The 109,879-nt window shown below is 43.7% G+C and overlaps 4 protein-coding genes across 12 annotated transcripts; 2 read left to right on the top strand and 2 right to left on the bottom strand.

Annotated features, from left to right (window-relative positions):
* Positions 1 to 2,369: 2,369 nt before the first annotated feature.
* AGMAT (agmatinase (putative)) lies at positions 2,370 to 11,222 on the top strand. The gene is made up of 6 exons (XM_023552041.2): positions 2,370 to 2,816; positions 5,457 to 5,505; positions 6,956 to 7,151; positions 7,979 to 8,158; positions 9,695 to 9,779; positions 10,479 to 11,222. Exons 1-6 carry the CDS (start codon positions 2,381 to 2,383, stop codon positions 10,550 to 10,552), a joined length of 1,020 nt encoding a protein of 339 aa, XP_023407809.1. The 5' UTR covers positions 2,370 to 2,380; the 3' UTR covers positions 10,553 to 11,222.
* DNAJC16 (DnaJ heat shock protein family (Hsp40) member C16) lies at positions 11,202 to 50,701 on the bottom strand. Of its 5 annotated transcripts, none has more exons than XM_064281328.1 (15): positions 49,128 to 50,697; positions 47,209 to 47,393; positions 42,725 to 42,791; positions 41,403 to 41,742; positions 34,176 to 34,360; positions 31,614 to 31,718; positions 30,689 to 30,847; positions 20,698 to 20,828; positions 18,738 to 18,921; positions 17,811 to 17,993; positions 17,528 to 17,604; positions 16,413 to 16,493; positions 16,216 to 16,314; positions 15,366 to 15,536; positions 11,202 to 14,830 (listed from the first exon to the last, which is right to left on the bottom strand). In XM_064281328.1, the coding sequence occupies exons 2-15, from the start codon at positions 47,373 to 47,375 to the stop codon at positions 14,428 to 14,430; spliced, it is 2,352 nt and encodes a 783-aa protein (XP_064137398.1). In that variant the 5' UTR covers positions 47,376 to 47,393; positions 49,128 to 50,697; the 3' UTR covers positions 11,202 to 14,427. The 5 variants fall into 5 exon arrangements, with proteins under 5 accessions (XP_064137398.1, XP_003413502.1, XP_064137399.1 ...); XM_003413454.4 differs by having other exon boundaries at positions 49,198 to 50,696; XM_064281329.1 differs by lacking the exon at positions 31,614 to 31,718 and having other exon boundaries at positions 49,198 to 50,701.
* Positions 50,702 to 53,025: 2,324 nt separating this feature from the next.
* Positions 53,026 to 89,304, top strand: LOC100656597 (caspase-9). 5 transcript variants are annotated; one of them, XM_023552044.2, is made up of 10 exons: positions 53,026 to 53,208; positions 55,751 to 55,967; positions 63,516 to 63,547; positions 65,475 to 65,651; positions 66,117 to 66,206; positions 67,499 to 67,646; positions 74,743 to 74,922; positions 75,522 to 75,631; positions 77,065 to 77,110; positions 89,084 to 89,304. In XM_023552044.2, exons 1-10 carry the CDS (start codon positions 53,077 to 53,079, stop codon positions 89,284 to 89,286), a joined length of 1,335 nt encoding a protein of 444 aa, XP_023407812.1. In that variant the 5' UTR covers positions 53,026 to 53,076; the 3' UTR covers positions 89,287 to 89,304. The 5 variants fall into 5 exon arrangements, with proteins under 5 accessions (XP_023407812.1, XP_023407810.1, XP_023407811.1 ...); XM_023552042.2 differs by having other exon boundaries at positions 55,751 to 56,135; positions 89,084 to 89,301; XM_023552043.2 differs by lacking the exon at positions 89,084 to 89,304 and adding an exon at positions 78,127 to 78,809 and having other exon boundaries at positions 55,751 to 56,135.
* LOC100656878 (chymotrypsin-like elastase family member 2A) lies at positions 89,274 to 103,427 on the bottom strand. The gene is made up of 7 exons (XM_064281326.1): positions 103,388 to 103,427; positions 103,012 to 103,100; positions 98,821 to 98,918; positions 96,446 to 96,574; positions 92,616 to 92,752; positions 91,683 to 91,828; positions 89,274 to 90,475 (listed from the first exon to the last, which is right to left on the bottom strand). Exons 1-7 carry the CDS (start codon positions 103,425 to 103,427, stop codon positions 90,215 to 90,217), a joined length of 900 nt encoding a protein of 299 aa, XP_064137396.1. The 3' UTR covers positions 89,274 to 90,214.
* Between the last annotated feature and the right edge of the window lie 6,452 nt (positions 103,428 to 109,879).

Raw genomic sequence — 109,879 nt, 5'->3', positions numbered from 1 at the left:
ACTTGTTCCAGAAAGTGGCCCAGACCCGCTTCACAGCCTCTTCCAACACCAAGCACTTATTAGTATTGACCATCAGGAAACTTAGCCCCTTGAGTTGGGGTGCTGAGCGGTTTAATGCTGACCTGCGTGGAGAAGTCACGGTTAAATGCAAACTCTGGCCTTTTCCATTCAATCTCAACTTAAGCAGATTAAAAAAAAAAAATCTTACCACCAAATGGCTCACATAATTTCATTACAAATCACTTCTTTCTTTCTCTAGTGTGTCTTTTCCCATTTTTCTTTTTTAAAACGTTTTATTTTATTGTTGTCGAGAATATACACAGCAAAACATAAACCAATTCAACAATTTCTCCAGGTATAATTCAGTGACGTTGACGACATTCTTCAAGTTGCACAACCATTCTCCCCCTCCTTTTCCAGATTGTTTCTGCCTCAATGTGAACTCACTGCCTCCTAAATTTCCCATCTATTCTTGCCAGTTGCTGTTGTCAATTTGATCCCATATACATGTAGAAAGAGCACAATGCTCAAGGCAGACATTCTTTACTAGTTAAGCTAAACTATTGTTTGGTTTTAAGAAGACTTCAAGGGATACTTTTGGCTTAAGGTTTAAAGATGATCTCAGTGTAATGTGTGTCCTTTTTTTCCCCTTAGAAATAAAGAGGGCACCATTCCTACCGCTCACACCTAAAAAATAAAGCTTATTTAAATAAAGATTATTCCCTGCTTACTGAAAATCCCACTCCAAATGCTTTATTATTGAAAAAGCCATAGCCAATTTCTCTCCCTTGGAGAAAAATCTCTTCAAATCTTTTAAGTTTTTTAAAATATTACCCTGAAGGGGAGAAGAGGCTGCCAAGGGCCTGGTTTTGGGGGTGCAGGGCAGCCTGGAGAGCGGTGCAGACACCCCTGAGCAGTGCTGAGTGTGGGAAGCCCTCCTGTGCTCCCCTCCCCAGCCCGCCTGGTTCTATTTGCCAAAGGTGCCAGAGGCCGAAGTCCAGAGCGGGGTGTGGGGGCGGGGGGAGGGGAGCGCCCGGCCCTGGAGCCCCTCCGCGCCTCTGATCGCGGCGCTCGGGCCCTTTGATCTTGGGCGGCCCGGCGCTCACACGCTCCTTTGCCGGCTGCTGGGACCTTCTGTGGTATGTGGCTGCTGCTGGCGTCGGGCTGCCGCCGGCGCCTGGGGCGCGCTCTGGGCGCATGGGGGCCGCGCTCCGGTCGCTCGGGGCCCGGGGCTCCACCTGCCGCGGGGCTCTGCGACCCCCAGCGCAGCCCGAGCCGCCAGACCTCCGACGCCCCCCGCAACCAGCCCGCAAGCGCAGAGTTCGTGGCCCGCTCCGTGGGCGTCTGCTCTATGATGCGGCTGCCCATTCAGGCCTCCCCCGAGGGGCTGGACGCCGCTTTTGTCGGGGTGCCGCTGGACATTGGGACCTCCAATCGGCCTGGGGCGAGGTAAGGCCTGGAGGACCAGGGCTGGGACACGTGGCGGCCAGCCAGACAGCCATGGGGCGCGGAAGGCGCACAATAGGCACCTCTCCCCAGCCGGGTCGGGTTGAAAGCTGGTGTCTGGATCCAAAATGGCCCTTTTCTTTTGTGAAACAGTGATTTCCCTCGGCCTGCCTCAATAAGCAGCCCCGAGCGTTCAGCACGCCATTGAAGGGCTCATCTTCCGGTCCCCTTGGTGTCATCCATTGATAAAGAAGGGGTTCTGGGACTCAGCCTTCTCCACTGCCCCTTCCTTGCTGGGATGGCCGCTGTGGTTCCCCTGTCCCTGCCCAGTGTACAATGGCAGGCCACATTACCTTTGAGAACTGAAGATGCTGGCTGACTCTTCTCAAAATCTCCAGGCAATTTTCCCAAGATCAAGTTAGGGGAAGTAAAGTCCATTTTCCTAAATATTTAGCATCAGATGTATTTGTATTTGAGTCAGCTCAGCCACATTGCATCTGACTACATGGTGAATCATAAAAGTCACCATTTATGAAATGGCTCCTAAGTGCAAAGCAATTTGCCTGGATCACCTCATTTAATTCTTACAACAGCAGGGTAGATATTATTATTATTATTTTACAGATTAGGAAACAAACTCAGAGAGCTTAAGAAATCGTCTAATGCCATTTAGTAAAGTGGTCAGCTCCAAAGCCTGTGCCTCTGAGCTCTTCAATGGATAGGCTAGATCAGTGGTTCTCAAGACGGAGTGATTTTGTCCCCCAGGGGACATTTGGCAATGTCTCTAATGAAAACAGTTTTTCACAACTGCTGACCCAAAGGTTGGAGGTTCAAATCTACCCAGTAGCACTGCGAAAGAAAGGCCTGGCTTGAGTTAGAATTGACTCCATGACAATGGGTTGGGTATTTTTTTGTGGAAGCGTTTTTGGTTGTCATGAATGAGGGTGTGTGTGTGCGTGTCTGTGTTGTGTGTGGGGGTGTGTGTGCTACTGGCATTAAGTGGGTAGAGGCCAGGCATGCTGCTAAACATCCTACAATGACCAGGGCAGCACCTATTGGAAAGAGTCATCCAGCCCCAAATGCCAACAGTATGAGGCCGAGAAGCCCCGGCCTAGGCAGAGCCTCCGTCTTTGGGGATGACAGGCAGGATGGTCCTTCCTCTTCCAGATTCGGCCCCCGTCGGATCAGGGAGGAATCAGTGATGCTGCGGTCAGCCAATCCTAGCACGGGGGCCCTCCCCTTCCAGTTCCTCATGGTCGCGGACCTGGGCGATGTGAACGTCAATCTTTACAACCTCCAGGACAGCTGCCGGCTCATTCAGGAGGCCTATCAGAAAATCGTAGCAGCTGGCTGTGTTCCTCTGACCTTGGGTAATGGCGGTCTGCAATGGCTCAGTGTAATTTTCTGGGTTTATTTATCATGCACTTGAGTACGGCTTGTTCTTCAGGGAAGCCCCTGTGGATATGAAGACATTAGGAAAGGGAGAAGTCTCTTTTATTTTACTCCCTGAGGAGAGGATATTTAACATTTTTGGACTAGCAAGACTGAACTAGGGTGAGGTGTGTGAGACACTCACCTGAGGTGCAAAATTTAGGAGGTGCCTAAAAACTCAATAATCAAGGTCAAGTAAGTATTGCTCATTTTTTCCTTTTTGTCTCAGGCTCCAATATGGCTCAGAATGGTAGTGTTACTGATCCTGTCTTTAACATATTGATATTTTGTTCATCATGGATTTTATTTTGCACTGACCTTGATTTTTTAAAAAATTTACATTAAAAGTCTTTATCTTGATTACAGAGACTTTTGGTGCCCTTTATATTTTGTACCCACTCACCTTACCTGCTTTACCTTAGTCCCAGTGCTGATGACTAATAGGCCTGGAGAAGGCTGCCATCAGGGGCTCAGTTGGCACTTTCCAACTATCTCAAGGGTATTGACGCCTTTGAATTATGGTGTTGGCAAAGAATATTGAATATACCGTGGACTGCTAGAAGAACGAACAAATCTGTCTTGGAAGAAGTACAGCCAGAGTGCTCTTTAGTGGGGAGGATGGCAAGATTCATCTCACATACTCTGGACATGTTATCAGGAAGGACCAGTCCCTGGAGAAGGACATCATGCTTGGTAAAGTAGAGGGTCAGTGAAAAAGAGGAAGACCCTCAACGAGATGGTTTGACACAGTGGCTGCAACAATGGGCTCAAGCATAACAAGGATCATGAGGATGATGAAGGACCAGCCAGCAGTGTTTTGTTCTGTTGTACATAGAGTCGCTATGAGTTGGAACCAACTCAAGGGCACCTAACAACAACAACAACAGTAACAACAACAAGGATACTGTTTCTAATGACTATCTGAGAGGAAAACCAACTGCAAAGGGGTGTTTTCGCCCTGGTCAGGGTCTACATCCATCTATAGTGCAGTTTTCCCCTCTTCCTCTCCCAGCTGTCGCCACTCTCTCTATAGCATTTCTTTCTGGCTCACAAATAGTTCAAATGACAGGGGCTTTTCCTGAGCATTCAAATTAATTTCTGCCAAATTAGCCTACTTAGCCCTCGTAGGCCTACCTAGGACATCATGCTCAGTATAGAGGGTCAGCGAAAAAGAGGAAGACCCTCAACGAAACGGATTGACATGGTGGCCGCAACAATGGGCTCAGGCATAGCGACGGTTGTGAGGATGGCACAGGACCAGGCAGTGTTTCCTTCTGTTGTGCATAGGGCTGCTATGAGTCGGAACTGACTCGACGGCACCTAGCAACACCATCACCACCTGGCCTTCATTGCATAGTGGTAAGGAGTGTGGTTTCTGGAATCAGCATGGTTTGAAATCTCAGCTCCACTTCTATATTACTTATTGTACTGCTTTATTTTCCTCATCTGTAAAATGGGAATAATAATAATAATACTTCTACCTCATTGTATTGCATGAGGGACATATAATGAAAGTGCCTATAAAGTGCCTAGCAGTGGCACATTTTAAGCTTCCACAAATGTAAGCTATTGTTATTATTCATAATTAATAATAGTAACAGTTTTCTTGGCCTGTGCTGTCTAGTAAGGTAGCCACTAGCCACATGTGGCCATTCAAATTAAAATTAATTACAATGAAATGAAATAAAAAATTCAGTTCCTTAGTTATGCTAGCCACATTTCAATAGCCACATGGGGCTGTCCTTGTGGTTAGGTGCCATCGAGTGGGTTCCGACTGATAGCGGCTCTATGCACAACAGAATGAAATACTGTCTGGTCCTGTGCCATCCTCACAATTGTTACTATGTTTGAGCCCATTGTTGCAGCCACAGTGTCAACCCACCTCGTTGAGGGTCTTCCTTTTTTTCATTGACCCTCAACTTTACCAAGCGTGATGTCCTCCTCCAGTGATTGATCCCTCCTGATAACATGTCCAAAGTACGTGAGATGAAGTCCCCCCCATCCTCCCTTCTAAGGAGCATTCTGACTGTACTTCTTCCAAGACAGATTTGTCCATTCTTCTGGCCACTGTATTGGCCAGTGCAAATATAGAACATTTCCATCATCACAGAAAGTTCTATGGGACAGAGTTATTTTAGGCATTTACCGGTAAGCCTGGATTTGTCTAATTTCCTCTTTTAAATGACAGTGAAATCTTAAAACACCCTACTATTGAAATAGATCTTGTGTTAGCTATGGTTATAATTCTTCTGAGTCCCTGGCTGGTGCAAATGGTTAAGTACTGGACTACTAACTGAAAGTTTGGCAGTTTACACCCACCCAGAGGTGCCTTGGGAGTGAGATTTGGTGATCTGCTTTTGAAAGGTCAGAGCCTTGAAACCCTGTGGTGCACAGTTCTACTCTGCAACATATGGGGGTCACCACGAGTTGGAATAGACTCCACGGCAACTAACGATAACGGTAGTTCTTCAGTCTAACTGAAAGGGTGGCAGAACTGGCTGCGTTTAAGATTGGTCTAGGGAGTACGTGGTTCTCTAATCTTACCCACATGCCAGATTTTGGTTTTTTTCTCTTTGCAGGTGGAGATCACACAATCACATATCCCATACTACAAGCAATGGCTAAAAAGTAAGTCCCAAATGGCATGGCCCAAGTGCAGTTTCAACATTCAGGAGCTAGGGAGTGTGTTGTTTGCTGTAGGTGGCATCAGGTGACCTCCCCTGGCTCAGGTTATTGGAGGTGATAGGAAATTCCCGACTGAGCTGCTTCTGCGTTCCAAGTTAAGGTCAAGCTCCTGGTGTCTCTGTCAGTCACCAGCTGGAAGCCAAGACAATTTATTATTAACACTTCTGGCCTCCTCCCTTGCCCAGGATCTGTTCTGGAATGCATGCTCAGTGTTTTCAACTTGCCTCTGTTTTTGGAAGATGACCTCTTAGTGAAATACATAACCCCGGTTAACTTTAATTTCTGTTTTGCTTCAATGGCCAAGTACAAATACTGAGAGGCACAAAGGTAGAGCTTGCTACAGAGAGTCCTGTTTTCTCCTGAAATGGTCCCCTTCCTCAGACAATGGAAAAATTGATTTTTGAGTAGTGGAAGTCCACCAGAGATTGACTTGTTTTGTTGTCATTAATTGCCATTGAGTTGCCTCTGACTCATGGCAAATGAAACATTGCCCAGTACTGTGCCATCTTCATGATCATTGGTGTGTTTGAGTCCATTATTGTGTATTTTGAGTGCCTTCTAACCTAGGGAGGCTCATCTTCCAGCAGTGTATTGGACAATATTGTGTTGTGGCCGATAAGGTTTTCGTTGGCTAATTTTCAGAAGTAGATCACCAGGCCTTTCTTTCTAGTCCATCTTAATCTGGAAGCTCTGCTGAAAGCTGTCTACCATGGTTTTTGAAATACTGGTGGCAGAACTTCCAGCATCATAGCACCACACAAGCCATCACAGTATGACAAACTGACAGACGGGTGGTGGAGGGACTGACTATCTTTAGCTAATTTAGTTTCAGAAAGGGGTAGAAGGGTAGAGGCAGTAGCAGCTTCAGAATTCGAGGATGAGAAAGAGCATATGGGTAGCATTCTAGTTGCCGGTGGTGCGTATAGGTCTTCAAGTTCTGTCTGCATGGTTTTGATTTGGATGGTATATTTGGGGTGGCTGGCAGAGATGGGTGGAAATAATGGGGAGACAGCTGGGTTAAACTTCTTCTTGGTGCCACAGTTGGAGAAAGGGTGGTTCTGATCAGCTCTGCCTTCAGCTGAGCTCACTTCTGAGCCACCACCTCTGCTCATCCTCCCTGCCCTCTCCAGCTTCAAGCGAAGCAAATGCTGGGTGATGGGGAGTGGATGGCAGCCAACGTGCATGTCTGTTTTCTGCCTGACTTCTTGGAGTTTATTGTTCCTTGGAGATGTTAAGTGATTCTGTTTTGAAGACAGAAACCAGTTGTGAGGCAGGTATTAATGCCAGGTCTCCCCTCTGTGGCTATGAATTATCATCAAGTGTTGGTCGCCTGAATTTGCTGTGCTAGGGGCCACCAGGGAGGCTTGGCCTCTGAGCTGCCCTGTGTCATCAGGCATGGCCCTGTGGGATTGCTGCACGTGGATGCGCACACGGACACAGCCGACAAGGCCCTGGGAGAGAAGCTGTATCACGGGACGCCCTTCCGCCGATGTGTGGACGAGGGGCTCCTGGACTGTAAGCGGGTGGTGCAGATTGGCATCCGGGGCTCTTCCATGACCTTGGATCCCTACAGATACAACCGGAACCAGGTGACAGGCTGAACTCCCCTTCCCCTCACTCCTGTTCCCAAAATGCCTACCGCACGGCAGCTACGGATTCAGCAGGGACTTTACTAGTCAAGCTCAGAAAGCAGGGCCGAAAGGTTGAGATTGCATCAAGAGGGTTATGTGGAGCAGAGGGAAGTGAGGATGTTAGTTTATTAGGCACCAAAACCAAACCGAACCCATTGCTATTGAGTTATTTCCAACTCAGTGACCCTATAGGACAAGAATTGAACTGCCCCATAGGGCTTCCAAGGAGTGGCTGGTGGATTTGAACTGCCAACCTTTCGGTTAGCAGCCGAACTCTTAACCACTGCACCACCAGGGTATACGAGGCTTCTTCTCACTGGGGCGGGGAGACAAGCAGAAACAAACCAGCCTCTCAGAGGTTGCTGGCTTCTCTTGGAAAAAATGAGGAAGTCCAACCCAAGGTGAGTTACCATCTCTTAGTTCTCATCCTCAGACGCACCAGGCAGAATGGCTCCATGTAAACACATGGGACAAGACCCTTTTTCTGGGACCTGCAGTGAGCTGAGTTTCTTACTACTGCTTTAGCAAAGCTTCTTCCTGATCCCAACTCCATAGGTCAGCTTTAACTTACTCCTTGCTTCTTTACCAGTCACTGTCCCTCCCTTCCTCACCCAGCCTCCTTATCTGTAAAATCGGGGGACAACAGTTCCTGCCTCATGGGGTCTGAAGGTCGAGTGTGATATGCACATAAAGAGCTTAGCGTGGGGGCTGGCGCCTCGAAAATGCCCAGAAATGCTTCCAGGCAGAAGCCTCAACCTTCAGATCCTTACTTCCTACTTCCTCAGGGCTTCCGGGTCGTCCTTGCAGAAGACTGCTGGATGAAGTCGCTGGTTCCCTTGATGGGGGAGGTGAGGCAGCAGATGGGAGGCAAACCCATCTATATCAGCTTTGATATTGATGCCTTGGATCCCGCCTATGCCCCAGGGACAGGGACACCTGAAATCGCTGGTCTCACCCCTAGTCAGGTAAGGAGGCACCCACCACAGGTGAAAATTCCTGGAGGTGGGTGGGGATTTCTGGGACTGGTAGTGAGACTTCAGGAATCAGGATCCAAAAAACCAAAACCCAGTGCCATCGAGTCGATTCCGACTCATAGTGAACCTATAGGACAGAGTAGAACTGCCCCATGGAGTTTCCAAGGAGCGCCTGGCAGATTCGAACTGCTGACCCTTTGGTTAGCAGCCATAGCACTTAACCACTACGCCACCAGGGTTTCCAGGAATCAGGATACGGTTTAAAAAATAAGCATTTAGGCCTTTATTGTTCTCAGGTCTGACTGTAGATTTCAATACTCACCCACTGAGGAGTGACTGAGGGCATTTATCTCTTAGCTGGGAGATAACAGTCTTCTTGCCTCTGGTCCATCTGGAGTCAGTTCCTGTGGACAATGTTGTAGCACCCCCTTACGCACACTAAACTTACCTTTTTAGGGTTAAATTTAAAAAGTGCACATAATGAGATTAACCACCTACTAAAGTAATTCTAGAGTTTTAGGAACACCTAAATAAAACTCCCATAAGGTTGTGTGAGTGTAAACCCAGGAAGGCAGGATTGGAATGTGGCTATAACTAGAAGGTAAGCTCCAGGAGGGCAGGGCCTTTGTTTTGTTCACAACCCTATCCATGACACCTAGAATAGCGCCTGATGTAAGTAGTAGGTACTCAGAGATATTTGTTGAGTGAGTGAATGAAGACTTAATCAATTATCTGATGTTAAGAAAAAACCAAAAAAATCCCTGCTGCGGTCGAGTTGATTCCAACTCATAGTGACCCTATCAGACAGAGTAGAACTACCCATTAGGGTTTCCAGGGAGCGTCTGGTGGATTCAAACTGCCCACCTCTGGGTTGGCAGCCGTGGCTCTTAACCACAAAGTTTCTGATGTTAAAAAAGGATGGTAACAAAGAACTCTCCCAAAGCCATTCTCAATTCCCACCCTCGTTCCTCTGCTTATCATCCTTTTGTAGTCAGTTTTTTCTGCAGTTCTTGGCTTTGCCTGCAGAATGGAAACCCTTTCAGACAAGGATCCCTCTTCTACCACTCCCCCTATTATCCTGTTCTCCAGCCACATCTGCTTGCACTTCTCCTGTTTTGGTGCCTTCGTGTGTGTGTCTTCCCCTCTGCCTGGAATGCCCTTCCCCCACTCATCTGCTTGGCCAATTCCTTGAGCTAAGTGTTTTCACCTTAAGGAAGCCGACCCCCACCTCTCCGGGCTGAGAACTCAGACTGTTCTGTGCTGGCTTCTACTGAAGCCCTAAACACAAGATGTTGCAGTGACTGGTTGGGTTGTCTCCGTCCTCAGACTGTGAAGCCCTCTCAGAGGCAAGACCTGTACACTGGTCACCAGTGCCCCTGCCAGGTCCACCAGAGCCTTACAGTCAATATATGTTTACTGAGGGAAAGTAACAGTTCCATGTCACGTATTGGGAGTCATCCACTGCAGCCTGTGTTAGTTCCTTTTCATTGTGTTACCACCGTTTAATTTGCACTTGCTGTTGAATAGGCTCTGGAGATCATCCGGGGCTGTCAAGGCCTGAATGTGGTGGGTTGTGACCTTGTGGAAGTCTCACCGTTATATGATCCTTCTGGTGAGTAAGCAAAAAACCGTGATCTGTAAGCAGCTGCTAGTTTAAATTCTATAACCTGGTTAGTAACTAGAAAATGGATGGGTCCCCTTGTACCTGCTGAGTATGTCCCATAGTGAAGAAAATAAACCTATTACTGCACACTTACGAACATGAGCTAATTAGCCCTGGGAGGTAGCTAAGTATTATTAGCGTTCCCACCAGTCGCAAAAGAGAAGTAAACCAGCCTGCAATTGAGCGGCACAGTTCCATCCGCCTCTGATATGTCATTGAAAATCGAATTCTTAGAGCATAAATAATAAAATGGGGAGTTAGCAGGTTTACAAGAGATCTTCAAAGCAGGTGCCATCCCAATGACTTTAATTTAGAAAAGCTTACTGAGTTTGGCTTATTAGCCTCAGAACAGATTTTTCATAATAAATACGATACATACCATTGTTATAGATTTCCCTTTGGGAAAGATCTGTTCTCAGAGTAAACAAAGAAGCTCCTGAATTTAAAAATACTAATTTCCAATGAATGCTGGATGGAGGTGGAGTCCCAGGGAAGGTGTGTCTGTGGGGTCCCCGGGCAGCCCAGGAAAGAGTACAGAGGGCAGGACTCTGGAAAGCAGCAGAAAGGAAAGAAAGCTAATGGAATGCTGGGAGGCTGCTCCAGGAGGCCTTGTGTGCCATATTCACAGCAAGTTTTACCTCTTCGTAGGAAACACGGCGCTGCTGGCGGCTAACCTGCTGTTTGAAATGCTGTGCATTCTCCCCAAAGTGAAAGTTGTCTGAGCTTGTGTTCCTTAAGATAAAATAACAGATGGCGTCACTGGCAAATTCTCAAGAAGAATTTATGTGCAAGCAGTCTGGGTACTGAAGAGTTTATGCCAGTAAAGCTTCCCACTAAAAGTGCCGTTGGCGTTTCTAAGATCAGGGCACTCGGTATAACTCTCATCCAAAGAGCTAAAGTTTCAAAGGAGTTTGAATTAACTTTTACAAATAGGAAGCACTCGTCAATTGTACCGGTTTGATTTTTGCCTTTGATTAAAGATGGCGAAGAAATGGAAAACTTAGATCAGTGTTATCTAAAAAATGGAGATATGAAATAAAGCTGATGAAATACTACTGGATAAACCTTCCATATTTCTCTAGTACCTTCCTACTGCTGAGGAGCTTAGGGTTGCACTTTGCTTCTAGGACCACTCAATAAAAAGACTGAAAGAAACATGAAGATCCTAATAAAGCAGCTTCTTACTTAACATCAGGTGGACTCATGAAATGTCTTCTAAGCCAAACAACATCTGCTGACTCCAAAGAGCCCTTAATGACGCTCCCTCTACCCGACTCCTTGCAAGCCTCAGTGGTGCCCTATCTACTCTTCAAGCTGATGCACCCTCTGGGACAGCAGTTCTTGACATCGCCAGTTAAGGTGTGTTGGCCTTCAGCATGTGTCGAGTTACATGCAAAGTCAATTTTGTTGACATGGTGTCTGTGATTATGTAAATCGTCTTGCAGTGCAAGAGCTTGCCCATAATCATCACACATTAAAATAGTTTATTTCTGTTTCCAGTCTGTAATATTCTTAAAACAAAATAACATCAGCTTCAGTGCCTGTTCACAATAAAAAAAATAAAACCAAACAAACAAACATAAAAAAAGACACAATTTGCCAAATAAATTATTTGTTCCTAAGAGTATCAAAAGTGCAAAATATTCACCTTCTTTTAGATCTGTCTCCCAAGTACAGTCATCCTCCTTGAAAAAATGAACAGAGATTCAGCAGCTGTCACACTGCATTTGTTTTCAAGGGACAGTGTCAGGTATTTGGACTCGGGCAACATTTCCATCTGTAAAGATGTTTTGCATCAGCTTTTTAAAAATTTTACTTAAAAAAAAAAAACAACTTTCCATGTTTGCTTCCAAGCCCTCTTCCCAAAGCAAATCACTTCAAACACATTCGGATCCCATTTCTTTTTATATTGAGGAAACATTTGTGAACTGATGGCAGCTGCAAATTAATTAGGATGATGGTATATAAAAGGGGACAAGTATGAATAGGATGGGAATGGGGAGAAAACCAACCTATTCACTTGAAAACTACTGCAAAGTCTTCATGGTCAATACATAATGGCAGCGAGACCATGGTACCTGATGGGAGCCAGGGCACTCTTGCTCCTTAAAAGGTTGCTTGGTTGGAGCTGATGACCTCTATGTTAGGCAAATTGTGCAGCCAACATCTGAGCAATTAAAAAATATTTTTAAAATGAGAGTATATTCTACAAAGAGTTGTTTGAGGCCAGTTGCCATTTTCATCCCTACCTGCTAAACATGATGCATTATGTATAACCTGTTATCAACCAGAAAACCCACCTAAAAAAAAAATCTATGTTGACAGCTTCGAGATATTCGAAGACTAGGAAGTTAACTAAAACCAAAATCGGGTCTTGTATGATTACATTAGTTAGAGAAATGGCAGCATTGGCTGAGCATGACAATGGCTCATACATTTGACACAGAGGTAAACAAATTTATGAAAACAACATTCAGGAGGAAAGGCCTGGATGGTCAACGGTAAAGTTCAATGAAAAATAAAATCTCTCTAGAATCCCAAAAGATTGAGAAGGATCTCCTCCTGCGGGGGGGAGGGAGGGGGAAGGAGGGGCAAATTTACCAGTCCTCAAACAGATCTGTAGAAGAATTTTTGGATTGAAACATTTTCTAGGAATGTTTCTAATCCTGTCACCACTTTCTTTTGCTGGTACAAATGGAAGGTACAACTGTCTGAAGGTCCTTTTTAATAATAATAATAGAACAAATCTGGGCAGTTTTTGGTTTTCAGAAATTAAAAATAAAAACCTACCACTGAATGAAGACACTACTCATAGGAGCAATCTACCACAAAAGACCCAGAGAATGATTTTGAGGATCGGCACATGAATAAACCAAATGAATCCCTTGACCATTTCTAACTGGGCTGGAAGCCATGGCATTCAGAGTCATCATCCATTTCTAGAGGATTGTATGAAGAAAGAAGCCTGGCATGGAGTATTTCTTTTAATAAAGCTGTAGACTCCAAGAAAATTATAGGAATTCCTGGGCTCAAATAACTTATTATTACTGTAGCCCAAATTTAAATTATTCAGGGTCCAAATGGTTTGAAGCAATTATGATTAAATAAATAAATACTAACGTAGGTAACGTAGGAAATGTCCCATCACTGATTCTTACCCTTCACTTTACAAAAGGCAATTTGCTTTGATATCTGAACAGACCACTCTTTGAAGTTGTCCAAACTCCACTGGCGGTTTTGCCCTGATAAAAAAAATCCAAAAAACAAACTACACTCTCTGACTGGCTGGTCGGCTCCAGTGTGGAGTCCATTATACACTGAGCTCAGCAAGGTGGGTGCCACTGATCAGCCTGACCCTGATACTAGTCAAGCAGTTGTCAGTTAAGAGTGAAAACAATTACGATGAGAGAGCAAAACAGAGGCCAGAAGCTGAAAAATAAGCCTTTTGCAAAACAGGAGTCCAGAACAAGTCTTGGCTCTCTCATTACAAAAGAGGGCTTGAAGATACGTCACTTTTGGGGTAACAGTTTCCAAAATACATTTGCTTATAAATTTTAAGTTCCTTGATACAAAGATATGTCTGCATTTTACTAAAGAGACACCACTGGTGTGAAGAGGCTCCTTGAACCTGACTCAGTGGCAGGTGGGAATCATTTGTTTAACATCTACTGGCTCATAGCAGCTTATCTCTACGCTCAGAGAACAAGATTACAAGTTATGGCTCCTAATATCCACACCCTAAAATTGACAGAGGCAGAAAGGCATCGGAAAACATACGTGTAAATGGCTCCAACATTACAGTACTTCTTGCTGCGCAGACCCCTACCCTGGCTCTGCTTAGCGCTGGGGAGGCGATGGAAGGAAGCTCACAAAGGGATCCCAGAGCTGTAGCCCGTCAGTCACTGCCCAGCCCTTTTCTTGGGAGGAAAACCCAACTCATGTGCATAAGCCCTGTACACCCACTGTCTTTTTAAAATGGTGGCTGACAAGCTGTTGTAGGGAGATGCCCCCAAAATATACTTTTAGCCATTTACTACTGGAAAAACCGTTAAGTATAAGATGTTGCTTGGAACTGGGGCCTCTTTCAAGATGCAGGGCCTAAAGAGCTGCTGTGGGTGGTTCCAGTGCCAGAGCGTGCACCACGGCACAGCACAGTGGGACGGTGGATGGCCCAGAGGATGGAGGACGGGGTGGGGTGGGATAAGTGACCCGACCTGCACAACAGGCTCTGGAGGTTCCATCCCGGTACTGCTGCAGGCTTGAGCCCTGTGTTCTCCAAAATAAGAGACAGGAGAGGGGAGTATGGTGTGAGCATGTGACAGGGACAACAAAGGAAGAGGGATGGACAGTCTATTTTGAATAGTGCGGCATTGAAATGAGGGGTAAAAAAGGAAATATTTTGATCTAGGAACGCAAACTTGTGGTGTTTTTCACTCCTAGGTCAGAATAGGATGAAGGAAAGATTCTTCTAGCCATTGTTCTAGAAGAGTAATCTAAAATCTAAACTCTGTTCGTTGGGATAGTTTGAGTCCTGAAAATACCTGTTCACAGGGGCATGTTAAAAAGTCTGAAGAGTTCAATTCTCTTTGAAATCCTCTCAGTCTAATTCAGGCCATGATGGGATATAAAACCTCTGTAAGGAGCCTTCCAACAGGCGTTCCATCCATAAGGACAACTTGCTCAGTTTTCCTTTGATGGGCCTGGACCCAAGGCCGCAGGAAGATTTTCCTCGAGATTCTCCCAGGTGGAGGGAAGAGTCAAGGTCACTGCACAATGCCATGGCTGCTTCCTCCTCTTCAACTGTTTTATGGGGCTTGAAGAGGCAGAAGTATTTCTTGTGGCCGTTCAGGGCCAGTACATAGCCCGTGTAGTCACGTTCCATGAAATGCTTATCATACTGGTTTGGGATCGGGGCTGCATCTTGAGCAAATTCTAGTAAGTATTCTAGCCACTCTCTGTGTTTATCTAGACTCAGGAAGGAGAAGTGTAGGCAGCTGCTCCTGCAGGGAGAACAAAATGCAGATTTAGGGTTCTTTCCTGACACATTTATTTGTAGGTAATATAAGTATCTGAGTTAGACGTTAAATAATAGGAAAAGGCTTTGCCTCAGATGGGGCCTGAATGCAGAACAAATGAGATTTTTGTGGAAGCCGGAGGGCCTCTACAGCAGCTGCGACCCTCTACTCATCCATTCTCCCACCCCTCGCTGTGTATAACCTACGTCACTCTCAGTGTCTGGCTCCTGGAAAACACACAGAGGCTAAACGACCGTCTGTTTTCTGAATGGGCTCACGGATTAAGACTGAGCTCAATCTCTTCTTCTGTTCACAGCAAACAGAACATCAAGTCAAGGGGAAAAAAGGTCACCCCGTGAAGGCACAGATTTTTGGGTTGGGAAGGTCACAGCCAGCATCTCACTGACTGGTCAAGCTTCTCAGAGTCAAAGTGGACAGAACTTTCCTCCAGCTGCCTCCTTATGTTCATGCCCTCCCTCTCCTTCGCTCTCACACACAGACACACACACGCAGTGCTTACCCAGTGAATGTGTAGACCTCCAAAGCAAATTTCTGTAGTAGGCTGGTCTTGGTGGAATTTGATAGGATGAGGACCACATTCATGTGGCCTGGCCTCAGGCGTACCAAGTTACTGGTGTATGTGACATCTGTGAGTTCAGTTACCTCCACAAAGCCTTTTTTAGGAATCTTGCTGTGAAGAAATACCGAGGAGTTAGATGTTATCAGAACAGAAGAACACCATTACTTGTAAAAGGCGCAAGAGGAAACAACTGCTATGTTCTAACCAGACTGGGTATGTTCTTTAACATTCTAGAGCCTGACATACTGGTAGGATGGGGATGACCCTGATTTTGTGATCCTTGGTCAACAAACAGCCTTTTTGATGCTGCTTTTCAGCTGGCGTAGGAGTAGCTTTAAGACAGACTGAAGAAGGCTGCTATTACGCAGTCTGCTTTCTTTGTCTCAGAGACCCTCACTTCCTGCCACTGGGGTGTGTACTGACTACCGATCATATTCATCACCACGGTTATGGTGACGCACCATTTTCTGCTTCTGGGCTCATCTACCATCTCTCTGACGTGCTTCTTTGCTTCCTGCCTTCATCACTAAATCTGAGACTGAAAAGCAGAAGTTAGAGTAAAAGATAAGTAGGTCCTGTATCTAAATGCCTAAAGGGTCTTAATAAAAACTACTCAGCAGTAGTTCCCTCTCCCCACAAGGAGGTGAGCCAGAGTTTATACCTGTATCTTCATCTACCTGTATCTATATATGTGAACTGCTTTATTAGACTACACAGTCTGTGGGCCTGGTGCTGAGGGGGAGGTGAGTTTGGTGTTTTGTCAGAGAAACAGCCCCTCTGTCCACACCACCTGCTGCTTTCCTTGCTGAAGGTCGGCTCTGTCTTCCCAGACTTCTCATGGGCTTCCTCTTTACCTGGAGGGTTTGACTCTCGTTCATCATTTGAGTCACTAAAGTAAGAAAAAAGGAGTTTCTTAAAGACGGGAGGCAAACAATCATGGAGGTGGGGGACTCCCCTTTCACAAAGTGTACCGAGAAGCCCTTATACCTGAAAGCCTGCATGATGACGGTGCCGAAGAGGATGAAGAGGGCCGAGAAGATCAGGGACAGGAGGGGCATCATTTCCCGCCTAAAATAAAGTTAACAAACTTTGCTCAGCTCTACATGGGTTGCTGTGATGTGACAATGAATAATTTTAAGTTTCTTTTCTCTGGCTAAAAAAAAGAAAGAAAAAAAAATTCCCAAACCAAAAAAGTCTTCATACGAATAAAATTTTCTAATTTCCTATAACTAGAGTTTTTTAGGGGGATGGTGATGATAGAGGAGAAAGTAGAGATATTTTTTCCCTTACTGTTCTAATTCATAGCTTATTCTAAAAGGCTGACTTTGTATTTCAGCGATAATAGGCTCTGCTTAATAAATTGTGCATAAAGAAACAGTAAAAGGGATGATAAAAGATTTAAGTAATAAACATAGAAGGACCTTGTGTTGAGGTAGTATTGTGACTAAAAAGGCTATAAAATTATTTCCTCTCAATTTTATTGATTTTTTTTTGCCTAACAAGAATAATTTAGATGTGCCCCAGAGGGGTGGGAGTAGAGAGAAAAGATGGCCTTTCAAGATTTCCTTTAGGACTGATGTTTTAATGTTTCTTTCACTCACAAACATCCACCACAGGCCTGCCATTTTCCAGGCGTGGGAGTAGGTGCCAGGAATCCCAGACATGGACAAGATGTGGTCGTGTCTTCCGGGAGTTGAGTCTCATTGTGGGGTGGGAGTGGGCTATCCCTGCTCTGACTAAGTCATGGATTCACTTGTCCATCTATGCCTTGGACTCCAAGTGTGCAGGCTCTGAGCTAGGCCCTGGAGGTGCCCTGATGAATAGGACAGCCCTAGGCTCTGCTGTCTAGAAGGGTCAAGGTGGGGTGGGGAGGGGGAGCCTTTCCTAGGCAGCAGAAAAGGGTTAGTCAGCAAACACCAAAAAAACTGAAGTTATTGAAAGGGGATAAAAAGGAGAAGAGTTGTTAAAAATGTCCAAACATTCTCCCACTTGTCTGTATCTAGTATGCACTGAAGTCAAAGAAGAGTAGACTCTTTTCAAAAGAAAAACACTGATACTGGTATTAACCGAGAAACAGAAACTCATCTTAGCAACATTCCTACCAGTTGTTGTGAAATATGCTATCCCAGCAGTCTGAGATGTATTCAGAAGCAGAGTAGAGCCACCGAAGTAGAAACACCTACAGAAAAAGAAAATGGATGAAGGTCAAGACTGAACCCCACTGTGGTGACGGTGCTCCTTCTCCCAGCTCTTCTGGAGACACAACTGCCACCCCCAAGTTAGCACTGCTGCTGAACCTCTGCCTTCAGCAAAAATCCTGCTGCCAGCTCTGTGAGCCCCTGAGTCCTGCCCGGCTGCCCAGCCTCGCGGGGCCACAATGCTCACAGGGGCAAGTTCATCAGTCAGGTCGGGAAGAACAGCTTCAGAGGACAGAAAAGCTGGATCTTTCCGCAACTGGTCGAGGTAACCCAGAAGGATGAATTTATCGCTCTCACTCCCAGTCCACGGATCTTCCAGGGTTTTATACACCACCCTTCCTGCTGTGTTGCGCCTTTCTAAGATAGACACCTGGGACAAAAAGAAAAAAAAAAACAAACCATTAGAAGTCTCAAAAGAATGGCAACTTATTGGTTTCCCCCCTGCCCCGGGAGGATGGAAGAAAGGATTTAGTGAAGTCTATGAGTTCAAACACAAATATTGATGGATATAAAGTATCTGCAAAAAATTAAAAATTTTCTGTCAAAAGAAATTATTTTTCTGGTGACTTCCCAAAGCTTTTGGTAAAAGTTAAAGCTCCTTCTTCTCAATAGACTTTGTTCTATGACCTCTGACTTAATATCATAATAAAGGAAACTTTGTCTTTGGAGATTATAAAAACTGAGGATCCCACGGTTATCCAAGTGATGAAGAAGACAGAGGAGGCTTTCATCCTTCTCTAGAGAGTGATGACAAAGGGAAAGGGAGGAGGAAGCAAACAGGAGAAAGTGAAGGAGGCAGAAGTAAACTACCAGCGGTCTAAGGGAGAATTTACAAAGTAGAATACTGCACGGCCAGACCTGAAATAGGGGAAAACGGTGAAAAGGACTGATGTGCTCTAACATTTACTCAGGGGGAGATGGTTTCCGTGGAGGACTACAGCAGAAAATCTAGGATGTGGACTGCCTAGGCTGAAAGACTGGTTTAAGAGTAAGCTTTCCAACAGAACGTTATGGATTTCCTGGAATCTGCGTTTAAGACTCCAGAGGAAGGAGACAGAATCCAGTGCCAGGTGCTTGTGAGGAGTTTGGGGTCAGGAGGGGCCCCATGACTCACCACTGATTTTCCTTGAAACCTGTCACCGTCTGGTAGTAAGGTGTTGGCAAACTCCTGCTGCCGATTGCTGTAGACATGCACGAATCTCACTGTGTCCTGTGTGTTTGCCAGGGCAAAGGACAGGAAAGCCTCAAAGGGCTTACTCAACTTGGTGGCCTCGGCAGTCAGTAAAACCACACAGTACCTGCGTGGCAACAAAAGAGAAAAGTTTATTATAAACGAATCCTCAGGCTGTGGCTAGGACCTGTACCAGCAAGCATTTATTGTGAAGAAGAGGAGGCTCTTATAGAAGTAAATATGTTTTGCATACTGAAAGCCGTACGCTGGAAGGTCCCCGGTGATAAAAGATTTCCAAGTAATTGGAGACATGCTCCTTTTCCAGATTGGTGCTATGTTCCCCAAATCAAACTTCCTCATGCCATTTAGGAATTTCCTTTAAGATACTGGTTATTGAATCCTTGATTCAGAAGGGCCTTCCAGAAGCCATCTGTTTTAGTTCTTCCAGCACAGTTAAGGCTCCGAGCCTCATTCTGAAGGACTTCTGGTGCAGCAGTTCCAATGGAAAGTTTAGCTATTCATTCATTCCTTCTCCCAAATATTTACTGAGCACCTACTACATGCCAAGCACAATGCCCACATGGAGATTCCACTGGGAAGACAGACAACAAATAAAATCTACCATAACAGGTAGTGACAAGTGTGCCCTCCCCCACCCACCACATATATAAAAGAAAATGGCTAAGGGGCTAGAAAGAGACCAGGGTTGGTTGGGGTGGGAGTCATGCTCCATTAGACAGGCTGGTCAGGGAAACCTCACCCGAGAAGGTGACATTTGAGCAGGGACCTGAATAAAGTGAGCCACAAGAGGAAATGGGGTCAGAAAGTTCCAGGCAGAGAACACTGCAAGTGCAGAGATGCTGAGATAGAGGATGACTTGGTCTGGTTTACGCTTTTAGAAGGATCATTGTCTGATGTGTGGAGAAGTGAGTGGAGGGTATAACAGTGGAAGCAGGGAGACCAGTTAGAAGGCTACCATGGTGGTCTCAATGGGAGATGACAGTGGCCTGTTCTTGGGTGGGAGTGGTAAAAAACGTGAGAAGTGCTTGGATTTGGGATATTTTTTGAGGGCTAAGTAAACAACAATTCTTACAGCCCAGGATATTTTTCTTTATATCTAATTAAAGTCTTTCTTGCTTCTCTTTTAAGAGTATAAAGGAATGTAAAAAATCTGAAAACACAGAGAAAATTTTTATTTTAAACAATATTTTAACTACATTTTCAAATAATAGGATCAATCTGTTTTCCTTCCATCTCCAGACACTTTTACAGATGAAATAGCTCTAAATTTAAAGCCATTGATTATAAATCTGAGTAAGGTATAATAAGTATTTTCCCTATATTTCCAGACTTGTCAGATACCCTATATATAACTCTTCACATGCTTTATTGAATAAGTATACCTTAGCCTTCTCATTTCCCAGCTAAGGGAATCTAATTAACATTTCCTCAGTACCCTGCTTCCCCACTGCTTTATCATTAGCCTGACTCATCTCTGGACTCTCTCCAAATCTTTAAGAGTGCCAAAAACCCACCCTGGGTGGAATGTTCTAGTGGGGATATTAACTCTCTCTACTCCATGCTTCATTGAAGTGAGCTAATCTTTCCCTCACACCTTATCCACTTCATCTGGCTAGTGCCTACTCTCCTTTAGGTCTCAGCTGAAGTATAACATCTCAGGAAGATCTTCTCTGACTCCTAGACTAGAACAGCACAGCCAACTATTTGATCCTAAGGCCCCTGGACCAATATACCCAACTACTACCATCACAGTCGATAAGTCAATATTTGCTAAATGAAGAATAAGGTCTGTCACAGGGTGGTTGTTTAATCATCCTGTAATGAAATGCAACATGGTCCCTCTATCGAAATGACAAACAGAGACAAAGCCTTGAACCCTTACTTCCTCTGTCGGTGAGAGCGTTTCACAGGGCAGAGTTCATGGAACAACTTCTGACTGGTGAGCCTGGCTGCCAGGAGGTACTTGTTTTGGATGATGAAGTCATCAATGACCTGCTTCTTCATACCTCGGGCCTGGAGAAACCAAGAAGCAGTTGACTTTGATTAGGTTTTCTTACTGCAAGTGGGTTTTACTTTCAAGCTTAATAAAAGTCTGGCTGACCCTGGCTAAAGTAATATAGCCAAATAAGATAGATCTGTTTGACCAAATAAACATGGGCTTTTTCAACCATGTGGGGCTAAAAGGACTAAAATTACCTCAGGTCAAAGGAAAAATCAAGTGCTCTTTTCACTTGAAAACTTCTGTACACTGTTTTTATGCTGATCGATTAATACAATCACTTTGAATTTTAGGCAGGTTTATTTCCATTCAGGATTTGTAGCAAACTGAACAAATAAAAATAAACCTCGTACATTTCAAGGGATTGTAATCATATACAGCAGGTTTTCTGATCTGACAATGTAATTAGAAATCAATATAAAATGTAAACTAGAAAATCCATTTATGTTTAGAAATTAACACACTGAGTAGCCTACTGATCTAAGAGAAAGCATATCAGGTATCAGAAAATATTATAAATTTGAATGACTGATGAAAATACTATCGAAACTCTGGTATCAAGAAAGTGAAAAGTCAATCCATAGACCAGGAAAAAATATTTGTAAATCACATATCTGGTAAGGGTTTAATATCCAGAATATATAAAGAACTCCTACAATTCAACAACAAAAAGACAACCTAATAAAAAAATTGGCAAACAACTTGAATAGACATTTCTCTAAAGAAAATAATGAATAAGCACATGAAATGATGCTCAACATCATCTGTCATTAGGGAAATGCAAATCAAAACCACCATGAGATCACCCTTCACATCCACTAGGAAGGCTACTGACTTAGGCTGAGCTCTATAGAGAAGCAAAACCAGTGAAGTGTGCGTGTGTGTGTATATATACATATATATACACACGTATATATGTATGTGTACATATACATATATATATATATATAAAAGGAGAGAGAGACAGGCAGAGAGAGATTTATCTCAAGGAACGGTTCATGCAGTTGTAGCGGCCGGCAAGTCCCAAGTTTGTGGGTTAGCGTCAGGCTGGAGGCTTCTCCTGACTCATGTAGCTGCAGGGGTGACGAGCCCAAAATTGGCAGATAAACTGCAGGCTGCTGGTTCACCAGATGCAAAGGCTGATGAATCCCAAGACTGGCAGGCAATACAGCAGTCTGCTGCCTCAAGTCCCAAGAATTGGAGGTCAGATAAATGATAAGCCGGATGCAGGATCCAGAGTGCACAAGAGAGCTTTGCCAGAACATCCACATATATATTGGATGCACGCTGCATCCCCAAAGAAACTCCCCTTACAACTAAATTGGCTGATTACATCAGATTCCGTCATGGAGGATGGCCACATCATTACATAACTCCCAAATTACATCACTACATAACTGACGAACTACATCATTATATAACTGCCAAACCACTGAGAATCATGGCCCAAACAAGTTGACACACAACCTTAACCATCACAGCTATTATAAAAAAAAGCTACAAAATAACAAGTGTTGTGAAGGATGAGAAGAAACTGGAAACTTGGTACATTGCTGATGGGAATGCAAAATGGTACAGACTACTGTGCAAAAGTTTGATGGTTCCTCAAAAAGTTGAACACAAAATTACCATATGACCCCACAAATCCACTCCTAGGTCTACTCAAAAGAATTAAATACTGGGACACAAAAAAAGATACTTGTACACCGATGTTCACTGACTCATTATTCACAATAGCCAAAAGGTGGAAACAACCCAGTATCCACGAACAGATGAATGGATTAACAAAATGGGGTATACCTCATACAATGGAGTATTATTCATCCATAGAGAGAAGTGAAGTTCATCAATGTCTGATACATGCTATGACATCGATGAACCTTGAAAACAGTATGCTGAGTAAAATAAGTCAGACACAAAAGGACAAATATTGTATGATTCCACATATATGAAATACCTAGAACAGTTATATTCATAGAGACAAAAAGTAGATTAGAGGTCACCAGGGGCTGGAGAGGAGGAAGTGGGGAGGTATTGCTTACTGAGTACAGAATTTCTATTTGGGGTGCTGAAAACATTCTGGAAATAGTAGTAATGGTTGCACAACATTGTGAAGGTACTTAATGCCATTGAATCGTACATTTAAAAATAGCTAAGATGGTAAATTTTATGTTATATATATTTTACCACAATTAAAACAAAACAAACTTTGGAATACAGATAAAGCAGTACTTGGAAGACAGTCTTAAAATGAATATATCAGAAAAACAATTAAGGAACTAAACATCCATATGAAGAAGTTAAACACAAACAGCAAAATGTAAAAGTAGAATAATAAAAACAAAAGTAAAATTAACGAAACAAAACAAAAAGGATTAACAAGCTAAAATCAGTTCTTTGAAAGAGCTAATAAAACTGACAAACCTCTTATAAAATTGATCATGAAAACAAAAGACACAAATAGTCATTATCAAGAATGAAAAGGGGGAATCACTACCTACGTTGCAGAAGTTAAAAAAAAGTTTAAATTTGAAAATTTAGATGAAATGGAAAAATCTCTAGAAAAATATAACAAAGTCCAAAAAAACCAGAAAAGTTAAATAGTTCTATAACCATTAAAGAAGCTTGCAATAGTGAAAAATCTTTCCTTAAAACAAAACCTCTTATAAAATTGATCATGAAAACAAAAGACACAAATAGTCATTATCAAGAATGAAAAGGGGGAATCACTACCTACGTTGCAGAAGTTAAAAAAAAGTTTAAATTTGAAAATTTAGATGAAATGGAAAAATCTCTAGAAAAATATAACAAAGTCCAAAAAAACCAGAAAAGTTAAATAGTTCTATAACCATTAAAGAAGCTTGCAATAGTGAAAAATCTTTCCTTAAAACAAAACCCAAAACCCCAAAACTCAAGATGCAGACAGTTTTATAGATGGTTTCTACCAAACTTTCAAGGACGACAATCCAATCTAACATAAAGTCTTCCGGAGAAAAGAAAAAGGGAGAACGTTCCCCAAATCATTTCATGATGCCAAAGCCAAACATGGACATCATGAGAAAGAAAAGTTAGAGGTCAATCTTATTTCTGAGCATAGATGCAAAAATCCTAAACAAAATGTTAGCAAACTGAATCCAGCAATATATTGAAGGGAAAAATATATAATCCACAAGGACCCCTGGTGGCACAGTGGTTAAGCCCTCGGATGCTAACCGAAGGGTCAGTGGTTCAAACCCTCTAGCTGCTCTGCAGGTAAAAGATGTGACAGTTGCTTTCATAAAGATTTACAGCCTTGGAACCCCTATGGGACAGTTCTACCCTGTCCTATAGGGTCGCTGAGTCGGAATCAACTCGATGGCAGTGGGAATGAGAAATAAACTGGGGAAAAAAAGATATATATATATGATTTCTACAGATAAAATAATAAAACCTTATTGAGAGATATTACAGAAGACCTAAACGAATGAAAAAGAGTTATCATGTTCATAGGTTGAAGTTTCAATTTGGTAAATATGTCTATTCTCCACAAATTGATTTTAAGACTCAGTACAAACCCAACAAAACCCCAACAGGTTTTTTTGTTTGCTTTGGTGGAACTGATAGAATTTAGAATGTACACAAAAAGTTCAAAAGATCAAGAACATCTAAGATGCTTTTGAAGATTAAAAAAAAAAAAAGCCAAATCCAAAAAACAAAGTGAGAGGATTTGCTCTAGCAGATACCAAGACTACCTCTGGGTGATTTAAAATACCTAAATAGACAAGGCAAAACTATAAAGCTTTTAGGCGCTCTGTGAGAAGAATATCTTCATGACTCTGGTGTAGGGAAGGACGTCTTAAATAATAAACAAGAACCAATCAGAAAGGAAAATACTAATACATGATTATATTAAAATTAAGAAGTTACAGTAACAAAAAAGACACTAAATACAAGGATATATTCATAGCATCATTATTCAAATTAACCCCAAACTGGAAAAACTCAAATATTTATCAACAGAATGGACAAACATATTGTGATTTATTCATACCATGCAATTTTCAATAACAAGAATGAACAAACGAAAACTCGGTAACATGGATGACTGTCTCAAACACAACGTTGAGAGACGCCAGACACAAGAGCTATACACTGTATGATTCCATTTGTATAAAATTCAAAAATAGGCAAAACTAATCTATGGTGTTAGGAAACAGGATAGTGCTTATTTTGGGGAAGGAGGGGAAATGGCTGGGAGAAAGAGGGGGCCTTCCGGAGTGCTGATATTTTCTTTCTTAACCCAACAGATACTTGTGTATGTATTCCTTTTTCTGATGGCTCACTGAGCCCCACACTTCTGATTTGTGTACTTTTCTACATGTGTTTTATACTTCAATAAATAATTTAAAAAAAAGGGGAAGAGGTAAGGTGTATATAAGCTTATATGTGACAGACTGACTTGATTTGTAACCGTTCACTTAAAGCTCAATAAAAATTATTAAAAAAAAGGGGGGGGAGAGGGATATTGGCATAAAAAAAAGTGAAAAAACAAGCTGCAGAGTGAGGTAAAATACTTGACACACATATGAACAATAAAGGACTAGAAGGGAGGGGGAAAAAAAGAAAGACCAGAGTCTAGAACACATAAATAACTCTTACAAATCAATATCAAAAAGGCAGACAATCTAACAACAACAACAAAAAGGTAAAAAGACAGGCACTTCACAAAAGAGGAAACTGAAAAAGCCCATATACAAATAAAAATAAATGCTCAGCCTCCTAGTGGAACGAAGGGCAATGCAAAGCAGAATCACAGTGAGATATCATTACATGCTCAAACCAGAGCCTGGTGAAATATAAATTCATACCACCACTTTGGAAACACATTATCTAGTAAAGTTGGAAAGTTGCATATTCTAGAATTCATTATTCTTACATCTAGTTATACCCTAGAACATCAGTTCTCAAACTTTTTGGTCTCAGGACAACTTATACTCTCAAAAATTATTGAGGACCCAAAGAACTTCTGTCTATGTGAGTTATATCTATTGATATTTACGGTATTAGAAATTAAAATTGAGAAACTTAAAAAATATATAATAATTCATTAAAAAAATTAGAAACCCTGATGGTGTAGTGGTTAAGTGCTGCGGCTGCTAGCCAAAAGGCTGGAGTTCGAATCCACCAGATGCTCCTTGGAAACTCTATGGGGCAGTTCTACTCTGTCCTATAGGGTTGCTATGAGTTGGAATCGACTCAGTGGCAACGGGTTTTGTTTTTTTAACAGGTATTAAAAAATAATAAATCCATACAAACCCATAACAAACACGTTAGGACATTTTTAAAAATGAAAAACAACTAACATTTCCAAAACTAAAACTCTGTAGCGAGTGGCACTGTTTTACATGGTTGCAAATCTCATTTTAACATCTAGCTTCACAGGAAAGATAGGTGGATTCTCTCAGCTGCTTCTACATGCAACCTATGGTGATACATTGTTTTGATTGAAAATCCAGCCTCACACAGATAGATATATAGCTGGAAAAAGGAGGAACATTTTCATAGCTTTTCAGATTAACTGTAGATACTCATCTCTGATACTATACCCAAACTTGGCAAGTGGTAGTTCCTTAAAGGTTGGTTGCTATGTGGAATCTGAAACCTATCAATGAACTTTTTGTATTTTATTAAATTAAAATCCACTGACCACTCTACACTTTGAATGGATCTTTTACTCATGCATGATTCTGTAACATCACACACAAGTCATGTGGAAAATACTGGTTCGCTGATCTTTCAAAGGTTGACAATCTTATTTTACTACATCAACAAAATCCCATCACACTGATGAGCTGAACTCATTAGAAAATTTTGTGAAGCTGTCAAGCTCATGATGGCTGATATTCTAATTCTAATATTGGGATTCTAATTCTCTTGAAATTTCTTGTTGTGTTGTATCACTGACAACAAGTACCATCAGTTGTTTTCTTTAAAGTGCCAGGCTTGGTCCGTTCATTTTTGAGAAAATGTCTGCCAAATAACTAAGTCTGAATAACCATAGTTTGTCAGGTATTCTTTCAAGTAAAAATTATGTTCCATTAAAAAAAAAAGTGGCTAGCTCAACTCACAAGTTAAACAATCGCACATATGCTTGTCCTTAAGACAACCTTTGTTGGCTGCCACTCAGAAGTGCTTTATGCGTACTTCCCATTTCTTCACACGCTACTGAAACCATCAAAGACATGCACACGACGGTCAAGATTTAAACTTATAATTTTTAATGCTTCAGCAAGGATATTTTCAAGTGAAATTAGTGGTGTTTCTGTTTATTTTTACTGTGAGTGCTCAGGGATGAAGAACACAAGGAAGGGCCTTGGGGAGCCCCTCAGGGGTCTGTGAACAAGATTTTGAAAAATTCTGTTGCCCTTAGAGATACTCATGCTTGGGTACACTAGAATATATATGATGTTCATGGCACTACAACTCCTCAAAGGCCCAAAATGTCCATCAACAGAAGAATGAACAGATAAATTATCATGTGGTCACAAATACTATACAGCAATGAAAACTAACTAGAGCTACGGGAAACAACAGCTGGTGTTGCTAGGGTTACACTAAGCCACTTGCCATCGAGAAAACTCGGTTTCTGTTAAGTGTACATTTTTCTATCTGTAAAGGACAGGATGGTAAAGCACCCGTTTGTACCAGTAATTTCATAAATTTATTTGATTTGCAATTTTCCCTAGGGGATAAATAAATACAATTTTCAGAGCATAAGCTATTACTAAAGAGCAATTTAGGAAGTCTTTGCAGGTTGAGCATAGATTGACATGATCTTCTCCTGTCTCTATTCCACCACTGTTACTTGTTTTCTTCCTGACTCTCTTTTTAGTTCTTTCTTGGTCTCCATCATGTACCTCCTTTTTTACTTACTGGTGGTTGTTCAGAGTTTTGCCCTTGGCCCCCTTCTCTCCTTACTTTACATATTATGCATGGGAGATCTCACCCACACTCAAGGCTTTAACCACTAATCATTCACAAATGAGCCACGAATCTCTACTCCCTGCTCATATATATGCCTTTCCTAAGACCTAGAGTACTATACCCAATTGCCTGACGGTCATCTCCACTTAGATTTTCTATACTCGTTGCCCTTGAGTCAATTCTGACTCATAGCAGCCCTACAGAACACAGTAGCACTACCCCATAAGGTTTCCAGGGCTGTAAACCTTTTACAGAAGCAGCCTGCCACATCCTTCTCCCGTAGAGCAGCTGGTGGGTTCCAACTGCTGTCCTTTTCCTTAGCAGCCAAGCGCTTAACCACTGTGCCACCAGGACTCTTAAGAGTTCCTATAACCAAACCAAAAAAACAAACATGTTGCTATTGATTGACTCACAGAGACCCTACAGGACAGACCAGAACTGCCTCATAGGTTTCCATGGAGTGCCTGATGGAGTCGAACTGCTGACCTTTTGGTTAGCAGCCGAACTCTAAACCACTACGCCAACAGGGTTTCCTATAGACATCTCTAATTTAATATATCTAACTTAACTACCCTCTTCCTAAGCTAGCTCCTCTTCTTTACTACCCACTTTCTACATCTGGATCTGACACACACAACATCCTTCCCTATTTCCATAGTCTCAGGTACCCTTCATTTACACTCATATGGCACTCTGGGCTCACTCTGCCTCTAAGTGGGACACCTATCACAATGGATGGAAACTGCTAGTTGGTTTCTCTCCTCACCTCGACTGCTTCAGTTCATGGAAACCCAAAGAGTTACATCTGTGCTAACGTGCAAGTATCTAATAAACGTAATGGGAAATGCTGGCAGCACAGTGGTTAAATGCTATGGCTGCTAACCAAAAGGTCAGCAGTTAGAATCTACCAGGCGTTCCTTGAAAACTCTATGGGGCAGTTCTACTCCGTCCTATAGGGTTGCTATGAGTCAGAACTGACTCGATGGCAATGGGTTTGGCTGTTTTTTAGTTACTAAATATAATGATCAAATGTAAACATAATGTTCTTCATCATAAAAGCATGGAAAAATACCAGATCACTTAGTTCATCGTTATATATCAGCTCCCTTTCATTTGAGAGGAGCCCTGGTGGCACAGTGGTTAAGCGCTTGGCTACTAACCAAAAAGACTGGCAGTTTGAATACACCAGTCACTCCTTGAAAACCCTATGGAGCAGTCCTACCCTGTTCTATAAGGTCACTATGAGTCGGAATCAACTTGATGGCAACAGGTTTGGTTTTTGGTTTTTGTTTGAGGGCCAAGACTATGGGCCTTGTACCTCTGGATGTGAGAGCTCTATCTGTATCTGTACATAGCAGGGAGGCAACGAAATGTTTATTAAATGAATGAAATAAAGTATATAACTTCTCACTTTAATCTCCCGTAAGAGATGGAAAATTAAAGGATCTTTGCTGATTTTTAAAAGATTAACATTAAAAAATATAAAATATGCTCATTGTAGGGATTTTGGGAAACACAAAAATTACACTGACATATAATTTTGCCATCAAGAGATACCACTATTAAAGTTTTGATAGTAAACTAAATGAATCATTTATTTCCAGTTTTTTCCTATACACACTCGTTCATATGTTGAAAAATTGGGATTGTATTTAAAATGTATATACACTTTTGCATCCTGCTTGCTCTTTAACGTTATCTTATGAAATTATTCTCATCATTAAATATTCTTCAAATAGCCATTTTAAATGGCTATATAATATTTTGTTTGGGGTGTACCGATATTTATCCTACTGCTGGATATTTCTATTCCCCCTCACCAAATTTTCATATTATGAATGATACACTTAACATCTTTGTAGGTAAATCTTTGTCTGAGTTCCTATTCCCTTAGGATAGATTACTAAAAGGTAATTGCACTCCTTCAGGTCTTTCCTCACGCGTCATCTCAATGAGGATCTTCGTGGCCACTGTATCTTAAATTGCCACCCTCCACCAATACTCCACATTTCTCTTTTCTGCTTTATCTTCTCCTTAGCATGTATCACTATATAATCTCTCCGCAGTAGAACATATTATGCTGATTGTCTGGCTTCTGCACTAGGCTACAGGGCAGAGAATTCTGTTGTTTTTGTTCACTACTTGGCACATAAGGGGTACTCAGGAGGACTCTCTTGCCGAATCAAACTAGACAATGAAAACGTTATCAACAAATTGCTTTTCTGTAAGCTTACTTCCACCCGCAGGGTAAAAGAGTGCCTATTTCTTTACACCCTCAATACTACTATTTTTACTTTGAAAATATTTGTCAATTTGATGGGTGAGAAAAAATGCTAAATTCACATTTCTTTGATCATCAGTGAGATTTCATTTTTAAAAATGTTCTTCATCAGTCATTTGAACTGTTCTCAGAATTTTGTTCATATTAGCTTATTTTTCTCAAGAAGTTTTTATGTTGATCTTCTTGATTACAAGGAGCCCTTTAGAAATTAAAAATATCAATTTCTTTTATATTTGTTGTAAGCATTTCCTGCTTGTTAACTTTAAATTTTTAAACAAAAATTTTAAAGTTATAGTCAAATTATTAAGATTTTCTAGAAAGATTTTTCCCAATGCTCTTAACTCTTCCCCACCTGAAGATTAGATAAATATTCACCTATACCTTCATTCTCTGAATTAGTTTATGATTTTTAATTTTTTTATTATTGTTTTACATTTAATTCTTAAGCAAAACAGTACCAAGTCAGATAAAAAACAAGCTCATTTTAAAATTTTGTATACCTAAAGGAAGACATTAATAACGAATTTCTCCTTCCCCTCATTTGTTTTGTTCAGTTTTGCTGTTTATTTACAAGAAGGCTCGAGAAGGAAATGTGAAGGTAAATCCTGAAAGACACTGACTCTCACATACCTGGATAACGTCAGCAGGCTTGTTGATGTGTTCTTTAAAGATCAGGATGGTGGGGGCATAGACATTGATGTTGTACTGCCTGGTTATCTCTTCCGCCCCTCTTAAACCGACATATACATATCCAAATGACAAATAATCTTTGTATGCAAAAGCAGTCAACTGTTAGGGCACAAGAGAGAGGAAGAGAATTAAATTGATAGCACAGTGCTTAAATCACACATCAAGTGTGACTTTTTCACATCAATGGGTGAAGATGAATGCTACCTTATTTAGCCCCACTAGGTCTTCTATTCCTTGAACCTAGGAATTCTGTGGTGTTTCATGCACAAAAATTATACTAACAAAGGTAAACATAACTAATTCTTCTTTTCACAGATAAACCAAAATATTCATCTTACGGACATCTGTACTTAGTGGGAAGCATGGAGCGTGTGTGGCATTATCATACCCTGATTATATGACAGTGGCCATGCTAATGGTTACACAGGTCACTTTTCTCTCCCAACTCATGTCACAGTGCTAACAAGAGGTGTCCTGGAAGTGTAGGACAGGGTACCAGTGAGAGGGCAGATTTAGGAGTCAGACAGGCTTCGATGGGATCACACCTTTACCACAGTGCCATGAGACCTTGGGTAAATTACAAAACCACTCTAAACTTCAGTGCCGTGGTCTATAAAATAGGGATAATACATGTATTGTTGGATTCTTCTGGGCACTAAATGGTGTTATGTATGTGGATGGCACTAGTATAGTTACTAGCATCAACAGGTGCTCAACATATGGTGGTTTAGGCAAATTTCTGGTCTTCAAACATTCCTGTGGGACATGCTATTACTTACAAAAAGGATAATCAGGCTACAAGTTTCAGCCACACATTACTGTTTTCACCAAAGAAATAAAAACATTACCCCAGCACATGAAGTACCTTGTACAGCAGCGGCACGGCTGGCATTTGGTCAAACAGAAGGACATGAGGTTTATTCTCTTGCTGCCAGCCAGAGAGGAATCTCACGTAATTTTTATTTGTAACCTTAAGTTGAAAACAGAATGTTGGTTTTAATATTTAATTCTTAATAATTGTATTCTAATCTAGTCTGGAAATAATAAAATCAAATATATGTAAAAGATTGTTCTGAAGAAAATAAGAGGCAGACAACTAATTTTTTGTCTGCATTTGTCTAAACCTATTTAAAAGAACACAGACATTGATTTCATATTTTCATTTGTTCCAACTCTTAAGGACTGTAATCACAATCCTTTCCGAAACACTTACTGGCCATATTTTAAAACAAACAAAACTGAACCTTCAAAGTTGGCTCTTATTATAGACTATGTGTCTTAATCTATTAATCTTCCCCTTTTTAAATGGTTTATATAAAGATAAGGCAGTCTATGGTATTTTCAATCACCTCATTTGCATGTGAAAGTTGGACAATGAATAAGGAAGACTGAAGAAGAATTGATGCCTTTGAATAGCCGTGCTGGTGACGAATACTGAATATACCATGCACTCCCAAAAGAATGAACAAATCTGTCTTGGAAGAAGTACAGCCAGAAATGCTCCACAGAAGCGACGATGGTGAGACTACATTTCACATACTTTAGACATATGGTCAGGAGGTACCAGTCCCTGGAGAAGGACATCATGCTTGGTGAAGCAGAGGGTCAGCAAAAAAGAGGAAGACCCTCACTGAGATGGACTGACACGGTAGCTACAACAATAGGCTCAAAAACAGCAAAGATTGTGAGGGTGGAGCAGGACTGGGCAGTGTTTTGTTCTGTTGTACATGGGGATGCTGTGAGTCAGAAGTGAAGTGAATGGCACCTAACAACAACAACCCTATTACTTAATTTCATTTGTTGCCATGTGAATTGCTACTTTTGTGTTTCTCTGCTTATGCCCTAAAATAATCTTGAAAGAAAAAAATTAAAAACATGAATAAATCAAATTTCTATCTAGAAATTCTTCATAGGAGTTTAGGAAAAGCCACCTTTCCACAGTGATCTACATAAAATGCAAATCTGATCACTTTACTCCTCTGCTTAACCTCATTCAATGGCTCCCCATCACCTGCAGGCCAAGACCAATGACCCTTCTAATTTCATCTTCTCCTGCTCAGCAGTGACTACTCCCTACAAAGCAGGCTGTGTAACATCTCTGGACCTGTCCTGGAACTCAGTCGCTACTTTTCTCTCCTCACCTAGCAAATTTCAGTCAGTGGTCATTTCAGCCAGGAAGCCTTTCCCAACTCTCTAGAACGGGCTCTCAACACATGTATGGCAAGAGTCGCCCACTGGACTGGGAGCTCCAATAGGGAGGAGCCTCCAATGTTCTCTCACAGTTTTCTTTCAGGCTAATTCTAACACATACTTCTTTGGTGGATAATGACCCAGCAGGACACAGTCTATGAACAGGGCATGTACAAATAGGATGGCAATTTCTGTACGTTCATTCTCCCTGGTATTGTTAAAAGAACAAACCATTTAAAGCAAAATAGGAATCATTTCCCAGTTCCTTTGACCCTTAACCTAAGACACTAGAAAAAAAAGAGATGCTTTTTAAGTATAAAAATTTTAAACTAGTGTGAATTCTTTGTGTCTGGCTTCTTTAGCTCAACCTTGTGAAATGCTTTTACAGTGTTGCCATCACTTTAAGTATTAAAATTTCCAAAAAAAAGTATTTAATAGAACCTAGGGTTGTCTGTAGATCTGATCATTAAATATATAACCAAATGTTACGCAATTGTCAAAACCCACAGGACTACACTACACAAAGAGTGAACCCGAATGTAAACTATGGACTTTAGCTCATATACTTTAGTTAATAATAATGAATCGCTATCAGCCATCAGTTTTAACAAAGATATCATACTAACCCAAGATACTAATAGAGGAACCTGTGGACAGCGGGAAGAGGAGGTATATGCAAACTCTGTACTTTCCACACGACTGTTCTATAAACCTAAAACTGCTCTGAAAAAGAAAGTCTATTAAAAATTTCCAAAAGTAGTATTTAATTTCATGGAATCTGTTGTTTTCTACAGACTTAATCATTAAATATATAACCAAATGTAATGTAACTTGAATACTTTCAGAAGACAAATACCTTCACATGAACAAATCCACACGTTGGAAAGAATTCCTTCATCCTACCACATGATCTAATTTTTTGCTTAGAAAATAGTGTAATTTTAGGTATAGTGGATGAGGTGATATATCATGACAGTGTAAAATCTACGACAGTATAAAACCTTCAAAGTGGCTATTAACAGGCATGAATTCTTTCAGTCTCTGTACTCAGTCTGTTCAATTTTCAGTCTTTCACAGATTTCATTTAAATAATTTAGTTTGAATAATAACATGTATCATGTCCTAGTCAAAAGGAAACTCAGGTCTAAGATGACCACAGGTAGAGTTCAGGGCAATGAGCAGTCCCAGGCAATTCATAAACAACTACTCAGCCATGTTCGCCTTAACAGGTACTTACTTTTTCTACCAAGTTCCCCGGAAGAAGACTTTCTACAAATTGCCGTAGGTTCTCACGGACGACTGCGTTATGGAAGAAAGAGATTCTCCCGTTTATAAGTCCCAGGATAGAGGGTGTGCTGTGTGCTCCGAGGTGATGGGCTAGGCGCCTCTCGTACCCAGCGTGGACCACACCAATTCCTACACCTGAAAAGGATTGGAAGACTATGAAGCCTTTCCGTGCCCAGGGCAGTTGGACCAAGTGCTGACAAGTAATTTTTCGATGTAAAATAGAAATCCCCATCTGGTAGGAGACGATGTCGTTCCTAACAAGTTGTCCACCATTCTTTCACTGCTGGAATTCTAAACTGGCTCAGTTTTTTTGCAGTGCAATCTGATAACATTTAAGAAGAGCTAAAAATTTTATATCCTTTAGCTTATTATTTCTAATTTTGGGAGTAGATCATACGGAAATACTTTAAAAGAGAGCAGCCTGTACATAGTGTTGCTATTCATAAAGAGAAAAACACCAACAAAAACAAAACAAAACTGCAAACAATCCAAGGGTCCATCAACTGGGCAATGGTTGAAAAAAACCACAACTTATCAATAGGGCAAAACATAAGTCATATATTTCTTACTCTTCTGAACGTGTTCCCGTTTTATATAAATTATAGAGATACTACAAAATACAGATGATCAAAGACAGAAAGAAATTAAGTAAAAATTACTCAAAAACTCATATCCCAAAATAACCACGGTTAATATTTTGTACCTTTTCCTCCAGAAGCATGTGGATATATAAAATAAAATGGGCTACTGTTTTTAGTTTTTTTCACTTAATACTTTTCTTGTTCTTTCACCAGTACATCTGGAGGGTCAGCCACTCTGCTAGACAATGGAGATGCGTTAAATACTCACAGCCAGGAAACATATATCTTTTTTGTGGATGTCTAAGATTTCTCAAACTTAACATTTCCAAAAACGGAACTCCTGATTTTTCCCACAAACCTGGTTCGCCCACACCTTCGCCATTTCAGTTGATGGCAGTCCATCCTTCCAACTACTCAGGACAAAAATATTATGGGTCACCTTTGACTTCTCTCATTTCTCATATCCTATATCCTATCTACTGACAAGTCCTGTTGATCCTGTCTGCAAAATATACCCAGAAGTGGACCATTTTCTGCCACTTTCATTATCCTCCCCTATCTGAGTCATCATCATCTCTCTTGTCTGGGTTGCTGCAATAGCCTCCTAAATGGTCTCCCTGTTTCTCCTTGTCCCCCTACAGTCTGCTGTCAACACAGGAGCAAGGCTGTTCCTTCTAAAACATAAAAAAACAGATCCTGTCACTCCTCTGTCCAAATCCTGCAAAGGCACTCAGAATAAAATCCACCATCATTATCGGGGCTGGTAAGACTCCTCCTGATTTGGTCCCTGGTCTCCCTCTGACCTCCCTCCTCTCCTACGCCCTGCACGTACCTTGCTCCAGCCCCAACATCCTTGCTCTTCCTTGAACATACTGGCACACTCCTGCCTTAGGGCCTTCGCAGTGGCTGATCCGTCTGCCTGCAGTGCACGTCCCCCTGATGGCTGCATAGCTGATTCCTTCACCTCCTTCGAGTCCTTCACAGTGAAGTCTAGCCTGGCTCCTATATTTAAAACTGCCCTCTCCAAACTGAAGTCCCTCAACCTGCTCACTTTTGTCTTTACCAAAGCACTTACCATCCTCTAACATACCACTGCCTCACTTATTCTATCAGCTGTTTATCGTCTGTCTTCCCTTGCTAGAATGTAAGCCTAACGAAGGCAGGGATCTCTGTGTAGTTTGCTGATGTATTCCACGCACCCAGAAGAGAGCTTGGCACATGGTAGGAGCTCACTGAACCGGGCCATCAATCTATTTCACCAGTTCTTTACTGTTGTACCATGAAGTTGTTTTGGGCTTTCACTATGATAAGAAATGTTCTGAAGGGCATCCTTGTACATTTTTGTATATAGACATCTTTGGGCACTTGTATGATTACTTCCTAATTAATAAATTTGTAAACTGGAATTGCTGGATAAATGGCAGGGGTGGCAAACCTATTCCAGTGTGTGAAATATGGCAGGTAACTAATTAATTAGAGCTATTCTTATTAAGTATCACTTCATCCAGACCATGGTGAAGTCAGATACAAAGACTGTCTCTTACGCGAGTGGAATTTTATTATCTGATAGGCTCAGTGCCTCTTCCTTGTGCAGGCTGGGATAAACAACATCAAACTCTTGCTCTTTAGGTTGTGTTTTCCTAGACTCCCATCAATACAGCTTTTCCCAGTTAGAAGAGAATATAAGTGATTAGGTTTCTTCTCTTTTAGTTAAAATTACCTCTCAGTTTTTGGGATTACATACATCACCTTCTTTAAACACTGGTGTTTCCAAATATATTCAGGCCATTTTCTTGGGCAATTTCTACAAAGGAGTTTGATTCTTTTTTTTAGTTATTGTGCTTTAAGTGAAAGTTTACAGTTCACATTAGTTTCTCATTCAAAAATTTACACACACATTGTTACGTGACCCTAGTTGTTCTCCCTACAATGTGACAGCTAACTCCTTTCCACCCTGTATTTCCCGTATCTATTTTTTTTTTTTTATTCAACCAGCTCCTGTTCCCCTCTGCCTTCTCATCTTGCCTCCGGACGGAAGCTGCCCACCTAGTCTCATATATCTACTTGAGCTAAGAAGCACACTCTTCACAAGTATCATTTAATGTCTTACAGTCCAGTCTAATCTTTGCCTGAAGAGTTGGCTTTGGGAATGGTTTTAGTTCTGAGCTAACAGAGTGTCTGGCGCCATGCCTTCTGGGGTTCTTGTAGTCCCAGTCAGACCATTAAGTCTGGTTTTTTTACTAGAATTTGAGTTCTGCATTCCACTTTCCTCCTGCGGTCAGGGACTCTCTGTTGGGTTCCCTGTCAGGGTGGTCAATGGTGGGTAGCCCGAAGAACCATCTAGTTCTTCGGGTCTCAGGCTGATGGAGTCTCTGGTTTATGTGGCCCTTTCTGTCTCTTGGGCAGGACTTTGATTCTTATTATTACAATCCCATTTCCACATTCTGGAGCCATTTTACTTCTCCCCTAGATATTAATTATCGTAAGGATTAGAATAAAGAATGATAGTCATTGGATAGGCGACACTGAGCTTCTGTTAAGGGTTACCGGAAAACTTGGAAACGGACAACAGTGACGGCTGAACAATATAATGAACATAATTAACGTCAATGAATTGTATATGCGAGGATGCTGAAATGGCAAATATCTTCTTACATATATATTTACCACACACACACGAGAATGATTAAATATTTGGTGTGTTATAGTTGTGGTATTTTTCTTCCTAAAAAGATGTTTTAGAGTATAACAAGAAGTTCAACTCCCCCTACCCCCACACCCCCAAGCTGGGAAGGAAGAGCAAGAACAGTTGGCAACGCTGTTTTCTCTTTTAGACTCAGGCTGGGAAATGACCATAGCAACCGGTAGTGACTTGGGGTCTATGAGTCACAGTGAATAACAGTGTCCACTGTCTCCATCCCTGCCTTCAAATTCTCTAGACATCAAAGTTCATGATTTGTAAAGCAAATCTGCCAGGCCAACAGCAAATAAAATTATTCACAAAGCCTTATCTTGATTCAGCATAACCTGGCTAGATGACAGATGGATATGCCCAGAATCAAAATGAAACTGAGTGGCAAACTTAGAAGAAAGGCAAAATATCATACAATGTCTTTCAGAAACATCATTGAGTTTTTATGGGTCAATATTTCTGTCTAATTGGCATATCCTGGAGAATTAAAGAGGCCCTGGTGGCATAGCAATTAAGAGTTCAGCTTGTAACAAAAAGGTTTGCAGTTCGAATCTACCAGCTGCTCCTTGGAAGCCCTACAGGGCAGCCCTACTCTGTCCGATAAGGTTGCTATGAGTCGGAACTGACTCAATGACAATGGGTTTGTTTTGTTTTTTTTTGTTTGGGGAATTAAAAACTGCTACATTTTCTCCTCTTTTTGAGGTTGTAAGAGGATCTTCATTCTGTATAGTACTAAACATCTCTGTGTGATGCCTCCATTTTGAGGTTCCAAATTATATTTGCTTTCATTATGCATCACATCTTTTGGAGAATCTTTCCTTTTTTCTCTATAGCATACACACATTATTTTTCTTGCAATCTTTGACTATGCCTTAAGGGATGGCACAGAGCCAAGTGTAAGAACACATCATTGTCAAATCTAGCTAAACAGAAACCTGTTAATAAACTACGAAGATGTACAACGACATGAAGTAAAACCAAATCAAGACACAGAGCTAAAGCGAAAGCTAAAGCAGAAACGAATATACCTTTTCACCACTGTCTAGGCCGACCCATTTCCTAGATAGTATGAGATTGGTACATACTTAGAAATTCCTTGGAAAAGAGGACTAATTTGTTCTTTTTAAATAAGAAGTGAGGGTGGCTAATCACTGCATGATCATCCCAACTGGGCCTCCCTAAAAGTGCTGTTTGATCTTCAAGATGCTCATCATCTGTGATGCCCTGGCAGCCTCTATGTGCCTCCTGGCGAGCACCGCCTATGCTGTGCTGAGTTAGGTGTGTCTCTTATTGCGATTCCTGAGGGCAGGGATGAGGCTTTACTTGTTTCTGAAGCAGTACAACCCAGTGGTTCAGACAGTGGACTCTGGACTTAGACTTCTGGGTCCATATCCCAACACTGCTGCTTCTGAGCACTGTGATCTCAGATTAGTTCTTTAATCTTCCTGGGCCTCAGTCTCTTCATCTGTAAAATGGGGATAACAATAGTCTCTCCCTCACTGGGTTGTTTTGGGGATAACGATGAGCCACACAAGGCACTTAGCACAATGCATGGCAACCACAACGTCCAATGATAATGTTTGTTATTTTATGCCCTCCAGTGTCTAACATCGAAATGCTGGGGGCACAGTAGTTAAGAGCTACGGCTGCTACCCAAAAGGTCGGCAGTTCGAATCTACCAGGAACTCCTTGAAAACTCTATAGGGCAGTTATACTCTGTCCTATAAGGCTGCCATGAGTCAGAATCGACTGGACGGCAATGGGTTTGGTTTTTTGGGTTTATTTTTACATCAGTATACTCCGTATTTCCAAACTCTAGTCCCCATGTCAAACCACTTCTCCCCACATTCCACTCTTCTCTACTGTACTCCCTGTCCACCCAGTAGCTCACATCAGGATGCAGTCAGTCTTGACCCCTTCTCCTCTCTTTTCCTCATTTCTCACATTCACACGATCTCCAGGACCCAGGTCCCTCAGGCCTCCATGATCTTCCCTCTGAAAAATCCTACCCTTGTCCACACTCTCTACTCCTACAGCCCTAGTTGAGGCTAGTGGTTCTCTCTTGCCAGGCCTGGTAACTTCCCTGTGCCTACTCTCATTCCTTTAGTCGTCCTTCACACAGCTTTAAGAGCTGACTTTCTGAATTATAGATCTGACTAGGGCATTCTTCAATGCAAAAACTTTTCTTGGGTTTATCACATACACATACTATAAAACAAAGTCCAGCTTCCTTAGCCAGGAGTCTAAGGTTCTTCACTACATGGCTCCCGGCATGCTCTCTGCTCCTCCTTTCCCACGCACACGGCCCGCACCTAAGACACCCCAAGCTGCTGGCTGTTTTGTGGACACTTGGTGCTCTTGTTTCTCTGCAAGCCTTGTTCCCTCTGCGTATGGAGTTACTCCTCCATTTTCTGCTCAGCCAACTTCTAGTGACCTTTTAATAAGGCTCAGCTCAAAAATAAATCCAAAGTCGGTGGCTGATAATCAGTCAGTGAATTAAATTAAGTAGACTAATAAATTTAAGAAAGGTCTTAAAAAAGGCTTTGTAAAATAGGTACTTTAATAAAACTGACTTTTGTAAACTAAAAAACCCAGTTAACCAGAAATTCTCTAAGGCTCATTTGTTAAGGGCTTAGTATGTATCAAGCACTTCAAGAAAACGTATTTTTCCTCATTTAATCTTCATAATGATACTGTTAGTCTGGCATCATTACTCACTTTTGGAGATGAAGAAACTTGTGTTAAGTAGTTTGTCCAAGGACACAAAGACACTAAATTACAGAGCTGAGACGGAAACAATGGCCTATCTGACTCCACAGCTGTGGTCATAACCATTGTACAGTCCTACCTCACATAATCTATACTTGCCTGGCATGCTTAAAATGTAATCTTGGCCCAGTCCTGATGTGGCTGTAAATGCATTAGTATCCTAAATCACATAATTGTTTAATGTTTATGTTCTGCTATTGGGCCTTAATGCCAGCTCCTAGACTAAATAAACAGGTTAAACAGTTTAAAGTATACTACCTAGCAGTGCATAAAACACAATCAGGCTTCATGACAAAGAAGCTGTTCAATCCAGTGGCTTCTACCTGATCTCACCTTCTTAACCATTCATTTATACATCAACAGCAAGCATCTACTGCCTGCCTGCCACGCGGTAGGCATTGTGCTAACCTTATTCCTTCATCTTCTTCTAAGAACTTCTTTGTGCAGTATCAGGAAAGCGTCGTGCAAATGTGAGCACCTTAGCACTTCTGAACAACAGACTGAAAATATGTTTAGAATGAATGAACTGATGGTTTTCGGCACTATGCTCTCTCCAGAAAAATCCAGGTCCCAATGTTTGACTTTGTCTCTTTTTAGTTACTCAAGACTAGGTCTGCTAGTATCTACAAAACACATACACAGACATTTAATTCAGTAATTCCAACTTTCAGGAGTCATTAAAATAAATATCTTCTCTCAGTCACTACAGTCTTCCTGGCGCTAAGTGGTAAATGTGGAATAAGGAAAGGCTAATCTGTGACTGAGGCTGGTACTCCATGGCCATTACAGAGTGAAACCACATATGTCATCAGGATTACCTGCAAAACCCACAGGTGTTAAAATGGATGCTCAGCTGCTTTGTTCAACCACTAATTTTTGAGCTTCTCCTATGTATTAGGTCCCCAAGTAGATGTTAGGAGACTATGTAGAAAAAGCTTCAAATTGGCAACGCAAAACGAAAGTGGCTCATACATTTCCCCTCTCTGAAAATGTGCCCCTGGAAAACACCAATCACCACGAACTTGTGAAGAAAAATCACATAAATGGCTTCTTCTCCCTAATATCCCATCTAATTCAAGAGATCTAAGCCACCTTCTCCTCTGTATACATCTTCCAATGAATTACATTATCTTACCTAATCCTTCAAGTTCTTGAACAACTTCTTTCCAAACAGGCTCGATATGGATGCAGCTAAAGCACCAATCTGAGGTGATTTTAATGAGGTAGGGTTTCTTGAAGCTATCTGGAACCACTTCATTCACATAATGTGAGAAGTGCAATAAATACTTTTCATCAACTGAGTCCCGCCGCTCAGAGTTAAAAGGGAAGTGAAAAAATGATTCATCAAAATAAAAATTTTCATGGAAGTGTCGGAAGCGGTACTCTCGCTGCTGTTGCTGCTTCTGGTAGCCCTGGTTCTCTCCAGCATCTCCATAGTGATCATAATTTGATCTCTTTTCTTCATTGGAAAGAATCTACAAGAAAGAAAAAAAAACAAAACAATAAGAAATCTAAAGAGAAAAAGACCAAAACAAAGTTCGCCCAAAAGAGTTTTCTATAAACAGCTTAGAGGATATAGGAATAAATGATACGTAAACATTATGACATTAGCTAAACACTTTCATTCAACATACCAAGAAATTCTTCTCTCAGTAGAAGCATTTAAAGAAAATTCAAGACCAAAATAAATGCTCTGGTTATTTAGATACTTGTGCTCATCTCAGCATTAAAGATTTTGAGCTATCGTAACACTAAACACATCAGTAAAAGAAATAAAACTTGACGTAACATTGATTACCAGGGCTTAATCGCAAGAAAGCTGGCTCACTCATACCTTATGAGTTGAAATAATTCAAGGCAAGACATGCAAAGCTGTGAAAAACAAAAAGTAGCCACAGAACTGAGTTCAGTGCCTAGTTAACTTTGTTTTACTTAAAAAACAACTTTGAAATCTAAAATTTGAGAATCCGCTTGAGGGTGACATGTCATCCCGTGTGCTGAGCACTGTCTGTGAGGGGCAATGCCCTCCAGATTCAGGAAGGTGCGGCTTATCTTTTCTGCACATTCTAGACCAACCTACTGAAGCTGATGGGTTGGAAAATGTTGAAAATCTTGTCTTTAAATGTGTGTGTAACCTTGTGTGACTTTAACACATATAGGGAAACTGGCCTATAATTCTTTAATGTAAGTTTCTAAAAGGCAACAGAGACATGAACTCAGGGTAATTCTACAATTCCAATTAAAGCTTTTAAAATAGGTCAGTCTTTTCAAGAGCTGAAGTGTTCAGGCACTTATTTCAACATAATGGATGTGGCCAAATACGTTCTCTCTGCCGTCATCTAGAAACTGGGTCAAGGCGTGTGGAAAATGCTCTTTCTGAGAAGGCTTTATAAAACTGATCGTCTAAGGTAGATTTTAAAAGGGCTAATGGATACATCACAAAGTTTGGCAAGGTACCTCGTAAGCCTTGCTAATTTGAATGAACTTGTCTTCTGCTCCCGGATCTTTATTTTTGTCAGGATGCCTGAAACACAAATAGGCAAACAGTAAGAATGGATTTAATTTTTTTATACATGGCCAATTAACATCCTTGTATACACAGTTTGCTGTATCGGAGGCAAGTGGGAGGCCATTTTTTCAGGACAGTTCCTTAAAATAACTGGTAGAAGCAAACAGTTGCTTCATGTGACTGTAATAAATGAAACCTCGAAACAGGCAATTTCTTCCCGAAGCACTCCAGCTAGGCACATTTTCAAAGCATCAGACAGAATTGTAGCATTTCACAGAGGAATGCTCCTGAACGCTGTGAAAGCTAGCTCAAGGCTAAAGTCACTTATGAATACGAATCAACATCTTTTCCCAGGTGGCGGCATTTCATCCCAATGTTAGAATGATACTGACGTAGGCATTTCTTCTGCCAACTTGGGAAGACACAGGAAACAGCTTTTAGGATGCACCATGAATTTGTTCATTAACAGCTATCTTCCAAATACTATCTTGCTGCTGACTTTCAAATGAGAACATTTTAATTTTCAATATTACCACCCTGCTTACTCCATTCTACCTATGATTGCTTTTTTACCCATAAGTGGATAATGATATCAAAGCCACGTTTTAAGATGTGAGAAAAGTCTAGAGTTTATGCAAATTTACTTCAACTGATATCAGACAGAATGAAATCTTCAACATTTGCTATTTAATATTCAACATTTGCCATTACACACAGATGGCAATTAACTGTATCCATCTCGCTGTCAAGTATTATTTTGTAATCTTCTTGTGTTTATACCAATTTCAGCTTCCAGTATTTTAAAGTCCCGGAAAGTAGGAACTGGGATTTACTTCCTTGGAGCCCCCTAAGATCTAAATCAGTGTTTTATACTGATTGATTTTTCAATCGTCTTTTTATGAAGAGACTCTGCGGTACAGCGCTTATTCTTTATGCAGTAACTTCTGCTAACTTCTAGTGAATTTCCTCTAGCAAACGCTCTGGAAAGAAACAATCCACTGGGAAGCAAATGACTACTAAATACAACATCAGATACACTAGAATTTAAAAAAACCCTACAACTTCACCAACTTATTCCAGCAGAAACATGTTGAATGAATTATACCACATATTCTGATTTCTCTAAAAATTAACTTCAAAATGCTGACTGTTGAATTTAAACATCATTCCTCTCTTAACTTAAACCTTTGACTCTTGTTATGAATATTAGTGAAAAAAAACCAAAAAACCTCAGCTAGGCATAATGAAAACTGCATGACTAAATGAAACGAGATGGAGGCTCCAGAGCATGTTCTGAATGACAAAAAAAAAAAAAAAAAAAAGTGTTTTCAGTATTTAAACTTAGGTTAAAGATCGAGAAGATAAAATTATGCAACCATATAAGCTAAGACTTCACACACAGAACTCTGTAAAGGAAGAAAGGTGGGAAGCAGCTTTTAAGAAGAATTAATTAAAGACAGAGTCTTGAGGGCCACTGTGTTAGAAACTACAAATCCTGAAACAGAGGAAGTCAAGGCCCAAGAGCAGGGAGGAAACCATAAGACAGTTTTCAGCTTATGAGGGATACCCCCTAACTGCAGGAAGAGGCAAAATTGAAAACATTTAGAAAAGGATAAATTCAGCCCTAGGAAAGTACTGTCCAATGCTATTTTCAGTGTATATGAAATCACTTCATGAACTGCAATAAATGTTTTTTAAATTTCAGAGTGAAGAAAATGTTGTGCGTGGATTCTACAGGCTATCTAAACCAAACTAAAAACCAAACCCACTGCCGTCCAGCTGATTCTGACTAGGCTATCTAATTCTCCCTAAAACAATCAAAATGAAGGTAAAAAAGGTAACACAGTAAAGTATCAGACAAATCCATTTACTGTTCACTTGACTGAACCACCTTACATTCATTTGCTTCAAATTTTATGATGCTATTTTCTTGGGGTGGGAATAGGTTTTTTTTTTTTTTTTTTGCTAACGTGGATTCCAAAAGAAAAGTACCTATGATAAAACGTAATTATTGGGAGAGAAACAGTTTTCCTGAGAAAAAAGTGACCTGAAATGGTTTTACCCATCAAGGAGAGAGCTCTTGAGAAACACCATGAAGCAGCCAAACATAGTAGCGGAAGGCTACAGATCCAAGTCAACAAGTAACCACTTCTTCCTGCTACAGCTCACTCTGAAAATTGTAACCAGGAAACATTACGAATTGTATAACCATTATCAAGTGAAACTTAAACTATTTCAGTGATAAAACAATGCCACAACCAAAATAACAAAAAATAATAATTCAGTAGAAATACAAAGGAAAAGTGAAATTTAGACTTTCACTGAATGATACTATTTCTGCGGTGATGAGTTATTCCTGTTGAGAATCTAATTATGGAAGAGAGGCATGTGACTCACTTAATATCATAACACCCTTTTCAGCTCCGGAAGACAGAAAAGTCAAAGCTGTACGTTTTAAGGGGCCCTGCATACTCAAGTTACCATTTCTGCTCTTAAAACTTTATCAAAGACTGCACCTGGCTCAAAAGAATGTTGCTACCCTATGAGTTAACTACAGATTTATCTATTTTTGCTTTAAAGAAGCAAGAGTTTGAAATAATGTAGAAAGCAACTTTAGGGTAAAGAGAGTCCCTGGAAAGAAGTCAAGCACAATTAGAGGTTGTGTTTTTAGCATCTGATTCTGGATTCCTTCTGATATGAAATATGGTCTAAAATACTTAGTTTCTCAAAACATTATATTTGAACTACTTTTACTTTTACTGAAACCAGTTTGACAACAAGTTTCACCTTCCCACTGAAGAATAATGGCGCCAGGCAGAGCCATGCGCAGCCTGCAACGTCATTTGCATGCGGCAGCTTTGCTTCTCCCTAACGTCATCCTATCCTAAGCAGCTCCTTTCCACCTAAATATTAACCCCCTCACCCTTACTTCTGCCCACACAGGCAAGTGATTAAAAAGCAAACAACAAAAAACCCTGATAAACTACCTGCTGGTGCAGAAGGTCAAACTATGGAACCCAGAGCTGAATAGAGATTTAACAATGCTGAGCCTCAATATCCTCATCTGTTAAAAAGGGACAACCATATCCTCCCTCATAGGGCAATTATAAGGTTTAAAAGAGATAAAAAGCATAGCACCTGGAGCCTGTAGTAGGTGCTCAGTGACGGTTCCCATTCCAAACCTTCTTTCATTAGTTATAGTTGGTTCACCTAGCTTGCAGTTACCTGTGTCCTTTCCTTCCCTTCCTCCTCCTGCTTCCCCTTCAGTTATATAATCCAACACTTCTGCTTCTTTGCCACGGCCAAAGCATTAGTGGAAGAAACCGATGACATCTGTCCAAAATAAGTTTTAGGCTTATTGCTATCCTGCGAATTCACAAATACTTGTATATTCTCCAGCATATGCTCTAAGGGTACACTTATGATTTTTCTATAGTTTTTTAAAGTAACATATTCAGTTCCTGAATATTCTTTTTAAATTGAGATCAAAAAGTTCTTACTCATGGAGAGTCCCTGACGGAGCAGAAGAAAGGTGTGGAGCAGAATGCAAATTCACATAAAAAGACCAGACTTAATGGTCTGACTGAGACTGGTGGAACTCCTGAGGCCATGGCCCCTGGACGCTCTGTTAACCCAGGACTAAAACCATTCCCAAAGCCCACTCTTCAGACGAAGATTAGACTGGACTATAAAACATAAAATAATTCTTATGAAGATTGTGCCTCTTAGTTCAAGCAGATACACGAAACCAAATGGGTAGCTCCTGTCCGGAGGCAGGATGAGAAGGCAAGAAGGGACAGGAGCTGGTTGGATGGACACGGGAAACCTGGGGTGGAAAGGGGGAATGTGCTGTTACATTACAGGGATTACAACTACTGTCACATAACAATATGTGTATAAATTTTCTCTGAGAAATGAACTCGAGCTGTAAACTTTCACCTAAAGCACACACAAAAAAAAAAGATACTCTAAAAATTTTTAAAAGTTTAAAAATTAATAATTTGGGGAACAGGATTGGTAGTGTTCCCTTTAGTAATCACACTCATTTAGAGTTACATCATGAGTAGCATATCTTGGGAAGGACACCTCATCCACTGTTGATTACACAGTGTTTTTCTTTTCTTTTTTTTTAATTAAAGCTCTCATCCTACTTTAATATTAAAAATGAAAACAGTACCTAGGGCAATTCTTTAAGTCCAAGAATTCCCAAAAGGGAGTTTCATAATAACAAAGGTTTGATCTCATCACTCAAAATTAATAGAATAACATGAAAGTTAATTCTCCCACACAAAATATTTTAGACAGATATATGTACATGTATTTACTGAACACAGAGACAGAGACAAATAAAAGCTAATCATAACTTAAGATTTCATTTCCCTGCTAAAACTGCTTAGCTTATATTAAACTGCTATTTCTTTGTTTCACCTACCATTCCCGGGCGAGCTTCTTATAAGCCTTTTTAATATCAGCCTGACTGGCTGTTCGGCTGACCCCTAGGACTCTGTATGGGTCAAAATCCAACGCAGACAGAATTTGCAGGATCAGAACCAGAACTATCAAGAATTGCCAGGAAATGCTCAACTTTTTCACTTCCATTTCTCTTCCTTTCCAGAGCTGAAATGATTGAAGAGGCAATAAGTTTCAGTGGCAGACACCTGGACAGTCTTGTTTTTTAGACGTAAGATATAGGGATGGAACACAAAACAAAAGATATTTTGCAAGAAAAGTGTCAAGCTGTTTGACCATCTCTCTTAAATCAACAGTCTCTACTATTTTTGAACACCCCAAATAAGAACTACTATAGATGAAAAGATGAGCAATAAGAACTAATAGCAACTCTCCAGAATCCTTGGATTAGAAAAGTTTTAGAAATGAATGAGATGAAGAAAATAATAAGTGAATGCGGGAAAATATAATTAGAAAATTAAGGCAACTGCATCTCAAATAAACTATTTCATTTACTCTGACAGTGAGTTTAAACTTTAAGACTACTTTGCTTGAACACGTGCTAAATAAACTCAGGCAATCACAGGATTTACCATTTGCTAAACTACAAAATGACATAGCTGTGGCATTCTTGGGCATTAAGTAAGTACAAACAGGAAAGTGAAATACTCTTGAAAAACTGTATGGTTAGACTTGGTGTGCCTCAATTCCATTCTTTCTCACCATGCTCACTCAGACAGGGTAAGCGGAGAAGATACTCTTTAATTTAATCATTAGCAGTAAGGTCAATATAAACGAAGGCCTCAGAGGAGAAATAAAAAGTGGTGAGAAAAAATATAGTTTTTCATGTAAAACAGGATTAATGGCAAAGACTATACAACAGGCATGGTCTCAACGTAATTTATGCTCCAACTCTGGTTGAGTGTAGTAACTGAGTTCATTGCAGGTTTTGGAAATAACTGTGAATGGTTAATAAACAAAGTAGCGGTGGTATTGTCCCGACATTTACACTTCAGGATTATGATCTTTGTGACACTATATGCAATGACTTTTTTCAAGGGTCATATCTACCTTGATTTTTCATAAATTACTAAAGTTTTAAGGTTCAAATCTATGGTATGACACCTTCCTTACTCAAGAGGGACAAAGCTGTAACAGCAGTGGATTTTGACAAGCGGAAGTCTAATGCTGCCTAGGAGTTCCTACAAAAGTGATTAATCTGATGACCAGTGTTTAGGACTACATGCGTGCTAAATATAATTCTAAAACAAACCAATTTCTTCCTTGTTAAGACAACCCATTCTATTCTACAGTGTCTTTGGATCAGTACAGTTTGCTAAAAGCCAAGGAGGTGTAGTTAATGGTTAAACACATGGGCTTTGGAATCAGACAAGGATTGAAATCAATCCTCAACCACTTTATGACCTTGGGTGAGTGACTTCAGCTTACTAAGTATCTACTGCGCTTATTTATAACATAAGAATAAATACGACTACTTTGAAGGATCATCATGGAGATTAAATGTACATAAAGAATTTACTTAGCACAGGATCAACAATCAGTAGGTGGTACTTAGTGTTATTATTTCTACAGTACGTTCACTGCCTTATTCAACTGTGTCAGCCCGCTCCAGTGAGAGGGCCCAAGGGGCGGGGGCTGTGAAGTTTGTGGCGTTCTCAGGGCAAGAAACCACCTGCCCAACAGGTAGGCTGCCCGCCCTCGGACAGCATCCTTTACCAGACAGGCGCTCCCACGGACACGCTCCGGGTCTGAGCCTCGTCTCGAGCTTCCGCCGGGGGTCGCAACCCTCCAGGAGACGGCCTGCACCCCCGCCGCCCCCCAAGCGCCCTGGGCCCAGCCCTGTCGGCTCCCGATTCCCCCCGGGCCCTAGAAGGAACTGACGGGGAGATCCCTGAGCCTGCCCGGCTCCGCCGCATTCGCGGCTCCGCGCGTCACGCCGAGAAGAAGTTACCCGGAAGGGCACCGGCCTAACCGGCTGCAGCGTCTGTGCTCCAGTCGGTCCGCCGGGCCGGGAGCCTCCGGTCCACACCAGCGCCCGCTCGGCCTGGGTAGGGGAAGGAGGAGGAGACTAGCTACAGCGGAATCACGTGACCCTTAAAGGGCCAGCGCACAGACGGTGCGGACTGAGCAGGTCGAAGGCTTCTAGTTTGCGCATATGTTTTGATCCTTGCCACCCGCCGTCTGCGCGTGGACTAGGAGTGGTTGCCATAGGGACGATGGGCGGTCTTTGGCTGGCTCCAAATGGATGGTCGTGACCAAAGAGGCTAAAACGTGCCTCCTAGCGAGGCGTAGTCGTGATGCATGATGGGACGCCAGAAAGACCTCCCCGTTCCAGGAAGGGATTTCCACTCCTACCAGGAGGTGGCCCTCGTCTGGCAACAGTTGCTAGGGTTGGGAAACAGTCTTTGGTCCCTGCTCTCTTTAACCCTATTCATAGAATCCTAAAGCGTCAGAGTTGGAAGGGACCTTAGGGATCCTTTTTAGCCCAACTGCTCCTTGTACTGATGGAGAGATTGAAGACCAGAGAAGGGCAGGGATGTGCCCAAGGTCACAGGACCATTCAATAGAGGGGCTATGCCTAGAATCTTGGACTCCTAATCCCATTTACCAAAAATGAGGTCCACCCTAGAATGTGCTGGGACAGGATGTGTGTGTGTGTGTGTGTGTGTGTCAGGGGGAGGGGTACAGGTGAACGAGGCAAACTTTCTTTGAGCCGATGATATAGGTCTCTAGGGGATTTATCGACAGAGTTCATTTCCCCCAGCCCAGTTTGTTTTTTCTTAGCACTTGTCACTATCTAACATACTATATCTTTTATTTATTTATATTGTTTACCATCTGTCTTCCCCCCTCTGGAGTGTAAGCCTTTTAAGGGCGGGAGTTTTTGTCTGTTTTCTTCACTTCCACATTACACGAACCTTGGCATATACCCAAAAAAACCCACTGCTGTTGAGTCGATTCTGACTCATAGCGACTTACTGGCCCTCAATAAATATTTGTTGAATAAATGAATGAATGGGGCTGAAGTTTTGCTCTCAAGAGATTAGTTTCTAAGGTGGACTCCTGGTTGAGTGTTGGCTTTGGAATCAGGTTTGGGTTTGAATCTTGCCTGCGTCTTCCACTTACTACTGTGTGACCTTGAATGGTGACTTTACTTCTCTGAGCCCAGCGTACACATCTGTAAAATGGGAGAAAAGAATACTTCCCTGGCAGGATTGTAAATAAATTTTTTAGTGAGGGACAATTGCTATAATGCATATAAAGTGGCTAGCCCAGCGACTGGACCCATAGCAAATACTCAACAAATAGAAGCAACTATTCTTGAAGCACTTATTGATGAAGATCAAAGAGTATAGCTTTCAGAATGGAGGCACCTTACCATAAAGAAAACAAAAATCCTCATAACTGGACCAATAAGTAACATCATGACAAACGAAGTTGTCAAGGATTTTATTTTTCTTGGATCCACTATCAACTCCCATAGAAGCAGCAGTAAAAAAAAAAAAAAAAAAAAAATCAAACAATGTATATTTCATTGGGCAAATCTGCTGCAAAAGACCTCCTTAAAGTGTTAAAAAGCAAAAACATCACTTGGAGGACTAAGGTGCACCTGACCCAAGCCATGGTATTTTCAATTGCCTCATATGCATGTGAAAGCTGGACAATGAATAAGAAAAGACAGAAAAAGAATTGATGCCCTTGAATTATGGTGTCAGCAAAGAATATTGAATATAACCATTGACTGCCAGAAGAATGAACAAGTTTGTCTTGGAAGTACAGCCAAAGTGCTCCTTGAAAGCAAGAATGGCAAGACTTCGTCTCATGTACTTCAGACTTATTATCAGGAGGGATCAGTCCCAGGAGAAGGACATCATGCTTGGTAAAGTGGAAGTCAATGAAAAAGAGAAAGACCCTCACAAGAGATGGATTGACACAGTGGCTGCAACAATGGGCTCAAGCATAACGATTGTGAGGATGGCTCACGATTGTGCAGTGTTTCATTCTGTTGTACGTAGGGTTGCTACAGGTCAGAACGGACTTGGCAGGACATAACAAGATTTTCGAAATGTGAAAACGAGCCATAAAAACTATGGGAGTTCAGAGGACTAGATTCCTGCATTTTCTCTTTTTTTGGGAGGTGCTAAGGTGGTGCCCTGTGGTGCAGTGCTGCTAACCAAATGGTGGGGAGTTCGGATCCACCAGTCACTCCTTGGAAACCCTATAGGGCAGCTCTATTCTATCCTACAGGATGGCTATGAGTTGGAATTGACTCGAGGCCAATGCGTTTGGTTTTTTTTGAGGGTGAGAGAAAGGAGTCCTGGTGGTGCAGTGATTAAGCGCTCAGCTGCTAACCGAAAGCTTGGCGGTTGGAACAGATGTGGCAGTCTACTTCAGTAAAGATTTACAGCCTTGGAAACCCTATGGGGCAGTTCTATAGCGTCCTATAGTGTCGCTGTGAGTCCAACTGACTTAACCGAGATAGGTTTTGTTTGGTTACTTTTACGGTGGGAGGGAGAGAAGTGTATGGAGGCGCCTTAAAGGTTGGGTTTTTGGTTGACAAGGAGCGTGTTTGGAACACGGGACAAAGCAGCGAGATCTGGGCACAGAGTAGGGGGAGACTAGTGGTTTTAATTGTACGCAGGGGAGGAGGCTAGTGGGAGCCATACCTACGAGGGGGTTGAATAGGGTCGGGCAGACCCTGGCTGCAGGCATAGTTGTCCTTCTCACTAGCACTGTGCCCCCCAAACCCCAAGCAGGGTTTTCGTGAATTCTGGCGAGGGGTCCTTGGCACTCCAGGAACGGATGCCACACAAAAAAAACAAAAAACCAAACCCAGTGCCTTCGAGTGGATTCCGACTCATAGCGACCCTATAGGACAGAGTAGAACTGCCCCACAGAGTTTCCAAGGTGCACCTGGGGGATTCAAACTGCTGACCCTTTGGTTAGCAGCCGTAGCACTTAACTACTACGCCACCAGATTTCCGGGCGCCACAATAGACAAGAGTTATCAGCCCTCGGGAGGCGGGGCAGCGATGTGGGGGTGGGTCTTGAGGCGGATCCGGGAGGCGGGTCCTGCAGGGAACTGGCGATGTGTGGGCAGGTCCCACAAGAAACCAAAAAACCCTCTGCTGTGGAGTCCATTCCGATTCATAGTAACCCTATAGGACAGAGTAGAACTGCCCTATACGGTTTCCAATGAGCGCATGGTAGATTTGAACTGCCGACCTTTCCGTTAACAGATGCAGCTCTTAACCACTACGCCACGAGGGTTTAGGTCCCACAAGGGGGAAGGAAAAAGGGGGGTGAATTCTAGGGGCGGGGCGATGACGGGAGGCAGTGGCGGGGCGGAGCGTCTTGGAGGTGGTGCAGTGATGGGGCAGGGCAGATCCTGGGGCGGAGCCTGGAGGCGGGACCTATAGGCAGGGGGCGACGCAGGGGCGGGTCCTGGGGCGTATCTGTGGCGTGGGGACGGGCTTTAGTAGTGCGGTGACCGGGCAAGGTACGAGCGGGGGCCTGGAGGCGGGGCCTGGAGGCGGGGCCTGGAGGCTGGCCTTGGGGCGGGTCCTGGGGCGGATCTTTGGTGCGGGGGCGGGGCCTAGGGATGGTGGCGAGGTGACGAACAGGGCAGGGGCAAGTCTTGGGGCGGGGTGGGGGCGGGTCCTGGCGGTGTGGAGGCGTGGCTGGCGGAGGCGGGGCGGGGTACAGGCGGGACAGAGATGCGGGGGCGGGGCCATGGCGCAGCGCGGGGCGGGTCCTGGGGTGGGGTGGGGGTCAGAAGCCAGGGCCGGAAGCGGACGAAGGCCGACCGGGGTCCCGGATCCTGCCCGCCATGGACGAGGCCGATCGGCAGCTCCTGCGGCGGTGCCGGGTGCGACTGGTCCGCGAACTGCAGGTGGCTGAGCTCTGGGACGCGCTGCTTAACCGCGGGCTCTTCACGCCTGACATGATCGAAGACATCCAGGTGCGCCCCCGCCCCGCCGGCTCTCCCCCCACTGTTTCCTCCTCCACATTCTGCGTCGCCCGCAGACTTCCAATACACTTAGTGGCTTCGCTGGGGTGAAGACCTACATACGCGCCCTCCCCTCTCCCTTCCATGCCACCCAGCACCCACCCTCTGGGAGACCACTGAATGGGAACACCATTTTCCCTAACGCCTTGGAGCCCACTAGAATCAAACAGTTCCAAACACCTGTTGGGAGATTTGCTAAAGCCATCAGCGTTTGCTGTCTAGCTGCTGTGATACTTGTGTTTCTTGCAAGAAAGAGGTAGAGGGTCAGGTCACCCATTTTGGCGTCAGACTGCCGGGCAGTGTGTTCCTGGATAAATCACTTAACCTCTTTGACCCTCAGTTTCCTCAACTGTGAAATGGGGACAACAGTAGTATTGTTATGAACACTAAACGAGATAATGGATGTGACACACTTGGAGCAGCGTCGGGCACAGAGTAGGGGCCCCACAGGTGGTGGCTAGCTGTGTCCTGTTCTGTTTGGGCAGCCCCTCCTAAATTTATATTTCGTAAGGGGTTTTGGAGATCAGGGAACTTGATGCAGGTAATGGAAGTTGGAAAGAACAATAAACATTTCAAGTTTTCTTTAATAGCACTTTCATGTCTATTGTCTTAGCTGTGAGATAGGAGGGCATAGGAGGTGTTTCCTACCATGAGGTGCAGGGGGTGTGAATGGCTTACAGAGGTCCCTGGCTCTTGACCCCTGACTTTATTGGTCCAGTACAATGTAGGCTTCTTGCAGGCTGAGTCTCTGGTTTCTGAACCACCCAGGAGTCTTGCCTGACTGTTAGAGGAAGTCTTCAGTAGGAGAAGGTAGTCACGTGTCACATCTCACGTGCTTAGCAGCCACATGTGGCTAATGGCTACTATATTGGACAGTGAAGATAGAAAACATTTCCATCATCATGGAAAGTTCTCCAGTGCTGCTGTAGGTTATTTGAGGATAGGCTTATATCTTCTCCCATGTATCCCTAGGTATTAGCCGGTGCCGGGTCTCAAACGACAGCAGAGATAAACAGTAAATGACTAGTGTCTTTTCCCTGTTCCACCTTGCTCCCAGTTTTAGTGACCAGCCCCCCCATCCTGACATCTGTGTGCTGACCTTGACCGTTCTCCATCTTCACAGTCCACCCAATCAATGCCCATGTCCTAACAACTCTCCCTCCTCGTTTCTCTGATCCATCCTCTCACTACTTTCCATTCCAGCTGCACTGTCTTTGCTGCCTCCTGGCCAATTGTGTCTTACTCCCTTCCATTGCCCACCCTGCCCCACGATGATTTATCTAAAAGACAGACCTCACTCCGTCACTTCCATCTTAAAACTTGTCTGTGGCTCCTCACAGCTCTCAGGGTAAATTTCTTGCCATGACCATGTGGATGCCTTGTCTTTCACCACTGTCCTCCCCTCTACCTGCTTGTGTTTCTCTGAGTTTGCTTTTTACTTCCTAATGGTCCCAGGGATCTCAGGTAAGACATCCCCTCCTGGGGGCTTTTTTGACCCTCCCAAGTCTGAGTTGGGTGTCCTGTCCATTTGTGTTCCTCTACTAGATATTTTGTCCTTAAGGGCTGAGACTCGTCACTGTATTGTCAGCACTTAGCACAGTGCTGGGCACATAGTAGATGTCTCCAAAATACTGATTGAATAATCAAAGATTGGCAAGTGGCATGGACTCGGTTTACCTGCAGTCTCAATTCTTGGCCATGTGCCTGATTGCTTAGATTTATAAACCAAAAACCAAACCAAACCCTCTGCCATTGAGTTGATTCTGACTCATAGCACCCTATAGGACAGAGTAGAACTGCCCCATAGGGTTTCTAAGGAGCAGCTGGTGGATTTGAACTGCCAATGTTTTGGTTAGCAGCAGTAGCTTCTAACCACGGGTGCCACCGGGGCTCTGCTTAGACTTATACTAGGAGGAAAATGAGGGGGCAAGATGAGAGTCACCGAGAAAGTGCTTAGGTGATTGTTGCAGTTGTTAGCTGCTGTTAAGTCTCAGCCCCTGGCTCATGGTGACTCCATGCACAACGAAATGAAATGCTGCCTGTTCCTGAGCCATCCCCATGGTCGGTTGTAAATCAGACCATTGTGATCCATAGGATTTTCGTTGGCTAATTTTTGGAAGTAGATCGCTAGGCCTTTCTTCTAGTCTGTCTTAGTCTGGAAGCTCTGTTGAAACCTGTTAAACATTGTAAACAAACAAAAAACAAACCCACGGCTGTGGAGTTGATTCTGACTCGTAGCAACCCTGTAGGACAGAGTAGAACTGCCCCATAGGGTTTCCAAGGAGCAGCTGTTGGATTCGAACCACTACCCCACCAAGCTCCTGTTCAGCATCATAACAACATGCAAACCTCCACTGACAGATGGGTGATGACTGTGCCTGAGGTACATTGGCCAGGAATCAAACCCGATATCCTGCATAGAAGGAGCGACTTCTACTGCTGAACTACCACTGCTCTCTTGGGTAATTAGTGCTTTCTCTTTCTTTCCAAACAGCGGGCAGGCTCTGGATCTCGGCGGGATCAGGCCAGGCAGCTGGTCACAGATCTAGAGACTCGAGGGAGCCAGGCCCTTCCTTTGTTCATCTCCTGCTTACAGGATACAGGCCAGGACATGCTGGCTTCATTACTGAGCACGAGTTGCCAAGCAGCAAAGGAGCATCTGGATGTCAGACCCCTGGACCTCGTGCATGGACCAATGGGCCTCAACCCAGGTGAGCTGAGAGCGGTTAAGCAGGATCCATCGAGGTTGAACATGCGACATCTCCCTACAGTGGTGCTGGGACCTGACAAGCTCCGACCAGCTGAGCTCAGGCCAGAGGTTCTCAGACCAGAGGTGCCCAGGCCAGTGACCATTGGCTCTGGAGGACTCCGTGATGCCTGTGAGTATCCAAAGTGGTTTGGTGAGTGGGCATATTGAGCAGCCATTAAGGAGTGACCATTGGTACAGTTAGGTGGGCTGAGATCCAAAGTTTAATTTTCGATTCCAATTCATAGTGACCCTATAGGACAGAGTAGAACTGCCTCATGGGATTATCTTTTTGAATGCTCATAGGAGAGTTAACACGACTGTTATTCAAATTTACCCACCAACCACTAAGGCCAAAGATAAAGAAATTGAAGATTTTTACCAACTCTTCCAGTCTGAAATTGATCGAACATGCAGTCAGGATGCATTGATAATTACTGGTGACTAGAATGCAAAAGCTGGAAGCACAGAAGGATCAGTAGTTAGAAAATCTGGCCTTGGTGATAGAAACAATGCTGGAGATCACATGATAGAATTTTGCAAGACCAGTGGCTTCTTCATTGCAAATACCTTTATTAACCAACAAAAATGGTGACTATACATATGGACCTCGCCTGATGGAATACACAGGAATCAAATCGACTACATCTGTGGAAGGAAACAATGGAAAAGCTCAATGTTATTAGCCAGAACAAGGCCAGGACCAACAGTGGAACAGACCATCAATTGCTCCTGTGCAAGTTCAAGCTGAAGCTGAGGAAAATTAGAACAAGTTCATGAGAGCCAAGTATGATCTTCAGTATATCTCACTTTGATTTAGAGACCATCTCAAGAATAGATTTGATGCATTGAACAGTAATGATGGACGACCAGACGAGTTGTGGAATAACACCAAGGACATCATACATGAAGAAAGCAAGAGGTCATCAAGAACAGGAAAGAAAGAAAAGACCAAAATGGATGTCAGAAGAGATTCTGAAACTTGCTCTTGATCATTGAGTAGCTAAAGCAAGTGGAAGAAGCGATGAAGTAAAAAAGCTGAACAGAAGATTTCAAAGGGCAGCTCTAGAAGACAAAGTAAAGCATGATAATGACATGTGCAAAGACGAGATAGAAAACTAAAAGGGAAGAATATGCTTGGCATTTCTCAAGCTGAAAGAACTGAAGAAAAAATTCAAGCCTTGGGTTGCAATATTGAAGAATTCTATGGGGAAAATATTAAACGATGTAAGAAGCATCAAAACAAGATGGAAGGAATACACAGAGTTGCTATACCAAAAACAATTGATCGATGTTCAGCCATTTCAGGAGGTAGCATACGACCAGGAACTGATAGTACTGAAAGAAGAGGGTCAAGCTGCTCTGAAGGTATTGGTGAAAAACAAGACTCTGGGAATTGATGGAATACCATTTGAGATGTTGGAACAAATGAATGCAGGGCTGGAAGTGCTCACTTGCCTATGCCAAGAAATTTGGAAGATAGCTGCTACCTGGCCAATCGACTGGAAGAGATCCATATTTATGCCTATTCTCAAGAAAGATGATCCAATTGAATGTGGAAATTATTGAACAATATCATTAATACCACATGCAAGTAAAATTTTGCTGAAGATCATTCAAAAGCAGCTGTAGCAGTACATCAACAGGGAACTGCCAGAAATTTAAGGCGAATTCAGAAGAGGACATGGGACCAATGCTATCATTGCTAATATCAGATGGATCCTGGCTGAAAGCAGAGAATACCAGAAAGATGTTTACCTGTGTTTTATTGACTATGCAAAGGCGTTCAGCTGTGTGGATCATAACATTATGGATAACACTGTGAAAAATGGAATTTCAGAACAGTTAATTGTGCTCATCAGGAACCTGTACATAGATCAGGAGGCAGTCGTTAGAACAGAACAAGGGGATACTGTGTAGTTTAAAATCAGGAAAGATATGTGCCAGGATTGTATCCTTCACCGTACTTATTCAGGCTGTATGCTGAGCAAATAATCCAAGAAGCTGGACTATATAAAGAAGAATGGGGCATCGGTATTGGAGGAAGACTCATTAACAACCTGTGATATGCAGATAGACACAGCATTGCTTGCTCAAAGTGAAGAGAACTCAAAGCACTTACTGATGAAGATCAAAGACCACAGCCTTCAGTATGGATTATGCCTCAACATACAGAAAACAAAAATCCTCACAACCGGACCAATAAGCAACATCATGATAAACGGAGAAAAGATTGAAGTTGTCAAGGATTTCATTTTACCTGGATCCACAATCAACACCCATGGAAGCAGCAGTCAAGAAATCAAAAGACACATTGTACTGGGCAAATCTCCTGCAAAAGACCTCTTTAAAGTGTTGAAAAGCAAAGATGTCACCTTGAAGACTAAGGTATGCCTGACCGAAACCATGGTGTTTTCAATAAGAATTGAAGCCTTTGAATGATGGTGTTGGGGAGGAACATAGAATATACCATGGGCTGCCAGAAGAACAAACAAACTTGTCTGGGAAGAAGTACAGCCAGAATGCTCCTTAGAAGCAAGGATGACGAGAACTATGTCTCACGTACTTTGGACATATTATCAGGAGAAGGACATCAAAAAAGAGAAAGAGCTTCAGTGAGATGAACTGGCACAGTGGCTGCAACAATGGGTTCAAGCATAATGATTGTGAGGGTGGTGTACATCAGGGCAGGGTTTTGCTCCATTGTATAAAGGGTCGCTATGAGTTGGAACTGACTTAATGGCGCCTAACAACAGCATAGGAGATGGGTGGAATATTCTGGAGGCCTTTAGGAGATTTAATTTTGATGGCCCCTTCTCTGAACAGCCTGTTTTGGATGTCCTGGATTTTGATCACTGTTTCTAGATCAAGTTAATTACTTAGGATTTGCTTTTGTGTCTAAGTGGGTAGTGAGGACTAGCCCAGGCCTGGGGTCAGGAAGGAGGGCTATGCCAGCATCAGGTGCCTACGTACCCATACCACCATCCCTCAAACAGCCTTGCAGGGCCGGTGTCATTACACCCATCCTTGTTGATGAGTAAACTGAGGCTCCAAAAAAACAAAACCAAACCCAGTGCCGTCGAGTCGATTCCAACTCATAGCAACCCTGTAGGACAGAGTAGAATTGCCCCATAGAGTTTCCAAGGAGCGCCTCGCGGATTCAAACTGCCGACCCTTTGGTTAGCAACCGTAGCACTTAACCACTACTCCACCAGGGTTTCCAACTCAGGCTCAAGGAGGTTAAATAGTTTGCCTAAGGTCATAAGGCTGGTAAGTGGTAGAACTTGGGTGTGATGCCATTATTTTTTCTATCATTTCACGCTGTCTTTTTAGCTCTATAGCTTATCTTATGGCTTACCATGCTGCACATGAGATATCTGTTAATGGGTAAAGGAAAACGAATTGGAGATCAGTGCTCTGATTGATTATTTGGCTTATAGAAACTTGGGGGATGAAGTGAGATCTTCCGTGCAAAAGTACTTTGCATATTCATGAGTGCAGGTAAGTGTGTGATGGTACCATCACTGTGTCAGCCAAAATTTGCAAGGGGACAGTACAGGACCCAATCAGTAGTGGCCTTTCCCAGTGAAAAAGGAGACAAAAAATGGTGAGGTTGATTTTGTCTGCCAGTCCCATGGGGTCTGCTTCACTAAGACGATGTGGGAGTTCACGGTTAGAATAAATCCAACCAAACCAAACCCATTGCCCTGGAGCCAAGTATGAATCATAGCGACCCTACAGGACAGAGTAGAGCTGGCCTATAAGGATTCTAAGGCTGTAATCTTTAAGGAAGCCGACTGTCACATCTTTCTTCTGCTGAGCAGCTTGTGGGTTCGAACTGCCGACCTTTCGGTTAGCAACTGAGTGCTTAACCACTGTGCCACCAGGGCTCCTTTGTTTAGAACAGATGGCCTAGGAAATCATAGGTTTATGTCTTCATATTTTCTTTAACAGTTTGGTATGTATCTTAAAAAAAGTTTTTCTGTGAATATAGCAACATATATGTGTATTTTTTTTAAAAAGAATTATAGAGCACACACGGTTCTGTAATTTTCTTCTTTCACTTAATTTTTTTTTATGAGGTATAATATATATCCAGTGAAATGCATAAATCCCAAGAGTACAGCTGGATAATTTTTACCTGTGGGCGCATTACAGGTAAAACCCAGATGACCGTGATACAGAACGTTCTGGCGTCCTGTAAGACTCTCTTGTACCCCTTCTCAGTCTACTCCCACCCCCCCATCCCGCCAAGGCAATGACCTCTATCATCATAAATCCCTTTTGCTTGTCCTTGAACTTCAGTACAGATGGAATCCTGGCTTCTTTCCCCATCATTATATCGGTGAGATTCATTCATGTTGTTTGACATACCAGTAATTTCCGTCTTTGTCATCGTTGGATGAATCCCTTAAAAACCAAACCCATCGCCATCCAGTCGATTCCGACTCATAGGGACCCTTTAGGACAGGGTAGAGCTGCCCTGTAGGGTTTCCAAGGCAGTAATCTTAGGGAAGCAGAGTGCCACATCTTTCTCCTGTGGAGTGGCTGGTGGGTTTGAACCCCCCACCTTTCAGTTAGCAGCTGAGTGCTTAACCACTGCGCCACCAGGGCACCTTCATTGCTGGGTCCTATTCCCAAATAATCCACAGTTTATTTATCCATTCTCCTGTGGATGGATATGTGGGTTGTTTTCAATTCTGGCTTTGTTTCATGGCAACCGTATGGAGATCTAGCGCCTCCTACTCCATGGTTGCCTACGCATGTTAGTAGTAACAGTAATGGTTACTATTGCTGAGCACTGTTTGAAGCGCTTACATAAATGATCTCATTTAATCTTCCCAACTCCAGGGCGAGGTAGGTGCTACAAACCAAACCCAAACCCGTTGCCATTGAGTCGATTCTGACTCATAGCGACCCTATAGGACAGAGTAGAACTGCCCCATAGGGTTTCCAAGGAGCGTCTGGTGGATTTGAACTGCTGACCTTTTCGTTAGCAGCTGTAGCTCTTAACTACTATGCCACCAGGGTTTCCGTAGGTGCTACAATTTCCTATTTTCGTGTTGAGCACAGTAAACACAGATTGGGAAATGGTTTGTCCCAAATCACACACTAGTGAGAAGTGGAAACAGGATTTCAGTCCGGGCTTCCACATTCCAATGCTGTGCTGTGTAGCCCCACACGTGCCCTACACTGTATTTCATTTATCCAACTCCTGTTAATCGTCAGGAAACCCCGGTGGCATAGTGGTTAAAAAGCTACAGCTGCTAACCAAAAAAGGTTGGCAGTTCAAATCCACCAGGCGCTCCTTGGAAACCCTATGGGGTAGTTCTACTCTGTCCTATAGGGTTGCTGTGAGTCGAAATTGACTCGATGGCAAGGGGTTTGGTTTGGTTTGGTTTATGGTCATTTATGTTGTTTCTGCCATAGCCTTGCCTGTGGATCTGACTGGGGGTTACGTTTCTGGAAATGGAATAGCTGGGTTAAGGATACATATTCCCTCTGACAGATGCTACCAACTTGTACTTCCAAAATGTACCGTTTTATAAATCTCACCAGCCATGAGTGAGTGAAGGTGGTCATTTTCCCAGCAATGAGTAAAATGCCCAAACATTTTTTCCAATGTGTTGGACAAAAAGTGGTATTTTTGTTTTCTGTGCTGAATAACTGTATGATTTCAGACAGCCCATTAAGCAGAGAAAAGAACAAACGCCATGAGGATATTAAGCTGCATTTGCCTGAGGTATAAGGACGAAGGCCTTGTCCTGGATTTGCTCACACACTTTATTATCGTGTTGTAAAAGAGGCAGGCAAAATACAAAGTTCAACTGTTATCTGGTCATAGAAAATGTTGATTTGAGCCATTTAGGACCAGGAGTCTGGGCTTGAAGCCTCCTATTCTTTTGTGAGGTATTTTATTTCCTGTTTGTTGTGAACATTTATTCCCAGTAGGAGCTTAAATCTGAAGGGTAAATAGTAGTAGCAATAAGATCTCTTTAAATGTGTATATTAGTTTTTAATATACACCATACTTTATCAGGTCATCTAAACCACCCTGTGTGATTGGAGGTAGGGCAAGCGCTCTGTCACTATACCTCATGAACCCCTTGAGAGCAGCCATTTTGCTTTGTGGATCTTTTGTGGTAATTCGGGGAATGAATGGATCTCTCAGTAGTGGATGACAGTTGTATTTTTTGGGTACGGTGGAATTTTGGAAATGAACAAAAGTTCTCAAAATTAGTCAGTGGCCTAATAGGTGTCTTCAGGCCAGGTAAGACAATTTCTAATAAAAAAATGGGGCGTGACTGCTTTTCTGTTGTGGCTTTAAACTGATGAGATATTAATTCCCAGCAAGGGATCCATGCTTACTCTAAGCATTGTTGGAATTTGAATATAGGCTCCAGGACAACTTGGAGGTAGTGATTGTGTCCTCTCTGTTTAAAAAAAGAAAGAAAAGCTCCATGACCTCATAGATTGGTGGCTAGCTGAGTTCTTGCTAAGTGAAAATTCTTTTGACGTTGAAGGAGAAACTCATTTATTTGTTCTGCAAATATTTCCTAAGGGCCTACTGTGTGCTGGGCCCCATGGGTTGTGCAAACAGGGAACGTCTGCTCTCCTGGAGCTTTCCTTACCCCTCTCTGTTCTAGAATGTCACATAAATGGGATCACACTCCACAGACACTCTTCCGTGTCTGTTTTTTTTCCCTTAGCATAATGTTTTCAAGATTATCAATGCTGTTTTATATATTCTTATCTCGTTCCTTTTTAGGCCAGTTGTTTTCCCTTGTATGGCTGGAGGATCACAATTGCTTATCCTTCAACTTGTTGATGGATGTTTGGGTTGCTTCCAGTATAGGGCATTATGAATAAGGCTCCTTCAATGAGAATTCTTAGCCAAGTCTTCTTGTGCTCGTAGGCACTCATTTCTCTTGGTTATACACTGGGGAGTGGAATTACTGGTCAGAAGGTAGGTGTGTGTTTAACTTGGTTGTTGTTGTTGTTAGCTGCTGTTGGCTCACAGTGACCCCATGCACAGCATAACAAATGCTGCCCAGTCCTGTGCCATCTCCGTGATCAGTTGCGGATCAGGCCATTGTGATCCATAGAGTTTTCATTGGCTGATTTTTGGAAATAGATCACAAATCCTTTCTTCCTGGTCCATCTTACCCTGAAAGCTCTGCTGAAACCTGTTCGGCATCATAGTAACATGCAAGCCTCCACTGACAGATGGGTAGTGGATATGCAGAAGGTACATTAGCCGGGAACTGCCCTGTGTCTCCCGCATGGAAGGCGAGAACCCTACCACTCAGCTACCACTGCCTTCTTAACTTCAGAAGCTACTAAGCACCTCTCCAAGGTGGCTGGACCATTTGACTTTCTCACTAGCAGTGCCTGAGGGTTCCTGAGTGCCTGCTCCTCTTCATTTTTGTCAGAACTTTCCTCACGGCATCCCTCCTCCCCTCACCCATCGGACCCTGGCATTCATGGTTTCTCTCTTTCTCTCTCTCTCCAGGTGCTCTGAGACCGGGAGGAAACACTGATTTGGTGAGTCTTCATGCGATTTGGGGCCAGTTGCTCTGGCATTGGGCTCTTGCATTCTCATTCCCCAGGCCCTCCCCATGGGTGTATCAGGAACGTAGGGTACCCATCCCAGGGGAGAGTCAGGTTCTAGTCTAGCCCTCCCACAACCATGGCCTCTCATAGTACTTGCTGCAGCAGATTGCCCAGCCTGCTCTTTCCTCAGCTGTAAAGTCAAGGAGTCAGACTTCACCAGGGGTGGGCTTCAGAATCAGGTGTGGTGTCCACCCCAGACCGAATCAGTCACTTACATTCACAGATATTTACTGGGTCATCCCTGTGCGCCAGCCCTGGGCTCCATGCTGGGGATACCTGGGGAACAGACCACACGTGTCTCAAACCCTTGTGGGGCCACAATTAAAGCACGCGATAGAGAAGTTAAAAAAGCAGACACGCAAATACATATATAAATATAAGTACATAGTGATAAGTGAAAAGGAAGACAGAAGAATTGATGCATTTGAACTGTGGTGTTGACTAATAATGTTGAATGTACTACCGACTGCCAGAAGAATGAACAAGTCAGTCTAAGAAGAAATAGAACCATTCTTACAACCTTAGAAGTGAGGGTGGCAAGACTTCTTCATGCTTACTTTGGACATGTCAGCAGGAGGGTCGGCAAAAACGAGGGAAGCCCTCAGTAAGATGGACTGACACCTTAGCGACAACACTGGACTCAAACATACCATCGATTGTGAACATGGCACAGGACAGACAGGGCAAGGTTTTGTTCTGTTGTACATGAGGTGGCCGTGAGTCAGAGTCAACTCCATGGCAACTAACAGCAGCAACAGATACTGTGCTGTGAGAGAGGATTCCTGGGCCTGGAGCAGGAGCTGCCTCTGCCGCCCTGAGGGTGGGCTTGGGCCTGAGTCTGTGGACAGCATCCTCTGGTGCACCGCCGATTAAGGACCACTGGGCTGGATGATCTATGAGGTTTTTTCTTGGGTGAATGTTACGAGTGTTGGATTTCTAAGCTGGCAGCTCCCATACTGAATACCGAGATGGGAGCTAAATATCTCGCTGAAGTTTATCTATTTGCAAGTCACACTGTGTGTTAGTTTGCTAGTGCTGCTGAAACAGCGATACCACAAGGGGATGGCTTTAAAGAACAGACATTTATTTTCTCACAGTTCAGGAGGCTAGAAGTCCGAATTCAGGGCACTGGCTATAGGGGAAGGCTGTCTCCCTCTGTTTACTCTGGGGCAGATCCTCGTCCCTTTCAGTGTCTGTAGTCCTGGTGTTCCTCGTTCCTTGGTGATCTCCATGTTTCATCTAACCCTCCCTTCCTTCCCCCCAGTTTGTTCTTCCTTGTCTCTGTGTCTATGCTGCTCCTTATTCAGTGATACCTGTGACAGCTGGAACTCCAGAGGACTGCCTTACTTTTCAGGGTCTCGGAAGGTTTCTGCCTATGACAGGGTGCTTACCAGTTTTCTATCGTTCTGTATTAAGAATCCTACCTCACAGATGCCCAGTGAGTTTTCCTTCTCTGACAGGTTTCTGCCTTACATAGGTTCTGACTTTTGCAGGTATTACTGTAACTCAGAGGGTTTAGGACACAGCCTGCACTGATATGGCCTCGTTAACGTAACAAAGAACCCTTTCTAAGTAGCATCACAATCCACAGGCGTAGGGTTTAGGATTCCAGCACATATTTTTGGAGATGCGGTTTAATCCATAACACACAGATAGTGCTTACACTAATCTGCTTTGCAGTCTGTTCTTCCTGGAATGCTGGGTGTCGACCGTGCTACTCCTACAGCGGGAGGCAGATGCCATTTTCTGTCCCACCTCTGCAAACTGTCAGCCACATGTGCGAAAACTGGGGGGCTGCCTTCTCTTTGGAGGGGTGCAGTGAGACCCTGGGTTCACACTGGTCCCTGTGCTTGGGCAGGCATACGTCCTGGACGCCGACCCTTGTGGCTACTGCCTCATTCTCAACAATGTGAACTTCTGCCTCCAGTCGGGGCTTGGCACCCGCACTGGCTCCAATATTGACTGTGAAAAGTTGCAGCGACGTTTCCGATTGCTGCATTTCATGGTGGAGGTGAAGTGTGACCTGACTGCCAAGGTATGGTCACTGCCTGTGGAGAGGGGTGAGGGGCTGGGCAGGGCGGTGTCCTCCAGGGACCCTACAGTAAACTGGTGCCCACGGTGAGCCCTTATGTCTGTAGGACTGTGGGAGGCAGTATGGTTCAGTGGTTACAAGTTTCGATGTCAGACTCAGAGCTCAGATAGGACTGGTTCTCTTGGTTCCTTGCCGGGTGACCTCCCTGTGGTTCAGTTTCCTTGTTAGAGGATACCCACCTCATGGGGTCATTGTGATGGCTAAGAGAACTGGCACCCAGTACAACATTTGTTCCCCAAGAATGGTACCATTATGACAGTTGTGACTCATTATTCCAGCATGTGGCCCCTGGGACAGAAAAGTGCTCTGCCTAGGCCTTCAGGGCAGACCCTTTTATTGCCCAGAAGGAGCGAGAATGGGGACCTGATTCCTCAGCCCTTCTGGCTCGACCGCACCCTTCTCTCATAGGAAATGTTCCTGGCCCTGGTGGAGCTGGCACAGCGGGACCATGGTGCTCTGGACTGCTGTGTGGTGGTCATCCTCTCCCACGGCTGTCAGGTAGGAGCCTCCCTGACCGGGCCTCAGCCCCTCAGGCAGGCACAGGGTAAGAGCTGAGAGGCTGTGCAGGATCCTTGCCCCCTCCCATGTCTGGAACACCCTTAGCTTTGTGGAAAAGAGCGTGGGGCCCTGTCCACTCCCCTACTGTTTGCCTGGAAGCCATCTGGTCCTCCAGGGAGGAGTTGGATGCTCCTTCCTGGGTCGGGTGGTGCTCCTGGGAGAAGGCATCTGGGAGAGGGAGGGAGGGGACACACACTGCTCACAGCCCCGACCCCCAGATTTTGTTCAGAGCCGGGAACAGCACTTGGAGCTCTCAGCTCTTGTCCCCGTCCTCTAGTCATTGTTCCAGCCCTTTGCTACTAGATGGCAGTCAGGACACTGGGCCCTCTCTGGACTTGGCCATCAGTGTGCTGGGTGGTCATTGAGGCCAAGCCCCTACCCCTGCCTGGGCCTCAGTTTCCCCATCTTCCAAGTCGAGGGGGTTGGACAGATCAGTCACAAATTGGGGCCTGTAGTCCCCCTCTACTCCACACAGTGTTTTCAGAACTGGCCTATTTCACACAAAAATCAGGATTTCTGGCTTCTCTTGAAAAAAAACCCAGAGGCCTGGCCTCACTCAGGCTGGCAACTTCACAGAGCAAGACTCTGGCCTGTAGCTGGGTATAGCTTCCCTTTTGGTCCTTTCTCTCACAGTGAAGCCCCTGGACTGGCAGTATGGGCATTACCTGGGAGCTTGTGAAAAATGCAGACTCCCAGGCCCATCTTGGACCTGTTGCCTCAGAATCTGTACCTTAACAAGATCCCCAGGTGATTCTCATGCACATTGGAGTTGAAGAAGAGTTGGTTTAGAGCAGTGCTTCTCAAAACCTAGCTGCATGCCAGGCACCTGGACCACTTGTTAAAGCACAGAATGCTGGTCCCACTACCAGAGTTTCTGATTCGGGAGGTCTGGGGTGGGCCCGAGGATTTGCATTTCTTACAAGTTCCTAGGTGATGCTGATGCTGCTAGTCCAGGGACCCACTTTGAGAACCACTGATCTAGCGGAAGCTGGCTGGCACTCTCCAGTTCATTAGCTCCTCCCCACCCTCCTTGTCTCACTGTCAGGCCATCTGGCCCCTGTAGGCACATGAAGTTAAGACTCCTGGAATAGATGCTGACCGGGGCCCTTCCAGACTCAACCCTTTGTCCCCAGCTGGGACCTTCTGAATGCTTGGCCCCCATAAATCCTCAGAAGGCTGTTGGATTCCTGCCCGAACTTCTTGGTTTAAAACCAAAATTCTTGGTCTTCTAGGTCAGTCACCGCCAGTTCCCGGGGGCCGTCTATGGCACGGATGGAAATTCTGTGTCCATTGAGAGAATTGTGAACATCTTCAATGGAACCGGCTGCCCAAGCTTGGGAGGGAAGCCCAAGCTCTTTTTCATCCAGGCCTGTGGTGGGGGTAAGGAGCTCCTCTCCCTCCCTGAGGGTGAATCCAGTGGGGAAGGAGCTACCTGCTACTTTCTTCTCCACCTAGCCCCTCACGATGTTCACTGGGTCTCTTGGCAGCCAGAGGGTCCCAAATGTGGTCACAGTTGGCCATACAGCCGTACTTAGATCTAGCTGGCGTAGCTTCGTCCACTCCTCAGAGATTGGTAGTCTTCTGAGTCCCTGGGTGGTGTGAACAGTTACTGCGCTTGCTGCTAACTGAAAGGTTGGCGGTTTGAGTCCATCCAGAGGAGCATAAGAAGAAAGGCCTGGTGATCTGCTTCTGAAAAATCAGCCACTGAAAGCCCTATGGAGCACAGTTCTGCTCTGACACATACAGGGCCGCCATGAGTCAGAACTGATTTGACAGCAGCTGGTTTGGATTTTGGTTTTAGTCTTCAGCTTCCTGATGCAGTAGCGTCATGGGTTCATTTAACTCAGACAAATTCAACTCTAGAGACTTGGCCAAACAAAAAGCATACCAAAAAAAAAAAAAACCAAACCCATTGCCATTGAGTCTATCCTGACTCATAGCGACTCTATAGGACAGAGTAGAGCTGCCCCATAGGGTTTCCAAGGAGCACCTGTTGGATTCGAACTGCTGACCTCTTTGGTTGGCAGCTGAGCTCTTAACCACTGTGCCACCAGGGCTCCCAGCATAGGAGGGAGAAAAAAATAAATTTTTTTTCTTATCAGCATTCCCCCAGTGCCCATCAAGCTAGGCCCTTTTCCCACGGTCTCAGGAAAAGGGAGGCCCTAGCTGAACTACAAAGAGAACTGAAAGAATTTAATTATTGGCCTTTGAATTCCAAAGGGCCCAGCTCCTAATGATTTGAGGGATTTTTAAGAATTATTTGTCGCTTTGCCATGTGCTCATGTGCTCTGACGTTAAACCTAATTCGTACTTCATATTACTTGATTTTTCTCTTAAAAATAAAAAAAAAGGGAGTAGTGGGGAAGAAACATTATGCTTCCTGAAATTGTGGGACTTGAGGGTGGAAGCTGAGAACACTGGGAGTTCAGTCCCAGCAAGTTCCTTCTAAGGAGCCCTGGCGGCGCAGTGGTTAAGTGCTCAGTTGTTAACTGAAAGGTTGGTGTTTCGAACCCACCAGCCACTCCATAGGAGAAAGTCGTGGCAGTCTGCTTCCTTAAAGATTACAGCCTTGAAAACTCTACGGGACAGTTCTGCTCTCTCTCATAGCTTTACTCTGTGTTGGAATCAACTCGATGGCAACGGGTTAAGTCCCCTCTGCCCTGGGCTCCTCAGGTGTTGGCTGTTGGAAGGGTGTTTCTTGCCCCTTGGTGCGATCTCCCAAAGAATGGGGAGAACCAGGCAGTGCTACACCCCAGGGCCATCCTAGCATTTTCTCTTTGAATTGAGAAGGCCCATCACACGGTCAGCTCTTCGGGGGGCACAGGCCTGTCTGCCCCACAGCCAGGTCCCCAGCCTGGCACAAAGCTCCTAGTAGGGGTGCGTCTTTTGTGGATTCTAATTACTTGAATTTGAAGTAGAACCAAAAAAAAAAAGCTATGAGCAAAATTTGAAATAATTTAGACTGCCCCTTCCCCACTTATTAAGAAGTCCTGGTGGCACAGTGGTTAAGTTTTTGCTTGGCTGCTAACTGAAAGGTTGGTGGTTCAAACTCACCCAGTGGGTCTGCAGGAGAAAGACCTGGCAATCTGCTCCAGTAGATATTACAGCCTAGAAAACCCTGGGGGGCAGTAGGGCAGTCCTCCTCTGTTACAACGGGTTGCCATGAGTTGAAAACTGATTCAGCATCTAACAGCTCTGCCCCGGCCCCTGAAACCACCCCTTCCGCCAGTGCCTAATTAGAAGACTCACTGGGAACAGCAAGATTTGCAAGCTGGAGTGCAATGCTTAAGATGGCACTTTTTGAGTCCGACAAACTTGAGTTCCTGTCCCTGCTTTGCCCTGGCAGGTGGCATGACCGTGTGTTTAACGCTCTTGCCACATGGTGGCGCCACTTAACTAGGGAGGAGAAATGTAGACCCGTCTGCCTTCTCTGTCAGCGTTGGTGCCTCAGAAGGTCGGCTGAAATTTTGGTGACTCTTAATGTTGCTCTTTTTAAATTCACTGTTGTTATAATTTAAAACAATGAAAAGGAACCTCCGACACGTTATCCACCTCTTCATTAGGAGGTTGTGCGAGCTCCAGGGCACAAGAACGTGCTTCTAGTCAGTAACTGTAGTATAGAATGTCCATGTGATACCAGGCCATGGTGAAAGCCAAGCAGCTGCCTGGATTAGACCGAAACGTTAATTTTGGGGTGACCTCTCCTCAGAATCCTAGAGTTCATAAGAAGGCAGAAGGCAACAACGGCATGTTCCAGCCATTGTGGATTTTATGTGCTGAGTGAGAGCATCCTCCTTCTGCTTTGTATTCGTTCTTATGGGAAGATGAGTCTTGCCTTACAGGATGTTTTGAATTAATGAGCTCTTTAAGAAGAAATCCGCACATAAACTGCGTTGTAGGCTAGGACTTCACACCAGATTTGTGGAATGAGGAATGACAGGTGAATAAAGGCACACCTCGCGTTCCCACTGACTCACTCTCTTCTTCCCCTCTCTGATGCCATTGTCCCATCTCCTTTTTTCACAGCAGTGTCTCTGCCCAGCCCATCTCCTAGGCGTTTCTTTTGGGGTCCCCAATGTAAATGCCCCTGCCTCCAGCTGCCTCGGGCTGCCCAGGCAGATCTGGCAGCAGTCCCACACTCACATCCTACGTCCCCCTCCCTGTCCACTTCAAGTTATCCCCAGACACCTAGAGCAGATACCAGAATCCCTACCAAGAAAGTAATTAGAAGTGATGAACTGAGAAGGCTATAAATAAGATCGAAAAGTTTTCACAGATCTAAGAAAGCCCCATTGCAGGTTCAGGGTCTCTGTCTTAGTTATATAGTGCTGCTATAACAGGAATACCACAAATCGATGGCTTTGACAAGGAGAACTTTATTCTCTCACAGTCTAGTAGGTTAGGAGTCAAAATTCAGGGTGCCAGTTCCAGGGGAAGGATTTCTCTCTCTGTTGCCTCTGAGGGAAGGTCCTTGTCATCAATCTTTCCCTGGTCCTAGGAACTTTTCAGGTACAGGGACCCTGGGTCCAAAGGACGCCCTCTGCTCCAGACACTTCTTGCTTGGTGGTATGAGGTTCCCGTGTCCCTCTGCTTGCTTTTCTCTTTTATATCTCAAAAGAGATTGACTCAAGACTCAACCTACTCTTGTCGATTGAGTCCTGCCTCATTAACATAACTGCCTCTAATCCTGCCTCGTTAACATCGTAGAGGTAGGATTTACAACACATAGGAAAATCACATCAGATGATAAAATGGTGGACAGTCACATGATACTGGGAATCAGGGCCTATGACACATGTTTTTGGGGGGACACAGTTCAACCCATAACAGCCTCCATGGAAGGCAACAGGATGGTTGAGAGGCGGAAAATGTGGGGCAGAATAATCCTGGTCCCTGCACATTAGTTGATAGCTCTGTGGTTTAGGTGTGTGTGGCCCGAGTCCTGCCTGACCTCATTGTTGTCCAGCCTGCCAGTGCTTTTGGGAAGTGTCTTAGTTATCTAGTGCTGCTGTAACAGAAATACTACAAGTGGATGGCTTTAACAAAGAGAAGTTTATTCTCTCATAGCCTAGGAGGCTGGAAGTCCAAATTCAAGGTGCCAGCTCCAAGGGAAGGCTTTCTTTCTATCGGCTCTGGAGGAAGGTCCTTGTCATCAATCTTCCTCTGTCGAGGAGCTCTCAGCGCAGGGACCCTGGTCCAAAGGACACGCTATTCTCCTGGCTCTTGTTTCTTGGTGGTATAAGGTCCCCCGTCTCTCTGCTTCCTTTGCTCTTATATCCCGAAAGAGATTGACTGAAGATACAATCTAACCTTAAGCATTGAGTCCTGCCTCATTAACATCACTGCCTTTAATCCTGCCTCATGAACATCATAGAGGTAGGATTTAGAACACATAGGAAAATCATATCAGGTGACAAAATGGTGGACAACCACACAATACTGGGAATCATGGCCTAGCCAAGTTGACACACGTTCTGGGGGGGGACACAATTCAATCCATAACAGGGAGTTTGGATTCTGAGACTGAAAAGACAGAAAAGTTGACAACTTAACAACAACAACAAAAATCCTGTAGGAGCCTGACTGGCATCTCGTTTGGCCTCTTACCCGTGGATCCTGGCCCACGGGCTGTCTGCTTCTCTCGTCTCACATTATTCCTTAAGCATTTTTCTACATCTCCTCAGTCTTTATAATCGCTAGCTCAAATGGCTTTATAATGTTCCATTTCAGTGATATGCAATAATGTACCAAACCATTTCCCTGATGTTAGCCATTTAGGTGATATCCAATTTTTGGCTAATACGATCACAAATGTCTTTATATACATTGAGCTTTTGGCCTTAATAGAATTATTTCCTTAGGATATGTTTCCAGGAGTGGAATTACTGGGCCAGAGGTAGAAACGTCTCCACGGATCCTGTTACTTTTGAGTTTGTGTTATTATTTGGCATGCTTCTCATGCCTCCTTTGATTCCAGAAAAAGATTTGAGATAGCTTAAGAAAGACAAGCAGGAGACCCGGGTTCGATTCCTGGTCCGTACACCTCGTGCACAGCTACACCTGTCTGTCTGTGGAGGGTTGTGTGTTGCTATGATGCTGAACAGGTTTCAGCAGAGCTTCCAGACTAAGACAGAGTATGAAGAAGGCCTGGTGAGCTACTTCTGAAAATCAGCCAGTGAAAACCCTGTGGATCACAATGGTCTGATCCTCAACCGGTCATGGGGATGGGTGGTGTAGGACCGGGCAGTGTTTTGTTCCATTGTACATGGGATCGCTGTAAGTCGGGGGCCAACTGGATGGCAGCTAAGACCAAATACAAATGATGTAGTAGAACAAAATAGAGAGAGGGGAAATCTGAGGAATGAAGAAAATAAGAGTAAGTTCGGTACCCAGAAATACTTATGGTGAGGTCTTACCTACTTGCTAGCGATGGCCTGCAAATTTGGCTTTGCAGCTGAAGCAAGATAAGATCCCTCATAAGATCCACAGCCTCCATAAGACAGAAGCTGCATTTTTCAGGAGAATCAGTCTTGGTACTGTGACCTAAGAACTTGCCTCCCTCAGTTGTCATGAAAAGGGAGTATTGTTATTAGGTGCCACTGAGGTGATTCTGACCGTAGTGACCCCATGAGACCGAGCAGAAATGCCCCATAGGGTTTTCTAGGCTGTAATCTTTACGGGAGCAGATTGCCAGGTCTTTCTCCCGAGGAGCCATTGATTGGGTTTGAACCACCAACCTTTCGGTCAGCGGCCAAGAGTTTAACCGTTGTGCCACCAGGGCTCCCTTTCATAGAGAGGATACTGTGTGATACAGTGGACACTTTCCTCACCATATTCCTACAAAAAAAAAAAAAGAAACACAAGCTTTATGTGGCTCTTTTTAGTGCGATTCTCAGTGTAAATGAGGACATAGTTTTCTCAGTTTGGTCTTTTAGCCCTTGAGACAGAAGAACCCATCTTCCCTTTACCATTGTTTCCCCTCAGTGCCTGTGCAGGAGCTTTGTAGCCCGGGGTGCCGTGTGTGTGTGTGTGTGTGTGTGTGTGTGCGCGTGCACGTGTGCGGACGTGTTTGTGTGGACGTGTGTGCACATGTACGGACGTGTGTGTGTTGACATGTGTGGACATGCGCATTTGTGAAAATGTGTGTGTCTGTGGACATGTGTGCATGCATGTATGTTTCACCATCTTGTCGTAAACCATGACCTCAAAGAAGGCTCTGTAGTGACCCATGGGGAATCCTTGTGCTGCCGTAATAAGGGGAAAAAGCACGATTAGTTGAACCTGTAATGTGTTGATAACCAGGCGACAACAAATAGAAAACAGACTGGAAGGAGATGCAGCAAACCGTTAGCAGCCACAGTTGTCTTTGCAATGGCGTGAAGGTGGCTGGGCTTTGTTTTAAATCCTTATGTTGGGGTTTTTATGTGTGGTGGGGAAGAGGCTGTAAATGTGGTTAAAGACAGCAGCTAACTACGAAGTGACCAGTGTAGGTATTAAAGGTAAACTCGGAGATCAAAAGCAGTTCGTGCTCATTAAAAAACAAAGAAAGAAAAGGCTTCAGGGCTGTACAAAGGTGGAAAGGGAAAGACCTCTGCTCACCTCCACCCCCGGTCCTGTTCCTCAGTAGTAGCCACTGCTAATAAGTTGGAGTGTTTCTTTCCAGATTTTTCTTCCTTTGTAGTATCTACCTACCTGCCTACCTGCCCGCCCACCCACCTACCCACCCATCTATTTATCTATAACAAATATGCCAAATGGGCCGTACTTTATGTACTGTTCCGTAACTTGTTTTTAGAGCCATTTGTGAAATTTCTGCATTCTCCTTTTTCTCCCCCAATTTTATTTAATCAGCATTGTATTAGTTTTCTGGGGCTGCTGTAACAAAATGCCACAAATTGAGTGGCTTCTAAGAAGAGAAATTTATCGCTGCAGAGTTCTGGAGGCTAGTTGTTTGCATTGAGGATGTGGCAGGGCCATGTGCTCTCTGAAGCTCTAGGGGAAGATCCTCCCCTGTCTCTCTCAGCTTCTGGTCGCCCTGGGTGTTTTTTGGCTTATCGAGGCGTCTTCGTCTGGTCTTCCCCCTGAGTGTCTCTCTGCGTCTTTTCTTCTCTTTTATAAGGACGCCATTAGAATTAAGACCCACCCTACCCCAGTATGACCTTGTGTTGACTGATAACATCTTTAAAAACCCTATTTACAAACAAGGTCACATTGACAGGTATGGGGGTTAGAACTTCACCATATCTTTTTGGGGCGACACAATTCAGTCCATAACACATCTGATACTTCTGTCGTTTCTCTGAAGTGAAGCTCTGTTTCCGTTGCCTGCTTGTGTCTGCCCGACACTGAGACCCTGCCTTCAGGGGATATCAAACCATCTCAGGCTGGGGACAGGCTGGATGGCACCAAGAAGCGAGGAAAGGATCTCTGGTCTGTGTTTTGGTGTCAAATTAGTGTTTGTGTCTACTTCTTGCAGAGCAGAAAGACCATGGATTTGAGGTGGCCTCTGCTTCCCCTAAAAACAGGGCCTCTGGCAGAAACCCCGAGTCAGATGCCGCCCCGTTGCTGGAAGGCCTGGGGAACTCTGACCAGCCAGACGCCGTGGCTAGTTTGCCCACACCCAGTGATATCTTCGTGTCCTACTCCACCTTCCCAGGTAAGTGCACCAGGAGACACGTCCTCCAGGCCCAGTGGGTCCTCTCACCTGCCCTAGAGGCAGCTGTGGTGGGGAAGATAAGACCTGTTCTTGGGTCTTGGTTCTGCCTCTTGCCACTTGTGTGACTCTGAGCCCAGCCCAGAGTGAGGCAAGGCGGTGCCTAGGGTGCAAAGTTTAAGGAGGCACATGCTCTTGGGTTTGTGCGCTTTATTGCCTCACCCTGGTCCTGGCTCTGCCTCAGCCTCCTCATCTTTAAAACGGGAATATAATCATACCTCAGGAGTTGTCATGGGGATTAAACAAGGTGGCTGGCACGTCACTGAGCACAGAGCCTGGCACAGAATAGGTGGTAGTTTTCTAACACCTATGGGGGAGACACCTGACTTTCCGGAGCCTTGGTTTCCTGGTTGAGAAGATGGGAACCATAACCAAAGTCACAAGGTGGTTGTGAGGACGAAATGGGATGACAGGGATAGAGCCGCAGAGATGTGGGCTGCTACTGCTAGACTTGAAACTGTGCCAAGTCTCCATGCCCAGGGAGGGGGGTGACCTGTGGGGGCCCTGGCACACCAGCAAGGTCCACCCTTTCTCTTTCTAAGGGTTTGTCTCCTGGAGGGATACCAAGAGTGGTTCCTGGTACGTCAAGACTCTGGATGCTGTCTTTGAGCAGTGGGCTGGCTCTGAAGACCTACAGACCCTCCTGCTCAGGGTGAGGCCTGCCTTCCGGCAGAAGGGGGCACGTGCTGGGAGCGGGGTGCCCTCCTCAGGGCAGGTGGGGGTGCTGAGCAGGGCGCTGACCTGAGCAGGGCGCTGACCTGAGCTGAGAAAGCGCTAAGCCCAAATGAAAGGTAAAGGACAGTAAGCACTCCATCTGCCTCTGTGCCTTGATTTGCCATGAGAGTCAGTGTTCTTTCTTCTTTTAATGTGAGATGGAACTGCTTGCGGTGACATTTGCCCTTTGGGGGTCCCCAGAGCTTCCATTCCCCACTGTCTCCTCTGAGGCTCCTAGGCTGAAACCTCCAAGCTCCCCCTACTCCCGTGAGATGGTATGGGTCCACAGACAGGGATGGGTCAGTAGCCAAGAATGGCACCAAAGAGGCAGGCCATGGGGCCATCTTGGCACCCTTTGCCTCTCTATGTAGTCATGCTCCCCAAGAACCATGACTCCCCTTTAGCATACCCTTCTCAGAAGGCCCTAATTGAAGACCACCGAAGGATGGCTTGGCAGAGCTGTAGCCCCCTACGTGAAAACCCCACTTCAACAGTTGGCTCCGCTGAGGGCCTAGAGTCTAGTCCTTGCCTTTGGGCATTAGCACACTAGGGTCCCTCCTGCTCTGCACAGGTATTTCCTGCTGTGGGAAGGGGCTTTAGGGCTGGGACCACTCCTTTCTCCTGAGGGAGGCTCCGGCTCTGTTCTCTGCTGAGCAGAGCCGAGGAGAGAAGAGAAGCAAGGGCAGGTCACACCTAGCACAACTCCAGGGGGCCCCCTTGTGGTGGTCCTGAGCAAGGGACCCTCAGGCTCCTGGGGCCCTGTGGGTGGGGGAGGGACAGTCAGGGCTAGGCGGTGCATTCTGCTCCTGGCTTCTCTTCAAGCAAACCTTCCAATCGAATTTGAACTTTGTTAAAAATTTTTTTTTATTGTTGTAAGGTATATTTAACATACAAATGGACATTTTGACCATTTTAAGTGCAATTTTGAGTTTTTTAAACTTTTAGTTGAGGTGATTGATCTTAAAACCTTCCAATAAAGTAGGCTGCAGTTATAGCTGTATTTTTTGTTGTTGTTGTGGTAAAAATACACGCACCAAAACATTCGCCAGTACACCTTCCAAGTCGATGATGTCAGTTACGCTTTTCTGTTGTGTGGCCGTTCTCGCTGCCCTTCCCCAAATCCTTCCAGCACCTTATCAACCCCTTCCCCTCCCCCCTCCCTCCTACCTCTGGTAACCACTCATAATCTTTGGTTTCTGTATGTTTACTTGCTTCATATAAATGAGATCATGCACTGTTTGTCCTTTTGCCACTGACCAGTTTTGCTCTATCAAGTGCTGATTTAGTGGCTCTTCTTCCCAGGCCCCTTTTTGAATTCTTACGTCAGTAACGAGAACTCACACAGCCCTCTCTGTTCTTGTGTCTTCACAGGTCGCCAATGCTGTTTCAGAGAAAGGGATTTACAAACAGATGCCAGGTTATTTTAACTTCCTCCGGAAAAAACTTTTCTTTAAAACTTGTTGAGGCCCAGGCCCAACACCCTGCCTTACCTTTCAGCCCCAAGCCTTCCTGCTCCAGGCCTGGACGTCCCTATGACTGGCTGTCAGGCTTTGAAGGATTTCCTAGCCTGTGGAGTGGCTGCTCCTTCCCCATAAGGGCAGACAGGCTTCCGTATTGGACATGAAGGATGGCCAAGCAATGGAGGAAGAGGTGCCGAAGGGCGTCTTGGGCACCACGTGGCCCCTTCACCCGTGGCTGGCTCCTGGGCCAGTGACTGTGGCCTGTGGCCCCTGTGCCTTCTGTTGGCATTTGGGGCCGGGTGCTTCTTTGTGGTGGGAGGCTGTCCTGTGCCCTGTAGGATGCTTAGCAGGATCCCTGGCCTCCACCCACTAGGTGCCAGTAGCACATTGCCAAGTGTGACAACGAAAAACGACTCCAGACATCACCAAATGTCCCCTGGGAGCAAAACTGCCAGTCTTGAGAACCACTGATTGATAGGAGCTTTTGACGACAAAGAAACCAGCATCTCTTAGCTCTGCAGGCTTGGGGCTACTAGGCCCTGAACAACTTTAATCTGTGGATTCTGAATGAAGCTTTACAATTTGCTATTTTTTTCTGTGTTGTATTCTTAAAAAACAAATCTTAGGTGAATATGGACTCCCTTCTGCCCATTTTCCCCCCTTATTTTGCTCACACTCGTCTTCCTTACAAAGGTAACTTTTGCCTTTTTCAAAACATTTCCCCATCGCATTTCATTTGGTGCCCACCCTGCCCTAGGAAGGTGGCAGGGGCGTGAAGCCTGTGCCGAAGGAGGTGAAATCACTTGTCCAGGGAAATGTAGTTAACCAGTAAGGAGACCTGGCTCCCGGTCTGTGCCTCCCAAGTGCCCGACTTGCTGAAGGACCCCGAGACTGCAGGGCAATCCTGGGACCCCAGGCCCCATCCCTGAGGTCCTTTAGGCTGTCCTGATCCCAGCTTCTTTCTTGCTTTTAGGACCCCTGGACATTAGGAGGAACCCTGGGGTGCGGTGTTTAAGAGCTCATCTGCTAACCAAAATGTCACAGTTCGAATCCACCAGCCAGTCCTTGGAAACCTTATGGGGCAGTTCTACTCTGTCCTGTAGGGTCGCTATGAGAATCGACTTGACGGCAACGGGTTTTGGTTTTGCGATGTTAGGATGAAGTCCTTGGGTGTGCAAAGTTACCTAAAGTTGGTTCAAACCCACCCAGCAGTGCTGCAGAAGAAAGGCCTGGTGATCTGCTTCTGCAAAGATTACAGCCAAGATAACCCTATTGTAGGGTAATGCTATTCAGCTGTATGCATCCCCTCCCTAATGGAGTCAGCTTTGCTCTTCCCCAAAGCGTGCTGGGGATGAATTCGGGATAGACTCAGGCTAAGGTACAAGGCCGGGAGGGGCGTGACTGGGCCAGCGGCCAAGGCTGAAGAATGCCTTAGCAACATGAAGGAAAACATCTGGGCCTGGACGTGAAGTCCCTGGGAACACTGAGCGCCCAAGGACGTGGGAGAAAACGATGAGCCTTGGTCCCAGCTGGAATGGTATGTAAGCTTGGGTCCCTTGCTGGTGGTTGCGGAAAATACTCCAGCCGGCCACCACTGGAGAGCAGCTGCTTGCCCGTGTTAGTAAGTTTCCCTGAATAAACGTTTGAATCTGGAAAGGGCTACGTGTCAATTCTTCGGATTATCTGCCAGGACGCACAGTGAGGGTCTTCCCTTGCTGGGGCTGTTTCCCCCCACACCTGTGAAGCAGCTCTACTCTGTAACACATGAGGTCTCCGTGAGTCAGAATCAACTAGATGACAGTGGGTTTGGTTTTCTTTTTTGGACATTAGGACAGTTTGCTAATAAGACTCGCACCAAGGTAAGATTGATGTAGTTGCCACTTTGTTTTATTTTTTCCTCTGTAACCGTTCCAATTCTGAAACAGTCCTGGGGAATTCTTTCGGTTAGTTATTTGCAATCACCTGCAGGGACACAGACAAGAAAATAATCAAGTGAACCAAACTGCAGAGCTGAGCTTGGCAGTTTCCCTGCCTTTCTCTTGGGCAATGCACTGCTCATGTGAATCAGACAGGGCTCTGAACCGGTTTGTTCCACTGCTGAGATTTGCATTGCCACCCCAGATATACTGAATCAGAATCTATGGTTTAACAGGATCCCCAGGTGATTCTTAGGTATAATAAAGTTTGAGAACCGCTGCCCTACTAGTGATTCACAGAACTGGTCCCTAACCAGCAGCAGCATTAGTGTCACCTGGAAACTTGTTAAGCAAGCCCTGGTGGCACAGTGGTTAAAAGCACTCATCTGCTAAGCAAAAGGTCGGTGGTTCGAACCCACCAGCCGGTCGGCAGGAGAAAGATGTGGCAGCCTGCTTCCGTAAAGATTTACAGCCTTAGAAACCCTACGGGGCAGTTCTACTCTCTGTCCTATAGGGTTGCTCTGAGTTGGAATCGACTTGATGGCAGTGGGCTTGGGTTTTGGGGAACTTGTTAGAAATCCAAATTCTCAGCAGGGGTTCAAACTGGAATGAACCAGTTCGAAGCCCTAGAATCAGAGGCAGCTCCTGTCTGAGGAGAACAAGGTGTTATCACAGCCTTCCACTGACCTGCAGCGGTCCTGGCCTGGAGTCCTGCTTGGGCTCCAGGGGGCCTGTGGGCTCCTAAAAATTATACGTGAAATGTGTGGATGGGAGTGTTTATGGATTTCATGCCGTATGGGTGAGGCTATAAGCTGCATCTGTTAATTTTTTTTTTAAATTGTACTTCAGATGAAGGTTGATAGAAGAAACTAGCTTCTCAATTAAATGATTAATACACATACTGTTTTGTGACATTGGTTGCCAACCCCACAACATGTCGATACTCTTCCCTTCTCGACCTTGGGTTCCCTATTACCATCTTTCCTGTCCCCTCCTGCCTTCTCGTCCTTGCCCCTGGGCTGGTGTGCCCATTTAGGCTCGTTTTGTTTTATGGACCTGTCTAATCTTCGGCTGAAGTGTGAACCTCAGGAGTGACTTTATCGCTGAGCTATAAGGGTGTTTGGAGGCCATACTCTCGAGGTTTCTCCAGTCTCTGTCAGACCCCAGTAAGTCTGATCATTTAAAAAATTTTTTTGTGAGTTAGAATTTTGTTGTACATTTTTCTCCAGCTCTGTCCGGGACCCTCTGTTGTGATCCGTGTCAGAGCAGTTGGTAGTGGTAGCTGGGCACCATCTAGTTGTGCGAGACTCAATCTGGTGGAGGCTGTAGTAGTTGTCCACCAGTCATTTGGACTAACTTTCTATTGTGTCTTTGTTTTTCTTCGTTCTCCCTTGCTCCAGGCAGGGTGAGACCAGTGGAGTATCTTAGGTGACTGCTCACAAGTTTTTAAGACCCCAGACACTACTCACCAAAGTAGAATGTAGAAAATTTTCTTTACAAACTCCGTTATGCCAGTTGAACGGTATGTCTCCCAAGGCCATGGTCCCCACAGCCCCCAGCCCAGCAATTCCATCCCTCAGGGAGTTTGGATGTGTCTATGGAGCTTCCATGGCCTTGCCTTGGACAAGTTGTACTGGCTTCCCAGTATTATGTACTGTCTTATCCTTCACCAAAGTTACCATTTATTTGTTGTCTATTTAGTGTTTTTCCCTCCCCACCTTTCCCGTCCCTTGTAGCCATCAAAGATTGTTTCTTTTTGTGTGTAAACCTTTTCATTAGTTTTTATAGTAGTGGTCTCATACATATTTGTCCTTTTGTGATTGACATATTTCATTCAGCATAATGCCCTCCAGATTCATCCATGTTGTGGGATGCTTTGCAGATTCATCGTTGTTTTTTATCTTTGCATAGTATTCCACTGGGTGTATGCATCATAGTTTGTTTATCCATTCATCTGTTGATGGGCATCTAGGTTGTTTCCATCTTTTTGGTATTGTGAACAGTGCTGAAATGAACATGGGTGTGCGTATGTCTATTCCTGTGACAGCTCTTATTTCTCCAGGATATATTCCTAGGAGTGGGATTGCTGTATCATATGGTATTTTTTTTTTTTAAGGAAGTGCCATATCATTTTCCAAAGTGGTTGTACCATTTTGCATTCCCTCCAGCAGTGCATAAGAGTTCCAGTCTCCCCGTAGCCTCTCCAACATTTGTTATTTTCTGTTTTTTTGATTCATGCCAACAATGAAGGGGAGAGATGGTATCTCATTGTGGTTTTGATTTGCATTTCTCTAATGCCTAGTGATCTGAGCTTTTCCTCCTGTGCCTGTTAGCCACTTGAATGTCTTCTTCGATGAAGTGTCTGTTCATATCCTTTGCCCATTTTTTAATTTGATTATTTGTCTTTTGTTGTAGAGGTGTTGGATTTCCCTGTAGATTTTAGAGATTAGACCTCTGTCGGATTTGTCATAGCCAAAAGTTTTTTCCCAATCTGTAGGTTCTCTTTTAACTCCTTTGGTGAAGTGTTTTGATGAGCATAAGTGTTTAATTTTTAGAAGATCCCAGTTATCTAGTTTATCTTCTGCTGTTTGTGTGTTGTTAGTTATGGTTTCTATCCTGTTCATGGTATGTATTAGGGCCTCTAGTGTTGATCCTATTTTTTCTTCTATGATCTTTATAGTTTTTGGTTTTGTATTTAGGTCTTTGATCCATTTTGAATTTTTTTGTGTGTGTGGTGTGAGGTATGGGTCCTATTTTTTTTTGCAGATGGACATCCAGTTGTCCAGCTCCATTTATTAAGAACCCTGTCTTTTCCCCATTTGATGAACTTCGGGCCCTTTTTGAAGACCAGGTGACTGTAGGTGGGTGGGTTTACATTCTGGGTTCTCAATTCTGTTCCATTGGTCAATGTATCTGTCATGCCAGTACCAGGCTATTTTGGCTACCATAGCTATATAGCAGGTTCTGAGGTCAGGTAGTGTGAGCCCTCCTACTTTATTCTTCTTCTTCAACAGTACTTTACTTGTATGGGGCCTCTTCCCTTTCCATATAAGGTTAGTGACTAGATTTTAAATCTCTTTAAAGAATGAAGTTGGTATTTGGATCGGGATTGCATTGTATTTGTAGATTGCTTTGGGTAGAATTGACATTTTTACAATGTTGAGTCTACCTATCCAAGAGCATGGTATGTTTTTCCATTTATGTAGTTCTCTTGTTTTTTTGCAGTAGTGTTTTGTAGTTTTCTTTGTATAGGTCTTTTTTTTTTTTTTTTTTTAAATGGCATTGTTTCCCTGATTTCCTCTTCATCATTATTGGTGTAGAGGAATCCAACTGATTTTTTTATGTTTACCTTGTATCTTGCTACTCTGCTGAATCTTTCTGTTAGTTCCCGTAGTTTTCTCATGGAGTCTTTTGGGTTTTCTACATATAGTATCATATCATCCGCAAATAGGGACGGTTTTACTTATTTGTTACCAATTTGGATGCCCTTTATTTCTTTTTCTTGCCTTATTGCTCTCGCTAGGACTTCCAGCACAGTGTTAATAGGTGTGGTGGTAAAGGGCATTCTTGTCTTGTTACTGTTCTCAAGGGGAATGTTTTCAGCCTCTCTCCATTAAGAATGATGTTGGCTGTTGGTTTTGTAGAGATGCCCTTTCTTATGTCGAGGAATTTCCCTTTTATACCTATTTTATTGAGAGTTTTTATCAGGAATGGGTGTTGGACTTTGTTAAATGCCTTTTCTGTGTCGATTGAGATGATCATGTGATTCTTTTATTTATGTGGTGGATTACATTGATTGATTTTCAAATGTTGAACCATCCTTGCATACCTGGTATGAATCCCACTTGGTTGTGGCGTATTATCTTTTTGATATGATGCTGAACTCTACTGGCTAGAATTTTGTCATCTATATTCATGAGATATATTGGTCTCTAATTTTGTTTTTTTGTGGTATCTTGGCCTGATTTTGGTATCAGAGTTAGGCTGGCTTCATAGAGAGAATTCGGAAGTATTCCTTCCTTTTCTATCTTCTAAAATAGTTTGAGTACAACTGGTACATGAGCTCTTTTCTGAATGTTTGGTAGAATTCTCCCGTGAAGCCATTTGGCCATGGTTTTTTTTTCTGTTGTTGCTGGGAGTTTTTTAAAAAATCTTTTCAATCTCTTGTTATGTGTTTGTTCAGATTTTGAACTTCAGTTCGTGTTAGTTTGGGTAGCTAGTGTGTTTCTAGAAATTTGTCCATTCCCTCTAGGTTTTCAAGTTTGTTTGAGTGTAGTTTTTCATAGTGCTCTATTATGATGCTTTTTATTTCAGTTGGGTCTGTTGTAATGTCCCCCATTTCATTTCTTATTTGGGTTATTTGTGTCCTCTCCTATTTTTCTTTTGTCAATTTGGCCAACATTTTGTCGATTTTGTTTATCCTTTCAGAGAACCAACTTTTGGTTTTGTTGATTCTATTGTTTTTCTAGTCTCTATTTAATTTATTTCTGCTCTGATCTTTATTGTGCCTTTCTTCTGGTGGCTGTGGGCTTCTTTTACTGATCTCTTTCTGTTTGTTCAAATTGTGTTGCTAATGTTTTGCTTTTGTCCCTTTCTTCTTTTTTGATGGGTGCATCTAATTTTATAAGTTCACCTCTGAGCACTGCTTTTGCTGTGTTCCAAAGGTTTTGGTATGATGTGTTTTCATTCTTGTGATTTTTTGACCCCATCTTTGATTTCTTCTGTTACCTGGTGGTTTTTAAGTAGGGTGTTATTCAGTTTCCATGTAATTGATTTTTTTTTCTTGTTCTTCCTGTTGTTAATTTTCACTCTGATGGCATTGTGATCAAAGAAGATACTGAGTATTATCTCAGTGTTTTGAATTTTGTTGAGGGTTGCCTTGTGGCCTGAGATGAGGTCTATTCTGGAGAACATTCCACGTGCAACTGGAAAGGAACGTGTACTTTGCAGCTGTTGGGCGGAGTGTTCTGTATATGTCTATGAGGTCAGGTTGGCTGATTGTGGCCTTTAGATCTTCTGTATCTTTGTTGAGTTTCTTTGTAGATGTTCCGTCCTTTATCAAGAGTGGTGTGTTGAAGTCTCTTACTATTATTATGGAAGTGTCAGTTTCTCTTTTCAGTGCTGTTAGTGTTTGTTTTATGTATTTTGGAGCCCTGTCATTGGGTGCGTAGATATTTATTATGGTTACGTCTTCATGATGGATTGTCCCTTTAATCATTATATAATGTCCTTCTTTGGCTTTTATGGTGGATTTTGTTTTAAAGTCTATTTTATGTCAGATTAGTATTGCCTCTCTGGCTCTTTTTCGGTAGCTTTTTTCTTTATATTTTTTTCCCTCCTTTGATTTTTAATAAATTTCTGTATTTGTTTCTAAGATGTGTAGATCCTGTTTTTTTAATCCGTTCTGTCACTCTTTGTCTCTTTATGGATGCATTTAGGCCATTTACATTCAGCGTAATTATTGATAGGTGTGAGTTTATTGCTGTCATTTTGTAGTGCTTTTTTTGTGTGTGCTGATGTTTTCCTTGTTCCTCTTACTCTCCGGTGCTGAATTCGTTTTGTTTATGGATTTTTTTTGTTGTTGTTCATTTCTTTCATTTTTGTAGATTTTGTGTTTACTGAGACTTTGTTATTCTTCATTTTGATGAGTAGGTTAGTTAAGTTTCTTTGTGTTTACCTTGAAATTTACCCTTATCTTCCTAAGTTTTAACCAGTCTTTTATTACTTGGTATTGCCTTGACTTCCTCTCCATTTGGAAGTTCTGTACCTACACTGGAAACTCTGGTGGCATAGTGGTTAATAGCCGTGGCTGCTAACCAAAAGGTCAGCAATTTGAATCCACCATGTGCTCCTTGGAAACCCTGTGGGGCAGTTCTACTCTGTCCTCTAGGGTCACTGTTAATTGGAATTGATTCAATCCCAGCAAGTTTTGGTTTTTGGTTTATACCTACATTGTTTATTCCCTCTTTTATTCTGATGTTGTTGTCATTTACAGATTAACCTCTCTGGTTCCCTGTTGTAAATCATTTATTTAATTTTGTTTTGTCCTTGAGAGTTCATTATCTATGTTAGTATCTGACCGATGTGGTCTTGCATCCTAGATTCAGGCTGTTGTCTGATGTTGTTGTTTTCTAACCAAAGGACTCTCTTTAAAATTCTTGTAAATTTGGTTTGTTTTTACATATTCGCTTAATTTCAGTTTATCTAGAAATTTTCTATTTTCACCTTCACATCTGAGTGAGAGTTTTACAGGATATATTATTCTTGGTTGGTAGTTATTTTAAGGTTTTATATATGTCATCTCATTGCCTTCTTGCATGCATGGTCTTTCTCGAGTAATCAAAGCTTAGTCTTATTGTGTCCCCTCTGTATGTGACTTTCTGTTTTTCTCGAGCTGCTCTCAGGATTGTTTCCTTGTCTTTGGTTTAGCGAGTATAATTATAATGTGCCTTGGTTATTTTCTCTTGAAGTTTATTCTGTATGGGGATCATTGAGCTTCTTGGATGGTCAGCTTTTCATTTTTCAGGATATTAGGGAAGTTTTCTGTCAGCAGTTCTTCAATGATCCTCCCTGTGTTTTCCTTTTTCTCCCCCTGTTCTGTAACTCTAGTCGCATGCAGATTTTTGCTTTTGATTGTATCCCATGCCATTCTCAGGGTTCCTTTGTTTTTCTTTGTTCTTTTCTCTGATTTTTCCTCAATCAAAGTTGTATCCAAGGATTTAGCATCAATTTTGCTCATCCTCTTTTCCATTGTTTGAACCCTGCTCCTCAAACCTTCTGTGACACTGTCCATTTCTGAAATCTTGTTGTTTATCTTTTGGATTTCTAATTGCTGTTTTTGTATGATTTCTAGTTGTGAGGTTTTCTTTTGACATTTTCTTCCTGTATGATTTTTCTGTTTTTTCCTGAATTCTTCCATTGTTTTGTCTGGCTTTTCCATGATTTTGCCTTTTTTCCCCCTCATTTTTGTCTGCTTTTTCCTTCATCTCTTGGATAACCCTGAATGTTAGAGATGTGAATTCTCTACCAGGTAGTTCCAGTGCCTTTTCTTCTACTGGAAGGTCATCTGGTGTTTTATTTTGAACGCATACTGGAACCATCCTGTCCTGTTTTTTAAATATGTTTTGATATTGCCTGCTGTCTTCAGGACATTCAGTAATTATTTTGTATTGATTGTAGATTTGTTTGTTTCTTCCGCTTTTTTGTTTTACTTGGTTATGTCTGAGCAGGTGCGCTGAGATACTGGGGCCTACAGGGCATGGCCAGGGGGCAGTGGAGGGTAGGTTCCGATGGACTGTGCCTATGTCGCTCGGCAGTGCAATGCTCAGGGCATGGCGCAAATAGGCAGGAGGGAGGGGGAAGGATGTGATATGTGGAGCTAAGTGGGTGAGGGAAAGAAGAGAAAGGGGAGAGAGAAACAGAAGCCAAAAAAAAAAAAAAATGCTGAGGGAGCCTACTGTTGGAGTGGTACAGACTTGGGGAAGCCATGTGCTCATGGCTTTGTGGCTGGGTGGTGTGGCACAGCCCCTTAAGAAGGGATAGATAGAGCATGTGCAGCTAAGTGTGTGGAAGAAAGGAAGGGAAGGAAGGAAGGGAGGGAGAGATAAGAAACTAGATTAAAAAATACATTGCGAGAAGCACACACGGCGGGGTGGTCAGGAGAAAGGAAAGGAATGTTGAGAGAAAAGAAACTGAGGGAGGGGAAAACAAAACAAAACAAAATGGATGCTGAGTAGTTGGGGAGAAGGAAAAGAAGGAAGGTAGAGGATAAGAAACCAAAAAAAGAAAAAAATGCCCCAAAGAAGCCCACTGGAAGTGGTTCCCCAGCCGAGCTGTGGCTGCACAGCCTGTAAAGAAGGAGTGGAGCTGGCATACAGTGCTAGGTGTTCAGGAGAAGGGTAAGGAAGGAAGGCAGAGAGAGACAAGGAACTGAGAAAAGAAGAGAAAAAAAAATGCCCCAAGGAAGCCCTCTGGCTTGCTTGGTGGTACAGACCAGAGAACTGGCTCCCCAGCTTAGCTACACTGCATAGCTTGTCTAGAAGGAACAGATGGCAAATGGCACCAGGTGTTCAGGATAAAAGAAAGGAAGGATGATAGAGACAAGAAACTGAAAAAGAAAAAGAAAGAAAGAAAAAAAAAAGCCCAAAGGGAGCCCTCTGGCTTTGCCACATGTACCAGGGACGTGGTTCCCCAGCCTAGCGGTACTGCACAGCCTGTCAAGAAGGAGTGAAGATGGCAAACAGAGCCAGATGTTTGAGCGAAAGAAAAGGAAGGAGGTGAGAGAGAGAGAAGAAGCCAAAACAACAACAGCAACAAAAAAATGGCACTAAAGGAGCTGGCATGTGTGGGCGGGGTAAATCTAAGTGGCAAGGAGCCAGAGTGTCCCTGGCCGAGCAACTGTGGCTCTCTGGACAGGTACAAAGGCTGTACAGGGGGAAGAAGGTTGGGTGGTGGGAAAGTGTGTTTCGCCGGTTACCAGGTGCTCTGTCTCCTGCTGGGAGCTCAGTGAATCTGCCTCACCATACTCCCCGTCCACTGTTCTTGGTGGCTGAGGGACCAAAGATGGTGAATTCATGCCTCGTTAGCTGATAGGGGACCTCCAGTCTGTAGCTAGCCTCACTCTCTGTCATTTTCTTACTGCATTCGGTGCTTGGTTGAGTTCTTTATCCCTTCATTTGATGCTTAGGGTTCCAGGATTGATGTTTGTCTCTGTTTTACTTAGTTTTTGAGTCTTTGCTGTGGAGGAACAGTGTGGTGCTTCTGTCTATAGCACCATGTTGGCTTCACCTAGCCAAACCAAGTTGCAGAATGGTGTGAAGAATAAAATCCTATTTTTGGTTACAAGATACTATGTATATACATGTTCATAATATATAAATAAAGTCTTGAAGACCACACATCAGTCTGAGAACAATGATTACCCTTGGGCCGTGGAGATGAAGGTATGGAATGATTGGGGACTTCTTTTTTACTTGATATAGTCCTGTAATCTTTTACTATTAAAATTATTTTTTTATTGTGGAAAAATATGTTTAACATAAAATTGCCATTTTAGCCATTTTTAGGTGTACAGTTCAGTGACATTCAGCACATACTATGTTGTGCAACCAACACCACTACTTCCAAGTTTTCCTGTCACTCCAAACAGAAACTCTACCCATTAAGCAACAGCTTCCCATCCTTTGCTGTTTTAACAAAGACTATGTATTACTTGCTGGGAAAAAACCTAGTAACTGCTACAGATTTCTGTGTTGCTGGCACTGCATAAACTTTTGTAGAAAGGACAAATGCCCTTGGCCACCTGTCTCCTCCTGCCGTTTTCCTGGTCATGCCTTTTGTTGGCAGCTTCCCGGCCTTGGTTTGTCACCTGTCTGATTTATCTGGGCAGGTGTTTCCAAGTGCCCCCAGAGCTGCAGCTGTGCCTGACTCCCTGGCGGGCCCCTGGGCTGGGACCACTCCAAGATTCCACTCAGCCTCGCTGCATTGCTGGCGGCAGCTTCTGCAGAGGACAACTGGCTGCGACGGCAGCTTGACTCATCTACTCCTGGAAGCTGCCACTGGGCATCTGTGCCTGCCCTGCCTGCGCTCCTGTAAATACAGGGCCTCTGCCCAGCTGTCTCTTTAAGGCTTGCTTTCCCTATTGATCCCCTCTGATATCTGGTGATGGGTTTCGGCCCTGGTCTGCTCTGTCGTCCTTGTCTGGGAACAGATGATACTGGGGACAACAAATCAGGACACTTGCCCCAGGCCCCTGCTTTGGCCCCCCCAGGTACTGCCAGGACCGGCTCATGGTGACTCACACAGCAGCTGGGGCTAGAAAAGGAGCCTGAGATTTGGCAGGGAAAAGGCCCCTAAGCAACCTTCCATCCAATGAGGCCTGTGCCAGGTTCCTTTGAAATGCCGGTGGCACCTCAAAAGCTGAACTCAGCTTTTCCTCTGCTAAAATGAAATCATGACTTTCCTTCCATTTTCAAAAAAAAAGCAAATTCATGACCATTGTCTTCTTCGTTTTAGATTTTTCATTGACAAGCTTTTCCGGGATGTCTGGTTCCTCTGACCACTTGTTGACAAAGAAACACCATCAGACAGACAAACGGAGAAGGAGCAGAGAGTACTCATGGGGAAACTTGGAAGCAGCCCACCTGCTTGACTTGACAGAGTATTTTTCTTCCTGTGACCATATGCTAATGGCTATGGTGTCATATTTTACTTTATAATGGAGTATCCATTTAATTCCATTTAGCTGCTCTTTGCAAATTAAACTTAAAATAATGAAACCAGTTGTCAACTTTTCCTTCTTTGGGGCTCTGCCACAAAGCCTGTTTGTTCTGCCTCCTGAAATGCTGAGGCCCTGTCCCATTTCACAGACGAGCAAACTGAGGCTGTGGCAATGCCGGGAAATGGTTTCAGCAAGTCCCCCCAGGACACTGAACTTCTGTTAGGCATGATGGAGAGATGTGAGAATGGATAAGGGTGATGGTTGTACACTATGATGAACACAATAAAGGTACTGAACTGTACCTGGGAAGATCAATGAACTGTCAAATGTTCTGTTACATATATATTTACCATGATAAAAAAAAAAGTCCCCCGATCAGCACAGAGTGTCGTCCTTTTCCCTCCCACCACCCATCACCAGGTTGCAATGCCTCCTCCCCCCTCACCCAGGCACCACTTCTTGTGACCATTCTTCCTGTTGTTGCCGGTTCTAACTACTGTTGCTGGTAGCAATGGCTGCTCCCAATATTGGTGCCAGTCTTTTTTTTTTTAAATAATTTTTTATGGTTATTATTATTATGAACAAATGAGTACCTCCTTCAGGGCCTCTGATTTCTTCTAATTAAGGCTGTGGAGGTCTTGAACTATCAGGTTTGGGGCTTTGCAGATAAATACGACTATTGATAGCACTGAATAGTAGGGTCTAGAACTATACATAAAAAAAAAAATTTTTACATAGATAGGCGAAAATAAAATACTAATCCTAGCAATCCCACTCTTAACGTTTGGAGGAGTATCCTTTGTCTTTAACCCCTCTGGCCAAGGCTGTCCTCTATGTTCCTTTTCACTCAACTTTATCCACACAGAGATTTTGGGGCCCATGAGGGAGTTGCCCAAGTCTGCAGCCTCCTCCTAGGGGACCCCTGCCTAGCTCTCAGAAGGAAGGAGAAGGTTCTCAGACCCCAACAGGCTTTGCCCTCGTGGGGGCAGATGAGCAGGGTGAGCCCAGGGAGCCCAGGGCTTGCTGGTTCTTACCGAATTGATCCAGTCGATGTAATTGGAGACTCGTGTGAAGACAGAGGGCTTGTGGTAGTAGTTGCAGCCGAGGGAGGACCCGAAGCTGACCACACCGTGTACTTCCCACTCGCTGTTAGATGCTGGGCAGTTCAGCGGTCCCCCAGAGTCCCCCTGAAGATGGATAGAGCAAGGGCAATGTGGTAGGAGGGGATGGGACTGCCCATTAAAATCCTGTGTTTTGCTTGTTCTCAATGCATTTATATTGCTCGATTGTGGGCTGCCATATCCTCTGAGCTGGACCTAGCAGTCACAGCTCAAGATGGCACCATGATACCAAGAGCTAACATTTATTAAATCTTTCTGTGTGTCTGGAACTGAGCCCAGCACTTTATATCCCTTATTTAATCCTCATAAAAACCCATGAGGCAAATATCGTTAATATGCCCCGTTTCACTGATGAGGAAAAACTGAAGCTCCCAGAAGTTGACTTGTCTGAGGTTGTACAGGCAGTAAGTGAAGGAGACAAGACCTAGTCCCAGAGTTAAGACCCCATGCTCCTAACCACCATTGGATATTTCCAGCTCTGGCTGATGGGGCGGCACAGTGAAGACCAATATGGTCTGTGCTGATGAGGGAGCATGAGGGAGTTTTCCTGAAGGCGATCTATAAGGGCAGAGAGTGTAGGCCACAGTGTGATGTGAAGGGTGCGTGGAAGTCCCCACTGTTAGTGACAGAGTGCCTTCCTGCTCTGTCCACTGAGGTTCGAAGCCTATGATATAGCAATTCCTTCTGGCTAAAGTGCTGTCCAGAGGATAGCTTCTGTGGCAGCTACCTTGAGGGGACACATTGGGACATTACAGGGATTAACTTGACAGATAAAGTAGAATTCCTCTTAAAATGGAGTCCCTGAGTGGTGCAAATGGTTAACAAGCTTAGCTGCTAACAGAAAGGTTGGCTTTTTGAGTCCAACCAGAGGTGGTTCACAAAAATTACTGGTGATCTACTTTAAAAAATCAGCTCAACTCTGACACACATGGGGCCACCATGAGTAAGGAATTGACTGAATGGCAACCGGTAACCCAGAGAATACCTCCCCTTGAGTCTCTTCCTATGTAGAAGAAAGAAGAGAGATAACTGTAATGAGAGAGCTTGATGAGACCCAAGGACAGACCTCCTGGCAATGAAGGTTGTGGACACTGTGAGGGGAACCACAAAATATTTTCTCTGGAGACTACAAGGGCAAAGACCAGTTGCTCAAATGTCTGGAACTGTTTCTGGGTCCTTCTGTCAGGAGATGGAAGGATGGATACTATGACCCCCAGACACTCCTCACCCCCAGCCACACTTCATTGTGAAGAATGGGCACCTCTGTACTCACGTTGCAGCTGGAGACCACACCATCACCACCAGCACAGACCATATTGGTCTTCACGGTGCTGCCCCACCAGCTAGAGCTGGAGCACGTGGCATAGTCCACAACCAGCAAACGGCCCTGCTGCAGGATGTCAGAAGCAGCACCATTGGCTGCAAGAGACCAGACAGAAGGTGTTACAGGGGCGAGCGGCCTGTTGAGGAAAAAGGAGTAGTGAACACTCATTGTGCTTTCTGCCTAGCACCTCTTTTTCTAGCCCATTTTACCTTCCTCCATCCATAGAACTGCAATGGGAGCAGCCATGCTTGCCTATATCGTGTCCTCACAGCTGATTGGTCAGTGTTCTGGCCACTGGTGATTGGTTCAGGGGTGAACACCTGACTCAAGCTAAACCCCTGAGTTTCTTTCCTTGGGAATTTGGGATTGGGACTAAGTGATCCCAGCCAGAGAGGACGTAAACGTGGGAGCTGTTGGCAGTGGCTGCCATTTTCTTCCATGTGGAGAAGAATGAAGATTCTCCAAGAAAGACATACTGAGAAAAGGTTTCCTAGGCTTTTTTTAGCCTTCCAGCCCCTGACTCTAGGCTGTTCCTGAAGTCTGCTCCCTCTCTGCCCTTGGGTTGAGACCCTTATAACAAAGGTAAAACACCCTTATAACAAGGTAACAAATCTCCTTTATGCTTAGCTAGATCCATGCAATGTCACGAATGATGTAATAAAAATGACGTGATAAAAATGACTGTGAGCCTCCTGATATTTGAAGTCCCTTCAATGGGAAAAATGTTCTGGTTTGGTGAAGGTACCAAACTAAACCTGTTGTAGTCAAGTCAATTTTGTTTCCTCCAAAGACTCTGGAATAATGATTGGGAGATGACAGTAGAGGACTGACATCTTCTCTATCCCCCTCCCAAGTCTTGGGGCGGCCTTGGCTCTCACTTACTCTGCAGCCTTCCCCAGCCCGTGACGTAGCAGGCATAGTTGTTTGGCAGAATGCTGCCAGCAGTTGGGAGGCGGGCCAGCTGGATCTTGTCACTCAGGGAGACGGAGTTGGCCAGTTTGAGCAAAGCGATATCGTTCCTGGGTCAGGCAGGAAAGATGCAGAGCATAAGGAAAGCATTGATTTTTCCTACCCCAATTTTATTTCTGATTCTAACCCCAGCTGGAAGTATTGAACCCCTCCTCAGCCAGGCTGATTGTGAATCTGCCTTCTCTCAGGGCTAAGAGGGATTGGAGGAGCTGTGGTGAAAACCACAGGATTGCATTCTGACCCTGGTTGGTGGAGCTTGGAGACCTTAATTTCTCTAAACTCTTTTAGGAGAAAGTTTAGAACAGGGCTGGCAAATAGGTTTTGTTTTGCAATGTCCACTCTGATGAACTAGCCATGGCTGCCGGCAGTGCTGTGTGTCAGGAATTCTGAGGTCTTGTCCAGGCTCAGCAAGAAAAAAAAAAAAAAGTCCATGATTGCCTGATGATGTCTGTTCTGCCATGTATTTCCTGTGTTTGGTTGAGAAAATGGCAGGACATGTTCAGATCAAAAGACCTTTTGGCCTTTAGTCTTTCTCTCCTCTATTCTACCTTGCATGTGTTGCCAGATTCATCACTGTCGCTCAGAAAACCTTCAGTGGTTGTGCCAGATTATATTTTCCAAGATGGCAGCAGCAAGATCTCCCATCCCACACATTCTTCTTACAACGTGATGACACTGCCCATCAAGAGGTGGGATCTGTGTTCCTGCGCCTTGAATCCGGGAGGGCTTGTCATTACGGCAGAAGCGACTTTATGTGACTTCTGAGACTAGGCCTAAATGGAGATACAGCTTTTGCCTGGTCCTTCTGGGACTCTGGCTCTTGGAACTCAGCCTCCATGCTGTGAAGAAGGTCGGGCCACAGAGAGAGGCCATGTGTGGATGGCCTGGACAGTAGTCCCAGCTGACTGCCAGCATGAGCTCCCAGACATGTGCGTGAGGAATCTTTGAGATGATCCATCCCCAGCCACTATCTGACTGCAACCTCATGAGAGACCCTGAGTGAGAGTCACCTGACAGAGCCCAGTCAGGACAGTGAGAGATAATTATAATAAACAATTGCTGTTTTAAGCCATTAAATTTTTGAGTAATTTGTTCTGCAGCCATAGATAACGGAGACAGTGACACCCTTTGATAGGACAGACATTTAAGGTCCTTAGGGCTGACAGCCTTCTCAGTTCTAATGCACCATCCTCACCATCTCTTCCGTAATTTCTCTGCACTGATCCTCGTCTCCAGCTAGACTGCTGGTCACTGCTCCAGCACACACCTGCCCATTCTGTGGCAGGTCCCTTGTCCTGGCATTGCCCCTGACTTGAAAGGCCACTTTTCCAGCTCTCTGTCCACCCACGCCCTCTGACAAAACCTGTGTCGTTTTGTGTCTCTCCAGTGTCTTGTGGATGTGTCTCATCTGCTAGCAAGCTTTTTGAGGGCAGGAACTGACTCATGACTCCTGGACCCCTTTGCAGATCATCCTCAGTGCTGGACTACAGCAGACCTCCATGCTTGTTGGCTGACTAAATGAGAGAATGCTGAGTGTTATAGCCACATGGTTCCCTCCTGTTCTCCATCGGCCTGGGATGAAGAGTCTTCTGGAAGACGTGACAGAAGGAGCTCTTGGCAGCCACCCAAGAGTAGCATCTTGGGCTGCAGAAGAGGCCATATGCCTGTTGAAGTAAATTTTGTGATTTGAAGTGATGACTGGGTAGCTTCTTCCTAGAGGCCCTTCTGGAGCTGCAGACTTGCCCTTTTGGATTGGGGGAGGGGAGGATGATGAGTAGCTCTGGATTCCAGCAAGATGATAGAGAAGGAGGGAAAAGGGAAGATGACTTTTACTTCTAGTGGAGGGATGACCACAATGATAATGATGTTGCCAATAATGATAAAAGTATGTTGAAGGCCTACTATGACCAGGCTCTCTGCTAAGTGCATCACACCTATTGAATGCTACTCTCTAGCTCTGTAACCTTGGGCAAGTGTCATCTGTAAAATGGCATTAATAATTAATAATAGTGCTTCCTTCCTAAAGGTGGTGTGAAGAGTAAATAAGACAATACACAGGAAACATTTAGCACAGTGCCTGGTACAAGGGATGCACTAAGTGTTTGTAGGATTGTGAAAGCTAACCGCTATGGTGGGCAGAGAGCTTATTAGAAAGGAAACTGTGATGGCAGAGTTTCTGGAATGTTGGACAGTCCAGCTGTCCTAATAGAAGACAGAGTCGCCAGGTACAGACACCATTGACCACTGGAGCACCCATGCTTGTGGGATTAGCAAGGGGCATCCCTCGGAGCTACAAGGAGCAGCTCGAGTTTAGGAGTTAACGTAAAGCTCATGGGGCAGGGAGCTTGTGTGTCTCTTTCACTGCTGTTTCCCCAGTGCCTAGAACAGGGCCTGGCACATAGTAGGTGCTCAACAAATATTTGTTGAATGAAGGTGTGAATGAAACTAAGACTCTTGAATTTTTTTTTTACCACCACCTGGATCTTAGGATTAGTGCTCATGGAAGAAGCCTGATGTTCAGCAAACATTCCCTGATCCCTACTATGTGCCCACACCCTGGGTTAGGGGCTAGAGATTCAGAAGTGAATCAGGCACAGCCCCAGCTCTTGGAAAATCCCATCCAGAAGGGGAATTAGACACGAGAGCTCTTAACTCTAATGTGGCATGTTATATGCCTCGACTTGGTCTGCACTTCGAAAGAATTCCGGCAAAATCAGCCAGTCGCTTCTGCTCATTCTCACTCTTGTGGGCAGACCCGTCAGGCCACTCCGTCATCACTTCATATGTTCCAACGCTTACAACTTATAATTGCCCTAGTAGTGATGATGGTGATGATGATGAGAGCTCAGATATATGGCTTCTATAACGTGCCTGCCCCCTTTTTAGGTGTTTTCCATATATTATCTCCTTTAATCCTCACAACCCTAGAGGTAGGCACTGTTATTATCCTCATTCTACAGGAGAGGAAACCCAGGCACAGAAAGGGTAACTCACCAAGGTTACACAGTCATTATTCAGACCTGAGCAATCAGACACCAAAAGCTCAATTCCTAACCACTACCCTACACTGCCTCACTGTCACAAGCTCCTTGAGAGCAGGCACGGTGACCTGTGTGTCTCTGTGTGTCCAGCACCCACAGTTCAGTGCCCAGCATGGCTTACAGCACCTGGGGGAAAGCAGGGGGTCCCCATAAAGGGTAAGAGGGTGGGGTCTGGGGTATGCAAGCATCTGAGAGGAGAGGTGGGAAGACTCTTGCCATTTCCCTGAAGGCTGGGGAATAACTGCTGTGGGGCTTCAGAGAGCTCCAGAACCCAGTCTTCTTCCTGCATGTGTCACTCCAGGCTGTCTCTGACAGGTATCAGGAAATCCTTGAAAACATAAAGGGCCTTGTTTGTGGGGAGCACAGAGAAGGGAGGCAGGAGGGACTGTCCTAACTCCACTGACAGCCATGGGGCCTGCAGCATCCACCCGGTGTCTGCAGGGCTTGGCATAGAATAGGTACATGGTCAGTGAGTGTCCAGGATGGACCTGCAGCTTAACTGGGAGGAGACTCCAAGCTCCCCCAATAACACCCACACCCTAGGCACCTGTGGAGCAGGAGGGGCTGGCTCCACCTCCATGTGGTCAGAGCTCCTTTTCCTCCCCCTAGGGAAGGAGCAAAGGTGGAGGTGGGGCTGAGCCCCCCTACCACTGTCCCTGCCACCCCCCACCTAAGCATCCCCAGACGCTTGGCACAAGGTACCCTTTGGAGAGCTGGCTGGAGTTCCATTTCTCGTGCACCACCGACTTGGAGACCGAGACATTCACGGAGCCGGATTCCACTGAGGACAGGCTGTGCTTGCCCAGTGCTACACGGTAGGTCCTGGAGGAGCTGGGGAAAGAGGACCAAGCAGAGAGGGTCAGCTCCAGCTATCCTTTCCTCTCTCTGGCCCCCATGGGCAGGGACACCCCTCCCCAGTGGCATGGGTTTAGTGGCTTCCTTTGGATGATGGGCCAAAATAAGCAAATGCTACTCAAGCCACTGTTGTTGGTTGCCCTCGAGTTGATTCTGACTCATGGGGATCCCATGAGTGTACAGTAGAACTGCTCTACAGGGTTTTCAAGGCTGTGACCTTTTTGGAGTAGGTCGCCAGACTTTACTTCTGAGGTGCCTCTAGGCAGGTCCGAACAGCAACTTTTTGGTTAGTAGTCTAGCTCTTAACCATTTGTGCCGACCAGGGACTCCTCGTGAGCCACTACTTGGAGCTATTATATAGAGACATAATATCAGTGGCATCACTAGGGCTGGTGTTACCCAGTGGGGTAACTCATGGTGTCACCGCCCACATAGACCTGCTGCTGTACCAAACTGTACGGAATCCTTAGTAATGTTTTTTGTACTAATGTCACTCATATATCATAATTTCTGTATATCACTCCTTCCTTTCCTCTAATTACTGCTTCATTCTCAAAAAAGTTACAGATACACATTCACAAATACTAATTACCGCAATAGTGTAGCTAAACCATTAGAAAACTTGACAAAATCAGCGACTATAAAAACACTGGCAGCAAAGAAAACAATAGTGCGTGCTTGTAGTGCGTGTGAATGAAACCACGTGGTTCAAAGCGTCACTGTAATTGGGTAACAATGACAGCTCTGACCAGAGCGCATGAGAAGGTTCAAAAAGTAAATTAGCGCAGGATTTTAGCCTTGTAGGTGTATTGATACATATAAGCCAGGCTTATGAAAAATACTTTTGTTGTTATAACTAACTACAGGGATATTTTTATAGGTAATCATTTTGATGTCACTCTCTCTGACAGCATCACCTGGTGGTGTCCATACCCCTGCACTCCCATAGTGACGCCAACATATAATATTTAATGAGTTCCCTAACCCTAGGATAAGGATACCTTACAGTAATCATAATATATTATATCTATGTTATAATATAACATAATATAAACTGTATAACAACTATAACAATATACTAATTATAATAGAATAGCTATAAACTCTAATACAATATAAAAGTTATAATAATATGAAGTGTATATATATGTGGGGAATGAGATGCACATAGAGGAAATAGCCATCATTTCCGCCCAGGGAATCCTAGCTCATTTTCTAGTTTAATCCCCTATCCTTCATTTCCAAATGGGGAAAGTGAGGCCTAGCAAGGGGCAACTAGTCCAGAGTCCCACTAGAATCCAGAACTGGAAGCCGGGAGTCTTGATGTCCAGGCCTCTTTTCCTTTTCGCACCACCTCACAGAGCTTATAACTTAGATGGGGGAGGATGGATCACTTCCAGCAATGAGAGAGTAACACAGACCCAACCAAAGCCCCAGTGAGCTCCAGCTCATGCAAAATACCCGGAGGTCACAGGGAGGGAAGGGGACAAGTGAACAATGCTGTGGAGCCTTTCTTTCCCTTATGGACCTTGGTAACGGTAATAGTTAACCTTTATCGAGCACTCAGTGCCAGGACCTTAACACCTATCAAGTCATTTAATCCACACTTAATTCTGTTAGGAGTTGCTGGGTAGTGCAAATGGCTAACACACTTGGCTGCTATTGGAAAGACTGGAAGTTTGAGTCCACTCAGAGGTGCCTCAAAATAAATCCTGGCAATCTAATTCCAAAAAATCAGCCACTGAAAACTCTATGGAGCACAGTTCTACTCTGACACATGTGGAGTTGCCATGAGTCAGAACTGATTCAATGGCAACTAGTTTGCTGGTTTTGGTTAATTCTTTTATCCCCTCCCCCCCCCTTTTTTTTTTTTACAGGTGATGGCATTGGGGCTTGGAGAATTCATTTAAGTTGCCCAAGGAAACCTGATTCCAGGTTCAGAAGCCACATCTAGTACCCCCAAGAGGGCAGGAACTGGGTCTTCCCCTCTCCCTCTTCCCTTCAGCGTCTAGCATGGGGCAGTCAATCCATGCCATGTATTGACCCATCAGTTGACCAATGACTGAACTGTAGATTGACTGAAGCTGGTTTCTTGGCCAGACAAGTGGTTATTTGCAAGACTTCTTTATATAGTGTGGTTCAGGCCACTTGGGCTCCAACTCTCAGAGCAGCATGCTGGCTGCTGGGGAGAGCAGGCTGGGTGACTGGGGAATGGCAGTTACCTGATGCAATGAGCAGCAGTTAAGACCCAGTTTTTGGCCACCAGGGACCCTCCACAGGTGTGACGCCACTGGCCACTGGAGCTGTACTGCAGGGAGACCTGGGAAGAAATGCAGGCTCTGGTAGTTAGGCCTCTGTTTCTGCTCTTTCAGCATCCCTGAGAGCAGGGCTGAGACCAGGGTGAGGTGAGTAAGGCACTCGTCTCAGGTTTAGAACTTAGTAATCAAGTTAAATGATATTTCCTTCACATATTAAAATTTTTTAAATTTATTTTAGTTCTTTCTTATCGTTTTCGAGAATATACTCAGCAAAACATACACCAATTCAACCATTTCTACGTGTATAATTCAGTGACATTGATCACATTCTTCAAGTTTTCAACCATTCTCACCTTCCTTTTCTAAACTGTTCCTTCCTCATTGACCTGAACTCACTGCCCACTAAGTGTCCTATCTAATCTTTCTAGTTGCTTAAAAGAGAACAACGTTCAAGGTAGACATTCTTTACAAATTAAGCTAAACTGTTGTTTGGTTTAAAGAAGAATTCAGGGGATTTTTTGGTTCAAGGTTTAAAGATCATCTCAGGGCAATAGTTTCAGGGATTCATCTTGCCTGCATGGCTCCAGAAAGTCTAGATTTCATGAGAATTTGAAATTCTATTCTGCATTTTCCGCCTTCTGATCAGGATTCTTCTATAGAATCTTTGGTAAAAACATACAGTAATGGTAGCTGGGCACCACCCCGTTCTTCTGGTCTCATGGCAAAGGAGGCAGCTGTTCATGGAGGCAATTAGCCACAAAGTCCATTTCCTCCTCCTGTTCCCGACTCTCCTTTTTCCTCTGTTGCTCCAGGTGAATAGAGACCTTGGAATAGTGCCTTGGATGGCGGTTTGCAAGCTTTTAAGACCCCAGGCGCTATGCAAGGAACCAGGAGGTACAACAGAAGTAATAAAGGCGATGTTAAGCCAATTAACTGGGATGTCCCATTGAACTACTACCCTAAATCTCCAAGCCAAGAAACCAAATCCCATGAGGTGTTTGGTTGTACATAAGCAGCCTCGGCAGCTGCTCTTTTTTTGTTGTATTATCTACCACACAACATTTGCCAATTCAACTTTTGAACGGTGTACAATTTATTGATAACAACTATATTAATTGGCTGTGCAACTATTACCCTTAATTAATGTGATTTTTCCATCATCTTAAACCAAAACTCAGTGTTTCTCCCTTCCTCCAACCCCTGGTAACCAGTAATAAACTTTGGTGTCTACATGTTTGCTTGTTCTTATTTTTTTTATATAAGCGAGGTCACTTATATTGTTCTTTTGTGACTGAGATAAATAGTATTTCTATGCAATATTTGAAAAATACAAAATTAATGCAAAAAATCCATGATAAAATATCAAAATTTTAAATAAAAACCAAAACCAGACCCATCAAGTCCATTCTGACTCATAGAGAGCCTATAGGACAGAACAGAACTGCCCCTAGAGTTTCCAAGGAGTGGTTACTGGATTCGAATTGCCGACGTTTTGGTTAGGAGCCACAGGCTTAACCACTGCACCACTGGGGCTTGTTTAAATAAAGCCAGTATTAAAGAATAACTCTGTTCTGAATATCTTTCTGCAATTTGATTTTTTGGAATTTCCTCCTTCTTGGGAGCTATTTTCTTAGGACCAAAAAACAAACAAACCAACCAACCAAACAACCAACCAACCCCTTGACTTTGAGTGGATTCAAACTCACAGCAACCTTATCGGACAGAGTAGAACTGCCTCATATGGTTTCCAAGGTGCAGCTGGTGGGTTTGAACTGCCAAACTTTTTGTTAGCTGCCGAGCTCTTAACCACTGTGCCACAAGGGCTCCTTAGGACATAGCGCTCAAGTTTAATGTCTAAAACCAAATTCTTGATTTCACCCAAATTCTGCCCTTCCCCATCTCAGTAAATGGTGACCGACTTTATCAGCTGCTCTGGCCAAAAGCTTTGGTGTCATCCTTCACTCCCCTCGTTCTCATACCTGTCACCCAAATCCATCAGCAAATCCCATCAGCTCTGCTTCCACAGTATGTAGGGAGTTCTACCCTTTCTTGCCACTTCAGCTGCTAGTGCCAAACACCTTCATCTCTCACGGGACTTTTACTTTAACCTCCTATCTGTTCTCCCTGCTCCCACCCTGGCCCAGACCCCAATCCATATTTTCCCAATGCAGGAAGGATCCTTTTCAAGTGTGAATCTGTAATGTCTCATCTTTGCTCAGCCCCTCCAGCGGCTCCCCCTCTTACACAGTTAAAACCCCCCATGGTAGGATGGCTTCCAAGTCCCTACATGACCTCTCTGACCTCGCTGGCTCCCACTCCCATCTGCTCTGGCCACACTGGTCTCCATGTGGTTCTGCAAATACACCAAGCTCACCTCTGCCTCAGGGACTTGGGTTTGCTGTTCCTTCTGCCTGGAATATTCTTTTCCCAGGTATCAGCATCCACTGTCCTTTACCTCCTACAGGTCTCTGCTCAAAGATTACCTTCTATGTGAGGCTTACTCTGACCAAGTTAGCTAAAAACAGAAGTGCTCACACACATCTGACACACATATATATGTACATATAGACCCATGTACCAAGCACCCACATGTGTACATGCATATATATACATATGTACACACACGGACTCACTCAGAGCTGGCAGCCTGCTAGATGCTCCACTATTTATGTTGTAAGTTCACCCAGATTCAGTTGGGTTTGTCTCCAAAGCTGTTTGTGTCAGTTGTGGTTGTGTTGTAATTATACATAATTTGATTAAACATGTAACCAATAACATATGAGTTCAAAGAGAGAGAGTTTTGATTTATATGGAAATTAAGTTAAATGCTTGGAAAAACTGTATAAATGGGACTTTAAAAATTACTATTGAATTAGGTGACTGTGAGAAAACCAAAAGACTGGGCAAAAAAGTCAGAAATCTGGAAGGGCTCATTACTCAGATTGCTTCATGAGCGTTTCAAAGGATTGCTCTGCTTTAAAGAAATGGAATTGAAGATAATCCATTCTGGAGGTGGTTTTAAAAGAAAGGTAGTTAAGAACTCGAAAGATTGGTGAACGAATGTACATTTACATGTTCTAAATTAAAATAAAAATTTTCAAGTCTATATGTATGATTTTTAATAATCTCTTTATAACCAACTTTCAACTAAACCAAACCACAGGGACCCTATAGGGCAGAGTAGAACTGCCCCATAGGGTTTCCAAGGAGCATCTGGTGCATTCGAACTGCCGACCTTTTGGTTAGCAGCGGAACTTTTTTTTTTTTTAATTTATATACACCTTGCTATATACTCCTAGTTGCTCTCTCCCTAATGAGACAGCACACTGCTTCCCTCCACTCTCTCTTTTCGTGTCTGTTCAGCCAGCTTCTGGCCCCCTCTGCATCTCATCTCCCATCCAGACAGGAGCTGCCCACATAGTCTCACGTATCTACTTGATCCAAGAAGCTCACCCTTCACCAGTATCATTTTCTATCCCATAGTCCAGTCCAATCCCTGTCTTAAGAGCTGGAGCAGCTAACTCTTAACCACTACTACCAGGGTTTCCGACTTTCAGTTATTCAGTTCTAATCATGTCAGATAAGAGAGATTTTACTCTATTTACTTATTGTAACGTAAACCTCACACATTTCCTTTGAGAGCCCTAGGATTAACAGGCCCTAAGAATTTGTGCCTGTGCCCCACCCAGCACCTTAAAAGTCTTGATATTATTGTGATTATACTAAGATGAGTAAACATTTATTTTTATTGGTAACACTGCTTTGTCTGTAGTTAGGGATTAATATGCATAAGCAACGCTGATTGTTTCCTTAAAGCAAGGTATATTGCATAATGATGATGAATGGCTCATAAGACATCCATATAATTGTAAGCAAACATCTGGTTCAATACAGAATATAAGAATATATTTGTGAATATGTGTGTATGGGTAGTGGGTGGGGTAGCTCCATATTTAAGCTGGGGAAGGCGTCTTTTTCCCAACCCCCAACGTTGGTCAAGGTCATGGAAATATATTTTGTTGGTAGAGTTTCCCATCCTGCCCTCTGAGTCCCTGCCAATCCTTATCTTTGCCAGCACAATAGGCCCCATGGTTGAAGGGCAAAGGGGGTGATTCGACATGGGTGGAGGCGGGGCGGGGGAAGAAGTGGACTCACCTGCCAGGGCCAGCTGTTGGGCACTGCATCTTCACCTCCAACCACCCTGGGCATTTGGTCCTGGTCAGTGGGGAGCTCATAGCTGAGAGCTACAAAAAGAGAAAGAGTTGTGAGTCCAGGGAGCAATGACTCAAACCAGGCAACCTACACTTGTTGCATTCTCAACCCCAAATAGAAAACTTGTTCTGGAAAGGATCCCAGGGACTCCCATAAAGTCTTGTCCTTTGCTCCACTTCTTCGAAGCTCTTCTTTGGAACTCCACTCTAAGTTCCTTACAACCACAGGATTGAGTTCAGGTGGAGTAGAGTGAGGTCTCACTTACCGCTAACCCCACTAGGGGATGGGTAAAGCAGTGTCTCTGGGTGACAAGGCTTACCTCCAGCCACCAATGCAGATAGCAGTAGTGCCTTGATCATGTTGTGTCCGTGGCAGGTCTGTACACATGGCCTGGCCAAAGGCCCTGGTTTTATGAGAGGTCTTATCAGCCAGAGATACAAAAGGAGCATGCAAGATGGAGATTTTCTCAAGCCCAATGGAAAAAAGGGTTTGTGTCCAAATAGTTTCTACCTGAGTTCTCCCATTCATCATCCTGCAAAGACTTTGAAAAAGATGCCAAAAGTGGGTATTGAAATATGGGTTCTATCCGCTTTCAAGAGATTACACTGTGTGTTAGGGGAGGAAGAAAAACATTGGTTGTTGGTCCTTGGAGTTGTGTTTTCAAAGAAAAGATTAAGTTGGCCTGCTGAACAAACAACAGTCTCAGTCAATGGTTCTCAACAGGGCTCATTCTATCCACCAGGGAACATCTGGCAATGTTTGAAGACATTTTTGTTGTCATGGTCAGGACTGGGGCACTATTAGGATCTACTGGGTAGAGGTCAGGGATGTTGCTAAACATTCTATGAAGCACAGAACAGTCCCACAACAAAGAATTGTCTGGCCCAAAATATCCATAAAGCCAAGGTTGAGAAATCCTGCTCTAGGTTATGCCCCAGATGGTTTGAGACCTTGGATGACCAGTGTATGTCTTTGGGCCTGGGATTGCCCATCTGTGAAACAAGGAGAGAAACATGTGCCCAGTCTGCTTCACAACCTTGTGGTGAGGATTTGAAAACTGTGGTTGGAGTGGGAAACGTGCTTACATAGGAAAAGCCCAAGACAGACCCACATAGTTGGGATTTAGCAGCCCCAGTGATGGGATGAAGGGAAGGGTATTGGCGGAGGACAGTTTTGTTGGGGTAGATCAAGAAGTATTTTATCATCTGCTTCCAAGATAATGACACTTTGCTGTTTTCCAATAACTTCATTTTCCAACTGGGCTGAAAGCAAGAGCGTCTTAGAAAGGGGACAGGCACAGAAAGGAGAGTGGATAGTCACCAAGCACCGCATATGTGTCAGATGCTTTTACATTTGTTATTTAATCTTGTTTTTCTTATAAGCTGCTGTCCCGTTTGCCCCTGATTCAGTGGAACGGGCAGCTGAACTACTGTAATCTATAGGGTTTTCATTGACTGGTTTTTGAAAGTAGATCACAAGGCCGTTCTTCCCAATCCATTTTAGTCTGGAAGCTCTGCTGAAACCTATTCAGAGTCATGGCAACACTCAAGCCTGCACTGATGGTTGTTAGCTGTGCGTGAGGTTCATTGGCCAGGAATCGAACCCAGGTCACCTGCATGGAAGGGGAGAATTCTACCACTAAACCACCACTTCCCTGTTATCTAATCTAATCCTTATAAAAATCTCTTCAAGAGGATCCCATTTTTCAGATGAGGAAGCTGAGGTTCAGAGAGGTAAAGTGACCTGCCAGATTCAGAAGAGGATGTGGAATGAGGGATATCATTGCTCGCGTCAGATGAATCTTGGTTGAAAGCAGAGAATGCCAGAAAGGTGTTTACCTGTGTTTTATTGACTATGAGAAGGTATTCGACTGTGTGGATGGTAACAACTTCTAAGTGACAAAGCAGTGATTCCAAGCTAGGTTTGTCTCATTCTTAAGCCCCTTTATGTTGATGCCATTGGAGATGACAATTTAAATCATCTCCTAGAACTGTAACAAGCCCCTTGTCATTGACGGGGGAAAGGGTGGATAAAAAAAGAGTATTTTCAAATGGACTTGCGTGCTCTTCTTTAGACCTTCACTCTCCTTCACTGTGGTCAGAGAACAGTGGGGAGACAGCCCTGCCCTGTGACCGCAGACTCTACCCTTTGCCCCAGCCAGAAACACTCTTAAGAGCAGGGTTGAAGTCCTAGCTCAGTAAGTGTCAGTGATTGAATTGTGTCCCCCCAAAATATCTGTCAACTTGGCTAGGCCGTGATTCCCAGTATTGTGTGATTGTCCACCATTTTGTCAACTGATGTGATTTTCCTGTGTGCTGTAAATCCTATCTCTGTGATGTTAATGATATGAGATTAGCGGCAGTTATGTTAATGAGGCAGGACTCAATCTACAAGATTGGATTGTGTGTTGAGCCAATCTCTTTTGAGATATAAAAGAGAGAAGCAAGCAGAGAGACATGGGGACCTCATACCACCAAGAAAGCAATGCCGGGATCAGCGTTTGGACCTGGGTTCCTGTGCCTGAGAAGCTCCTAGACCAGGGGGAGATTGATGACAAGGACCTTCCCCCAGAGGCAACAGAGAGAGAATGTCTTCCCCTGGAACCAGCACCTGGATTTGAACTTCTAGTTTCCTAGACTGTGAGAGAATAAATTTCACTTTGTTAAAGCCATCCACTGTGGTATTTCTGTTATAGCAGCACTAGATAACTAAGTAAGTTTTGAGCGTTATGACTTAGACTAGTCACTTACTTTCTGGGCCTTGATATCCTAGTTAGCAATCCAGGCCTGGACTGGAGGATTGTTGCATAAGTGAGAGAATGGGCTTAAAAGAACTTTGTAATTTCCCAAGGATCATGTGAAGGTAAGGGAGATTGGGGTGCAGGAAAATCCCATTGGAGCAGACGTCAGAAGACCTGAGTTCTGGTTCCAACTCTACCCCAAACTCCCCGTAACAGTTTGGATTCTTGTTTATAGTCTGTAGCAATCACTACAAGTTATTTCTGAAGTCTCATATGTTATCTTAAAAGTTAATATGACATTGTGCTCTGTGATGTACCTGTATTGGTTTTAATATAAAAATAACCTTTTTCCTGTATGAGGCCACTGAACAAATACTGGTCTGGCGCACACTGTGGACTTGCTTTATGTGATATCTGGCTTCATTTTTATCACCAAGGCTGTATTTTCCAACTTGTGAGTCTTTTTTTTTTTTTTATTGTGCTTTAGGTGGAAGTTTATAGCTCACGTTAATTTCTCTTTCAAAAATTTATACACATATTGTTTTGTGACGTTGGTTGCAATCCCCACAATGTGCCAGCTTGCTCCTCCTTTTCACCCTAGGTTCCCTATGTCCGTTTGTCCAGTTCCTGTCCCTTCCTGCCTTCTCATCCTTCTTTTGGGCAAGAGCTGCCCATATGGTCTCGTATATTTGATTGAACTAAGAAGCATGTTCCTCAAGTGTATTATTTTTTGTTTTATAGGCCTGTCTAATCTTTGTCTGAAAAGTGGTCTTCAGAAATGGTTTCAGTTCTGGGTTAACAGAGTGTCTGGGGCTGTAGATTCAAGGTTTCCTCCAGTCTCTGTCAGACCGTTAAGTCTTGGCTTTTTAAGTGAATTTGAGTTCTGTTGTACATTTTTCTCCTGCTCTGTCCAGGACTCTATGTTGTGTTCCTGGTCAGGGCAGCCATTGATGGTAGACAGGCACCATCTAGTCCTTCTGGTCTCAGGCTGATGGAGTCTTTGGTTCATTTGGTCCGTCAGTCCTTTGGGCCAGTATTTTCCTTGTGTCTCTGGTTTTCTTCATTCTCCTTTGCTCTGAGTAGGATGGAATCAATAGACGTATCTTAGATGGCTGCTCGAAAGCTTTCAAGACCCTGGATGCTACTCATCAAAGTGGGATGTAGAACATTTTCTTTATAAATTGTGTTATTCCAATTGACCTAGATGTCTCCCAAAACTATGGTCCCCAGGCCCAAGTCCCGACTACTGTATCCTTCAAAGTGTTTGGATGTGTCTAGGAAACTTCTTTGCTTTTGCTTTGGTCCAGCTGTGCTAACTTTCCCCGTATTGTGTGCCGTCCTTCCTTTTACTGAAGTTGACCGTTGTCTACTATCTAGTTAGGAATTTCCTCTCCCTCTCCCTCCCCACTCTCATAAACATCAAAGAATGCTTTTCTCTGTGTGTAAATCTTTTCTTAAGTTCTTATAATAGTGGTTTCATGCAATATTTGTCCTTTTGTGACTGACTTATTTCACTCAGCGTAATGCCCTGCAGATTCATCCATGTTGTGAGATGTTTCAGGGATTCATTACTGTTCTTTATCATTGCATAGTATTCCATTGTGTGTATGTACCACAATTTGTTTATCCATTCATCTGTTGATGGGCATTTAGGTTGTTTCCATCTTTTTGCTATTGAGAACAGTACTGCAATGAACATGGGTGTGCATATGCCTATTTGTCTGATGACTCGTCTTTTCTTGGGTATATTCCTAGGGGTGGGATTGCTGGATTGTACGGTATTTCTATTTCTAGCTTTTTAAGGTAGTGCCATATGTTTTTCCAAAGTGGTTGTACCATTTTACATTCCCAACAGCAGTGCATAAGAGTTCCAATCTCCCCACAAACTCTCCAACATTTGTCATTTTGTGTTTTTTGGATTAGTGTCAGCATTGTTAGGGTGAGATAATATCTCATTGTAGTTTCAATCTGCATGTCTCTAATGGCTAATGATCGTGAGCGTTTCCTCATGTATCTGTTAGCCACCGGAACGTCTTCTTTGGTGAAGTGTTCCTTTGTCTCCTTTGCCCGTTTTTTAATTGGATTATTTGTCTTTTTGTTCTTGAAGTGTTGCAGTATCTTGTAGATTTTAGAGATTAGACTTATTGGATATGTAATAGCCAGAAAAAATTTCCCAGTCTGTAGGTTCTCTTTTTACTCTTTTGGTGAGCATAAGCGTTTGATTTTTAGGAGCTCTCAGTTATCTAGTTTCTCTTCTGGTGTTTGTGCATTGTTAGTTATGGTTTGTATTCTGTTTATGCCATGTATTAGGGCCCCTAGCATTCCTTGTCCCTAAGTTTTCTTCCATGATTTTTATCATTTTAGATTTTATATTTAGGTGTTTGATCCATTTTGAGTTGTTTCTGTGTATACTGTGAGGTATGGGTCCTGTTTCATTTTTTACAGATGGTTATCCTGTTATGCCAGCACCATTTGTTAGAGAGACTCTCTTTGCCCCATTCGATGGATTTTGGGCCTTTGTCAAATATCAGCTGCTTTCAGGTGGATGGATTATGTCTGGGTTCTCAGTTTTGTTCCATTGGTCTAAGTGTCTGTTATACCAGTAGCAGGCTGTTTTGATTACTGTGGTAGTATAATAGGTTCTAATATCAGGTAGTGTGAGGCCTCTCACTTTGTTCTTCTACTTCAGTAATGCTTTAATTATCCAGGGCCTCTTCCCTTTAAAGTTGGTGATTTGTTTCTCCATTTCATTAAAAAATGCCGTTGGAATTTGGAGCAGGATTGCATTGTATCTGTAGATTGCTTTGGGTTGTTTTTAAGTGCCCTCGAGTTGGTTCAGACTCATAGCAACCCTATGTAGAACAGTATGAAATACTGCCCCATCCTGCACCATCCTTACAATCCTTGTAATACTTGAGCCCACTGTTGCAGCCACTGTGTTAATCCAACTGGTTGAGGGTCTTCCTCTTTTTCACCAACCGTCTACCAAGTATGATGTATCTCTCCAGGGACTGGTCCCTCCTGATAACATATCCAAAGTATGTAAGATGTAGTCTCACCATACTTGCTCCTAAGGAGCATTCTGGTGGTACTTTCTCCAAGAAAGATTTGTTCATTCTTTTGGCAGTCCAAGGTATATTCAATATTCTTGGCCAACACCACAATTCAAAGTCATAAATTCTTCTCTGTCTTCCTTATTTGTGGTCCAGCTTTTGCATGCATGAGGTGAATGAAAACACCATGGCTTGTGTGCAGGCACACCTTAGTCTTCATGGTGACGTCTTTGCTTTTTAACATTTTAAAGGTCTTATGTAGCAGATTTGCCCTATGTAGTGGGTCTTTTGATTTCTTGGCTGCTGCTTCCATGAGCGTTGATTATGGATCCAAGTAAAATGAAATCTTTGACAACTTCAATCTTTTCTGCATTTGTGATGATGTTGCTTTTTGGTCCAGTTGTGTGGCTTTCTGTTTTCTTTATGTTAAGGTATAATCCATACTAAAGTAAGTAGTCTTTGATCTTCATCAGTAAGTGCTTCAAGTCCTCTTCATTTTCTGCAAGCAAGGTTGTGTCATCTGCATAATGCAGGTTGTTAACGAGTCTTCCTCCAATCCTGATGCACAGTTCTTCTTCACATAATCCAGTTTCTTGGATTATTTGCTCAGCATACAGCTTGAATTAGTATGGTGAAAGGATACAACACTGACACACAACTTCCCTGACTTTAAACCACGCAGTATCCCCTTCTTCATCTTTGGCCCTAGTGGTTGGTGCATAAATTTGAATAATAGTCGTATTAACTGGTCTTCCTTGTAGGCGTATGGATATTATCCTATCACTGACAGCGCTGTACCTCAGGATAGATCTTGAAACATTCTTTTTGATGATGAATGCAACACCATTCCTCTTTGACTTGTCATTCCCAGCATAGTAGACTATATGATTGTCCAATTCAAAATGGCCAATACCAGTCCATTTCAGCTCACTGATGCCTAGGATATAGATGTTTATGTGCTCCATTTCATTTTTGAAGATTTCCAATTTTCCTAGATTCATACTTCGTACATTCCAGG

Source organism: Loxodonta africana, chromosome 3, assembly GCF_030014295.1.
Source record: "Loxodonta africana isolate mLoxAfr1 chromosome 3, mLoxAfr1.hap2, whole genome shotgun sequence".
In the NCBI taxonomy this organism is placed as follows: domain Eukaryota; kingdom Metazoa; phylum Chordata; class Mammalia; order Proboscidea; family Elephantidae; genus Loxodonta; species Loxodonta africana.
Note: the sequence above shows the minus strand (reverse complement) of the source record. Positions and strands in the feature narration are given on the sequence as shown.

Bases quoted from the DNA above. Each gene is read 5' to 3' on its own strand.
- AGMAT (XM_023552041.2), top strand. From the start codon at position 2,381: ATGAATGAGGGTGTGTGTGTGCGTGTCTGTGTTGTGTGTGGGGGTGTG. The intron at 5,506-6,955 runs GTAAGTCCCAAA...CTGTGTCATCAG, and splicing joins CTACAAGCAATGGCTAAAAA to GCATGGCCCTGTGGGATTGC. The intron at 9,780-10,478 runs GTGAGTAAGCAA...ACCTCTTCGTAG, and splicing joins ACCGTTATATGATCCTTCTG to GAAACACGGCGCTGCTGGCG.
- DNAJC16 (XM_064281328.1), bottom strand. From the start codon at position 47,375: ATGGAAGTGAAAAAGTTGAGCATTTCCTGGCAATTCTTGATAGTTCTG. The intron at 42,792-47,208 runs GTAGGTGAAACA...TTTGTGTTTCAG, and splicing joins AAGAAGCTCGCCCGGGAATG to GCATCCTGACAAAAATAAAG. The intron at 18,922-20,697 runs GTAAGGGTTCAA...GTTGCCACGCAG, and splicing joins CGCTCTCACCGACAGAGGAA to GTACTGTGTGGTTTTACTGA.
- LOC100656597 (XM_023552042.2), top strand. From the start codon at position 53,077: ATGGACGAGGCCGATCGGCAGCTCCTGCGGCGGTGCCGGGTGCGACTG. The intron at 67,647-74,742 runs GTAAGGAGCTCC...TACTTCTTGCAG, and splicing joins CATCCAGGCCTGTGGTGGGG to AGCAGAAAGACCATGGATTT. The intron at 77,111-89,083 runs GTTATTTTAACT...TCTTCGTTTTAG, and splicing joins GATTTACAAACAGATGCCAG to ATTTTTCATTGACAAGCTTT.
- LOC100656878 (XM_064281326.1), bottom strand. From the start codon at position 103,427: ATGATCAAGGCACTACTGCTATCTGCATTGGTGGCTGGAG. The intron at 103,101-103,387 runs GTAAGCCTTGTC...CTCTTTTTGTAG, and splicing joins ATCTGCATTGGTGGCTGGAG to CTCTCAGCTATGAGCTCCCC. The intron at 90,476-91,682 runs GTGAGTACAGAG...ATCCATCTTCAG, and splicing joins GTGTGGTCTCCAGCTGCAAC to GGGGACTCTGGGGGACCGCT.